The sequence below is a fragment of the Magallana gigas genome, chromosome 3 (assembly GCF_963853765.1).
Source record: "Magallana gigas chromosome 3, xbMagGiga1.1, whole genome shotgun sequence".
Taxonomy (NCBI): domain Eukaryota; kingdom Metazoa; phylum Mollusca; class Bivalvia; order Ostreida; family Ostreidae; genus Magallana; species Magallana gigas.
Window position 1 is genome coordinate 56,752,747 of NC_088855.1, and position 144,179 is coordinate 56,896,925.

The 144,179-nt window shown below is 32.0% G+C and overlaps 6 protein-coding genes and 3 long non-coding RNA genes across 14 annotated transcripts; 8 read left to right on the forward strand and 1 right to left on the reverse strand.

Moving 5' to 3' along the window:
• The first annotated feature begins 16,065 nt into the window (after positions 1-16,065).
• Positions 16,066-19,042, forward strand: LOC105326556 (protein draper). The gene is made up of 6 exons (XM_034481099.2): positions 16,066-16,244; positions 17,020-17,181; positions 17,290-17,349; positions 17,749-17,839; positions 17,936-17,970; positions 18,150-19,042. The coding sequence occupies exons 1-6, from the start codon at positions 16,169-16,171 to the stop codon at positions 18,920-18,922; spliced, it is 1,197 nt and encodes a 398-aa protein (XP_034336990.2). The 5' UTR covers positions 16,066-16,168; the 3' UTR covers positions 18,923-19,042.
• Positions 19,043-21,615: 2,573 nt separating this feature from the next.
• On the forward strand, positions 21,616-26,326 carry LOC105331998 (protein draper). Its single transcript, XM_034481711.2, has 7 exons — positions 21,616-21,783; positions 22,117-22,169; positions 23,973-24,134; positions 24,280-24,336; positions 24,743-24,839; positions 24,928-24,962; positions 25,117-26,326. Exons 1-7 carry the CDS (start codon positions 21,683-21,685, stop codon positions 25,887-25,889), a joined length of 1,278 nt encoding a protein of 425 aa, XP_034337602.2. The 5' UTR covers positions 21,616-21,682; the 3' UTR covers positions 25,890-26,326.
• Positions 26,327-31,440: 5,114 nt separating this feature from the next.
• On the forward strand, positions 31,441-48,625 carry LOC105331999 (uncharacterized). Of its 5 annotated transcripts, none has more exons than XM_011434411.4 (6): positions 31,441-31,659; positions 41,456-41,508; positions 44,869-45,030; positions 45,187-45,240; positions 45,616-45,706; positions 45,798-48,625. In XM_011434411.4, the coding sequence occupies exons 1-6, from the start codon at positions 31,559-31,561 to the stop codon at positions 46,594-46,596; spliced, it is 1,260 nt and encodes a 419-aa protein (XP_011432713.3). In that variant the 5' UTR covers positions 31,441-31,558; the 3' UTR covers positions 46,597-48,625. The 5 variants fall into 5 exon arrangements, with proteins under 5 accessions (XP_011432713.3, XP_011432711.3, XP_011432714.3 ...); XM_011434409.4 differs by having other exon boundaries at positions 31,509-31,659; positions 45,613-45,706; positions 45,798-48,624; XM_011434412.4 differs by lacking the exon at positions 31,441-31,659 and adding an exon at positions 39,452-39,605.
• A 4,068-nt stretch (positions 48,626-52,693) lies between these two features.
• Positions 52,694-55,140, forward strand: LOC136274147 (uncharacterized). Its single transcript, XR_010712445.1, has 3 exons — positions 52,694-52,908; positions 54,415-54,467; positions 55,012-55,140. It is a non-coding gene; the product is annotated as an uncharacterized lncRNA (long non-coding RNA).
• A 3,936-nt stretch (positions 55,141-59,076) lies between these two features.
• On the forward strand, positions 59,077-64,367 carry LOC136274145 (uncharacterized). The gene is made up of 6 exons (XM_066080566.1): positions 59,077-59,167; positions 59,938-59,990; positions 60,779-60,940; positions 62,127-62,217; positions 62,309-62,343; positions 63,068-64,367. The coding sequence occupies exons 1-6, from the start codon at positions 59,085-59,087 to the stop codon at positions 63,646-63,648; spliced, it is 1,005 nt and encodes a 334-aa protein (XP_065936638.1). The 5' UTR covers positions 59,077-59,084; the 3' UTR covers positions 63,649-64,367.
• Positions 64,368-66,367: 2,000 nt separating this feature from the next.
• On the forward strand, positions 66,368-72,247 carry LOC105318816 (uncharacterized). The gene is made up of 7 exons (XM_066080565.1): positions 66,368-66,505; positions 68,269-68,321; positions 70,506-70,667; positions 70,815-70,883; positions 71,111-71,177; positions 71,268-71,296; positions 71,430-72,247. The coding sequence occupies exons 1-7, from the start codon at positions 66,399-66,401 to the stop codon at positions 72,185-72,187; spliced, it is 1,245 nt and encodes a 414-aa protein (XP_065936637.1). The 5' UTR covers positions 66,368-66,398; the 3' UTR covers positions 72,188-72,247.
• Positions 72,248-93,986: 21,739 nt separating this feature from the next.
• Positions 93,987-96,790, forward strand: LOC136274146 (uncharacterized). Its single transcript, XR_010712444.1, has 3 exons — positions 93,987-95,752; positions 95,864-95,898; positions 96,037-96,790. It is a non-coding gene; the product is annotated as an uncharacterized lncRNA (long non-coding RNA).
• A 10,565-nt stretch (positions 96,791-107,355) lies between these two features.
• Positions 107,356-108,504, forward strand: LOC136274148 (uncharacterized). The gene is made up of 3 exons (XR_010712446.1): positions 107,356-107,512; positions 108,001-108,057; positions 108,423-108,504. It is a non-coding gene; the product is annotated as an uncharacterized lncRNA (long non-coding RNA).
• Positions 108,505-131,384: 22,880 nt separating this feature from the next.
• LOC105332608 (uncharacterized) lies at positions 131,385-135,808 on the reverse strand. 2 transcript variants are annotated; one of them, XM_066080562.1, is made up of 3 exons: positions 132,357-135,808; positions 131,895-132,096; positions 131,385-131,522 (listed from the first exon to the last, which is right to left on the reverse strand). In XM_066080562.1, exons 1-2 carry the CDS (start codon positions 134,629-134,631, stop codon positions 132,071-132,073), a joined length of 2,301 nt encoding a protein of 766 aa, XP_065936634.1. In that variant the 5' UTR covers positions 134,632-135,808; the 3' UTR covers positions 131,385-131,522; positions 131,895-132,070. The 2 variants fall into 2 exon arrangements, with proteins under 2 accessions (XP_065936634.1, XP_065936635.1); XM_066080563.1 differs by lacking the exon at positions 131,385-131,522 and having other exon boundaries at positions 132,037-133,868; positions 134,121-135,808.
• Positions 135,809-144,179: the final 8,371 nt, after the last annotated feature.

Consider the following 144,179-nt stretch of genomic DNA (forward strand, 5'->3'; position numbering starts at 1 on the left):
TTTTTTACAAAATGCCAATTTTCACCTGCATAATAGGCTTTTTTTCCCTACATATTGCCGACAATGCAAAATAAAACATTTTTAAAAATAATTTATACACATTTTAATTTCACGACAGTTAACCTAGTCTTTGGAATTTTTATTTATTTATTTTCAAAGGGGGTGTCGCTTCTTATGTCTCATAATAATCAAAATCTCAAAACCAATGACTTTTAATCCTTTGGGTTTTTTTATCGACAACTTTCCAAAAAATAATACTTTCTAAGAAAAGTTGTTATCAAGAGATTTTATGATTATAGACCTACCTTATATATTTTTTTTATATTTATTCCGTCCCTATTCCGGCGATTACGGCATGCTTTTACCTGCAGCTAGCCTTTTTCTATCCTTGACGTCACTGTTTCCATACATGGTCATGTCAAAATTTGACAAACTTGTAGACATCACAATTGTTGATTTGCAACATGTCAGCCATGATATTTCAGAAAACGGAAACACATATGCAGAGACTACAGATGGAAAATGTGTATTATAGTGGCATATTACATGTAAATAACCAACAGCATTTTAAAGACTGCATTGACATCTGTAGGAAAAATTAGATGGAAGGTCTGCGGGGTTAACTCTAAAGTGTCTATCCCTGAGTTTTATAGGTTACACGATCAGAATTACACATACTCATACTCAGACTCACACACCAACACGATTGCATATTCGGATTAACAAGTTTACATGTCTGGATTTTTTAACACGATTACCCTCCATACAGAAACGATATTACAAATCAATTTTCATTGAAAATTTGTCATTTATGCAGTTCATAAAAGGAAATACGGGAGATAACTCTATCTCAATGAATTTAATATGAAAAATCCCGAGAGGTCCGAATGTCAACATGATGCGAAGCGAGTAAAAATCGTTGGTGAAAAAGTGTTGAATTCTTCATTTATATGAATTAAATTTTAGATGAAATACAATAACAGCCCAAAAATTATTATATTATTGTTATAAATAATTTGTCTGTTATTTTCAATGCAGCTTCCATAATTTTCTCAAAAATCGTTTCGGAGCGATTCTGCAATTTTTTGCTACATTACGGGTATATGGGAGATATTTTAACTTGGTTAAGGCATGTCCTGAGACACAGATTATTCTAACTAAGCAGAGTGTAGTGAAATTAATAGCATTATTGTAGGCTCAAAGCTTGGTTATGTAAATGTCAACAATACGGTGTGTCGATGTATCTATTTCGTAAATGTCCAATATCATATGCAATGTCAACCCGTGCACGCACGGGTCAAAGTCTAGTAAAGGGAAGCTGTATTGTATTTTATAAAATTGGTAGCTATAATTCAATCATTTTTCAAATTTTTTCCATTTTTTGGCCAGAAATTAATGTTGTGCAAACAACATTTCAAATACAAAAAAGCGTAAACATGTTTAAGTTAAGTAAATAATGCTTCTTAAGATTGTAATCGTGTAAAAGATAAGTCTACCTTTCACATTCTCTTGCATCTTCTCATTTTGCTTCTTGCCTTTAAAAATATTGCAAGCTTCAGGATGAAATAAAGTACTTTAATCAAAAGTACTAGGTTTAAATTGCACTTAAAACGCGTGTTAGCTATAAAATGTATAGATAAGGATATTTCAGTAGACATTTGCTTAAAAAAGAATTAATTCATCAATTATAAGTAATGCTGCACGTAGAGAAAGTAATCTAACATATAGAATAACATTTTTTCTTAAATAATATAATTGTAGGTGCTGGTAGGGAACATACTTTCAGAATGTTTGTTTTCTTTAGATTGTGAAACAATTATGATCTAACACAATACGTAATTGTAGAGTGTGATCCAGGTTACACTGGTGAAAACTGCTCATGGGCCTGCCCATCTGGATTCTATGGGCATCTGTGTAACGAATGGTGTGCCTGTTCCCCGTATGAATACTGTGATCCTACAAGAGGGTGTCTGTGTAACCCAACCATTGCAAACTGTACCGATGCAGGTATTCAATGTACAAGTTTTATCTGTATACATCGAAGTGTGAAAGACAATACAAGTATTCAAAGTAATTGGAATCAAATGACAGCATGCATAAATTAACACAACTTTTAATATTTTTGATTTGACTGAACAAACGGTGGTAAAGACGACGATCAATAAAGGGACATTTGTAAAAACCCAGTCAAGTCAATGTGAGGTATTTTTTTTTAAAGATGGTGCTTTGAAATTTGGTAATGTGGACGTAATATAGCATAAAATCAGTTTTAACAGCTGGGGAGTTTGGAAATAACTATTTAAGCCTGTTTATGTAAAAGCACATCAAACTGTAAAATATTATAGATTCACATTCATTATTTGAAGACAATATACCGGACATGTACCAAAGGAGCATTAAGCTTTGTCTTACAAAGCTTTAACGTAACGTTCTTGCTATTTAGTAAAATTATGTGCAATGATTTTTTAGTATTCGAGGGGAATACTTTTCTGTTCCATCTTTATAGTTATAACGAAATCGATTGTTTAGTGGACATTATTAACCTGGTCATGTACAATAGGTAACTGACTTTTTCATACTTATTGTTAGGCCATTATTATTTACTGAATTGTCTACGGATGTTTCCGTGTTCCCGTTTACGACAAAAGGCACAACGCGGGTGTGATCGGTCAGCAGAGAATGCTCTGTCCTCAATAACATATGATCCTTTCTCTAATTTCTGTAGAGGTCCGTGTTTGCTCTGCTCTTGATTTTTTCCTTTATACTTTTGATTTAGAACACGGTACGTTATCGTCAAATTTAATTAATACAGAATCCGGTGCAACGGGGAAGTAACATTAATATTTATAAGTATTATAAATGATAAAACTTATTAAACTCTGAAAATCTTGATATTCTTTTTATCCTTCCGAACTCGGATTATCTTAGGCAGTATCGTTAGACTTAGAAGACAAAAGCGCGACTTTTTATTATTTGTATTATGCCAGTATTCTAATGTCTTGAGAATATACAATAAATATTTAAAAATCCTCTGAATATGACAGCATATAGGAAAATAAATCTGTTGCAAATATATCTTCAGAATCAGTTTTTAAGGTGACTTACAATTGTTCACGATTTGAGCCCATAAAATTAAAAAAAATATTTTTCCAATATTGATGCTTTAAAAGAAATAGCCAAATTATCTTTTATGGGAATTGGAGTCTGACATCATCGTGCAGCCCTTGATATTTCTTAGGTCGCTGTAGGTTTCAACCAATCCACAAACGGGGCGTGTAAATTTCAGTCCGCTCAGTTTCCTGTCAATTTCAGACGCTGTAGATTTCGATTAATCGATAAACAGGGCGTGTCGATGTGCATTTAAGGAAGAAGATCAAAGTTAAATATATATAATGCACAATTCTGCATAGATAGTAAAAATAAAATCCAGTGGTCAAAATGCCGTTAATTTTAAAAATGAAAAAGAAAGCCAACAAATGGAATCCAACCATGTCACAAAAAAAATCATGTGTGACAGTGTCAGCGTTTTAACCTTCTGAGCTATCAAGAACTGAATACCCTTTATGATGTAAATATAGACCCCTATGATAGAAATCAGTTTCCGATATTTTTGTCGTTTTTTTTTTTTTTTGGAAAAATAGACCCAAAGCCCTAAAAAATTAATATTTCTTTGAACAAAACCTATCAAAATATTTAAGATTTTTTTAAGGGAAAGGCCGGTCCTGAAAGATATCTAGGCCAAAAACCTTGCATAAATAAAACATTTTACTGAGAAAATGCTGTGTTGGCAAACTTTAAAGATAATAACACTGCAAAAGCAATATGATAGGTTCAAAATACAATATCGAAAAAATTAGAAATATGTTCGATAAAAAATAACAGCAAACTTTCAAAAGAGATTTTATTTTTCGGGAAATCTAACCCCCACCCCAATAGGTCAATGTTTTTGTTATTTGCAATAGTGTCACAATCAATATTGAATTTGTTTGTTTTATCCCGTTTTGAGCCTCGATGTTGTACAGGTAGAGTTGTTTGTGTTATCCTGCAATTAATTAAACCAGTGTTTCTAAATAAGTGGTGTAGAGTTTGTCTCGGGTAGCGTACGTTTTCAAGATGCCAGGTGTGGCTCAGTCTGACAGGCCCATTGAGGAGACGTTTATAAGTTCGTGGTAACTGAATCTCCAGTCAGGGTAAGTTTATCTTATTCAATTTTATCATACTGGAAATAATATTCAGCTAAAACTTTTACTTTGAATTACTGTCGTATTTCTATTTGTCAGCGAGGGTGTTCGAATTGTATACTTTAAGTTTTGTCACGTGTACTTGTCTTCAGTTTAAATATAGGAAATAATGTCATGTTACTTGTTAATATACATGGTTTCATTTTTGCCGTGTGCCGCTGTTATTTATTGAAGCGTACCTATGTGTACTGGTTGTCATTTGCTTAAGCGTTTGTACTTTGTACGACAGCCTTTTGGTGACACTTTTTATTATATTTTGTCAACAAATTTGTTGAAGGTTTTTTTCCCGGGGTCTTCTACCAGTGTAGCTTTATGTGACGATAGAGTTTTGTGGACGGTGTGGGAGGATTCCCGAGACCTAGCGTGTGGGCGAGTCGACGTGACGTCTGAAGCATGGTGCTTTGAGGACCGGATGTCCATAGACGTTGTGACATTGGGGCAGTGCAATGGTCGGGGCAACAGTGTACATTACGTATGTGGACGCACTTAGTGGGCACTGAGTATATCGGAAAATAACATGGTCTGAAGGCGGATTCCACCGAAGATACTGAAACCGGGACCTGGGCAGCGTGAACTCTTTCTCTCTCATTTCAATTTATATTGTATATATATACATGTTTTGTTTTATATAAAATTGTAAAATTAAAAAAACTCACCGATCAAGCCAAAGGGTATCGTGACAAATAGTTCCTTAGTAACAGCAAAAACAGCTGTTTTCTAAAACCGATTTAAACTGGTCATCACATAGACTGTTGAGATGAGTATGAAATTATAATCCATGAAAATTTGCTTTTAAACAATAAAATCAACACTTAATTTTTGAAAAATCGTAAAATATGGTGTTTTGACAACATGTATACAATTTTTTTTAACCAATAACATACAAATCAATGTTTTGGAACTACTTATGAAACCTTCATGTTACACATGTAATTCATACGCAATGAACTTCTTTGTGAAACCTAGGTGCCCACCAGATTCATCACTGTGTACCTGTTTATGAGTATCATCCATCTCTGTACTTTTAAAATCTGCAGGGGTGATTTAGTGTTTTCCTGGTGATGTAATACGAGATAATTATAATTGAGTGTTTTACTTTTTCATAGAAGACGTTTAATTTCTTATACACGGACATTTTCACGTTGTCTCTGTAATGGATAAATAACGAGACAGTGTTGAATAGTTTAGAGAAAACATTCCCTCCGAGGGCCGAAGGCCCGAGGAGGGGATGTTTTCTCTAAACTATTCAACACTATCGAGTTATTTATCTTACTTAAAAAAATTCCCTCATTGAACCTCAAAGAAGCATTGACCAATTCATATATCCAACTGTGCTGTAATACAAAAGGATCTAGCTCATTTATGATTCAAATAGTACCATACACCAGGCACGTAGCATCGTTTTAAAGCATCGGGATGGCATAGTACTAACTTTAATTTCAATCCTTATTTCCTTCTTTCCATATCAATTTTCTACATTCTCCAACAAAGTGGGGGGGGGGGGGCAACTCCATGATAATTCAATTTTTTATATGTAAATTTAAAAAATTTAGTTGCTGTGAGAAAAAGTGGGGGGGGGGGGGGAGCAGGTCCCCCCCCCCCCCCGGCCCCCCCTGGCCCCCCTGATGCTACGTGCCTGTACACAATAGCCTAACCAAACACACCCTTTATTCATGGACGAGTGAACAGGTGCGCATGTTAAAGTAAACCATTCCGCTGTACTGAGCAGACTTAAATTTTTAACGCAAAGTACATTCAATGTATATAGGGGTCTAAACTACCGGGAAAGACGCGGATACCATTTGAATGATATTTTAGACTTGCAAGGAGAAAGGACAAATCAGAAATTTGACGAAAATTAACAGACGATTATTCGTTAACAATTTTGATAGGAGTCTTATGAAGTCGTAGTGCGACCATATTCCTTAAATTGTTAAAACTAAGGAAAAGGAGTGATATGGTTCAAGGTTCAAAGAGGAAGTATACAAGTGTTTATGGAAGTGATTTATATGTGATCCCAAAACTATCAAAATTAAAAAAAGGAGATATTTCTGCTGAAATTTCATTCGTGGCTTATCGGATATACATTTATGGATGACAGGATTCTGTGTTTATGTTGGATTTATTTTGGAAATACATGTTTCAACATTTTGTCATTTTTATTTGTTTTACGCACTGTTGGATATTTTGAATATCCAACCGATGGGCGGTTGGATATTAAAAATATCCAACTGCCCATCAGTTGGATATTTATATATCCAACGACTGTTGGTTGAATAGTAAAAATAAACGTTGACTAAATACAATGGGTGACGTCATAGAAGTTTTTTAAATGGTGTCCGTTTCTCAATAGTTTAAAAACAAAGAAAGGGATCTGGCACACTTCAAAATTATGAAGCTACTTTTATCTTAATCACCCACCGTTGCCGAAAAATTACAAATATATTATTATTTTACGTAGTTTCTAGATGGTCGGCTATCGGGGATCTCCTCACAAACAATTTAAGATAATGAGTTTTTAAAAAGTGGGCGCTCAAGATAGTAAGTTTGCAGGAATCATCGACACAAATCAATTAGGATTTTAATGTCTATAACCTCGAAATTCTACACAGTCTACAGACTCGAACAAAAATCAATTACTTAAATACTGGAATGTATTACTCTCTTGGAAGTTGAAGTATATTTAAAACTATTTTAAACCTTACAATACATGCGTTTTTATTTGTTTACAAACACACTAAACATCCACACGTTCCCGGTGAAACCACTGATTACATGTAAACATGACAGAAAGAAAAAAGTAAACGCCTTTAGATTAGGAATTAATCATTAAGAAATGTTGTCAGACTTTTAAAAAGGTATACCATAGTTGAAAATGCCAATATGATATTTCCAAACACAATATAGTAGGTTCGTATAAAAGAAAGAAAAAAAGGAGCTAAAGAAAACACCAACAGGATTCAAACCCAAAATACTTTTGACCATTGTTCAAAAATCATACTCAAATCCATGTGCGATATCAAAAAGCGTTTAAAGCAACATTCTCATAACTCTGCACTTTGTTTATTTTATTTCCAAAATTATATTTCTAAGAGTAAATATTTTGTCATTTCTGGGTCTTCTCAATCTTTTGTTTTAAAGCAGCATATTTTATGATAAAATACTTTACTCGTTTAAAATTCGTGAAAAGAAGACTCAGAAACAATAATATAATTCAAAACAGCTGTAAATAAGTAGGATTTTGCATATATTGCATCATGTTGCCATATTCAGACTCATATTTTGATAAAATAAATGTAATTCAAACATCTTTTACCACTTTCCTGATCGTAAAAAAAAACCAAATAACCAATATTATTTGCAAAATGTGCACAGGTAATCGGTGAAATTTAAACTATTCTATGCGCCCAGATCCCCGCTGAATTAACATCAAACGCGCCTACTTTTTTTAGGGTTGAAGACGAAAGATTTTATATGTAACACGGGTATATCTTATTCTGTGACCAAATGCGCCGCAGCTCTCCCTAGCTCGAAAATTGAGATTTAAAAGGTCTTGATTTTGTTGTTATTGTTTAAAGGACCTAAGCGTACAAGGCGTTATATATCAGCCACCTGAAGCAATAAAAAGAATCATTTTAAAATAATTATTGTTGGCATAAATACATTGATTCAAGTAAATTATGTGTTTTAATTTTTTCTGAATTTTTTATAATATTGGGCGTTGGTGTCGACAAGGTGATATCATATATGTAGAAATAATGGATATTATGATAATAACAATTAGAAATATTAGATGTATACATATACAAAAAGAATATGGTTGGCTTCGATATGTGGATGATGCAATAATGTTTTTAAATGAAACACAGAATAATTTAAAAGCAGCGTTTGATCTGGTTTTCCACTTTTCAAAATATACAGGAATAAGACCTAACTTTGGAAAAACAAATGCAATTTGGATAGGATCAAAATCTTGAAAAAGTAAAAGTTTATGTCCATACTTTAAAATACAATGGATCCGGACAAACGAAGACTCCAATGCATTAGGAATAAATTTAACTGAAATCTCACTAATATTACAGAAATAAACTTCGAAACAAAACTTGCATCAACTATCAAAGAAATAAAAAGCTGGAATCAAAGACAGTTGACTCCAAAATAGGAACAATACCGGTCATTAAATCATTTTTAGGCGGAAGCGCCTATTGCAATTGCTTTCATGACCTTCTACGTCAAAGGTCAAATTCCTGCCCTTTTTCGTGGTAAATCTATCGGATGTTATTTAAACTAAGGACACACAACTCTCTCTCTCTCTCCCTCCCCCCCCCCCCCCCCCGTTCATCTCCCGTTTAAACATCGTTTTTGATAATAGAACTGTTGTATGTCTCTAAATTTTTACTTCATCGCTTTTAATTATACATTGAAAATGCCTATAGCAAAGATAGCAAGTGGTAGATCTATGAGTTTACGTTTTTGATAGTACAGGAACGAACGATAACTCTTGCGATGGTATGCAACATAAACAAAGGATAAGCACGGAGTTTGATGTCTGTAGATGAAATTGCGAGGGAAAAATAGTTCAATTTGAAATTGCGTGTTTATGTCAAGAAACTGATTAACATTACCAGACAAGAGGAGACAATGAGAGCCCAACATCATTTTTCATCTCTGGTGAAGGGGGGGGGGTTGCTAAATTTGGGCGCACAGCAAAATTCAAGCAAAACAAGGAAAAAGACAGAGGCTGTAAATGCGGTGTTGGCTTCACAGTTCAGCACTTTTAAAGAGGGACAAACATTGCATGTTTGCAACTTCTAAATGGAAGCAGGGCATCGAAAATATGCTAGAATCCTCATCTGCATGGGCTTAAAACCATTTTCAAGGTTAGTAAATACAACTAAATTTGATTACGATATTCCCCGTGGTTTTCGTGTTTAAGTATGAACTAATTATACCCATGCTCGGAAGGAGAGGGGTATATTGTTTTATTGTTTATTGTTTTTATTGTTGTGTGTCTGTTTGTCTATAACACAATATTTGTCAAAGATATCTCGGCAACAATCGCAGATGCTTGAAATTTTAACTCAGTCTTTGTTAAGGCATGCCATACAGTAGGATTCATTTTTCAAAATATTTGATGTCAGCTTTCCACAACATGTAAGTTTTTTGTATACACACCAGAGTAGGGGTATCACTAGTGAGCATTGACTCACAGATATCTTGCTGTCATATCTTTAATAATATAGTAAACATTCTTGTTCTAAATGCAATTATAAACTGAAGAATTTTGGAGAGAAAAAAAATTAAACTTTCATTTACAGTTCAATCACTATATTTTCCATTACTTGTATGTAATATTACAAATATTGATAATTCATATCGTGTGATCTTCTTATATATCTCATCCTTTTTTTGCAAAATAATATTTCATATCGTGTGATCTTCTTATATATCTCATCCTTTATTTGCAAAATAAATGTATACTTTTTAAAATAAATTATTTAAGGTAAAACACACATAAATTCAAAATAATTTATAGGTTAATTTTATTTTTAAATCCATGTTTTCTTTATTGGAGGTCAAGAATATTGTAATGAAATATTGCTTGATAAAATATCTATTATTCATTTCATCAACACATTTTAGAATATCCTGCTGAAAAAGACAGCTGTCATTGCTATAATGGAGGCAAGACAACACTAGTGAATTGAAATTGTTGTTACCACAAATGGCACGCTCCAGGAAGTCTATGTTCTGTAATGGGGGAATTTCTCTTGAAGAATCCATTAGTATCAAAATAAAAAGTTAAAAGTTAAAAGTTCAAATGTACCAGAACTAGAGACCTGTAATTTGACAGTACAACATGGAGCAATTGTAAAGGACACATAATTTGTACATTATTGAATATCAATCTAAAGTTATCCCTAAATTACTTGGCTTTTACATTGTATTGTAATTCTTAACATTTGCATATATGTTTGATCTTTGTAAACTATGTTTGGTATACAATACAGTAAGTGAATACATTTTTTCTAAGTTTTAAACATTTGTCAACAAAATGTATGAACTGCAATTTGAGGATCATTTAGAGGTATGCAATTCTCCACAGTCATATAAAATGACTTTGAAATCATCCTGTTACTGTTTAACTTTAGAATATATTAAGATAACTTCAAAATATATTTATTGATTACCTTTTTTACTACACATTGTCCAGATATTATGTGTATTATTCTATAAAGCTGATTTCTCAATAGCTATTGCTTCTCAGGTAAGCAAAGTGACACACAGATTACATGATTGTGTAAAATGCTGTAATCAAGTGATGTACAAATGTAACTTCTGTATTTTGGTAAAACATTATTGTAAAGAATAAAATACTGCCGTTTCAGAAGTTCAATTTACTAAATTCTAATACCATAATATTCTTTCATCATTTTGATATCAAAATGACTATTTTTAATAAATCGGCATAATAAATGAAAATGTATTCCTGTAATTTCAGCTTGCATTTAATTATCAATTGTTATACGAATGTACTTCACAAAATAAATGTTTTGATGTTTAAATTGCTTTTTCATCTTATCTTTATTTAAGGCATGATCCAGACTAATCTGGTGCAGTAACTGAGTATTTCCACATTTACAATATGTCTATACCTTAATTGACATATTTGAATAGTGTTTTCTGTTATCAAACTAATTCTTAAAAAGAAAATAGTTATAACAATATGACATTGACAATTTGCAATCATGCTTCCGCCTTTCAGTTCTTTCAGTTTTTTTATTATAACCCAAATTGGCCCATCTGTTTATAATTTTGCATACACCCTCTAAACAATGGATAACAAAACTTGATAAACAATATTTTCTATTTATTTGGAATGGAAAAAATAATAAAGTGTCAAGAACATTATTAAATTCAGAAATATACTGATGATCTACTGAATACTCTTTGGTGTAATTACAAAGTACCGTCTCAAAATGTTTGCAGAGAGGATCTGATTACCCAAGAACTATTTCAAAAAATAATATTTGAGAAATATTCTGAAAAGCAATATTCAAGAATAAATGCTCAAAAAATGTCCTTAACAATATGCAATCATTAATTGTAATTTTTAACACATTTTGTTCAACAAGTGTTTATACATTCTATAGTGTTCTCGTGATATCTGGAAAAGAAAGTTTAAAGGACCTACCGTTTTACAAATTAAAAGAACAGTAATTTCCTTTGAATGAAGACTCCGCTCCCATTTCCAGACCAAGTTTTATTGTTGAGTATCAAAATCAAGGTCTTATCTTGACCTCCTACAAATCAGACAAAGGACCTCAGCGTTGCTTGCAGCGAGATTGTAATTTAGATTTTCTGATTAAGCAAGGTTAAGTTATTACATTGATTTTTTCGTGTAATTAATTGTTATAAAGATTGAACGCAAAAACTTTCAGTCTAACATGCTGTTTTAGAGTAAAATGAATTTTAAAAACATTAAATAAAAAGTTGAACTGTTATTAAATATAAGCATAAGACTCGTTTTTTGAAGATTGTTCCCATTGTAATTAAACTGGTAAATATTTGAATAAAGGAAAATAGACATATGCGTGTATGGGCGATGTCCTGTAAAACGATTTTCTGTGCTCTTTCTCTCTTTTCAGTAAAATCAACTATAATAAAATCCAGATAATATGCATTTTAAACAATTAAATATTCAAAAATAATTTTGTATTTTCAGGAAAATGTCCCATGTACATTGCAAATAGAACATTAGAGGCCAGAAATTGCATCACGTATTTGTCCAAACCAGCTTTATACATCAGGCCTCAACTTTAACTGTAAGCCTTCTGATAACTGGAATGTAGGATAATAGTTGACGTATATGAGGTTCTGGTTCTGAATTTCGTGTTTTAGCTTTTGTTTTAGCTTGTGCCCTGTTTACAACAAACTTACAGAAGCTAACTTTAAAGCAAAATATATGTAAATTTTGAATTTGTACAATTATTCTCATCTATATTATGTCACATTATAGCAATACCGTAATTCATTAAGAATTCGTTTTTAATGACAATTATGTTTTAGATACAGGATGTTTATCAAGTATACGGTAGGCAATTCACATTTACATTTTTAATTATTCTTTGGTGCAAATGTTTTGATGCCATACAAAAAAACCCACACATATAAGCATGTATTACAGCAAGGCCGTGTTCTTGAAATAAATTATTTATAAATATTCATACTCATGGCGAATATCAAAGGACCCAGAACAGTACATTGACTCTCTCCAGCAGCGATGGGGTATACGCAAGCATTGTTGTGGCCATCGTTGTCCCGCTGTTGGTTTTGATCATCGTGACTTTCGGCATCGTTTGGTGGGGAAAAAAAGAAATTCGGAAACGGATCAGATATTTTGTTTTTTTATTTTCATCTTTTCCATCCCTTTGAGATGTTGATTTGAATAATTTATTGAATTGACCATATCGTAATTAAACAAATTAAAATATGGTTTATGTTATATATTGTTGTACGAAATGGCATAAAATGTGGTTTTACAATAAAACAGACATTGTATACATATTTACCATAGGAATAATAGCGATAATTCGAAACGCACGTCAGCAGCTTACCGAAACCATAAACCATGTCTGCTTTCCATAAATGTCTTATTATGCTGAAAGAGCGTTTTGGGTCATTCAGAGACGCTTTTCAACACTCTTGTTATATAGCTACTTGTAAAATTCTGAATTCATATTGTTTTGACATTGCACAACTTATGAGTTCTTTTTGGGCAACTGATTTTACCTAATCAAAAATAGATAATGAATAAAATATATTTTTTTTCATTTTAATTAAAAAAGAGAAACTGGGCTCTCGAAAACCCAATACTTTTTGTTGGTGACAAACATTTCTAGTTTCGCTTCAGAGAGGATTACAAATGTGACAAAATGAAGCATTATAATGTTACATATTTCAATGATAAATAACATTCATGAATGATTATAGTTGTTTTTTAAATTCGTAATTTTGTATTTGAAATATCAAGAGATTTTTTAATACAGATTTTTAAAAAGTGTCCCATTGCATCCGTTTTGCCTAGTATTGCCTCTAAAGCTCATGTCAATTTCATTTTTATAAACAAAAAAATACCAGAAAAACAAACACCCCGTTTCTATGTTACATTGTTCTTAAAACTCCAATGTTGAGCAAAAAAGGTGATGCAAAGATTTTTCAATTGTAGGAAACAATACACCCAAAACTCACCACTAATTATTTTTAAAGACAATGGCAGATTTGGTATTAGATAAGGACGTCTTGGTTTTGATAAGCTCAATAGCAAGTGAAAGAATTGACGAACCAGGAAAAAACTCAAACTGTTTTTCTTTTTTTAGACGAAAACTTTTTTTTCTTTCAAGCCGAGACGTATCAGATTAAATGGCTGTTAAATGAACCTTATTCAGATAAGATAGAACATGATCCTCACAGATAGACATACAATTCGAACAAAAACAAAAGTCAAAATTAATTGGTATATATTCTTTAAATGTGACAAACAAGAACAACTTAAGATTGTTGATCCAATTGCAGAACATATTTTAAGGAGGTTATAAAACAAGGGTTGAATGATGACGTAAGAGATCGTTGATGCACTTAAGTTTTGTCAACCATTTAAAGCTGCTTGGTCCGATTTTTTTGGTTATTACTAAATCAAATGTTTTTCCATACAAACCATTTATCTTAGAAAGTTATGGACTTTCTCATATTTACACCAGCTGAATCAGTCTCCTTTCAAAGTTAAAATATTCAATTTAAAAAAAATCATTTCTTTTTGGGCAAACGAAAAAACAAACCAAAATGCATTACGGGAAATGTTTAGAAAAAGGAACCGTTTTATTTCGTCCCCCGAATGATTGTGGTTATTCAACCCGCATGCTGTGCATTGATTGTAAAGAAAGCAACTTCAGAAATATTAGCGAACAAAACGTACACATTTTTATTTGTAATTTGTCTGATCATTTTGACCTTTATTCACAGCGATGAAAAAGTCGTAATACATCCATACCCGTCTCGTCGTCAGGGGTGAAATTTAAAATGAGGCGAAAAAACGCGGTACCCTTTTATGTCGTTTGTTTTGTTAGCAAATTTTGTGTGTATCTATACTACTATATTAAAATAATAGACTCGATTTTTTTAGGCTTTAATACCGAGAAATCTGAAGAGTACTGCCATTTGTTTTATATATTTTAAACATTATTGGCACTTGAAGATAACCAGTTTGTTTTTATTTTTTCTCAATCAAGCTTCGCTAATTAATAATCAACGAAAATTCCTTTAAAAAATCCGGAAATCATATGGATTTTTCAATCTTGCGCATGCGCATTACATTCACGCTAAATCGTGGTGGGGGGGGGTCTTTAGTTTTTGTTTCCACAATATCAGATTTGCATGGATAAACTCAAAAACGATATTACAAATACGTGTAAATTTTCATTGAAAATTTGTCATTTATATATATATTCTGTTCATCAGAGGAAATTCGGGTGATAGCTCATTTAATATGAAAAATCACGATAGTTTCGAACGTCAACTCGAATCGAGTGAAAAATGTTACTGGAGAAAGTGTTGAATTCTTCATTAATATGAATAAAATTTTTAGATGAAAGGTATAAACAGCCTCAAAATTATTTATTATGGATAATTTGACTGTTCTTTTCAATGCAGCTTCGTTAATTTTCTTCAAAATCGTTTCGGAGCGATTCTGCAATTTTTTGCTACATTATACGGGTATATGGGAGGCATTTTATTTGTGGTGTAGGCCTGTCCCGAGACACATAATCTAACTAAGCAGAGTGTAGTGAAATTAATAGCATTATTGTAGGCTTAAAGCTTTTTTATGTAAATGGCAACAATACAGTGTGTCGATGTATCTATTTCGTAAATGTCCAATATCATATACAATCTCAACCCGTGCACGCACGGGTCAAAGTCTAGTTTTTCTTTATTGAAATTTGGCTTAATTGACTTGGAAAACTACTGCAATGTCTATTATCATACATATACTAAGCATAACCATCGTTTAAAAGCGTGCATAAAATTTGATATAAAATCGGACCAAGCAGCTTTAAATGATTTTTAAAATACAGTCTTTTAACATGATGCTAATCGGATACTTACATTTTTGAAAATCTTGATTTTCAGATCAAATGAATAAAGTCACAACAGTGAAAGGTCTAAAATATCCGAATAATTCATACAGTAATGCATGAAAAAGCATTGTTAGGCATCTCAGTGATGTAACAAAAGTTTAAAACATAAGTAAAATCCACTTAATTATAATATTAAGTTAAACATTGGATGAAAATGTTTTGATTGAATAGAAATGAAGAAAGAACATCCTCTTTTTGACTCGACAATTGCATTCATCATCATTTAACTCCCGGAGGTATCATTGGTATCTAGAAAATAACAATAAATTGAGTGGGTAAAAACTCAAATAATTTATTGTTCAGATTTGACATGATTGATAACAAAAGGAAGTCAACGTCCATCTGTTTCCGGCCTCTTGTGATCTGATTCTGATCCGTTATTTAGATTAAATACTGCAATTCAGTCTTTAAGAAAGTGTGATATATAATAAAATGTTTTGTTTAGTACGCAATCATGACTATTCCATTCAAAAAATGTAAATATTTAATCGCATATTCGCACAATTTTCACTTATTGCAATCAATCTTTTGAGGAAGATAATTCTATATTTGTGGACAGAGCCAAACAAACATTTGTTGTGTGAATTCCACTCTTAGCACTAACGGAAATGCGTCAATTTCAAACAACAAATTGTAGCGCGAGTCCAAAGTGTAACCATATTAGCACTTTTTATCAATGCAATCGGCTTTCCTAATCCAGAATAACGATGGCTTATCTGTCGTGTAGTTGGTATGTGTTCTTTTTTAGTTTTCCCCTTGCTGTCTGCCAAAGTATCAGTGGTGATGGTATTTGTATGTCCCCGAATAGGTAAGGTGTTACGTTCATATTCATTTATAGATTGTTCCATGTAAAATTCGCATTGTTTAGAATTGGTACTTTTTAAAATGCTACAAGAAGACAACTAATAATATCGTGTGCCCTGATTCCTAAATATGAACAATATATTTTGATTTATTTCAGCTCTTTTATAAGATGCTGTATAGGATATTATCTTAAAGAAAACCAATGTTTAGGCAAGTATCTTTATTTTCAAATATTTATTAGTCCAATCATAATGAGAAGCTGTATTGTATTTTATAAAAATGGTAGCTACAATTGAATCATTTTCCGAATTTTTCAAATTTGTGGCCAGACATGTTGCGCAAACAACATTAAAATACAAAAAAGCGAAAACATGTTTAAGTTAAGTAAATAATGCTTATAAAGATTGTAATCGTGTAAAGGATAAGTCTACCTTTCACATTTTCTTGCATCCTCTTAGTTTACTTCTTGCCTTTAAAAGTATTGCGAGTCCCAGGATGAAATAAAGTATTTTAATCAAGTGTACTAGGTTTAAATTGCAATTAAAGCGCTTGTAGCTATATTAAAAAATAGATAAATGATGTTTCATTGGACATTTGCTAAAGAAAGAATTAATTCATCAATTATGAGCAATGCTGCACGTAGAGAAAGTTATTTAAAGTATAGAATAACATTATTTAAAATGATATAATTGTAGGTGCTGGAAGGGAATATACTTTTAGAATGTTTGTTTTGTTTAGATTGTGAAACAATTATGATCTAACATAATACGTAATTGTAGAGTGTGAGCCAGGTTACACAGGTGAGAACTGCTCATGGACCTGTCCATCTGGATTCTATGGACGTCAGTGTAACGAACATTGTACCTGTTCTCTTGATAAATACTGTGATCCTACAAGAGGGTGTCTGTGTAACTCAACCAGTGCAAATTGTACCGATGCAGGTATTTAAAATACAAGTGTAATCTGAGGTGTGACATTAAAAGTATTCAAAATAATTGGAATCAAATCAGATGACATTAACTTTAAGTTTAATACTGTTGTTTTTACAGAGCAAACAGAGCAGACGACGGTCAATAGAGGGACAGTTGTAAAAACCCAGTCAAGTCACTGTGAGGTTTTTTTCTCGAACCATCCTTTGAGATATAAAAAGCAGATGTTTTCAAATTCGGCAACTAAAAATTATTGTACAATGATATTTTATCAAAACACCGATAGTCTTTATCATTTCAATAGGCTTTAGCAGCTGACACACAATAATCTATAAAATTACAAATATATATTTTAGCTTCCTTTTTTCATTGTTATTTCAAACGAACCTGATAATTGTTTATCCGAACGAGCATTTTTTTTTAAACTGAAAAATTGTATAAGCTAAATAATTATTTCGAATAAAATGAACTGAAATGAACTAAAATAACCGATGAAAAGATAAATTTCTTATTGTCCTGTTGGTTTAAAAAGTATTGGACTTTTTACACATCTTACTGATTTCATAATTTTTCTTGTAGCTGATCAAAATAGAGAATTCATAATGAATACTGTCCTTCCTTTGTTGACATCAATGATCGCCTGTTTGTTCATTGGCTCAGTTTGTATCAGGTAAAATTACTATGCTTATAAATCTATAATCAAAGTACATGAATTGTTTCATCTGTAAAATTATTTGTCTATAACACAGTGATGTTTCCTTTTAAGGATACGGTATGTAATTATAAAGAAGAAAAGAAAAGGTAACAATACAGATACAATACAGATAAAAATGCTTTAAACATAGTTTAAATGATATACAGAAAAAGAACACCCATAATGAAGATTACACTAAAGAAATAATTAATTTTACACTGAGTAATTTACCTTCCATTAGGTTTCTGTGAATTTTTTTTTTTTTAATTTCAACTATGTACTGTAGATTTACATCCCACGAACAATGCCACGGATCTCCACACAAGAAACCGGTGTCCGCAAAATGAAGAAAATGGGCTGAGTGTTGTGGCATCACCCGAAGTCTACAATCACTTAAACCTTCGAGTAAATTATCATAACATATCTCACTACTACATGGATAGCATGGCTACTGGTGAAGACCCACCTGCCTGTCACGGGTTGTCCTCTACTGACCACTCACAACCGAAGGAAATACGTATCAACTGGAATCTACTGCGTAACGACGATAATAGAAACCCTGATATGCTTGATAAATGTGCAAAAAAGACAGGTTTCGGGGATAGAGTTCATGATCACACCAAAAATGAACAATTAGATATATATTCAACTCCAAACAAAGGTGTAAAAATGAAGCAACCAAATGCCTTTTCGAAGCAAAGACAACAGACAAACTGCTGCAAAACTGTGAAATTCAAAACCACAGACACTTGTCAAGCTGCAGTCGTTCGTAAGACCGATTCACAACCAAACCAAACGGAAGAATCTTCAATATCGACACATGATGAAGATCTGTATGCGAACAATGATAGCCTCGCATATGATAACAACTGTTTTAGACCAGAGAGCCCAATGGACCAAGAGGATTCTGATGATTACTTTGACGTCAGTTACGACGGATATTTGGCAATGTCTTCAAGCCAAAATAACACTCCTGGTCATACAAAGTCAGCTTCTTCTGAAACTGATCCTGAGTTGTCGGATTATGTAAACACTGATGGTTTAGACTGTTATCGCTGATGTATTATTACGCACAGCAAAGACCAAATCGAACTAATCAACCTCAAATAGAACCCTGTCTTTAAAAATGTTAACTTTCTTCTTTTGAGCTCAAATACTATCTGATATTCAGGTGGCAATGTGCACGTCACAAAATTTGCAAAAAAGGGAAAAATGTGTAGCATTTTAAATTAAAGTCGGTAATTTTTTGCGAATCAATAAGATAATAGAAAATAATACAGAATATAATTTATTTAAAAATTGGTGATTTAAATGAAATCGCAATAAAAGGGAAAATTAGATCATGCAAAAATTACCAGATATTCGGTATCAGTTAGAGTATATTTAGAAATACAGATGTCGGATGCTTGTGATTATTTGGTATTTTAGGACAAAACAATAATGGCTCTCAATATCATTTCATTTGTGTTAAGAATAAAAGAGTAACAGCTCTTACACAGGTATCACTTGGTCTGGCCTTCACGACAGAAAACAGAAAATCTGATAAAGAACCCGAAATCTCCTTTATAGGAAATGTGATTCCTCTTCTTTTTTTTGAATGAAACAAATTACCCCGACAGTTAACAAGAACATTCAAAATATGTCATAATCTTTGTAATGTGTCATCTTCTGTATAGTTTTGTAAATAAAACCTTAGTTGTGATCAAAGTATGACCTGTTATTTCTGTATCTAGATCTTGACGTAAAGTATATCTCTGAAAAGAATTGTAGCACAAACTGAAAGCTATGTCACTAATTTTATGCAAGATATGTCATGTTAATTAAAGACTGTTTTTGTTCAATGTCAAAACAGTATCTCATGTAATGCATTTGATTAACGATTCCATTCATGAGAAACAAATTATATCAATCAAAATTAAAATCTTTAAACTGTAAAGAGATTCATTCTGGCTGAAATGTTTGTTTTAATGAATTCGACAAATAATATAAAATCTGGTGCAAGGGTGAAGTAACATAAATATTTGTAACTTTAATCTTGAACGTAGTAATACTTAAGGACTATTGAATACCGGTAAAGCTATATTAGGAGACCTTGAAGTTAATCACACATTTGCAAACAATTCATACGAACTTGCTTGTATATGTTGTTCAAATACCAATCAAATATTTGCGTTTGATGGTTCTAACATTTATGATTTTTGCTACGGCGATAGATATGTATGAACTACAAACCAAAACAATTTTAGATAACAGATACAAATTTGTCAAAAAAATAGCGGTTTTTATTCCATTATCATTATATTGAATTACAATGATTTATGATAAATATAGGCCTTTTGTCTTATTCAATAGTTTGAGTTTAAACATTTAAGATCTTCTTTTTTTTCAGATCGATCGATAAAGCCAAAATAATAACTGTCGTTCTGTTTCCCTGAGAGTTATATATTTCTTGATTGTTGGATACAATAAACCAAAACTTGATATATTTATATCAACAACGCATTAAAAATATTGTATCCGTATTGCAGTATATTCGATGTAAAGGAAGTTAATAATCAGGAAATTCAAAAACAATTATCGTAATATATATTACAGAGTGAGAGGAATGGCCAATACGATGATGCAATTAAGGTTTTAAACAAAAACTCAAAAGTTATTGAAAGTAAAATGTAGATAATTTTTCACTTATCAAATTTAATCTGTGTCGAAAGATTCAAAGTGATAAAGTAATATTGAAAATATTATCATTCGAATCTTATTTATTCAAGTGTAATTGACTTTAGAACGTATTTTGTTTGACAAACAGTGACATGCATTGCTTTGTCAAATTCATATGTTTGTATAATTTTGTTTTGGTCAAAATTCTATCTCCGATTTTAATGCCTATAATGCCTCAGTAAAGTATTTCTATTGTTAACCAACCTGTGATTGCTGGTCGTTGAAGTATAAGCGGGATAGAGACCTCACAGGTTTTTGTTATGTAAAAAAAGCTTAGGCCATGTTTTGGTGTACATTTGGAATGATGATAGGAAAATTCCACGTTTAAACCTAAAACTAATGTGCAAATTCCTTAAAAACTGTTTTGTAATGTTCAAAACAAATAAGCAGCTAGAAATTCAAATGGAGTAAAATGCCTATATTACAAAAATTCAATATTGCGCTAGTCACAAAGATTTATAAGATTTAGGTATATTGTTTAGATGTTCATCTTTAGTTAAATCAAATGCTGATATACTTTTTTGTGTATAATCTTTTAATTTTTTTAACAACCAAACTTATTAAATGTCTAGTAGCTGTTAGGATATAGTACATCTGATATAATGATACATTCTTTACTTGAAAGCATTTTGAAGCTGTTCGGAATTTGTTTTATATCCCTAGAGATAAAACAAAATAAAAATGTTTGCTTGTAATGACGCTGCCAAACTCAAGCTTAATAAAGATCTTAAGCAGCAGGTATGGACACGCCTTCATGATATACATAGTGATCTGATTACTTTGTGTATTTTTATGGTGGGTCAACTGCAATTAAATTGCAATGGTGTTGTCATAAATATTTCAAATATATTAGAATTATTAAAGATTTCTCTATCAAAGACAACACTTCGATTCATCGCAGACGATAGATACTTAAATTATTTTAAGGAAGTGTCTATATCCTTGTTATGCATGTCGTATTCCAATTATAAATATATTAATATACTTTATGCAACACAACGGAAATATTTTTTTATCTACATCACGTCATTTGGTGTCAGGCACTGTAGCAATAAATAGTCTGACCATCCCAAACAATTGATTCATCAAACGAGGTTGACAATGAAGCACCTGTTCTTAATTGGTTTTGTGTATTTTTTCAATTATCCGTTTGTATACTGCCAAAACAGACGTGGAACGGGCTATTGTATGCCACCTGACAGGTAAGTTAAAATTGCAATTGAAATAGTTTTGTCATCTTAAAAACGAAATTAAGAACAACAATCAAATGTATGTGATGTACTACTCTAAAAAAAATAGTTTTATCAATATAATACAAATTAGCCTTTTACTTTTATAATCCCGTTTTCTTAATAGCATCATTTCCTTATGACTTATTTTTATTACAAAACTACATGCAACTACATTTACTATGTATCATTATTTGTAATTGACGCTTTGCAAATCATATCAATTTAGTGATTATTTGAAATGAAACTAAGTATGTTAAATTGTTAAAGATTTATAATCAATTTTACTCTTATTTTGTATTTCAGTACAGTAATTAAGTGTTGCACTGGGTTTTATAAAAGTGGGGATAATTGTTTAGGTATGTATAACATATAAAGCATCATGAGTTAAGATTTCGAACCTTAAACATAGTTTTCTTATAACCCAAGTCATTTAGGAGTGTTCAAGTGATTCAAGATGTCCAACTTATGAGGAAAATAATTGATTTCCGCTTGTATGTACGGGATCTTACTAAGAGTACTGAATAATAGAGTGTGTTAAGTAGTTTAAAGCATATAGCCTTGATATGGTTGAAATAAACTAAATAGTTTCATTCTATATTAAAATCTTATGAGTCAATTATCAACTATTTTCAAGTTTTCAAATTGCCTACTTGTGTGGAAATAAAATTTTTTTAAATCTCGTCGGACACGGTCAAAAATTAACAATAAAGGACATAATGTCTTCACCATCGATTTTCGTACATTGTGCGTTTATATAATAATAACGTAAAATGTTTCAATGGCTTTTTTGTAACATATTTCTGTATTATTGAAATATCTATTTCTTGGTAGAACAATTTAAAAAAAAGACTTAAGTCTATCCATCCTGACACAGAAACTAAAAAAATTCTTGAAGGTGACGTACTATGCAAATAAAACAGCTCGTAAAAGTTAACCCCAGAAACACATATATAATCAAAGTACTGAAGTACTGAAAGCCGGGCTCTTTTGGTGTGTCTTTATGCATATTGTGCAGTAAAGACTGAAAATCTCTCTCTCTCTCTCTCTCTCTCTCTCTCTCTCTCTCATGCTTTTAATGTCGACAAAGCATCAGAGAGCGACCAAATTTTGTAAGCGGCTATAAAAAAATATGTCTGTCTAGTAGAAGTTAAAAAGTTTAACAGTTGCTGCCTTGAATTTTGCAACAAGTATTATATATTCAATCCCCGTTTCTTCCTCGCGCAGCAAAGTAGTTCATTGAAATTCATGCGCATTGTATGTGTCCAAAATGCATAGTAATGTTTTAAAAACACGTTATTAATAAGAAAACTAAAAAAGATAGACAATTCATTCGAAATTTAAAAAAAGGAAACAAAATACCAACACTTTTGACAAAACGTGGCTCTTTGTGTAACTATTTGGTATAGCGGAAGCTTTACCTTGACGCTGTTTGGTTTTTTGTTTATTTGTGCTATTTATAGTAACATTGTCGATTTGCCTGCCTATAGCCAGGACTCTGCTTTCAGCAGAGCCCGGCTAAAAATGGCAGCATGTACAACAAATAAATTTTTAAAATATTATAATTTAATAGAAACGTTTCAGTAGATTTAGTGGCTTGAATTGCAGCTTTTCATTTTAAAAATCTACAGTCGTCAAGGGGAGAACGGACACTGATCATGTGACTTTTGTTGATCACATGACTAATATTAAAGAATGTAAAATGATAAAAATAGATAGGGCAGATATCAATTTGTTTAACTGTGTATATGTTTCATAGATATATATATATATATATTTTAAAAAAAAAATCTATTTGTTGATTTGTGTCTCACACTTAGAACAAGTGAATTAATTTTCATAGGCTGCTATAATCAAAACTACTTTTTAAGGAATCCATTGTTTTTAAGAACATAAGTGAGGGAACTTAAACGTTTTGAAATTTTGTCATGTGTACATGTATATATTCAATACAATTCATGATTTAAAGTATTGAAGATATATTTTCATAATTTTTCTGTTAACGTTAAATTATACAATTCAAAAACTTTTATTATTTATTTATTAATTTTAGATTTTTATTTATTTATTCATTTATTTTTTATTTATTCATTTGATGTTTAAACTATGACAATAAGTCATGTTTCAAAGACATTGATATGAGAAACATAAAATCTATGCAGAATGTGATTTGGGTTTTACTGGTTCAAATTGCTCCTCACCCTGTCCACCCGGATACTTTGGTCAGCAATGCAGAAGATTGTGTGATTGCTCACCTGGCGAATACTGTGACGCAGCGAGAGGTTGTTTGTGTAACTCAACAGGTGTAAACTGTGCAGATTTAGGTACGATTTGTAAAACATTAAAAGTGGTTCCCCCTTTTTTGCAAATGGTATAACTTTGAAGTATAACAAACTCATGAAACGTTGTGTTTCATCTAATAAGTAATCTAAAAACCTTATTCATGGTTCAAATGTTTTGAATTGACAGAGCGAGAGATGACTGAAGCAACAACAAAATATTATACAGATGATGTGTCAGTCATGTGTAAGTAATTACATTAAAACAATATTTAACAAATATATCTTTATTGTAAACAGCAATCATACTTGCCAAAAAATATTTTTGGTAAAAAAATAAAAACCATATACATGTACATTGTGATTTGATGATACACCACTCTTTCATGTTTACATCCTTTCGTTTCCTTTTTTCAGTTATTATCGATGAAACATAGCCAACTATGTAAAACATTTAATGTAAAATTTTACAAATTTCGTTTTGTTGCGAGTTTCAAAGCAAAACTAGCCTTATGACAGAATAAATAATACAGCACTAAGTCATCAATTTAAAACATTGCCTACTAATAAAAAGCAAATCTTTTTGGTGCTATGTTAGATGTAATTGTATTAAAAGTTAAATATATACGCTGTATTTACATATTTACTGTTAGCCGAAACAAGAACGGAGTATATGTACCTGGAAGAGACCATTGTCGCTGTATGCATATTTGTCTTCGCAGTAATAATTATTGGAACGGTTTGTATCAGGTAAAGATGGTCACTGTTTTAAATGATTATAGAATTATAAAGAGTATTTTTTTTAAATACGTAATTGTTTTAACTCAATGTTTTATAGGATATGGTACACAAAAACGCTGAAGAAAAGAGAAGGTAAAATTATGATTAGAAGTAATAGTGTGGCTTTGGTTAATTTTGAATGAGATATGTTAAAAATAAGAATGTTTTTCTTTAAATCAAGACTAGTGTCAATTGAAACATAATTCCGTTACTTGTAAAAGAATTATGGAGGGGTTTTTCAACTTAGATGGAATACTGACCCTGCATAATGTTGCTGATGCCGACTTTAGAACTCAACGCTCGACATCGGTAGAACTTGAGGATTGTAACACGGAATCATCCGATATTTACAACCGCCTAACCTTAAGAGTAAAGCATCAAAATCTGTCTGTCGGTCACAAGGAAAACTTCACAACAAGTGGAGGTCCGTCTTATTGTGCAAGCCCAACATTGGATGAGCCATCACACCATTGTAAGAAGAACTCCAATATCAACAAGATTTCACCTTTCACAGTTTGTAAGAAAAACAAAGAAGAGTTACAGACTCATGTTGTTGATATTGGAAAACCTCACGATCAAAACACTGAACAAAAATCATATATATATTCAACCTCTAGCAAACATGCTAGAAAAAAAACGCGTTCGAACACTTCAGAGCTAAAACAACAGAGAACTGGCAGAAAAACTTTCAAACCCACACTCACAGAACCGGTTCACGACATAGTCTTGGACCAGCAAAACTCGCGTGTAAAACCTCCGGCATGCTCAGATGGAATCCATGACGAAGAATTGTATGCGAACAATTGCGATATGGAGTTTTCCAACCGTTGTTTGAGACGAGACAATTCAATAGATGAAGACTCTAACGAATACTTTGACGTCAGATACGACGGGAAAATGACAATGTTTTTTGACCAAACGAACAATTCTGATCGATCCGAGCCTAGTTCATCTGAAACTTTTCCCGATTTGACAGATTATATCAACTGTGGTTTAACCAAAGGTTACAATGTTCAGTAGCATGGTGCTCTGAACGAAATATATCAATGCACCAAATGTAATTAGATCCCGCTTGCTTTATTTATTTAATTTTTTTAATGTAACGCTAATATCATAATTCACACAGTTTGAAATTAAATCATTCATATTGATTTCATGATGTTAGTTGTCCGAATAAACAATATATTTTGCGAACGTTTTTTTTTTTTTAGAAAAACTTATTTCAATGGAAAAAGAACCATTATTTTGGTATTACATTGTAGTAACAAAAACCATGTAAATCTGTGAATTCTAATTCCGAGTGATTTTACAATGAGAAATTTCCGGAAACTGTAGGATCTTATTTTTTTAAATAACATCTAGACCTAAAATAAAGAATATAGGATTGTTATATTATGCTTAATCGAAAACAAACCTCTGCTACTTAAATACCAGAACACGATTTTAATTTGTTCATTTATTCCAATGCAACAATAAAATTTTCAATTTCTTAATATTACGTATTATTAAATCATATCATATTATTGTTATATTACATAATTACTTTTTCAATGGTTTTTTTCTGTCGTAACACGAAAGTCCCAAAATTACCAAATAGAGATTTGATAAACTTTTCCGCTAACAATATAAGTGTTTCCTTCAATACTAGTACTTAAAAAGATTAGGGGTTGAATCAAATTGAACGTTCTAAGTGAGTTTTCCTTCATATATTCTATAAACATAATACACGTGATAACATTATTTCATCATTAAGAAATCATTTAGATTCCATAGATAGTTTAAACGTCTGGACTTTGTTTTTATTTGTATAATTGTATTACTTTCTTTAAGGACATGTCTGCTTTATTTATCTACTCTACACGGTTCTAGGTTTGTTATTGTCATTTTTTCATTCTAGAGGATATTCTTAAAACATCATGAGATAATATATATATATTTTTAACTCTGTGCTATGTAAGTGCGTTTTACTATATATTTAAAAATATTTTTAATGCACAATATATAAGATTAAGCTAGTTTAATTTTAAAAAATAATACATAAGTAAGGGTTGTCAACTTAAAAAAAAAGGAATAGTATTTGAAATTCGAAATTATGATGTGAAATATGGTAGTGATGAGATATGAAAGTCTTTCGAACAAAGAAGTAGAGCGACATAAATGCCTCCAGTTCTTCTAGAGGTTGTTATATTGTCATGTGCAAGTAATCTGCAATATAATCTATTTTTTCTGTTAAGGCGTAGTAAATCAAGAAAAAAGTTACAAAATATACTTTATAAGTTCTGTTGCGAGAGCTACATACCTGCAGCAAATTGAAGAAGTAAACAAATTTCTCTTAAATTCTTTTCGTGATTTTTATAACTCTTTAGAATCACATCCAACAAACAATGCCACGGACCTCTCTTCAAAAATCAGCGTCCGCCAAATGAAGAAAATGATTTGAGTGCTGTTGCAGTTTACAGCTACTTCAACCTTTTTAAAAGTAAATTTTATCATTACATTTCTCACTTTAACATAGATAGCATGGCTACTGGTGGAATTTCATGTGCTCTTCACGGTTTATCCTCTGCTGACTTCTCACAGCAAAAAAGAAATGTATCAAATGTAATCTACTCGAATCTATATCAAAGACAATGGAGACCTAGATGAGCTTAATAAACACTCTAAAAAAGGTAGGTTTCGGGAAAATAGTTCATGATCACATCGAAAATAAATAATTTGAGATATATATTTAATTCCAAACAAAACATAGTAAGACCACATCGAACCAATCAATCTCAAAAAAGTATCATGTCTTCACAACATTAGACTTACTTCTTTAAACATGAGCTCAATTACCATTTTTGACGGGAAACCGTATAGTATTCCCCAAAATCTCATTTCTCGAAAATGTTTTTCTTTTATATCAGTGAAACAATTCATCATGATAACAAGAACTTTCAAAATATTATCAAAACCTTTGACATTTGTCCTCTTTTTAAAATTTGGTAAATAAAATCTCAGTTGTGTTCTTAGAATTACTTTTCATTTATCTATATTGAACCTGTTGTTTAAACAGAAGATTTCTACAAATAATTGATGCAAAACTTCTACAGTGTAAGCTATAACATTAAATTCATGCACTTTTTTGTTAATTAGATATAAACTCTTTCATAGTTCTATGTCAATACATTGTCTCATCTGTAACGCATTTAATAAACACTTTCTCATTCATGAGTAAGTAAATTATATTGATCAAAATTAAAGTCCCAAACTCATTGGAGCTTCATTCAGGTTGCAAAGTTTATTTCGATTAATACGACAAATAATACAGAACCGATGAAATTGGGAAGTAACAATAATAATTAAACCCGGTGTCCACTTTCAGTTAAATCAAATGCGGAAATGCTTTTTTATGTGTATAATCTTTTAAATAAAAAAAAACTGAGAATAAAATTTACAGTCGACAGTTATCCAAATTATCGGTTTTGACATGACATCTAATTTATCAAATGTCGACTAGCAGTTATGATATGACAAGCATTTAAATTATTAAATGTCCAGTAGCGGTTAGGATAGGACACATCAAGTATAATGACTCATTCTTTAATTGATTTTGAATCTATTTGGAATTTTAACTTTTTTTTTATTTGGTTTCACTGTCGTATCCAGAATGTGGTGGTGTAACAAATAATGGAATGACGATATACACTGACACCTAATAGCCTTGGATATAACTAAAATGAGTGTATGTACCGTCGCTGCCAAACTCAAGCTTAATAAAGATATAGAGGCTATAGGTATGGGCACCGTGCGGCCATGATTGTGTTTTTATTGATGTAATTATTGTATGTTTTAAGTAATGTGTCAACTGCATTTAATTTGTCATGGTATTGAGGTGTATTGTTTATTTGTTAAAATCCATAAAAATTATTAGTGGTTATAACATATGTACATAACTATAAATACATTATCCTACACTCTATTTAAGCAGAAGCACACATATACTATATACGTTTTACAATATTCTAAAAAAATATTATTCGTAAATGTACATTTATAGGAGGAAGGACACTATAAATCAATAAATCAAATGGTTATGATAATAAAAATACATTAATTGGATGTACAATTAGTCTGACATTCCCGTTTTTCACATGCCTCACGCAGTCACAATCGTCTGCGATTTTGAATCGCAAGGAGTAGAACTAACTTAAAATTGAAGGACGAGTCCGGTAATATTTTCTAAAACAATACATGTAGACAAATATAAAAAAGGACAGATAAGTAAAAAATAGAATTCATTATCGACTTCACCTTAATTTCAATATTTGCAGATACGCATCGATCTGACAATTCCATAAAAACGGCCTTGCTCTACCAAAAGCATATGCGATGAGAGTCTATATTTTGTATAAAGGGCAACAAGGTTTTCCGGAATATTTTTACTCAAATAAAATTGTTAGGGAAAAGTGTCAGGCAGATACTTGTACAACAGACATTTGAAGGATTCTTAAAAAAATGCGCCTCTTTCCTGTAGAAAAAAAATCGGACAACCTCTGCTTTACATATTTTTAAGATACCATTCTATGAAAGCCAGATTTCGTTCATAACCAGAGATACTAAAAATTATCTGTCATTAAAACACCATTTTGGTACCAGCTGTGAGACCTTTCCTCATATATATTGATAATATACAATTTTTTGTTTTAATCAGTTTCAACCAGTACTTAATGATGAGCAATTTACGTCTAATACTCAGGTAGACGATCACGTTTGACGTACATTTTTTAACTTTTAAAACAAATGTTTGTGTGAACAAGTTCTATTTCGTCACTAGAATGAAAACCTCATAGTTCGAAGCCATAGTTAAGAACACTAGATACATACTAGTATGTGTGTTTAAAAAATGCTTACTTTAGTCTCAATATTTAAATAACTTTCATTTCATACTTTCAGAATGCCAAACATACATTTCCAACCCTGCATTGAAATTGTTTTCTGTGTAACATTAAAATTCAGATTGATTCCTAAATAATTGAAACAATTAACAATCTCTACATGTTTTTGGTCGGAGGTCCAGGCAACATTTTACACATTCTGCCCGCATGTCGTAAAACAACTGTTTTTTGTTTAATCAGTGTACACACCAATATTTCAATCATTACTAAATTAATACAATTGATTAAACACACCCTGTAGACTCTCTCGTGAATCACCTAAAAAAAAAAGTGTCATTATCATATATTAAAAGAAAAACAAAAGGTCTCTAAAGTCAACAGCTTCACAACAACTTCGTATAAAATCCATTTCAAAATCAGTAATATATAGTTAAAAAAGAAAAGGCGACAAATCTCACAATAAATATGCTTTTATAAACAACTTTCCCGTGGCTCCATTTTTAGAAGTTTGTACAATAACTTGGTTCTATTCACAATTTCGATCGCTTTTCTATAATCAACAAAAAAACAAATATTTTTTTTTTCATATACAAAAATACTAAACTAGTAACTGCGAAAATGGCATCTGTGGTACTATAACCTGGCTTTAACCCAAACTGTGCGTCGCTTATGATATGATACAATTGTTTGCAAACCAGCGAAGGAATCTTCTTGTTCAACACTGTGGTAAATATTTTTGCCAGATGACTAAGAAGAGTTATCTCCTAGGCCTGTAATTGTAAACATCATTGGTGTTACCATTTTTGGGAGTTGATTTTAATCAACTCTCCTATGCAGTTACTCTGGCAAACCGAAAGTGAAAGAAAGTGAAACAGTGTTTGGACCTAAGCACAAATCATCACAGCTGACAATACTTACATCTTGAAAATAATAGATAAATTCGATGTACTGTATGCTGTACCATTGGTTTTCAAGGAAAAGTATTTATAAATACCTTAAAAATTTTATATAGTACGAAAGATTTAATTATATTTTGTAGTTGTATGTATTCCTACGCCAGATTTTAATACATGTATAGTCATATAGTCTCGTTTAACCAGACGCCCGGCTGTATCTGTAAATCTCCGACAAGCAGAGAGTCTCTCTTTGTAGTCGGATATTACCGGAGACGGCCGAGCGTCTGGTTGAACGAGACTAGAGTTCAATATTGCTGCGTCGATCCAGATGTGTACAATTTTTAGAAACATTTCGATTACTGATACACGGTTTGATGGAATTCAAGTGTTCTCAAAGTATTTGTCGGAAAAGTTCGAGAATTCATACTATAAAAATGTGCGTAATTCAAATACAGATTAGAAACTACTTGCCATGCAAAAAAACATATCGTTGATTTTAAAATTGATAATAATCGATAAAATCAAGTCCCGACAGTTCTTCAGTACTTTGATTAAGAAATGGAATTATTACACCTACAGACCAGCTACTTTGCAAAGTACCTGCATCAAAAAAACTGTTAAAAATGGTGTTATTACATGGGGTATCTTATAACGTTCGCACATATCAAAATTAATATTAATAATGTCATTTTCATGGATGACACATTGATTCACTGCAAACCATAGATAGTAAAATGATGTTAAGGAAGTGTCTTGTTATGCCTTGTTATGCATGTCTTACTCATTAATATAATAATGTACTTTAGGCAACACAACGGAAACAATTTCAATCTGCATTACGTCGTTTTGTGTCAGGCACTCTGGCAATAAATAGTCTGATCAGATCAATCAGTTGTTTTACCACAAAAGGTTGACAATGGAACACCTATTGTTAATTTGTATTGTGTATTTTTTTAACTTTCCGTTGGCATGCTGCCAAAACAGACATGGCTCAGGGTACTGTATGCCATCTGACAGGTAAATTATACTATTAAAATAACTTTATCATCTTAAAAAGGTTGAACATAAACCAACAAATATTCATTGCAAACCGATTTTTAAAAAAAAATATTATAACTAATAAAAATAATTTCCATTTTACTTTTTAGCACTCTCTTCCCTATAAACGACATCATTTTCATATTTTCTTTCTCAAAACAAGATACATCAACACTACATTATCATTAGTTATTGACGCGTTGCAAATTATATCCATACAAAGACTGTGTGAGATTAAACTAAACTTGCTTTTTGAATAACATATATTGGCAACAATGTTAAACATTATATTTGATGCATTTTTGTGATCTCATATGTACTTCGTTGTCACGTGACGAGCGTATCCTAGCATTGCAACTTATCTATTAAATCGCATAGGCGCAGGTGATTTGTGACATTAAATTATAAATATCTTTTTAAAAAATCCCTTGTTATGTGATATTCTTTGAGGTTCTTGCTTGGTCTTGAAATAGAAACTTCGTTTATTAAAGATATTGTTAAACTATTTCATCAAATCATCAACAGAAGGCACATTTTTAATAATTAAAAGCGATTTAGATCAAATTGGGGTATACCCCTCGGTTTCCAAAGCATGATTCATATTGGTACTCATAATTTTTACCAATACTGCGTAAAATATTTTAGAATTGTATTGATCTTTTACCTTCGCCAAGTTGTTTTTACATTCATTGAAATTTCTTCATTCAGTTGTTTACAATTAGCAGGGAGAGTCTCCAAACCACCAACTTGTAAATAGTCTCCTTAATTGAAGCGAAGCTTTAAATCAGCCAATTATAACTGTTTCAATATAATTCACTTTTATCGTTACGTTCCCTGAGAACTATCGAATGGAATGCAGATCGTGACGTCAAAGTTGTGTACGAAGTACAGACAAGTGACTTTCTACACAATGCTGTGGGAAGCCTTAACATACCCACGTTTAATAAATTACAAATAAGATATGTCTTTGTTCTTGACCTAAGCTGGACCATTTTCTTCAGAGCTACAGTCTTAAGAACTAAAACAATACGATACTAAAATGCAAAAATATGATATAGAATGTGAGCCGGGATATATTGGTGATAACTGCTCCTTGGTGTGCCCAATAGGATACTTTGGTCGTCAATGCCAAGAACGTTGTGTCTGCTCACCTGACAAATATTGTGACGTAGCAAGAGGGTGTTTATAACTCAACAAATGTAAACTCTGACGTATCAAGTAGGTTTTTTTCAAAGCAGTAAAGGGGTGGGAGTATAATATCAAAGACTCAAGAAACGATGCTTTTTTTAAGATAGTCTAGAAATTCCTAATCCTTGCATAAAACTTTTAAAATTTACAGAAACAAAAATGACTGAAACAATCACGATAGATTATACAGTTATCACTACGTCTTTAATAAGAACATTATTGAATATGAATATCTTTATTGTCACAAGCTAATGTTACACTAGCACTTATTCATATAGATATCGTAATCAAACTTAGAGTCTGCGTCATCTGTTTCATATTTGGATATTTCACTGGAAATATACATTGATGTAAACGGAAAAACAAAACTTTATGATAAACGCGATGACTTCTATTTTTCTGTAGTCAACTTTCCTTACTTATGTAGCAATATACCTTTATCACCTGCATATTTGTTTTTGTCTCTCAGTTAATTCTATACGCAAGGGCATGCTCTTCGTATGAACATTTTCTAAGACGAGGCAAGCTACTGACAAAGAAAAGTTGATAAAACAAGACAACGACAGTCACGTTTGCAGTCATCTTTTCGTAAGTTCTATGGTCGATACAACGACCTTGTCAACACAAAAAATCTTCCACTTGGTCGCATAATTAGTTTTTTATACTAATTGTTAGACCATAATTAATCACCTAAATGTCCACGGATTTTTCCGTTTTTTCCGGATTACCGGATTAAGACAAAGAGCATACAGCGGTGGTGACCGGCCAGCAGAGGATGTCCACTCCTCCTTGGCACCTAATTCTGCCTCTGAGGATTTCCAAAGTTCCGTGTTTGCTCTGCTATGGACTATTGATTAAATACTGAATTGTCCACGGATTTTTTCCGGTGATTTCCCGATCATGATATTTTCACCAAATTGTGACATTTTTTCCCGATAATGACATTTTACCGATATGACATTGGGCACATGGCGGATGTGACCGGTGTCGTATAGTTTAAGGTCCGCCCTGTAAAATGGTCCGGCCGGACCTTTAATGTTAACATTTAGGGTCCGGCTTTCCCCTATAAGAAAAGGTCCTACCCGTAGTCACTTATTAAAAGTTCTCTTAAAGTAATTATTCTTTTTGCTCCTGTACATGTATCTTAAAGATGTCTTTGTTTATGTAATCCAATCGGACATTTGCGTATCGTACATGTATGACCGTATTACTAATTAAATTACTTTTGGAATATTAAATATTGATAGCGGGTTAGATTTAGACCAATTGTATTAGAATCTGAAAAAAGAAGACCAGGAGTATTTTCACAATAATTTGCACACACTATTTAGTCCCTTTGTTTTTAAATCTCTTCCGGTGTAAATGTATTAACAGAGGGTTTCACGACAGGTGAACACGGGTAAAAGAAGCCATGCAGGCATTCACACCTGTGCTAATCAGAATACACCCCTGAACTGTGAAAGAAAAAATGTCTCCGCTGTAGTGTTCTACACAACTTAGATTGTCTTTTTAGCTCGTTCTTTGTTTAATTTTCAGTAGGTCAGGAACGTATGATTATATACTAATAATTTATACGTCTCTAGGTAGATTTAACATTTATTTAGGAGTAGGATCTAATATTAAGGCTCAAGAAAAGGTTCACACGTTGAGAAAAACTTGTTAACAACTGTAGTTAAACAATGAATTAAGTACAAGTAGTTATTACATTTTGAACAAGTTTTGATGTTCATCTAAATTACATTTTTATTTAGGGGGTAGGATACAATAATTATCATTGTACAGAAAAGGTCCACCCCATTGAAATGCTGTATGTAAATATAATTCACAGTATTTTTACCCGATGACCTTTTATTTTAGAGGTAGGACCCAATATTATAGTTAAAGAAAAGGTCCGCCTCGTTGAAAGAACTGGTCATACATGGATGTAGTTTAATATTCATTTGATTCTTGTTGTGATATTTTTCACTTGATCTTCTTAATGTTGGAGTGGACATGAAATTGACTTCAAGGAAGTTTTTTTTTATTTATTCAGAGTAGTTACACATTAATTGTAAGTATTTAAATAATTGATTTTCATCGTAAGATATTTCAATTAAAGGAATGAGACTCGGTACATGTAAATATATATGCATTGTGTCCCTAAAAAGATCGTAAAATTAATGTAATAGTAAGAGAAGTTACCGTAGTAAACCATATTCTAATTAAGTTTTATCCGACGACTTTTTAAAAAATGTGACAAAGGCCTGAAATCCATTGCAAACGATTGTCCGTCTCATTTAAATAATCTTAAAATATTGAGCTATGTTTGGCCTATTTGTCTGACGGTATTGATTTTCATATAATGGCCTTTTTAGTCTTTAAATTGGGGGAGGGGCCAAGAAATGCATTTCATAATGTTTATATGATACTTGTGAAAAAAAAAATAATGCTATATGTGGGTGTAGCAGGCAGGAATCTGAAATAAATGAAGATAGGGGAATAAGAATTCTAGAGATGACACTATTTGGAGGTTTTGACACGCATACACCAGTTTAAATCAACCTATTCCAAATATTTAACATATTTAACATTTATAAATCGATGTTATGGTAAATATACATTGTTTTCAATAATCTAGAAAGAAATAATGAGATGTGTTCATATTTTAATTTTATAGTATCTTATCTATCCTCAAATAGGCAATTTACACGCCTTATTCACCCATCTTCTTTTACCTGGGTGTCAACATTTGCCTTTTTCACACAAATATTTTCTTTTTAAAAATTTTTTAAAGTGAATCACCTTAAATTCTTTTAAGATACAAAATGCTAAGACAGCCGAAGAAACGTGGCTCTTTGCTAATATTACATGTGTTTAATTTCTTATGAACAAATCAATTCCTTTGAATACTCCCCTTCTTTGATATTAACAAAGGCAAAAGTCTGATCCAAAAATATAATTATAGAAAAAAGGATCAAAGAATTGAACAGTTTATTACAATTAGCATAACTTACACATGTGCCCTAATGCAAATAAAAAATACCAATAATACATACCGCTTGCAGGTATCGGTATTTAACTTAATTGTAAAAAATATTTGATTTTGTAACGTGTCACGTTCATAAGCGTGTATCATATTGGAAAGATGTGCAAAAAGAGGACGTATAAAATGTCCATTGTTTACATGATTATTTCAAACAGTCAAACACCGGAAGTTGTGAACCCTTCAGGGTGGTGTGTGTGTATATAACACCTGACTAAAGCCATTGTTTAATTAGTGACACCAATCAGTTTCATTTCCTGTTTATATAAGATCGACTGGCAAAATTAATGTTGAAATAAAAAAAAACCCAGGTTTAAACTGTTTTTTAAATGTGAATTTTAACTACATGTAAAATTATGTATTTTCATTTACACTTCGTGATGGATGTTTACAAACTCACCTTGGGTAAGTACTCCTTTTAAAGAATTACAAACCAATACTACTTATTTTATTACAAAATACTCGAAATTGAAAAAAAAATACAAATGAAAAAATATATACCCCGGACCTTTTATGTTAGGCGGACCTTTTCTTATACGGGCCGGACCCTTTTAGAGCAAAGGCGGACCTTAAATGTTAACATTAATAGTCCCCCCCTGACCATTTTACAGCGCGGACCTTAAATTATACGACACCAGCAGAGGATTCCTACTCCTCTTAGGCACCTGATCCTACCTTATCTTTTTTGGAGGCCTGTGTTGCTCTGCTTTGACTTTGTATCTCGTTTGATGGATTTTTGAGATGGTTGACGGTTTGCTAAGTTTTCATAATTAATATTTGGTAAAAAATGAAATAAGCCATATCAATTCAAGATGATTAACCACTTTTACACTTTCAAATCCTCTCATTTCCTTTCGTCCGTTTTCATCGATGCCGGATATACATGTACATATAAATAACACATTCAATATACAACTAAAAAACTGCAATAATACAATACAGTTATCATTTCGAGGCAAAGTTCAGATCAAAACAAACATTATGATAGAATACATAGCATATGATTCAGTCATTTAGTACAAATACGATATTTGGTCATTAATAAAAGACAAATATTTTTATTGCCGGGTTGGAATGTTGTTTGTAACCTTAAAACTCCACGCCGTTTTAACACACTTACTACTAGCCGAAACAAGAACGAAATACCTGGAATAGACCATTGTTCCTGTCTTTATATTTGTCCTAGCAGTTCTGATCATTGGAATTAAAACTGTAATATACCAAATATCCTGCTTTTTTATTTGATTATATATTTTTGATGTTTTTTTTTAAGTACGCTGATTTCATAATTCACACAAGTTGAAATTTAATCATCCATATTAATGGCATGATTTTGTAAATTGTTCGAATTCAAAATAGACTGTGCACATTTTTATGGGATAACTTTTTCAGTATAAAATAAAAGACATTATTTTAATTCTTAGTTGTCATCATGTAATATGTGAATATAATTTTGGATGATTTCATCCAAAAAGTTTTAGGAAACTGAACAGTCATCTGGCATTTTATTTTTTTAATACATCGATAAATACATCAAAAAAGAAAAATAGGTCTGTCAGATTATGCTAAATCGCAAAAAACCTCTATGTCTTTAATACAAGAACATGTTTTTTTTGTTCAGATTTTCAAAAGTAAGATTTAAATTTCTGATTTTTTCATATTTCATAACGGATTTTAACGGTTTTTCAGTTATGATATGTTTGTCCTCAAATTACCTCATAAATGTTCAAGTATAAGTGTTCTGCTTTAACTATAAGTGTTTCCTTGAATGTTTCAAAATGATAAGTGGATGAATTAAATTAACGTTCAAAGTGAGCAATCTTCATAAACTTTATTACAGGATTGCAAATGATTATTTCATCATGAAAAAGCTTATCGATGTAAAAGATTTACTCCGTGCAATATATTTTAAACTATTGTGAATGTACAGGATATATATAAGATGATGCTATCCAGACTTACTAATAAAGTATTCTGTCTGCAAAAACAACATACTTACAATTAACAAAACCAATCTTTAAAGCACAAGTACTTTGAATATATTTATTGATAATCTGTTTAACTAAGGCGTGCTAACAAATCAAGCTGCAAGATCTAATAATTGTTTATTCTGATTGAATCATTTCATGAACTCAAAGAAGCCAGCGTAATTTCAAGAAAGATTATAGAAGTACAGGTTATCAGCATTTAAGGAAAATGAATAGCATCATTTTTAAAATTACAATGTGAATTATACCAAATAGGGATGTCACAGGAGCAAACATCAAATTCCTAATCCGGGAGGACGGGGGGGGGGGGGGGGGGGAGGGTAGTCATTTATTCTATCATGTATGTTCATTTTAACAAAATGATGTGGAGGGGGACCCCGAACTCTCACCACTTCCCCCTTGCTACATGCCTGTCTTGAAGCTGAAGAATTAAGAATTTTTTTTCGCAAATACTATCTCTGTTTGACGAATGAAAATTATTCACTTTTTTTATCTACACTGTACACTAAATGAGCTACATTCATTGTTTGATTATAATAATTTTTGATAACAATTATTTAAATGTTATTTGCTAAAAATTAAATTAACATTGGGTTATATCATTATATAAGCCATGCGTGATCAATCCTAATTTTTATCCCTTAATTTATTCTGAAAAAATAATCTTTAAAAAATTTGTAATGTTGAATGAACTGTTTTTATATATTTTCGAGATATATTACAACTTATTTCTTATTTAACATGCTCGTGTATTCTATATATTGCAGATTGAAGGGAAATTGTTTGTGTTTGTACGAGTACATGTGTTTCCTCATGTAACGTTTCAAATTCTATGAAAATCGCGTGTTTATGTATTACATATACTTGAATGACAAGATTCTCAAATGTTAATTATCAAATGACAATACACACGTGTTGTTTACATAATTTTCTGCTTGTAAGCAAATTCTGTCCTAAAACATATTTTCTTTTTTTTAAAAAGAACAGTTATTGGAATTTTTGGGAGCGTGTGATATTTTTATTGTGTGTTTCATTTAAAAAAAAAAAAAAACTAAATTGGTATTGGGCACTGATATATACATTGTATTTAGGTTAATGTAAAAATTTTAAAATGTATACATTAAAACTTCTGGTTTTAGGCCTATTGTGTTAACAACCGAGACGTACAATTTTCTCTGGCAAAATGTTTAATGATTCATCCCTACACAAGTCTCTCAAATTTGATCTGAATGAATAAATGTGAAAAATAAAAATGGTTGTAGAAGGTAAGGATATTCTAACTTAAAATGTTCCTAAGTAACTGTCGAGCTACATCTTAAGACGTGTCCTAAGTTGATCTTAGGATGTTCCTTACTTTTTTCCTAAGTCAAATCTTAGGAACACACTTAGGGCATATCTTAGGAAAGTTTCGTGAACATGCCTGCAGAGCCCTATCGTGACTGCTAAATCTAATACAGGAACCATAACGTTGTAAGGATAGATTATTTCGAACTACAGTAATTATAAGGAAATTGAATCTAGTTAAATTGTGCATAACAAATATAGTATTTACAGGAAACAAGTTTTTTCCATTTAGATTAACGTTGTATACTATCAGTTCAACTGTTGGTATTTCCGTCCGATTACACAATGGCGTTTCAGCAATGGATTTGCTTTCTGTATCTAAGATTCACTTTGGTAGTCTGCCAGAATATAAGTGGTTCCAATATTTGCATGGCACCTGATAGGTATGTGAGTTTTTAATGATTTTTCATCTGATCAAACGTTTCATACATTGAACAAATTTAACGATAATAGCTTTTTTCAGTATTTTGTTATAGGCATCCATATGTAAATGTATTTCTATACTACTATATCAAAATAATAGACTCGAATTTTTGGGTTTTAATACCGAGAAATCGAAACTGTACTGTCTTTTGTTTTGTATATTTTAAACATCATTGGTACTTAAAGTTTACCAATTTGTTTTTATTTTTTCTCAATCAAGCTTCGCCAATTAATAATCAACGATAATTCCTTTAAAAAATCCGGAAATTATCTGGAATTTTTCGATTTTAAAATCTTTCACATGCGCATAACGTTCACGCTAAATCACGGGAGGCTCTTTAGTTTATGTTTCCACGGTATTACATTTGCATGGATAAACTCAGAAATGTTATTACAAGTACGTGTCAATTTTCATTGAAAATTTGTCTTATATTGTGTTCATCAAAGGAAATAGGAGATAATAACTCTAACTCAGTGCATTTAATATGAAAATATCCCGAGAGTTCCGAATGTCACATGGTGTGTAAATTCGAGGCGAGTAAAAAACGTTGGTGGAAAAGTGTTGAATTCTTCATTAAAATGAAATAAATTATTAGATGAAAATTTGACTGTTATCTTTAATGCAGCCTCATTACCTTTTTTTCCAAAATCGTTTTGGAGCGATTCTGCATTTTTATTTTTGCTTCTTTGCGGGTATATGGGAGGCATCTTAACTGTGGTGAAGGTCTATTCCGAGGCACAGATAGATTATTCTAACTAAGCAGAATGCAATGAAATTAATAGCATTATTGTAGCTTTGTAATGTAAATGTCAACAATACGGTGTGTCGATGTATCTATTTCGTAAATGTCCGATATCATATGCAATGTCAACCCGGGCATGCACGGGTCAAAATCTAGTACTTTAATATTTTTATTGGGAAATGTTTTTCTTTACGACTATATGAACATTCCCTTTATCAAAATCGAATTATAAGCAAATAAGTTACCATTGTAATTCAAATGTTATTACACCAATAGGCAACCAATGTTTGTTAACCGTAACACAACCTAAACAATAGAGGACCAAACTTTAACCTTTTTCTTCACATTACTTAGGGCAACACTCGTTGATATAAACATTGTTGGATTTTACTTGAATTAAATTTTTGGTCTAATGCTGTTAATTGTTGCAGTAGCTGCAAATGAGGTGCATATCTTATAAATATGTTGTATGAATGGAGTGAAGTTGTTTTGTTGACAGCATTAAATTATCAAATGGTAGTTTCTTTCAGACATTTTACAGTTTCTTTTGGAATTGCACTATCAAATGGTGTGTTTTGATTTTTATACAGGTTGGATTTTTGATAGTTTAAGAATGACATTAATTCTGCTTATTTGTAGTAACCTAGCTTGTTCTGTATTCTGAACGAGGAATCTGAGTTTAGTGGCATTATTTGTCGCTTGATATGTTTATTACGACACAGCGAAAATGTCAAATCAAAAATTTTAAGACAATCAGAAAGTCAAACAGATTTGTGCTTAGAGATTGACGTGAGAAATGGTAAAACAACATCTACCGAAACACTTTTAAGCATATAAAACTGTTTTTTAAAATTCTATTTCAACTTGTTATTGCTCAAATGCATAACTGCGTTAGTGCAAAAAAAATGAATGTGGTTTCCTTTTCAGTATCTTCATTGCATTCATTGGACATGGATATTGATAAGACATGTTCTATTCAAGGGTTTACAATCTTTCAACATCCTGTTAATGTAGGCAAATGAAAGTATAAATGTAAAAATATTTACGTATGTGTTTCTTTGTTTCAGCCCATCCATTAGATGCTGTAAAGATTTTTACCTAAAAGAAAACGAATGCATTGGTATGTTAAACTATTGTTAACAAAATTGTCGTCAAAAGTAAAATAACGAATTTTGAAATACAAAAGCCAGGATCATCACAAATTTACGGGAATAAATTTTACTCCTATGTAATTCTTAGGAATTTTGAATATAAAAATTCATATGGCCTTCATTGTTCATAAAAAGGAGGGAAAAGTTGGGTTTTTTTTAAGGACTTACTTGATTTCATATATGTATGGCAAAAATAACTTGCTGTTCTTACAAAATGGTGCGTTTAATGCAAAGAATTCGGCAAATGAAACTAATCAAACTACCATAATACGATATACATGTACGAGCCGACATACAAACAGACAATTAGACGGCCAGGAGGAGTATGTATAAATGGATAAATGGATGGATGAATTGATATAAATGGTTGTTCGTGAAAACAATCATCTAATTAGAGAATTAATTGAGAGCATATACAATGAAAGTTGGGGTTCTGAAATACTTTGCATGAATCTCGAAATTTTATAAATACAAAATATCACTGACAGGTCTAGAAACTTGAAATAATAAAATAGGAAAAAATGGATAAATACATATAATTTCAAGTAGATTGAGAAATAAACATACTATAACACTGTTAAATAGTGCTAACCAGACGGAAATTCCTTAGAACTGAAAGGATGGCCCCCTAAAATGAACATCATCATTTTACTGTAATTCTTTTTCTTTATACAGATATTATGTTATGTTTTTACATTATATCATTTTGATTCAAGTGCCCACAATTTAGAAATATGATATCATAAGACAACCTTTTCCCGTCATTTTTTGCATTTTTAGCATAAAACGGCTTGTTTTCAAGTTTTTCTTTCAGAAAACATAGAGCGCATGCTTGAACAAACAAAACATTTCAATCAGAGATGAAATTGGCATAGACTAATAACTGACAAAAAAAATTTCCTTGTTCAAGCATGCACTCTATATTTCCCATTCGTTAAAAGATGAGAAAAATGTCTATTTTTTCATTGATTTTGATTGAATTATAGAAATAGCGTCACTTCTGACGTCATATATTGCAATTGAGTTCAAATAAATCAGATAAATAGGCGAAGAATATATCCTCTTCTAAAAATTAACATAACAGTTTATTGTTCCCAAAACACTTTAAAAAATGGTGAATTATGTGGGTCAAATTCAACTGTCTTCCTACATACTTCTTTAAAGGGGATTTCACTTAAATGAAAACTATGCTTAATGTATAACTTCATTCTTTTATCAGCATTTTGAATTTAGATAAAATCCTAGAATGAAAAATATCAGTCTTTCCTCTTTTAAAAAAATCTGAAAATACAATGGATCATTTTGAATGTAGTATACCGGGGCCCGTTTCACAAAGCATACTTAGGACTAAGTTATATCTTAGGAAAGAACTTTTTCCAAAGTTCATTACTTATCCGTTTCATTATTCCAAATTATCTTATGAAATTCCTAAGTTATGTCTTAACTTTAAGACAGGTAAATCGATGTCTTAGGAACAAACTTAACATGGCGACTATTTATTTTATAATGAAAAGAATTACATGCACATTAAAGTTGAACAAAATTATGGGTAGCGGGTATTGTTATACATTGTAGCTAGTGCGCTGATTATAATGAAATTAGTCATGCCCGGGAATCACTGATATCTTAAGTACTTTGATAAAAATGGGAATAAATACTAAATAAAACTCAAATACCGAATGACTGGATGATTTGTCCTATCCCTCCACCAAATAAGCTCTTCTTTTACGAAAGAAATTTTAGGTGTTTTCTTTGGATTTGGGGTTGGAGTGACCCGCAAGTGGTTTAGGTATGTCGATGCTAAATCATCCTTAGGATTGCTGTTTCATTAAGAAATTGTTGCCTTTTATCCTCGCGTCCTCTATCAGCCAAGATGCATTTATTTGCAATGTTACCTTTTGTTAAAAAACCCTTTTCTTATATCAACCATCACAAGAAAACACGCGTTACATTAAACTTAGTTTAAAAGTTCCACATCTTTCCATTCTAAATCCTACTTGTCACTGCATGTGAGTATTGTATTCCATTTTGAAATATACCGTAAGATATAGTAAAGTCATAATATTTGGATATCTCAACGGGTATTTATAATTTAGGATTTAGCATATCTGTATTTGTTAACGCGGACTATTTGCAATGGATAAACTGGACAAAAAAATGAACTCGGTCATTTATAAAGAATAACAGAAATTCTAGCTGTGACAAATGTTTTCAAATGATTCATGGTGTCAAGAATGATATGTACATGTAGCAGAAAACAAGAAATATACTGCGATCTCTCAAATTAAAAAAAACCGTTTTCAAAGAATATACGATATTATAACGTTATTTTTATCTACTCGTGTATGCACGTGAAGGTAAAATAATATACAAAATTTCAGGACATGCACATTGGCACTACACTATTTGCACTCTATTTACACGTTTTAACTTTTTTTTCTAATTGGTTTCTAGGTGAATAAGGGAATGTGGTTTTACGTTTTCTTAGAAAGTTTACACCCGTGCCATATTGAACAGAATTTACATGATCGATAAAAGTTAGGAATTAACGAGATGATTTAAAAGTGGCTTACAATGTATCTTAAGATAAGACTTAGTCAACTGCGTTACGCTAAGAAAGTTTTGTGAAACAGCTATGACAAATATTAGGAACTTCCTAAGTTATAACTTAGACATATCTTAAGTTCTGTCTTAGGAAACATCTTAGGAAATCTTTGTGAAACGGGCCCCTGATCTATAGTGAATATATACGGGTAAAAGATATTTGCATTATCATTAGCACTGTTCTTATTTATGAAATTGAATCAAAAGTGTTACATTTAACATTAGTATACTACGTTTTTAGTATAATTAAATAAGAAAATCATATACTACATCTTTACAAGAAAAGATAATCAAGACAACATATATTTTTTTCATAAAATGGTGATTGATGTTTCAACACATTTATCTGTTGAAAATAAAAAGACTTCTGTCGCTGTCACCTGATTCGCTTACTCAATACTTTAATGTCATTTAAAGATAATAAAAAAGAACGGTAAAAACCCTTCTACGATTATATAAGTATAATTAAAAGTACTATTACTTTTCAACCTTGATATTTAAACACTTTTCACGTGTTATGAACTTTATCTGTTTTGTTAACAATGCATATACCAAGCTAACATGAAGCAGACACGGTGACATTTTATTTTCATTGTATGGACACTAGACTCAGTGTTATTTCAAGCAATTGCTATGGTTTCATCGATATTAATTATCATATTAAATTGTACATTTGCTTCTAGAATGTGAACTAGGCTATGTTTGGTATGAACTGTTCCTTATAGAATGTGAACCAGGCTATTTTGGTACCAACTGTTCCAGTATTTGTCCCTCCGGGTACTTTGGACGTCAGTGTACTGAACGTTGTCAATGTTCCTCGGACATGTATTGTGAGCCTACAAGAGGGTGTGTGTGTAACACAACCAGTGCAAACTGTACAGAATCAGGTATTTAGATCTATGACCACTATGGACAATACATTCCTGTGGCCATTCGTTTTAAACCTAGTAATATAAATACATGATATTCGCTATATTGAACATTTTACACGTAGTGCTAAGTGGAAAACTACCTCCTTGAATTTTTTGTTTTATATTTAATAGAGCAGGAAGTGACCAAAGATTTAACATTTTCAACAGTTTATCAACCGATTCAGAGTGAGTATCAAAGAGCAATCAAATTTAGCAATACATTTTATTTCAACTTTCGGTGCGTATCTTTATGCATAATTATATTCTCAAAAAAGTTTCAAGATCACTCTGGCTGGTTAGTTGTTAAAAAACTGTTTACAACATTATTAAAAATCACGAATTGAAAAAGGACAAAAATTACACCTGTTAGATGATATTGTGTGCTATGATCATTCATTACAATAATAGAAGCAAAACCATTTGAATAACAGTTACAGTTTAATGTCTTGATCAATATATTAGCAAATACCCCGCAATTTATGATAACCATTCAAAATAAAGACTTTTACATGTAGACCTTAGAAATATATTCATTATTAAATGTATGTGTGAAACTAGTAGATGATAATAGGACAGAATTCCTGCTAATGGCCATCCTCCCTTTCTCCATACCTGTCATCGTCTGTTTTGTCATCGGATTGGTTTGTATCAGGTAAAATCTTTGCGTTCTTCAAACAATTTAAGACTTGAAAACTATACTTATTGTCATAATCATTGATACACTAGTAATACATTTTTTTAAGGCGTGCGAAAACTCAGACCAAAACCATTCACAATGTGACTGACTCCTCAGCTAGAGCTCATGAATCTGCGACAGAAGAGATGGCACCATCCGATGTTTATAATCATTTAAATCTTAGAATATCAAGTTCCAGCTCTTCCACTTACCCCAAGGACAAAGTAATTGCCGTTAGAGAACGGATGCCAAGTCCTGAACGGAATACTGATGTCCCATTTCAAGACAATAGAAATGATTTACATGTCAACCAACATTCATTGCCAGCAGTTTGCGAAAGAAGCAGCGACAGTTTAGATGGATATATCATAATGACAAACAAGAAAAAACGTCATGACAAATCGAACCATCAACAAGAAGAAAGAAAATTAACATCGAGAAAAGGAGATACAGAAGAATTGCCCTATATCAATTCAAACGAAGCTCAACAGAAAAACGGCGGTAAAACAGTGAAATTTGAATTTCCAGAACGAATTCAGGATGCAGCCGTTTTCGGAGATAAACTTCAAAAAGAAAATTTGGCATCCCCAGTGTGTACATACGATGATGAAGTGAATGCGAATAGTTGCGATGCGATATATTCTAACAATCTTTCCATAACAGACAATCAAACGGAAAGCGAGGATACCGAAGAATACTTTAACATCAAGTACAAAGGACAAATTACAAATACTGAATCTGTTCGTTCATCGTGTTCATCTACAGCTAGCAAAGATATGTTCGATTATATCAACTGTGGTGCCATGATAAAGGATTCTCAAGTTAAATTATTGAAGAAAACCCACTTCACTGGATACATGAATTGACTTCCTGTTTGATATTTTTTATAAAGTCACGTTCAAAATATATGATATAAGTGAACTCCTTTAACACTCCATGGACATATTGAGTAAATTATACAAGTTATTGTTTATTACTAACAAGGTTAAATTTATTTTACTTTTCGCATATGCATTGTAAAATCAGAATTGTATCTGGTGATTCCAAAGTATGTTTAATTAAATTATGATGTTAATGTCTGATGTCAATGTTTGATAATCAAAATATACAAACGCACGAATCAATTTGAAAATTATACAAAAATTCGACATAAGATATTGGATATCTATGAAGTTCAAAACACTAATTAACATTTAGGAATTCGTTACACTGGAGCAGAGATCCGTCCTATTCCACTAAAAATTGAAAATACAACTGATAAGATGACATTTCATTGGACGGTAATACTTCGTCTCGTTCAAATATTTCTTTTGCATCTGCAGTATTTGGAACAATTAGCACGTGGCATTGTTCAGTAGTCATAGTGCACTTAATAATTAGGGCGGCTTGTTACGAAGAATAAACTGTCATTGCAGTATGAATTGACCATGATTGTGTAAACAATATGCAGGTAATTAGATAATTTCTAATATCGTACTGTTTTTTTATGATAGTGGAGATAATTGTATAGACATTTTGGCTTATTTTGAAGATTTAGTCTAAAATGATGAAAAATGGCACATTTTCTCGTAGTTTTTTGAAGAGGAAAATGTGTCCGCAGCCGTCGCCAACAACTAAAATGATATATTTTATGTGTTATTACATGATAAAGTTATAATATTGCGGACATATTTTTCAATTCAAAAAACCATTAAAGAACTTGTGTCTTCTGCTCAGTTGTATGGAAATTAGGGGAAAATGTACTTTTTTTGACGTCCCAATTAAACTTGTGAAAGTGTTATCACATAACTATTTATAGATTCTTGATTTATGGGTATTTTTGTGTAAATAAACTTACATTTCAATTTTTTGTGATATTTTTACAATTCACGCTAAAACAGGGTAAAATATGTCTTAAATTGTACCTAATTCTTTAAATTCTCAAAGTTCAACAAGTCAAAATAGCCGTACGTATCATGATACAAATAGATGCCTTGTGGTAGAATTAAGTAAAACACATTTTTGCTGAGTTTTAATTCTTTCTTCTTTTTTTTTTAAATTTTTTTTGTAAAAGAATGAAATCCAGGCTACGTTTGTCAGAACTGCTCTGTAATTTGACCACCAAAATATTTTGGACTACAGTGTAGAGAACGATGTAACTGTTTCCCGGACAAGTACTGTGGCCCAAAAAGTGGCTGTTGGGCAAACAGTTACATCTGTAGAATAAGGTTTATTATTGTCACTCGATGGAAAGAGGTTTAGCACTGTTTTCGAATTTTTTATTCAATATTCTCGACTCGAGTAACATACCGAAACAAAAGCAATTATATTTTTTTACTAATGTAAATATTAAATCGTGGCTCGGTTGACAGGACTTGGAACGTCTAGTACGAAGACCTATGATTCAGCAGCTGTTCAGTCATACAACTGTGAGTAATCTGTTATATCTAATGTAATTTTTCCCAATGCATCACACTAAGCCTTTTAACTGCATTTATTTAACCATACATGTATTTGTATAGAGACGTGCATTATATCAATCTTTTTTATTATTGTTTTTACGATATTGGTGGTGTTTTATAAGTATGACCAAAAAGAAAATGTTCTGATTTTATTGGTAAAATAAGACATTTCAAAGATAAGTAAAACTGTTAAGTTAGATGTAGCGGTTTGTTTTTTTTGGCATGACATGTAATGCAAGTGCACAATAATGAATATATTAAACTATCTTAGAACTGTTAAATTATAATAAATAAACAATTTATAATTATATTGGTTGTTTTAATGTGCTAGTGTGTAGAATTGAGTTAGTATCTACATTAATGTTTTCTTTTAATATGTTTCATTACAAGCCGATACAAGAACTGGATTCCTAGTAACGTATGATCTTCCTTTCTCAATTCTCACCATTGCTGTTCTAATCGTATGGACAGTTTGTATCAGAGATATATTTATTAAATTTTAAATCATTAAAAATTGCTTATTTTATTGGGGTTTTTTTTAAATATAATTTTTACAGCTCCTTATTGCCATAAAGAAGATGGCATACAAAAAGTATGATGAAAACAATAGGTAAAATTATACTATAAATATAACTTTTGGAGCGCGAGGAATGTTGAATAAGATGAGGAAAAACCCTACCAATTGTTTTGTTTGACACATATAAACAATAATATCAAAACGCATTTTATTAACAGGAAATGATCTATTTTTCCTTATTTTAGATGAATTACCATCACCGAAAGATAATGATGTTTTCAACGCCAGAACTCAATGCCCGACAACAGAAGGACTTAATGTCAGTGACTTTTCATTTGAATTTTGTAAAATCTTGGAATATACTATAGTAACAATGTGTCTCTCAGTCATAATGAAAGAATTGCTATTGGTGGTGGTCAAACTCCTTGCATCGGAAAAACGTCGGATGTCTCATCACAGCAGAGTGAAGAAAATATCCACTTCAGCTGGCGTCAACTTGACACAGTTTATGAGAGAATAATTGGAATCTTACAAAATACTTATATCGATTATGATTCAATTCATAAGCAACACATAGAACAACAAACATAACAATATTCTATCTTGAGCAAACATGACAGAAAACAACCGCATCATAGCAATTCAGATCAACAACAACATATAGGTGTCAGTAGAGCGATTAATTTTAAACTCCAAAACTCGGTTACCGATACAAAAGAAATCTCACCTAAAAAAAATTCCAGCTTGCTTAAATGGGACCCAAGACGAAGAATTGCAGTCAAACAATGACGGTATTGAGAATTCTAACAGTTGTTATATACAGGACGAGGATTCTGATGAGTACTTTGGCGTCAGTTACGATGACAAAATGAAAATGCCTTGCACCAAGATAACGAATCTGGACCCTTAGATACGAGTTCATTTGAAGCTGAACCCTATGTGTCAGATTATATCACTGATAGTTGTTTAGTTTTGATACTCAGTAACACAAAGATACATCTTTCTATACTAAAGCGATTAATGTGTAAAATGCGCATAAATTTTTAGCGACATATTTAGGATGAATAAAACGTCTTGTATTATTTGTTGGGCAAATACCATAACCTATAGCCAAAAGGCATTGAAAACATTTGATTTAGTATGTTGTTATACTGTAACTCTTATAATTGATGTTTCACTAGTGATTGAGTTTATATATGTGGGAACTATACATTGCACTTGTATTCATTCGATAAATGCTGAGAGCGATTAAAAATTCATGAAAACAGTTATTTATTGAGGAAGTTGGCGTACAAAATAATTAGGGAAAATGTTAATGTCTTAATATAGATCTATTATTTCAATTTTATCATAGCACGTGATATGAGATCAAAATTTACCTACATGGGTTCTGAATATATTTCCGGATGTATATCTTTAACTTTTGAAAACTGGGAAATGTTCACTACATCACATGGACTCTTTGAAGATAGATCGAGTTGTGTCTCCTCCATCTATGTAACACACTTATCAAAATATCGAATTGATTTGCATTTTATCAACAGTATATAATAGATTGGATAATGATATCAATATAAACGAGCATTTTAATTTTATAATTAAGAAACGGATGTTTATCATATCATAGCAGACAAAAAGAACACTCCTGCTTTCGTATTTGACAGTCTATTCGTGAATGCAATACGTCTACTTTGTGTTCTATTTTGACCTGCGTCACACGAAGAAATGAATTTTCAAAATAAACTAAACGAATTGACATGTATTTTTAATAAAAAAAAACTTCTGACCTGAAGTACTAATTTCAGTCTAAACGTTTGTTTAAGGGGTTTCATCGAACAACGCAACAGATTACACATTTGCTCAAAGAGTGTGAACCAGGCTATTTTGTTATAAGCTGTTCTACTATCTGTTCTCCGGGTACTTCATTCATCGATGTAATGAAAAATGTTATTTTTCCTTCGACATATCTTGTGAACCCGCAAGAGGGTGCTTGTGTAACATGTTGTCAATCTTTTATGTCACCTGAGTCACTTACTCAATCAATTGAATCTACGCTAAAAAAAAATGCAGTAATTGCTATGACCGTTTTGTACACATATTCAATAAATATAGATCAATTCTTCAAAAAAAATGTGAATTATTTTTTTTCATGTTTCTAAGATTAGTCTAACAGTTCTTTCAAACAAAAACGAATAAGGCAATTGATGTTCATTCTTAATCTGTTTACATCCGGCATTTTACGGAATGGCCCGATGATTTACGAATGCATCCGGAATATTCTTTGACTCATAAGAAATAGTTCTTAAATGATTCAACGATTTTAGCTATGAAACTTATTCAATGAGTTGTTTTGGAAGTTTCATTAAATTTGATTCGAGTTAAATGTAATATTCTAAGTTATTTGATCACAAAATACTGAACAAAAGAGCAACGATCAAGAAGTTGCAAGTATGAATATACGAAAAGGAGAAAAAACTACTTCCAGATAGCGTAGGTAAAGAACATTTATAGTACAATTGATAAATTTGACCCCGTCTTTCAGTTCTTTCAGTACTTTGAATTAAGTTATGCATAAGGTATAGCGATAATAGTAGTTGTAGCAAGGAAGTGTTCGTTATAAACACACCTGTGCACTACTAAAAGAACACTACGAGGGTCAATCAAAAAATATGAAGACTTTTACCATAGCTTTTTTACTGAACGTCATATTACTACTAAATTTGGTGGGCAATTTAGCAATAGTTTCAATCAGTTTGAAATTAAAAAAACTAAAGACGTTCTGTTATTTCTAATAACTAATTTAAAATATATTCCTGCAAAATAGAGGCCACGGCGCACGGTTAAAACGTGTGTTACGTCAACAATAAACCATATAATGTCTGAAGTAATATTTCTACAAATTGGACTTAAAACCCAATAATTTCAAAACCTCAAATAAAATTTTGTCCTGTTATATTATTTACCAAATAATGACGAGATATATTGTTTCGTTGAATAGAAATCAGTTACTAAAGACATATTGTTCTCTTTAAAATTGACTAAAAACGTTAACTTCGCCGACGTCACAGAGAGAAACAAACAGTATGAATTTAACTCGGAAAAAAGCTTATACAAATTATGTAAATGGTGAAAAGCATATGTCAAAAACAATTGGCCAATCGATGGTAACACATTTTGAGGGCGTGGTGGTAACTGTATTTTGGACATCAACCAGCCCGAAAGACAATTGAATATCTGTAAATATTTGGTAAAAAGAATAATAGCATCATCTGATGTGTAGAGTTTTCATACTGTAAACTAAGAGACATACATTAAAAAATGAAACTTTCTGAGAACTAACCTATGATTCTTGAACAAATGTGAACAAATAGGATGTCAAGTAATATAGTGCAGTTTTTAGTTGCAAAGTAAAGATACTCAGCCAGTAAAAGAGGTGATATTGCATGAATTAATGTGTTACTTATGATTTTATTGAAAAAATAGAATAGGCAACCACAATGTGTTCGTATTTTTGATTGACCCTCGTAGTCATTGTTTTAAAATTCAACGTTCTTTCGATGTGACAATATCTGTTAATGAACACAAATCATTTTCACCATCTTCGTCGTTGTTGTCCTGCTGGTGTGTAGCTAGGTTTGCGACCAATTTCCTCTGCTGAATGCTTGTGTTCTCTTCCTTAGTAGAGTAATTCATTAGCCTTTTATTGTTTTGTTAAAGATCATTAACCGTAGCATGATTTTGGCTACGAACAATATCAGAATCTCCACAGAAAATTAAGTGGTACCTGTGTTCAAAATTCCAAATATGTTATTTTATAAAACATCATGCTTAGTATGTGTGTTTACTTGTTGAGATTAAAGAAAATGTATAATATATATGTAATTTTCATTCCTAACAAAGAGTCTTTTCTAACAATTAATATAAAAATTGTTGAGGAAATAACTTTTGACATATATCTGTAAATATTAATATGTAAAAAAAAAAAAAAAAAAAAAAAAAAAAAAACTCAGTTTAAATATGGATAAATCAAACATGAATGTGGAGTTCCGTGTCAGGCATGACATCAACTTTTTCTCTTACACTCATAATAATTAGTTGATAAAATATTTCTGCTAAACAATGAATTGCCGATTATGGATGTGTATTGTGCAATGTTTGAGCTTTCTTGTGACTGTCTGTCCAAGTGAACGTGATACTGGATTTTGCATGTCACCAGATAGGTAATGTTATTTTTTAATTTCATAACAAACATTCTTAAAATGATCCTCATGCTGTAAAACAATATATATATATATATATATATATATATATATATATATATATATATATATATATATATATATATATATATATATATATATATATATATATATATATTAATAGATCGGGGAAAAAAAACATGTAATGTGTTTGAACGAACTGCATCATGCGAAGCCTGCTTGTTATATTTTGATATTTAATTTGCATTGGCGTTTTCCAGAATTATTTGATTGAATAATTCAAAGTATAATAGATGAAAAAAATTGCATAAGCAATACACGTCCCCTACCGGTCTATGAAAGCTTGAAAACATACATCTATTTCAAAACTATTATAAACGAGATGTTATGCTTTAATGAGAGATAAAAGAACACAGAAAATTCAAACTACATAGTTGATATAGAAATTGAATAAAACATCGGTAAAATAATACTCTTTATTTTATCTCCTGCAATTTCGCCAAGTCCATATAGTATTTGCTGGTAGAAATTTGTGAAAACAATGGACTGTTATGCAGAATATCATTTCTTGCCGTATTTTGTACCCCAAATCAACAGACCAACCCTATTACGAACCCGATTGTATTAAACAAAAAACCATGTCGATTAAATTTACAACATAATGCTTGACACTATTTTACAGAATTTATTTGTTTGTTAGAAACAATAAAAGGAATTGTACAAGTAATTCACGATATTATTACTGACTACATACTTTCCTCTTTTATTCAATACACACAGAACCCGATAACGAATCCGAACAATAAAATATTGGAATATATAAAATTTATTTTTTCAAAAACATGTCGACCAGACGCTACAAAAGTGTAAACGTGATCTGTATTTTGATATTTTGAAGCTGTTTAGCAAATTTCATGTTATTCCTCAAACGCTAAAAGGGAAAAAGTGTGGAAAACTGAAGTGGGACAGACAGACAGACGGACGGACAGACAGACAGACGGACTGACGGGTGCAAAGGAATATATAATAATAATAATAATAAAACGGATCATAAATTGCGTGTAAACCAATCAGATTTCGGTATTTAACATGAAAGTATAAGAGTAGGTTTTCTAAAACCTTTTCGACGCCGACAAAACTGCATTTAAACTTATAAATGGTGACTTCAATTAGAATAAAATTGATTATTCTAAAATTATTTAATAAGATTAGATATTAAATATTATTTTTCTAGTGTCTTAAGTATTTTGGTATCGATATATCTTTCTTTCTTTCTTTCTATCTTTCTATCTATCTATCTATCTATCTATCTATCTATCTATCTATCTATCTATCTATCTATCTTTCTATCTATCTATCTATCTTTCTATCTATCTATCTATCTATCTATCATAACAATTTATTAAACATGTGTTTTTAAAATATGAACCACACATTCTATAACCTTAATTTGTTAGCATTACATATGTTTTAGATTGTGGTAATTTTGTGTCGTAATTATTTCAGCATTGTCATTAGATGCTGCATAGGGTTTTATAATAGTGGAGACAACTGTATAGGTAGGTGTGTTTTGATTTCATTAAATTTGATCACGTAAATAATAAATCAGTCTACAGATCCATTTATACATTGTTTATAATTTTTTTCAAAAGTTCGTATTCAATATGGCGGAAAACAATCCTTTATCACAGAACCAAGGAGGGTGCAATTTTCAAATTTTTTTAATTGTTTTAGTTGTGGTGATTATAAAATATATTAAGAATGCAGACACCACGTAATAAGTTATTACTTTTTAATCAAATGGAATTTATATATAAATTGCAGATCTTTACACCGTTAGATAAGAATGGCAATAACGCCATACTCAAGTAGTAAGCTTTTTTGTGTTCTTTGGAGAACTGAAATTCTCAACACTCAACAAATCAAAGTAGCTGTATTTATTATAATACATGTAAAGCGTTTTTCCTTAGTTTTTTTTATATTGTTTTTTATGGTTTTTAAATATTTATAAACAAAATAATTATAATGCATTTAACAAAATGTTACAAATATGGTTTTTGACAAATTCTACATTGCATTTAAACTTCCGACTAAAATTTGCAGAATGTGAACCAGGCACAACAGGTAATAACTGCTCCTTGACCTGTCCACCAGAATTCTTTGGAATTCAGTGTAGAGAACAATGTAACTGCTCTCTGGACAAGTACTGTGACCCAACAAGTGGCTGTCTGGCAAACAAATCAGTAATTACATTTACAGGTTCAGGTATATTGTCACTTATAAAAGTTTTAGCACTTTCGTTACCATATTTATTTAAATATTTTACTAATTTAAATTAAAAATGTTGACTTATTGACAGGACGGGAAACATCTGATACAATGACCAAAAATCCAAAAGTTTCTGACTCAAATCACTGTGAGTTGTCTAGAATATCAAATTTTCCACTGAATTAAAGTTTCAACGGCAATTATTCAAACATCAATAAATACCTGAACACTAAGAATTTCCTCCTTTTTAACATTTCAAATATCAACAAGTGATAAAATGGATTTTTAACAAATAGTTGACAAGACGGAAATCCTAATAGTGGGCATCCTTCCTTTCTCAGTACCTGTCATCGTCTGTTTTATCATTGGCATGGTTTGTATCAGGTAAAAAATTTACCTATTTCTTACATTAATATCATTGTAAATTATACTCATTGTAAAGATCATTGCTACTCTAATAAAGAATATCTTTAAGGCGTGTCAAAATACGGAAGAATTCCATGCACAATGTGACTGATCCCCCAATCAGAGTTCATGAATCTGCAATTGACGACACAGTATCATCCGATGTTCATGATCATTCAAATCTTCTAGGACCAAGTCCTAGCTTTTCCACCTATCCTAAAGACAATACAACTGCCGTCAGAGAACCAGAGCCTTGTTCAGGACTGACCATTGATACCACATTTCATGACAATAACAAAGATTACCATGTCAACCAACATCCATTGCCTAGAGCTTGCGAAAAAATCAGTGAAAAGTTAGATGGTAGTTATTTGAGTATGACACACAAGAAAAAACTTCATGAGAAAACGAAACACCAACAAGTAGATATAAATCTATCATCGATAAAAAAAGATACAGAAGAATTGCTCTTTATTTACTCAAACGAAGGTCAACAGAGAAATGGCAAGAAAACGGTAAAATTTGAATGTCCAGAACAAATTCAAGATACAGCTGATATCGAGAAGAAACCACGAAAAGAAATTTTGGCATCCCCAGTATGTACAATCGACGAAAAAGTGAATGCTTATAGCTGTGAAACGATGTATTCTAACAACCTTTTCATATCAGACATTCAAACAGATAATAGCGAGGATACCGACGAATACTTTAACATCAATTACAAAGGACAAATAACAAATATCGAGTCTGTTCGTTCATTGTGTTCATCTAAAGCTAGCATTGATATGTTCGATTATATCAATTGCGATGCCTTAAAATAGGATTCGTGTAAAATCATTGTAGAATATACACTTAACGTCAATGATTATCTTGATATGTGAATGATCTTCCTGTTTAATCGTTGTTCTTAAAGTTACGTCCGAAATATATGACATAAGCGAACTCGTTTAAAACCTCCATTATTTATTGTTAATTCCATACAATGATATGTTCATTCAAATTTCCTGAGATGCCTAGCAAAAACCGAACTGTATCTGGGGTTCAATAATATGTTTCATTAAATTATGATGTTATGATGATAAAGATGTTTGATAATAAAAAAAATACATATGGACAAATCAATTTGAGTATTACAAGAAAATTGGATGTAAATATTGGATATCTATTCATTGCAAAACATTGATTAACTTAAGGAATAAGATGGAGTGGAGCATAACTCCGTCTTATGCTGCAAAAAACTTTAAAATACAACTGATTAATTGACAGTTTATTGGACGGCAATATTTCGTCCAGTCCAAAAAAGCCATTGTGCACTTTTCATTAAGGTGGCAAATTTTGAGGATTTAACTCATCGCAGTCTGATTTGAACAAATGTGTAAACACATACATGTGAACGGGACACAATGCATTTCGAAAATATTACTGTCTAAACTAATGGGCGGAAATTTGACATACATGTTTCACTGTCTTTTATGTTTATTTGCTTTCGATGAATTTTTTTGATGATTACATTTAAAAGCGATGTACCGAGCAGTTATTGTATTTCATATTTTTCTTCCCTTTAGATGATAATGTGGAAGATATTTCGATGCTTTTGGAGTATGTGATGTTTTGAGATTTCGGGGATGAAGTTTCTTCGAAAAAAAAGTTTAAAAAATTTATCGGCGTTGACAAATTATCATATTGTACAGTTTTAAAACTATTTTGTTTCCTTTTGTAAACTGTATGTTTCTGTCACAGATTAAAACGTAAATGTTTAGCAAATCTTTTCCCTATTCTTGTACAAGTTTGATATAAAATATTTAAAAACTGAACCATGATATAAAACTTTTGAATGACCTACAGTAAACTCTTTTTATAAGAACACGGATATAGTGAACAATTTTCGGATATGGCAAAGTTGTTTTGAGTCCCATGGTAAAATTCTTAGCAAATCTTTGCAAAATCTTACGGTATTAACGAATTCGGATATAACGATTTTACGGATATAGCGAACTGATTTTGAATCCCGTAGAGGTGAATAATAACGAAATTCAACACTTTTATAACGAATTTCTTTACAGTTTAAAAAGTTTTCACTACCATATAAGATAAAAGTTTGAGTGAATTTAATTTAATGTAAATTTTTCAATTCACAATCCGATTGTTAAAAGTATCAAAGTAATGCATATTTTTTAAACCCTCAATTAGGAAAAATATAATTAGTCTTTTAAAAGAATACATGTATATAGTAAATTCATATAGTTATTATTTGGAATTTGTTATACGGATATAACGAAATACGGATATAACGAAGTAAATCCACTGGTCCCTAGGACTTCGCTATAACCGAGTTTTACTGTATATAGTAATAGAATACTTCCGGTACAGTTTCAACTATTGTTCAATGCGAAACATTAACTGAGACATTTGTATACAAATTCTATTCTTATTTATTCTTATCGAATTGTGCAAGTTTGGGAAGCATTCAATCGCCTAAGGAAAAAAAATGTAATATGTCTACCTTGCGATTGTAATAAGAACAAACATTAAGGTACATGGTATTACGCAAAGATTGAACCTGTGTCATTTTTTAATCAACTGAATATTAACTGTAAGGTCTAAAAATAAAAGTGACTCTAAAATGGCAGGTATATATCATCCAGTCACCTTTTAGTTTCTTTTCAATTGTGATTGGTACGAAGTATTAACATTGTGATAAGGACAAATATTGAAGTATTAGGTACCTTGTTTGTTTGGTATTTAGAATCGTTTATTTGTCTAATATATTGTTTCAACTTGATGCGTTTTTACTCAAACTTTGAAATAAAAATATGCAATCATCATTTAATTTTATTCTAAAGCATAGAAATGATAATGGATGCAACAAAGAGTTGCCTGTTATAAACACATCGGCGCACAGCTAAAAGAAACATTATTTATTGTTTTAAAATTCAGTGTCCTTTCAATGTGACAAATCAATAGTTTGTTAATGAATACAAATCAGCATCATTTTCACAGTCGTTCTCAGTGTTGTCCTGTTGGTGTGTAGCGAGGTCAGCAACAAATCCTCTCTAATGGATACTAGTGTTCTCTTCTTAGTTAAAGTAATTAATAAAATTTAAGCAGCTTATTCTTTCGTTTAGGAATTTTAACAGTAACATGACTTAGATCTCAAACAATATAAACATATTTTACATAGGATAAAGAACATGATAACTTAAATCAAAATTCCAAATCTGTCCAAATATTATGGTATGTATGTGTAAACATGTGTCACATAGAAGTAAATGTTATTCCAAAGAAAGAGTTTTTTCGAGCAATGTTGTTGAGGAAATATCCTTTTAAAAAATTTTGTTTGTATGTATATGAGAAAATGTTTCAAATTGGTCAAATCATGACTCTTTAAGCAAAAATACGGAAATAATTTGGATATAGATATATAAGTTCCGTGCCAGGCATTATATCATCCAATACTCTTAAAATCATAATTAGTTTATTAAACGATGAATCACCGATTATGGATGTTTGTTGTGCAGTGCTTGATCTTTTCCGTGGCTGTCTGTCAAAATAAACGAGGCGATGGTTTTTGCATGCCACCGCAAAGGTAATCTTTACTTCTTCTTACATCTTTATTTGTACCACGTGGTTTTTGATCGACAGTAATTGACACGTGCTGAAAACTACAAGATCTTCGCTTGACTATGGTCATCATAAAAGGGACCCTCTAAACGGAACGCATTACAACTTTCTCGATAATCTATAAATGGTTTACCAATTTCAGTTCAGTTTAAAATGAACAGACAGAAAATGTAAAAAAAAAACTAAAAAGTCCTCACTTAAAAAATAAATATAGGTTGTAGCAACTTCTCTGATGAAAATGCAAAATACATGTACATGCTTACAAAGTAATGATTCTGGTTATTTCAAAATCATTATATAATCATTTGCTGGGAGAAACAGAAAAGACATATCTCTATCCAAAAATATGTCCAGGAGAATATTCGCGAGCCCTGCATCTTTTTTGTTATTGTTGATATGCATGCGTAATACGTGTAGTAAAGAAAGTGGAACTCCATAACACATTGCAATGTATATATTTATGGGTTCTGCATCATTATTAATATCAATGTAATAATTTGATATATTTCATGGAAAAAGTTATAATTGTTTGAAAGTTTAAATATTTCTAAGTTGAACAAAAACACCAAACTCGATCGGAAAATTTGTTCAAGTCGGGTTTTTAGTTAGATGCGCTATACTGTCTCATTAACATTTTACCAAAATATCTTTCAATACAAATTGCACATTATTTATCCATAGTCTGTGACCAATAAAAATGTTTCAGTTTGTGTAAATTTTTTGTATTTATTTTAGCATTGCCATTGTATGTTGTATAGGATTTTATAATAGTGGAGACAATTGTATAGGTATGTATGATTAAATTCATTTAATGAAATAGCAACACCATAATTCAAAAGTGTAAGACTTTCTTCGGCAAAAAATGATAAAAATGCATGTTATCACAATTAAACGGTCTGCTGAATTTTTTTGTTTTTTATTCATTGTGAAGAGCTCCTTTTATTTGAACTTGTTCAATATGGTAAAATTGTTCATATTTTTAAAAAGGATCCCACAACCAGGGAGCGGCAATGGAACATGGTTTTTATTAGTTGCCGTGATTATAAATTGAATGCACAAGTTCACACAGAACTCTTTTAGTAACCGCTTCCGTTTGACGAATTAAAATCTTATATACGAAGAATGCAAATATCCTAGCAGCTCTAAATACGCTTAAACTTGGGCGTCTTACTCAATTAGACTTAGATCCAGGCACGTAGCAAGTAATTTTTTTAAATTAACATATAAAAATTTGAATTATCATGGAGTTGCCCCCCCCCCCACACTTTTTTGGGAGCATGTAAAAAATTGATATGGAAATAAGGAAATTAGGATTGACATTAAAGTATTACACTACGCCAGCCCCCCCTCCCCCCTCCCAATTCCTAATTTTTCCTAATTTTCTTTTTTTTTCTTTTTTTTTTTTGGCCTGTCAAGATTTTTGGGATGAGTCTGCCCCCCCCCCCCCCTTTCAAAAACCATGCTACGTGCCTGAGATCCGTCTATTCATCGGAGAATTTAAAATAATCATATACATATATGCTAACAAATATGGCATGTGACCCATTTTATTTAATCTTCCTTCGAAATAATGCAGAATGTGAACCAGGCACCATAGGTGATAACTGCTCCTTGACCTGCCCACCAGACTACTTTGGACTTCAGTGTACAGAACAATGTAACTGCTCCTCGGACGAGTACTGTGACCCAACAAGTGGCTGTCTGGCAAACATCACAGTAGTTACATCTACAAATTTAGGTATACTATTATCATTCAAAGAAAGAGGCTTTGCGTTTTCTTAAAAGTATTGATTCATGATTTAAGACTTAATTAATATACTGAATCAAAGCAGAATGATTTGCTATTGTTAATTGTAAATCTTGGCTTGAATGACAGGACTGATAACGTCTGATACAATGACCAATATTCCAAAAGGTTTTGACTGAAATCACTGTGAGTTTTCTAGAATATTGGGTTTTTCCACTTCAGTTCAATCTCCTACAGCATTATTGTAAATAATAGCATTTATGTAAATTGTTATATGTTATTTTTATGCCAGTACCAAAAATAATAGTGTAGTCATAATATAATTGTAATTCAAATTTTTAAGTATTTTTGAGTATTTAGCTGATCTTCTTTAATTGTCTACTTTAGCCAATTCGAGTGCGGCGTTTAGTCGCGCGATGTTTTAACTACGTCATTTTAACTGTCAGCTGTCAACAAGTTTGTAAATACCGCAATCAACCCACCCTCCTTCCCCTTCATCACCTTTGGAGTTGGTGATTTATTTTGTAATGTATTACACATGCATGTTGCTGTTGATGTGTGAAATGTTGTTGTATGTATATTTGGTACATGTTCATATTGTATACATCTTTGTTTAATATGGGGGAGGTCATTTGCTCACCTTTTATAACTTATATTCAATGTCTGGTAATTGATATTATGACTGTTTGAAGACTTCTCCTTATTGCTTTATTTTTCTTATTAGCAAAAATAAATGGCAGTATATACACTCAGGCATGTTTTATGTTTTTCTATCAATTCTTGGCAGATCAATGATATTACATAAATTCATATTTATTCAAACATACATTCATTTGTATAAAGACTTGTATTACAAAAATTTGTATATAATATTTTCAAGATTATAATGTTGATGATGTTTAAAACTATGTTTTTAAAAAAGAATATGTTCAGATTTGAGAAATACAAAAACTTCCAAGTTACAGTGTAAGTTTTAAATTGTCAAGTCAAGTTCGACTTGGCCATTGATTGTCGTTGCAAAAAAATAGAATTGTTCTAAATATTAAAAAAAGATAATCAGACGAACTTTGAAATATTTATTATAACAAATAGCAATTGATCATTGTGTTGCTTTAAGGTGTCGGAGTGTGAAAGTGAGTCAACATTTTAACAGCTTTGTTTCAATGTTTATTACTAGCTGATACAGGAACTGGGTTCCTACTCAAGTTTGTTCTTCCGTTCTCACTTCTAGCCATTGTTGTTCTGATTGTTGGAACAGTTTGCATCAGGTATATTGAGTTGATTTTTTTTAAATAACAATACAATTGATAAATTTATTGGATTTTGATGATTTTTATTAAGTTTTTATTGTCATTTAAGGAGATGGCACGTAAAAACCATGAAGAAAACAAAAGGTAAAACTATACTATGAATCTGATATTTAGGGCTCTTGAAAAAAAGATTAAATAAGACGAGCAACAACACCGAAAAATTGTTACTTTTTACTCGGATATTATCAATGTTATCAAAACTCGATTTAATTAATTCTAACAATATATACTTTATTTATTAATATATGATGCATTTGAATATGACAGTAGCTTGCGTTGCGGAGTATGTAATATTTACTGTGATGCCTGCTACCTTAATATCCCAATTAAGTACCAAAATATCGTTATATTGTTTGTATCAACAATTAACTTAATTACTTAAATAACTATGCATCGCAATAGCGGGTAATATAAATTCTACGATCCTAACTACATGTATCTTCATAGGTCAAATGAAGCATTGTATTGTTTATGTTATGTCTACTATTGAATTACTTATTCAAGTATCCGTTAAAAGTATTTAAACTAATATCATTGTCGATGAATACGTTATACAGAGAATCAGCATATTCATTATATAAGTGAACGTTTCTAAGGTTACTCGAAAAGTCTGAGATCGTTAGCTTTAGCTTTTGTCGATCGAGTAGATAAGGCACATAGGCAGAAAAGGTATAAAAAGACATCAATAAACATTGTAAAAACATTAATACTTAAAAAAAAATCTATTACGTTTTTTTAATAAAAAATAATGCGTTTATCTTCATACCGATCGTTAGTGCTTTGGGTGACCTGTTTTTCTTTGCTGTAGATGAATTGTCATTATCGAAAGATGTAGCTGATGTCGACACCGAAACTCAAAAATCAGCAAAGAAAGGACTTAGTTCCAGAGAAACGGTATCATCCCAACTTTACAAAAGAAATTCCCATGAAAAAATTAATCGCAATGCAAATCTTAGTCAAAAGGAAACCATGGCCACAGGGGGAGACCCACCTCCCTGTCCTGGTCCGTCACTGGATGTCTCATCACATCAGAGGGAAGGAAATGTCCATATCAACTGGTGTTCTCTCGGCACAGTTTCTGAGAGAAGCAATGAGGTCTTACAAATAAGTTGTATCGACAAGGGTACAATTCAAGAGCAAACCAAAGACCAACAATCATATATTTATTCAATTTCGAGCAAACACTCAAGAAAACAACTGCATCGTGATAATTCAGATTCAGAATGTTCAAAAGTAACCTACGATGAAGAATTGTATGCAAATAATCACAATATTGAGTATTCCACCAGTTGTTTTGGACAGGAAGGGGATTCTGATGAGTACTTTGACGTCAGCTACGATAAACAAAAGAAAATGTCTTGCATTGTACTACCTTATCTTGACGCTTAGGAACTAAATCATTTGAAACTGAACATTTTATGTCTGATTATATAACTGCAAAACAATTGTTTAGGTTTGATACTCAGTGACATTAACATACATTTTTTATACTAATGCAAATCAATGCGTTAAATGCGCTATATATTTTAGCAATTTATTTAAGATGAAAAAATCCGGGTTTTTTTATAAACACGTCAGTTTTTGTTCGTTTTTTTTTTGGGGGGGGGGGGGGATATCATAGCCTAAAGCCAAATGAAATTGAAAACAGGTGATACATGTAGGTATTAAACATGCGGGATTTCACAATCTGCACGACATCTGCTATACTCTTACTCTAATATGCCGTGGTTGTTTAATGATTCATCAGTAATTGAATCATTATATGTTGGAACTATTAATGTTTTTATTCGTTAATGCCTAGAACAATTAAAACCAGCTGTTTGGGTAGGAAGTTTGCTTCAAAATAATTGAGAGGAATATAGCTGTCTGTATATAGATCAGTTTTATAACTCTTGTCAGAACACAGGATGTGTGATTAAAATACATTTTCTGTTATCATAATTGTAGCATTTCTTTTTTGTAAAGTTGAAAAATGAATACCATTACAGTACCTTTCAATGACTTTTTCAAATTAAGTATCGCTTTGGCAGTCTAGCGTTTGCTTATAAAACTATTAATTACCTAGGTCTCTGTAATTATACCAAAGACGGAGTTAAGCATGATTTTATTTTGTCGATTGTTTTAAGATTACATTTTCAATAAAACATATGATCTATTAGCTGTTATTAGTTGTTATTAGAAGAATTTAATGTAAGTAAATTGATTGTGTTTTGTTGTTACAATCAACAATATGATTTGCTATGTATAGATAACAGTAACTTGAAGAAGAAACGTTTTTCCTGTAGTGTAGTTGTTTATGTTTTGTTAAAATACCACAATATGTGTAAATATACCGAGGTGTTAGGAAGAAATAATGTAAACACTTTCTACTGTAGTAATGATGCGTATACAAAAATATATTTCCAAACAAAAGTTCACAGTAATGATAAGCAATACAGCCTTTTATATTTTGCCTCAAAAATTAAAACCTTAGGTTGATAGATTTAAAACAAAACCAATTTTTATGTTAGCAAGCGAAGGAATGTAGTCAATCATGTACATTGCATCAATTGCCAAAAATTTTAATGATTTAAGAAATGAAGATAATAATTTTTCTATTGATCGGCGTATCAGGGAAAAAATTGACCGGAAAACTTCATCAATGCACGTAGTGCATTGATGAAAAAGTTTTCCGGTCAATTTTTTCTTTGATACGTCGATCAATAGAAAAATTATTATCTTCATTTCTTATCATTTAATAAAACATTTTCAAATAAAAAAAAATGTGAAGTGTCATTGATCAAAAGTGAAAATAATGTAAATGAAGCGGCGCGTATGAATACAAAACAACAACAGCAACAATATTAAAAATGGATGCGCCTTCAGCTGATGCAGAGCTATTGAGCTGAATTTAATGGATTAAACACAAATAGTGAGTTAAAATCTGAACCGGCTGAATTGAAAACGAAAGGAAAATACATCCGATAGCTTGTGATATTATTCACTGTGCAGAAAAACTCGTAATAAAACTAATTTTCATGTGAGATCGCTGGAATATGCAACTGGACAACCATCCAAGGAAAGGCGATCGTAGACGAAATACTGTGGAATCATTAGATTTCATGTAGGCTCAATTTTCGTGGAATTCGTGGGTACCTCTCATCCACGAATTAACATCCTCCACGAATTAATAAATAAGGGTAAAAATGTTATATTTCTTTTATGGGTCTAGGCGAATACACGAAATTACGTCCCCACGAACCTGTAAAATTTAGGCAATCCACGAAAATTCGCCCCCACCAAAATTAATGATTCCACAGTAGCTGATATGTCGACAAAGAATAGTATGTATAAGCGACTTTTGTAAACGGTGTGGTAACAAGATAGGCAGTGATGTACTTAAATGGTATATCTGCCGCTTGGAATGCGCCGAAGGAGTTGATGCATTACTTATAGCTTTTCTTTACGACGCTTATTCTGATGAACGATCATGTACGTGTGTAAATTTAAAAATTATTGTTACCAAATTTAAACAGCAGTGTTACCGTGAAATTTTAATAGCGGAAAGCGGAGTCCTGGCTGTAGGCAGGCAAATCGCCAATGTTACTATAAATAGCACAACTTCAAAAGTAAACAGAAAACCAAACAGCGTCAAAGTAAAAGCTTCCGCTATACCGATTAGTTACACAAAGAGCCACGTTTTGTCAAAAGTGTTGGTTTTTTTGTTTGTTTGTTTTTTTAATTTCAAGAGAACTGTCTATCTGTTTTAGTTTTCTTATTAATTACGTGTTTCAAAAACAATACTATGCACTTTGGACACATACAATATACGCATGAATTTTCCATAAAGACACACCAAAAGAGCCCGGCTTTCAGTACTTCAGTACTTTGATTGAAATTTCCACCAATAATTCTTCTCATTTAATCTTTATCATTATGTGGTAAACACAGGCTATCATTTTATTTTCTTCCATACTATCAAATGCTGTTTTCAAATCGAAGCTGAGGAATTGCGAAACTATCAATAAGGAAATCAATCCAAAAATGCAGATAACAGTTCCCAAGGATAAATTATAGATAGGAATCATACTCGCAACAAACACAGGAAATGTGCTCAAACATTGGGTTATACATTGTGTGTCATCACTTTGTACTTCGTTATGAGATACACAATGTTGTATAAGCTGGTGGTTTATTTTCTGTGTTGTTTATGTAACATTCTCGTTGTTTGTCAAAGTGGAACTGGGATTTGTATGAATCCAAACAGGTGGGTGAATTCTTCGATAACGTACATTTTCTTATTTTAATATGAATTTTTAAAGTCAACGGTTAATTTAACGGTTAATTTTATTTAAAGCAAATGTATTTTTATTTTAATAATATATTACAATTTAATTGTAACATGTTTTAATATACCTGTGCAACACGTTATAAATAACTTTTGCATTACGGTAACCATACATGTGTGTCATATTTAAGTTAAAATATAATTAACGTTGATCATTGCAAGCATTAAATTTTTAGCGATTTGAAATATTTCCTCTCTGAATGAATTATTTTCGACATATACTTCTATTTAATGTTTTAATTTTGTTTTTATTTTTACTCCTGGGTATGATTAAAAGTTTTAAAAAATGCCACAATAGAATACACACCAGTTTTGGGCTGCTTTTTATGATATCTTTCTTTATTCTTTTTTGATATCATTTCAAATGACATCACATAAAGCTTCTTTTACAATTAACTTTACAACAGTTTTCGATCGGAGTTATTTGGCTTCGCACGAGCTATTGCATACGTTGCACGAGCTCTTGCATTCGTTTCATGCATTTGTGTGGTCGCATCAACTCATGGACATGCACACTTTTTAGACGAGACCAAATGCGATCCAATTTATTGCAGTTCAATGCACGAACATTAGCACGAACGTTTTACAACGTTCTGTGTACTTACTGTACTCGCAAGAGCGATGCACATTTTTTTAACGATAGTAAGATAATACACAGCTGTTTATGCGTGCGTTGTGCGAACAGGAGACTGTTGCTCAACCTGTCTCATGTAAACTTGCAATGTTTGCAAGATTTACCGTTTTAGTTTCCATGCTTTGCCAATAATGTATACAGGATACGGGGTCATTTTCGCCCTGTGATATTTTGGCTTTTACGTAGGTTTTGCCTTGTCTTGAATTTGCCCCAGCAATATTGTGGTAAAAAAAAGAGATAATGTGAAAAACTGGGATTGGCCAAGTCTTAATCTGCTAACTGACAAAAAAACTGAACTGAGCAAAAATAAAACGGGGGTAAATGGTTTACTTATACAGTATAGACTGAATAACCATATTTGTTTCAGACCACAATCGACCTTGATTTTTGGTTGTCGCTTTTGTCATCTTCTTGGGTGGTATCTTCTCTTGCATTCAATTATGTCAACTAAAAAGCGTCGGAAAAGGCGGTATATATGCCCCCTTCCTTTGGGTTGTACGAGCATTCGCAGGATGATACGCATGGTTGGACGAGCGCTGCTCGTCCTTATGCATTGATGCATATTCAATTGTTTGATCATCTGGTCTTTTGTGCGATCCCATCGCGTCATTTTACAACACTCACTTCCATTGTACAACATCCGCATATAGACGCAATGATTTTATGCTTTTACATCGCACTACGGTTGCTCTGAATCGTACGAGTTTCTTACGAATGCTTGTTTTATTTACGATTATATTAGAAACAGTTTATTAAATCTATTTTTTGGTCACACGAATATTTTGTCGCTCTACTTGTTCGCCAATTGTTAAAGGGGCTTTAATCATATATCATATTACAGCATACTACGAAACGTGTCTTTAAAACTAAATTGTTTAACTAAATGCAGGAATGGCTGAACCTGATAAAGAACGATATTTTGAGGAATATTTACGATTCTTTAAAATAAAAAATTATTCCCCCTGTTGATTAAAATTAAAAACTTAGGAAAATTTAAACATTTTAGTTACGTTTCGTTAGGTACTCACCTTTTTTCTTTTTGTTTCAGCTCATCTATTAGATGTTGCTCAAATTTTTATTTAGAGGATGGTGAATGCTTAGGTATGTATTTGTGATTTAAAGTGCTCAATAAACTTTGAGAACGACTTGAACTACAAAATATTATAATTTGACATTTTTTTTTAATTTTTGAAATCGAAACACATTCTTTTGTAAGTGCACCCAATAATATTATTTGCTTTCACTTCATAATACAGTTTTGTAATTTGGATGTTAGAATACGAATTATGCAATTTTCTCATATACAATATTTTTGCATGAGAAAAATAATTGACCATAAAAACAAGATATAGATTTATCAGATTAAATAGAAAAAAGACAAGATCGTGAAAAAAAAGATTTAGATGAATTAATTAGATTTTGGCTTTAATGATATTATAGAAATATTACATAATGGTGAGGGAAATATGAACAGAAATCCCCCACCCCCAATAAAAAATATTTCTCGAAGGCTTTGTCCTTAATATTTTTCTAACATTTAAGCAATAACGTTTTTACTATACCGAACAACAAATAATTATACAATATAGGTCGATTTCAAATAGTTTTTCGACTTTCCGAAAGATAAAAGTCGTGATTGTTTAATTTCTTTAGGTCATTAGGTCTTTTTACCTATCAGGATTTAAATTTAAATTTCTTTTGTTTCAAATGGAATAGAGAACTTTTCCGGAGATATAGTAGGTCTTCTTATTACATTTCAAAATATAGCTTTGGCTCCTATTTTGTCTAAAACCTCTCAGATCTTACTGACATAAGGACATGATTTTAATTGCTACTTTTCTGAAACCACAAGAGATAGATACTTTGAACATTGACATATGTTTTCAAAACATTTTAAGAATTTTTCAATCTATTCATATCGGAAGGATCTGAGGCCCTTTTTTGCAGTTATTGCCCATGAAAGTATGAAATTTATATAAAATCACTTCTACCTTTTTACCATCTAATTGTAACATTAAAAAAACTTTGGACCACTTAGAATGGAAGCGTCTGCCTTGGCTGAAACAAAATGACATAAAGTTCAAAGGTCAAGGTGATTTGTTAATCTGTTGATAATTATGCATACCTTTTTATTTACATTGATGAACAAATACATCTTAAGAAATTTTGAAATATACCCCCCCCCCTTCTAGCTCTTACCGTGACACAGTTACAGAGTTATTGCCCTTTGAGAAGGACAAGCTTGTAATCGCTACTCCTCTGACCATTACAGATAGAAATTTGGAACTTTAAACAGTGTTTTATGTACACTTAGAGGGTTCTTCAATCTATTCATACCAAAAGGATCTGAGGCCCCTTTTTAGCAGTTAATGCCCCTGAAATTATTTTTAAAAATCCATAAAATCACTTCATCCTTTTTATAGAGAATTCAGACCAATTAGAATAGGAGCGTTTCTTTTGGCTAATCAAAATGACATAAAGGTAAATCGATAAGGTCATTTTAAAATCTGTTTATCACCTCACCGTAAACAAAAATAAGATAAAGAGAATACCTCTAACTGTTCAAGAACAGTTAGTCTGATTGTTGTATCTCTTTTCATTTATAAATTTGAATCATTGATACTTACATTGGGTTCTCTGATATTAAGATAATTAAACTAATTTTTATTTAATCATATTTGTTTACATCGAATCCTCATACTATTTGAAATGGAAAATCCCGAGAAATCCGAAGAGGAGCAATATGATATTCACACGATGTTCTGTTTACCCTGTTACGTGATTTTCTAGATTGATCAAATGACGCGTTTCATAGAATAACTAGATTGAGACATAATCAACTCACTTGTTTATTCCCCGCGTCAAGTCGCTTAAACTCTATTTTAATATTATAGAAACGACTTTTACTTTTAGCATTGATAAGTTTCTTGTATTATATCAGTGATGTTAAAGCTTGTCTAATTAATAAGCTAATTTCCTGACATTAATAAGTGGAGTGTTAATGCAATAATCAATCAAGTACATACAGGAAATTGTCAATGCAACTTTGTGTTGCATCTAAAGGGTTGATAATTTTGATACAGATTTGATATAAACATTAAAAAATATTTTTAGGATTAAAATATTTTCATTCATCATCATAGATATTTTGACAGGCGACATTAGTCATAAATGTTTTAAGTAATGCATGCTCCAAATTTTCTAAATGAAACAACGAGGAGATCCTGTTTTAAATCAAAGAACTAAGATTTTTCATTAAGATGATATTGAACCTTACATTTGTAGAATGTATGCCAGGCTACAGAGGTGTAAACTGTTCAGCAATTTGTCCACCTGGATATTTTGGACGTCTATGTAAATTGCAATGTCACTGCTCCTTGGACATGTATTGTGATCCGACAGCAGGGTGTTTGTGTAACACAACCAGTGTCAACTGTACAGATCCAGGTCAATCAAGCTATCTCCAATTAAAAAAAAATATCTCGTCATCTATTAACGCGGTTGATATTAAAAACACACCGTGTTAAACAGAAACTATCGTTAACATGTTGATCATCTTTATGATATTAATTAAAAACGGTCTATAAATTACAGAATACATTACAGAACAAGGTGTTACAGAGTCAATAACCAGTGATGCACAGGTTTCTCAAGCAAAGCACTGTGGGTACCATAAATCACATTGCATTACGACAAGATTTATAATAATTAATGAATGTAAATATATTAAAACAAAGACAATTTCCAAAAACGATGATTGTTGAGCTACTCTTCCTACATTTCAATATCGATTACAGATGATACCAATATAGAATATTCAGAAGTGTTTAAATAGATTTAATTCGATTTCAAAAGAAAAATTGTTTTACTTGTATCTGATTTTCTTACAGATGTCATTGAGACTTTATCCTCTTTGATTGTCATTGTGTGTTTCGTAGTCGGCTCGGTATCTTTCAGGTAGAAGTATTCCATTTATCAATTTTTACGACTTCGACATTTTCTATTGCTGTCACTGTCAACAGTACAACTAATCTTATATCATTGTAGGTATATAAAAGTTCAGAAGAGAAGAAAAGGTAATTTGTCATATAATTATTGAACAATCAATATGAATGATAAGTGAATCTGAAACATTCAAACAAAATATATTGAAAAAAAATTGCATGGGATTAACGTATGCAAAGCAAATCGTTTTTTTTAACTTCATAGAATCACATTCAAAGAGCAAAGTGACAGACTTCAACGCCAGAGCACAGTTACCAGCGGTAGAAGAGAAAAGTTTGACATCATCCGATGTTTACAATCATTTGAACCTTAGAGTACACTGCCCAAACATATCTCTTCACCATTCCGGCAAGGCGGACACTTTCATAGGCCCAGTGCCATGTTCTAGAGGGACACTGACTAACACCTGCCATCCGCATGAGGAAAGTATTCATGTCAGCTGGCGTCAAATTGACACTGCTCGTAAAAACAACAAAAATGGGTTTGGGAGAATCTCTGAAAATCACACTCACATGATAGAAGTCAGTGATCAAACGACAGATACAGAAAAACATACCTACTTCTCACCAAGAAAGTATGGTAATACAGAACATCAAGTAAGCAATCAAAACAAGAGACAACAGACATTTTGCGACGGATCAGCCATGTTCGAACTCAAGCGATCGGTTAACAGCACAGCTTTTCTCGAGAACAAATCACAGAAAGACAATGCAGCATCATCGGTATTGACCAACAATCAAGACTTATATGTAAACTTTGATGATATCGGGTATGCTAACTGTATCTACGGACCGGAAAGTCCTTCAGACAGCGAGGACTCTGAGGTCTACTTTGATGTCAGTTATGAAGGACAGCTGACTGTGCCTGCCCCCACAGATAATAGTTATTGTTTTCAATTACCTTTTTCATGTGAAATCGGTCAAGAAATGTCAGATTATATTAACTGTGGTTCAATAATCTAATTTTCAACACTTCACATCAAAGCACGCACCAAGTGCAAAATAAATGTTGTGCATTCAAAATATTTTTAGATTAATATATATACTAAAAGCAGGAAGTTATGATTTAACGTTTTCAGAAATTACATCAAACTTGTGTTACTTCTCTGCAGTACTATTTCCGAGAGCAACGGATACACTTTGAATTGGATATTGAATAGTATCTGACCATTCATAATGTCAATGAATCAAAGTCCTAAAAAATCTGTAGGATCAAGAACGTAAATTGATAAACCTTGCATCAACCTAGTAATCTTTTTTAACTTCGGTGGTCAGGAATATATATTAACGATGAAATAAAAAAAAAATAATTATCAGTTATTTCTTATTAAATCATTGGTTTGAATAGATTTTGCTTGAAAATGTTTACTTCACTAATCATAGATGTAGATTTTGTTTAACAATTATTTGTAATTATTACACCATTCCATCAAATTTTTGCTCGATATAAAATATCATCATTGATTTAGTCATGCATACCAATTAAAACACTTAACAAGATACAGATCGTTCCATTGATGGTTGTATTAAGAACAGCCTTATAAAACATTGAATTTATCGCATGTACTTATATCACTCTATATTAAGTAATTCATTAGCGTATAACTCCAAGAAAAGTACAATTGAATATTACCAATTTCTAATGAAAACATATGGAAAAACAGTTAACGCTCATCCTTATTCGATAGCCATTTTCATTTAGCAAATTACAGGAATGAAAATGAGATGATGCAACAGGTGGCAGTATAGGAAAATTATCAATTCTCTTTTCCTGCTCATGATCAAGCAAACAATTGTATTCCCAAATCAGTAAAAGTAGAACATCAAAACATTTTTTTCACGTGCACAAAGTGAATAGATGCTAAATATTCCCATTATCAACTACAAAGACTGTATTAACTGCCATTTGAAACAAATTGAGACGTTTCTATTACTTTTTGCATATGATTTCAACCAAGTGTGATTTAAGATTCTACGTTCACCATTTTTCTAAGTAACCAAACTTTGAATTAATGTCTGCCTTTTCCTTTATATCCAGATCAAAATCGTAAATGGCAATATTAACCTTTTGAATTCATGTTTAATTCGTCTACAGTATAATAAATTTTTTATTGTTTTCTGTTAGTTTGTTTTGTTTTCAATCGCTTTGTTTTCTGTGACAAAAACTGCAAAATTCCAAGTCCAATTGATTTTCTATAAAGTACGAGTGAATTTTCTTGACCTTGTCTTGTGAAAAAAATAGTGCTATATCTATTTATTTTATTATTTAAATACCTGCAATAATATATTGTTGATGTTTTACTTTACTATTTATATTTTTCTTTGTAATTAAGCCACTAAATATTTTTTTGTGAAAATATTTATAACTACAAGAAGAACATATATTACATTAAATTGAATTTGATATTTAAAACCTGTAAGAGAGTATTTATATTTATAAATATTGTATGTAAACTTTCGGTATCATGTATCTTTAGTACTACTGTGCAGCGCCTGATGACGATCTGAAAATTAATTTGCTTAATAATTATCTACCGCTAACAATTTTAAATTGAAACTTTATATTTATTTACTTTTGAACTCTTTGATTATCATTTGATTCTGATAAATGTCCTCATACTCCATAATACGTTCAAAAACTTCGTTGAAAATAAAATAAAGAGATAAATGAAATGTGGTTGTGTTCCGGTCGGACACCGAAAACAACTTTTACAATTCAGTGACCTATTTTATTTTAAACGGAGACAAAAGTCGCCATGATCAACGACGGATGTAAGAACATATTTATTCAATGACATGAATAAGTTCAAGAAATGAACACCACTTAAGAAACTCGAACCGAAGACAACTCAGAAAGTGCGTCACACTGCCAAAAACGGTTTGGGATAAAGTTTAAATCAGAAATATTTAGTAGGAGATCATGCAACATAGATGAAATGGACACTCGATGATGAATGATCGATAAGCTTTGTTATCTAACGTAACGTAATTTAACAATAATAACGACAAGCTCACTTCAATCCACTGAATGTATTTAAAAAAAAGTTTTGTTTGTATAGCGTATCTGATCTTTGGATATTTATCAAAGCAGGAAGTTTCAATGGTACATTTTTAACATTTGTTACCACGCTAATCAACAACGGAAGGCAGACTTTGATCTTTCATAGACTGACTATGTTTATCTATTGTTGTTACGCAAACGGTATACATGTACCTTTTAGTTCTAATCTTATCACATATTATGTATTAACTGAATAGACACAATTTATTCTTTCATATTTTTTTCTTTATTCGTTTCAAAGGTTTCATTTCTCGATGCTGGTATAGAACTTTAATTATCATAAAACAACAACTTCAGATAGAAGTTATACCTACTTTATTTATATTTAGAGGACATATTCAAAACATACATTATCTCCAAGAGTGTGCAGGTAGTCCTGAACTGTTTTATGTTAACTTTCAATGATTTTCTCATTCGTCAGAATCTCAAAATCTTTGTTTAAAAAACCCTTAAAGCAACTCTAAGATACATGTAGAAATTATGAACTGATCGACCTAATGAGGACAATCAGGTCAAAGACCCTCTTTAATATTCTTGGTCACAAACACTGACAGAAGGTACGAAACTAAAAGTTTTTTACTTTCCTAGTTCCGGAATCAATTTTTCTTAAAGAATCCATAAGATGGCAAGTACTACTAAAAAAGAGGTCTTGAAACTTAAATGTTTTCCTAAAACGGAAATTAATTTTACAGTACTAATTTTCTTTTTTATTATTTTTTTCATCATTGGGAGGAAGATTGATGTGTGAACAAAATGAGAGTTTACGCTTTAGGGTACCAAACAGGTGACTTTATTATACTCTGATCGATTTCATAATTATGACATGAAATACAACAATTTGTTATCTATTAATGACTCGTTTACACAACTAGGTTTGCTTTGTTTGTGATGTAGGCGTCTCTATTGATAGAATCAAAGAGAAACAACCAAACTTCCTTATACCCCATTTTTGCTGAGCTTAGCATTTGTTCCCTTAAAATAGGTACGAATTATTGTGCAGTGTCCCTGCAGAAAATTCCTAAAATTATTTGTTGTTGTTGTTTTGTGGGGGGTTTTTGGGGGTTTTTTTTATCATGTTACTTTAATTTAAATATAGTCTACTAATGCAACGTTCTGAAAAACAAAACTCGTTTATTTGCACTCATTGTATCTTTGACATTTGTTTCAAATTGAGACATGTATGGCGCATGATGAAAATATGATTGGCAGAACAATAAACACATATAAACTAGTATAACTATCGTGTTCTCTTTTATTCGCAATTAATTTAACGAAACGTATTTTCTTATTATCACGGGTTTACAATTCAGGTGCAATATTTTGAGTTTATCAATATTCTTAATGTCCTCCGGTTAGTTTATTATTTTCAAACTTGATAGCAAAACTGACGTTTAACAACTGCAAGGAGTTGTGAATCTTAATTAGCTTAAGAAACAAAATGTTCAGAATCATTAACATAACCGTGATTCTATATTAAAAATGGTGCAACAGCGCGTGCGGTGTTAGTTCATTAAAAAGTTCATACAGATTTAAATAGTTTTGCTATTCTATAGGCTCATATAAGTTTAATTATCAAAGACACCATCATAACTATAGATAGTTGTTATTATATTTATTGTTTATGTTTGGCGCTACTGGCCGCGGTGATGATATGGGGGTTACCACTGGGCTGTCCCCGCCAAAAACCAATTTATAATACAATACAAAGTCTGACGAACCGTGTATGATTGAATTGTGCATTGGGTTACAAATGCACAGATGTCACAATTACCAATATGCAATATATAAATCTATAACCTAATCAACGGGATTATTACAGATTAAATATTTTCGTCTATTTTGTATGTGTATATTGTTTTTCTTAATTACTAAGACGAACTATTGAATTGCCGGTCAATAAACTGTGATCTATTAGACCGCCGGTCAATAGACTGCGATCTATTGGACCGCCGGTCAATAGAATGCGATCCGATGTATTCTGGAAAAACCGATCAAGGTTTCAAATTTATATTAGTAACAGTTAGGTAAGCAGACATCAGTTGCAAACAATTGAGGCAGCGATATTATTTAGTTAAATGTAGAAGACTTGAGTTAGCTAATGGATAACAAAGATTCCAAAAATACAAAAAACGCTATTTAAATGACTGTGACTGTGCTGATTTCCTATTGCGGGAATAAAAACTTTTTTTTCGGATTTTGAGAAGTTACCATTGGACTCGTTGTGTGAAAATTTTAAAACAGTTTATGCATCTGCAAGAAACCAAAAGTCTATGATAAATTTACGATACGAAATGCAACGCCATTTTTTTTAAAATTAGAGACACCGACATTGTTGATTACGATGCATTTAAGCCAGCAAATCTTTAGTTTCAAGCAATGATGGTAAAACTGAAACAAGTAGAAATTGGGTCTAGTGAACACAAACCCCTCTATTGAAGCTGACGACCTGGCTGTACTTTACACAGCATTCGATCTAAAAAGAAAAAACCCTAATGATCTTCAAAACAAGGTGTTTTTCGATTTTATGATATATTTCTGCAACCGAGGCAGATAGAACTTGAGAAAACTTTAAAAACAGGACTTTAAATTCCATGGTTCTGGTACAAATAAGTATGTGACTTTGAGGGACCACTCTACAAAAACTCACCAAGGAGATTCTACAGATACTGATAAAAGTCAGAGCGGGCGGTTGTACACTTACCAAACAACACTTTGTTCCCAGTGAAGTATTTAGCTGTGCTCAACCCAAATTTTGATTCATTTTGGCAACGTCCTAAATCAAAAGAAAAGAAACAGAGGTCTGGTATGAAGATATTTGTGTTCGTAAAAACACTTTGGGAAATAAAATAAAAGAGAAGTACAAGTTAAGCAAATCTTACACAAACCATTCTTTGCGTGCCACTACAATTACCCTATTACATGAGGAAGGGTTTGATGCAAGGCATACTATGTTAATTATGGACAAAAATCTGAGACAAGTAAAAAAATCCTTACAGCAGAACAGGAGAATCCTAAATGCGGATGATAGCAGAAACAATTTGTTACAACATTCTAGGTAAGACCATTTTCATGCACCATTACTTAAGACTAAGATGCTCTTGCTTATAGATTTTTAAAAACCCTGATTGTACTGTTTGAAAAACAGCAAGTATAACCAAATTCAATTGGTAATCTTTATTGAATGCAGATCTGATGTAGATCTGATGGTAAATTGCTGAAACAAATTATAAACAATTAATGAATACATGGTATAATATGCAAACTGACATTTTAACAATTCACACAATAATACATTTATATCATATATGTATATATATCAGTGTTGTCATAAGAAAAAAAATGACAATTATCAAAACAGACGAATTCCAAAATGTGCACCCAGTATTGAAACAGTAGCCCGAGGGAAATTATGGAATGTAAATAAAAATTGGAAAAATTTAATTGAAAAAATATAAACATAGAATTTACACTTTATAGGTGTGCTGTGTACTTATTAATGACCAGTAAATCATATAAATGATGAAGGTATCCTTATATGTTTAACCTCAAGATATGTAAACACGAAAAAATATGGCGCCTACAACCTACTACAGTAACAGTAATTACGAGGGTGCTTTATGTTTGCTTTTATAAACATGTCATGGCAAAAACAACAAATAAAATGAATATTTCATATATCTAAATGCATACGATTCTTACAATTTGAGGGGACAAGGATGAAACATGGAATATGTTGGTAAAGAAAATGTGTAGCACTGCGGCGGGACCGCACGTACACAGCGTGAAAAACTGAACATAGAAGAGTTCCACATAAAGAGGAATAACTCTCAGACTGGACAGTACAACATCAAGAGAGATAACTCTTGGTTCCACTACACTTATGATAATGATAATATTGATATGTAATGTAATACGTCTTTTCTTTATGTTTATTACCAACGTGATTCTTGATTTGATTTATAATTTTGATTCAAATTTTATTCCTTTATAAATTTAGGGACCACAACAGCAAAAAAAAGCAAGGAAAAGCCAACAGGAAAAACAGGTAATCAATTTATATGAACATATGTTCATTCGTGCTCATTGCTGGCGATCTTTTGATTATTCAAAAATGTAAGATTTAAATATTGGAAAACTTTATTTGAGAGAGCTACTTTATTTATATTACAGATGCACCACAGAAGAGTGAAATATTTTCCCCACCAGATGATGGATGCGAGAATTTTTGTATTGTTTTATTTTCCAAATGGTAAAAGAATCTATAAAGATATTTTATAAGAGAAATGATATGACTAATATGTATGATTTTGCTTTCCAATGCAGGTCAGGATGAAGAGAATTTTCAGTCATTTCCAGATGACATGGATTTGTTAAAGTGCAGTCTTTCCCAGTCTTTCCCAGTCTTTCTCCAAACTATCCTTCCAGCATCTGATTCATTCACCAAACCCGACACTTGTTGACACTAGTATCAGCAGCTCCACCTATGTTCAGAGAGTACTAAGAGAGCGTGCTGCAAATACCAACTATGGTGTTTTATCATGTTAAAGAGGTTCATATGCATTATCACTATAACACGCCTCATGATCACTCAAACTGAAGTAATGTATAATAATAAACATACGAAGTTACCAACCTAAAAACTTATTTTTTTATTTTTCAGTTAAAAATGTTCATAATTAATTGCTGCAAGATTAAAAGATCACTGTGTTAAGTTTGTTTTACTATCATTCCTAATATTTAACATTTAGGTCATCTAGGTATTGATTTACAATGAAATGGACGCATAATGTTTAAAAATCTTTTATAACATACGATTATGAACACTACATACTTAAAATATCATTATTTTAATTATAATAATATAACATTTATTTAATGCCCGGGCAGTCAATACCCTAAAACATTTTTCTCTTGGTGCAGGGAACAGCTTAGCATGTTCTATTGCCCTCGGCCGTTGGCTTCTATTAGTAAAACACATTGAGCTATTCCATGCGCCTCGGGAAAAACATTCTGGTCTATTGACTGCCCAGGCATTAAATCATTGTATACAAATATACATTATACAATACCAATGACCAATACAAATATGCAATGTTCCAAAGTTCACGGAAATGTTTATTGGCTAATGTATAAGGCCATGTAGCCATGATATATACAATGATAGCAAATAAAATTGATCAATATGCATTCATCCATTGGTGTTGGGGTGCGACGATAACGTCGCTATTGCGAGAACTGCATAACATCATAACCTCACCATGCATGTGACTATTGCTCTGATGGGCATTCAGGATCCACACCCGTAGCTGCAACATAAATTTAAAACCAAGACACACAAATAATGTTTTTATGACAATAAAATATCAATAGTATACACCATTTAACTTGGTAATGTGATAAATGCGCATATTAAAGACAAGCTAAAATATGCGATATTATTCTATAGTCAACTCTTAATGACGCGACGCTTAAAATTGTCACTATCATGGATGAATTTATAATTAGGACATGATTAGGTACTGCACTTCTACATGAAATATTTTTGATTTTTTGCCCAAACTAAGTGCACGAAATTAATAAGGAGGAAATAAACACGTATGTGTTAGTAATATGATGAAGTGAGCAGTCAACAAACCTATGTCTCTGAGTTTATAGGCAACAAAGAGGAAATGCGTCTGTGAAAATTTGACCCTTCTCTCAAAAAAGATTAGTTATGGCATGCCGTTTATTGATATGTTTGTTGCATTTTGTAAGTTTTACCTTGTCCGCAAGCACAGAAATAAGTGGACCTGGAGTTTGTATGCTACCAAATAGGTAAGTTATTGCTTTGATTAATCTGAATACTTTTTGAAATGAATGTCCTTTAAAATTACAAGTGAACAAGTGAAAACATTGCATTTTTGGACGACAAAGTAATTCAATTTGTTAGAAAACATGTAATTGCAGTCCGTTTTCTTATTTTGATGAGATTAGATTAGAAGCTGTTTTCATTTACTTTATATATTTTATTTATGTCGGTAATCTGAAGATACTCTTTTTTCAGCACAATCATTAAGTGTTGTGCAGGATATATGCTCGTAGGAAACATGTGTTTAGGTGAGTAAAATTTGATTTAAGCAAATACCATTTATTAAACATTTATGGTAATCATATAAAGTAAAGTTGACATTATACGTATCAGTATTTATAATTATTATTTTCAAAAATTTAAATAAGATCTTCTGTCTTTTACAGCAGTTAATATTTTTGTCGTAAGATGTTTTTGAGTTTCAACAGCAGTATTGGATAGACTTTGAAACTGATCCATAAAACTTAAATTGAACTATAGATGTTTCATAGGGCATTTAATCATGTATGTATGTAAACGGAAAAGACTGTGGAAAGGAATAGAGAATAATATATTTCTAATACGAAATTGTCTTAAATGTTTGTTAAACGGTCCGTTAAGGAAGGAGTCGATCTCTAGAAAAATACCACACAACTACAAAATTTCTATTCTGTAATATATTTTGTTAAACAGGCAAGATATTGCATTTGTCATTAAAAAAAACGTTAACCCTTCGAACATAACACCACCGTGTCAAAACATTTATCATTCAAATCTCCTTATAACATGTTTTAAATTGCAGGGAAAAAAACACGTTCCATTTTTACACAGCTTCCTATAGCGTGCTATAATAAATCATGTATAAAGTCATTTCAGAAGAAGTTTCAAGGATCAAAAGACCAAAGCTTTGATATATTATAACTCAAAAATATTTTTAAAAAGCAATAAAAGGTGAGATTGTAAAAAGAATGGTTTAGACAATTTATTTCTATAAAAGTTTCTGCTAAACGAATCCGGAGTTGTAGCAAGACGTTTTTCCTGCCCGAAAAAAAGTTAATGTTCCTCCCTGTATGAAAAGAGTAGTCATACTATTTTATATAAAATTTATGATTCTATGCATTTTGGTCTGAAGTTTTATACATGCACATCAATTAATACCTTTAAAATACTTTGTGCGCATTATTTGTCGGCAGCATTTGTTATTTACTGACATTATAAATAATTCATGAACCAAGTCAATTTTATGTTTTTATTTATAAGATATTATCTTGAAACTTTGGTTTCATGTATTGTCCAAGAGAATATATTAACTAAACTATTCCTAAACTATGATATTACTTATAAAACGTTAAATCATTATAGTTTTGGTAAACTATATGCAAAATGTCGCATAAGCGTTAAATATGTACAGCATTTGTAAAACATACAAAGGTGATCAGAAATGTCCATATCCAATTGATTTCCTATAGGCATTTTTCTTGTTATCATCAAGAATTTATATCCCATTCTCTTTAAAAGATTTAAAAACGTCCTTTATTCTTACCACAATCTTTTAACGTGTTACACACATCCACTTATTCTTCATGGCCTTTTTAAAAAAATGTCACTAATTAAATATAAAAAATCATAATTCAATTAAAACGCCTATATAAACTCTTGTAGAATGTAACCCTGGCTACACCGGTGGGAACTGTTCATCGACCTGTCCATCCGGGTACTTTGGACGTCAATGTAATGAACGATGCCGCTGCTCCCAGGATGAGTATTGTGATCCAGCAAGAGGATGTCTGTGTAACTCAACCAGTGATTACTGTAGAGAACAAGGTAGATCATAAACATACTTTTCCATTGAATGAGAAATTGTTCTTTTTTATTGAGGAGTTGCTTTGACACATTAACACTATAAATATTGTATAAAACGTACATACTGTCTCTTATTCTTGTTTCTTTATGGTAGAAAAATATATTTATTTATTTATACTAAGGTAATGGGCAAAAATTCTGAACTTGTTAATAAAATATGTACCTTGTCTTCTATTGGTATTCTCAGAATTGACGACAGGATTTGCCAACAATTCAACAGCAAATCAGTCGCATATAAGTGAGTGTATACAAAATATCACATTTTATTGCTCTGATCACGAGAAACGTTTTGAAATATATTTACTCTAAAGAATTTTAATGTTTACTACCTTTTAATAACTTGATTATTGATATAAGAATGTGATTCTTGAAAGTATAGGTGGGTTAGTTTTATTATTTAATAGTGGCCAAATGTATCAATATGATGGCAATTTGAAAAAAATAAAGCACATACAACCATCAATTTAGAGATTTACCGTTATCAATGATTTTAAAATTTAAACCTAAGTATTATATAGAAAGAAAATTCTTTGTAGATAACATTCTCTCGTCGTTGGTACTTGCCATAACCGTTCTGGTCATCGGTATTATTTGCATCAGGTATGGAAATTAATAGTTTAGGTAGCTATACAACTGATAATCATTTTTATTTTCAAATATGAGCAATGTACATTCTGTATTTTCTGCTTTTCAGAATGCTGTACTCAAAGATAATGAAAAGAAAAGGTAAAATGTTGTGATTACTGTAAAAAGTCTAGTTTTTAAAATTCTCTCTAATTTTTTTTCATTCATTGATACTTGTATGATGTCAAAAACTGTAGTAACGATGACGATTTCTATAACTCTTTAGATTTACACTCCGTGCAGAATGTGACAACCACAGACAAGTCGGCACTATGTGTAGACCTACACCAGAATGCCTCCCCTCAACAAATCGTGGAGAGTATCGATAAAAACTGCAATCCACTGAGCACCGTCAGTCAAAGAGTCGATGAAGAGATGAGCAATTCAAAACAAAGGCAACAAAACAATGGTTGTAAAACTTTGATGTTTAGATTTCCTAAGTCGGTGACTGATGCAGCTTCTCGGCGACAAAAAATGCAATCAAAACATTTGGTATCCCAAGTACCAGCTAACGATAAAGAATTATATGCGAATTACGTTGATTTGACTTTTACAAACAAATCTTTCAGACCTGACAGTCCGATGGACAAAATGGACTCATGTGTGTAAAATTATCCACAATAAGTGTAATATAGATTGGACGTCATAAGAGGCAGTTTTCATGAAATACCAAATAAATTTCAATTTTAATAAAACATTAACTGTACATATATATTTTGATTAATTCAATAATAGATGCATCATTTTATTTACGTTAAAATTATTTAATAGTTAAAATTCTACGTCTTGTCTTGCTTATTTAAAATAGTAACAGAGTCAGATTGCTCAACATTTGCTCCAGTAACCAAGCATTGATGTTACACAGAAAAACGACTGAATCATTTGATTGCAGCGAGATAATGAAACTTTTACTACTTTTATTTTAAAAAAACTGACAGTGTTGTCAAAATAGTTTTTTTTATATGTCGAATCATTAATAGGAGTATGTCCGGTTGTACACGTACTGAGGGAAATACGCTTTTCAAAAATTTTAACAGCTGGCATTTGTAACTGGAACTTGTTTATTTCAGGCAAAAAAGGTATGAGTGGCCTCATAAGTCAACCATGGCAATAAACACAATAAAATCAACCACTTGTGAATATCAAATCCAGTAATACGTTTTTAACAGTGTGACATGCTAATTATAAAGTTAAATCTTGCTTCGATCACATGTGACATTTATTCTCGTTAACATGTTATACTATCCCATTTATCGACGCTTTTTGTATTAAAACATTTATATTATCTTCAATTTTTGGGTTACCTGCAAGTGACTTATATTCTCTCTCTTTCTCTCTCTCTCTCTCTCATATTCTTTCTCTCTCTCTCTCTCAATATATATGTACCTTTTTAACAGTTAATTGCATGTATTTCATAACAGTTTTCAATTTATAAAAATATTCAACTATTTATTTCAGTTATATTAGATACTTATAATTCTAAAAAAAATTATTTAAATCAGATGGTACATATATACAATGTAGTTCGACCACATTATATGAAGGAAAGGTTGTGAAAAGACCGAAGTTCTCAACTGTGAAGCCATGCTAAACTACACTCTAAAAGCAATTACACAATTCATGTACACAAACTTCCTTTTGTATATTACATATGTTTGTTCATACCATGACCATAACCGCTGGGGCCAGGAAGCAATGCACATAAAATAAACTTAATTTTCTGGGTAAAAAAAATTATGCTAGAAACGGTTACTTTTTTGTGGAAGCTAATGTTTAATATTGTTTTCAGTTATTAGCCTTAGTTGAACCGATGGCCTGGCCTGTTGCAACCACTATTGTAAAAAAACCACTATTGAAATAAATTATTTTAATGATGGTTGGAAATGTATTTCAATAGAAGAATCACTTTGCAAACACTATTGAAATGTTACATGATAAACATGTGCGTGATCAAGTCCAAGACTAGAATATTTATATATTGTCACAAAAACATCAACGCTCATTTTGATATACCAGCCAACCTTAATGTATTCCAATATTTAATTCTGATAAAAGGGGTTGTGACAAACCAAAATTCCATGCACATTTTTTTAAGCATTTCAGATACTTGTGTGCCTCCTATTTCAAGATGTTAGAATACATTTCCAAAAGTACCATTCTAAGGAAAATGTATGCTGAAGACATTATAAAACACTTTACTTGTATACCCGATATTTTGAAATGATGGCCAAAGTAGGTACACGAAAATGGTAATGACGAAATAATCAAATATATGGTAGTAACACTATTAGATGAGCAATCAAAATCTGAAAACTATGAGTCTTTCGCTATGAGCAACACAAATGAAAACGTCAGTCAGAGTTTTGTTGGTATCTTTGTTTTAAGCTTAGTAGAAAGTTCTGTTCCATTTGTTTGTTTGATAAAACAACCAAAATTTACAATGATGCATCAATTATTGTGTGTTTTTTACTTAAGCTTTTGAATGCTTGACTTGTTAGTGGAAAAACAATACTATAAAGATACATGAATTAAAGTACTCACATTCAATGTACATGTATAATGTTTTTTAAGCGCCGCCATGGCATTATTTAATTCGAATGTATAGGATTTACTGATGTGTTTTATGTTAAAGTTGAACACTATTCGTCATAATCCACTTTTCTTAAGAGCAATCGCCTTATAAATCATTCTATTTTCTAAATACCGATTGAGAAGATGTGAAAGTAATACAATGTGTTGCAGTATCTTAAACAATAAAAAATGACAATAACAAACTGTCAATTATCTCAAAAATTCATAAAACGAAATACAAATCCAAAGCAGAGCAACACGGACCTCTATAGAGGTAGAATCGGGTGCCATTGAGGAATGACTCTGCTGACCGGTCACACCAACTGTGTGCTTTTTGTCGTCATCGGGAAAAAAACCCGGAAAAGTCCGTAGCCAATAAGGTGATTAATTATGGTCTAACAATTAGTATGAAAAGCGTCACTCAGACGACCAGTAGAAAATTGTTTTTGCTGACAAGGTCGTTGTATCGACCATAGAAGTTACGAAAAGATTATGTATAGAATAATTTAATGAATACGTAATATACTAATTAAGTGGAGATCATGTGCATTTTAGCTAAAGCTTATTTCTTTAAAATTATTGTTGAAGAAAGACAACTTTTAATTTAGCCACTTTTAAGAGTTCACTTCTTAGGCTGAAATAAGTTATCAATTTGAATTTTAATTTAGATAGTTTCATATGTCCATTTGAAATTAAAATGTGTGACCTAAGGAGGAATTATATCTTTGGATTAAGGTGGGGATCTCAATGGTTTTTATGATATTTGTTAATTTCAGGAAGAGCACTTGGGATCATGATCTACATATATACCATCTGAAATGTCTTGAACAAAGAAACAATAATATATAATATGTACATGATATATGATTCAATTTAAGAACCCAGATGAAGATCAATCATCTATGTTTTGTAATACTTCCTATGTACATATACATGTATTAGTTTGTGTTTTGTTCTATGCTATTCATGTTCATGACTGTAGTATGGCTTAGTCTTATTTTAAAATACATTAAAAAATTGTCAAATATATGACTTGGAACCCCCACCCCCAAACAAACTCAAATATAAACTATTCTCCCCCCTCCTTTATTGTCGAATGATCTATTAAAATCAAAATATAATTTGGGTGTCTAAAAACTTTTATAAACTGGTAAAAAATGTTATTCTTAAAAAAATTACATTACATCTTGTATATTTGACAAATGATCTATTGAAATATGATCAGAGGTCATATTTCTACCTTGGGATCAATAACTAGTATTGGCATTGACAAATTAGAATTAATAACAATAAATGATTCAAATTATAAATGTTTATACTCCACACTCATCCCCCCGCCCCCAATCTATCCTGGTTCTAAAGATTCAGTCTTCATACAGGACCTATACATTCTTACATGTTTACAGTAGCAAATTTTAAATCATTTCTTGATTGCTTTTTCTCTCCTGATGCACATTAACATTTTGGAAATTGCTTCATTCAGTTTTTTAGATTTATAAACAAAATGTTATATGCATGTGTATTCGCCTATTTGGGGTAATTGTAAAGTTTCCTAAATAAATCCGTGTCATCATTAGGCTAGGAATTACCCACATGGATCAAACACTAGTATATATGAATAAGATTAAATTCTTTATTATTTCTAGTTCTTAAATGTCAGAGTGTCTCCAAGGGGGCATAATCGATATACAATTTTACGCGCAATGACACAAAGAGCAAGAATAAATTATATGGTTTAGGGAATAATATACAGTGAATCATCATTTCCTATTTCATAAAGGCGGGGGGGGGGGGGGGGGGGGTGTTAAAGACAACACCTGGGGGTCATTAATATACTTTACACCATATGATGCATCATAATGACATTAGAAGATATTTTGTATTTTCCTGTTTCGTGGGGTCAGAACAGTCCAATAAGGTCATGACCTACATTGTATTTGATGCATTATAATACATTAAGAAAGAAATACTCCTTCCATCCTATCACAACTTATATAAAAATGATAAGTGTCTACACTTACTTACTGTGATGTAATACACAAATTTAATACGAAATTGTTTATACAGGGTCAATATGGGGTCAACTAAATAGTGCAAGTCTGACAAATTAAAAAAATAACTTTTGCAATTAAAATGACAGAAACTTTACAAATGCGATAAGATAGGTAACGATGATAAGCTTATTCAAATATTAAAAGATGATGATACAGTATGCTGTCAAAGGGAGATCACATTTAGAAAGTGAACGTAGAACTTACGTATGCTGGCATCCCATTATAGTGTGCTACTGCTACTACATGTATTATGCTTACCTATTTTGATCAACATCATAATGATAATCTAGTTAAAACACAATAATGAATTCCTTAATCTGATCTTAACTAATCCTCTTCTGCATTTGGAAAACACATACATGTATGTATACACGTGAACCCATCTAATCGAAGAGCTGGGTAAAACTAGTACCCGCTAATGAGACCTGCAGACCTGTGTTGTGTACGCAACTTCAGACAAAGATCAGTTATTTATAACATGCATGTATTTTCATGACCTATTCTTCAAATCCACTTGCACTATTTTGTTAGGTAAATAACAGCTTTAAGGTGGTGCAGGACACCTGCATATTTGTGATGTATACTTCCTATTGAGATAAACAATAAAGTATATTAAATATCAATTAAATATTTACCCACCAAATAATGTTACCTAACATTGAAGCGCAATGGGTTAGAGCGTTTACATGTCTGTAAGAGCATTGGGGTCCAATGTGTATTTTTGGTAATTTTACTATTGATATAAATGAATTTTCATGAGGGGAGGGGGGGGGGGGGGTCTGGACCCCTCACTCCCACCCCTTCTCTAAATCTGTGCATCCGATGATGTACATGTAGGCACACAGAAGCTAATCTAAAACCGGCAACCGCCACGGGGACGGGGCATAATTTAATTTTTAATTTTGTTTGTAATAATTATATAGACCATTATTCTTTCTATGACATGAAATGTTAAGATCATTGATTAATTGAAAATTCACTGCAAACAGTTCAACCCCAAATTGCACATAAAGTGCTCATGTGTATTATCACGTACTATCATGGGAAGGGATCTCATCCTTCAGTTATAAAAATTATAATTTTTAAATGTATTACCGGAGCTTGCATGTGGCCTTCATTTTTAATTAAACTGGTACAAAACAGTGTCATTTGGGGGCAAACACTTGGTGCGGGTATTACTGTCAAATGACAGCATCTAGTTTTTAATGTAAACCTCTGGGGTATCAATAAACAGAAAATAGAATCTTTTTCTCTCAAAACAGATTTTTTCAAAATGACCTTTTTTGAATTGGTGTACAGCGATAAATTATTGGGGTGTTTTCGTTCATAGTTACCACAAACATTTCGGTCATAAAGACGTGATATTTTTGAAATTAGGGAGCTTTCCAGTTTTACAAAGATATACATCGGGAAGAGCATTTTAAAAAAATTAACTTTTTTATGGTCAGAGAGAGGGAAGAATAACCAACCAATAACCAACCACTATTTAAATAGAGGCAATTATGAATTCCTAGGAAATATGTTAATTTGTTGATTATAATTACAATGTAACCAAACTATCTTTGAGTTTTGACCCCTTTGGATCACATGAAATACAAACTTTCAAAACGGTCAAAAGTTTTGTAATATTTTTATATTTTTATTATTAACTTAAAGTTTGAAATATATGTGCTAATTGTTTGAATAGAAGTACTGATATATACTCAACACTAAAAGTATATTAGGAATATTTAAATCAACTTGCTATTGCGGAAATGGTTAAATTATTTTTTATTTCATTATATATATCCCCATATATTTATGATTATGGGAACAAACCAGGAAAGCATTTAAACTAATATATCGAATGCAAAATTCAGCTGTTAATTATTACGTGTATATTTCATAATATTGAGTTCCTTTAAATGAAGTTTAACAATGATTCATAAGCCATGGATTATCGTTCTATGCTGTTTAAACATTTTTCCCGGTGCTTGCAAAACCGCTTCTAATACAGGTCTTTGTAATCTTCCAAATAGGTAAGGAATAGAATAATCTTAAAGACAGAGGAGAACTGGAACCTGGAATAGGTTTTAGCATATAATGTTTAAATGTTGACACTATACATTTATTGCATGATGGTGAGCGAAATTAGAAGATTTATTCCCCAAAGAAAAATCATATTATGAATATGATGAATGATTAAAAATATGATTTTTCTTGGGGAATGAATCTTCATATTTCCCGAACTTTCACGCAATAAAAGATTTATTATACGGAACAGCATATGATTTTACAAAATTTGTCGAAAGCAATAATGTCGTGATTGTCTTGGGTTTTTTTTTTGCCTGTTTTCTTTCATGAATTCATTCGAATCAAATGTAGTAAAATTGCTTTTTAGGCATAAAGAGAATTTAAATGAATGAATAATTTAAGTTTAATCAAATTTGTCAACATCGTATACTCATACTGGCATTTTTATACTTTTGGAATGAAAAAACCTGAGATTACCGATAAGGTGAGAACGATATTTTTTCCCGGGAGACACGACGTTTTGTTCGCCCTGTCACATGACTCTCTAGACCAATCAGATGACGCTTTATATAGAAAAATCAAATTAAGATATAATTAATCTTTTTGAAAACCACTTCATTTTCTCTGTCTTTCCTTTAGAACACAAAACCAATTCATATAATGTTATATTTTTGAAATACGATTTAAGAGTATTTAGATCTTTTATCATTGATCAATTTACATCTCACCTTATAAAATAAAAATTCTTATTAGACTAATTTTTTTATAAACTTAATTTTTCAGTTCTTCAATTAGATGCTGAGCAGGGTTTTACCTAAGTGAAAACAAATGTAAAGGTGTGTATTACCTTATATATTTATGTTTATACTTGTATTTGACGGGTCCTGATTTTATTTGTGGGGGGGTTGTTTTTTTTTTTATTTATTTTTTTAGTTTTTGTGGGGGTTTTTTGTAAATGAGATATTGATAGTATATATCAACGTTCACTTTATAATAATATTAAGTCTTGTGTTTTATTAGATGGTAAGTTATCAGATTTTTTTTGTGAATAATCTTGGTGTTTTACAAGGGGAAATAATTTCCCCTCTCCTTTTTTCCCTTTATGTCCATGATTGCGAAATGGAATTTTTAAGCAATGGAAATACTCCAATTGAATTACAAGAGCTATCCTTATTTTTACTGATGTACGCAGACGACATGGTTATTTTTGCTCAGTCTGCTGCTGACTTACAGTCAATGTTGAATACTTTAGAAAATTATACAGAGAAATGGTCGTTAACGGTTAATGTAAACAAAACAAAAATAATGGTTTTTAGAAATGGGGGAATTTTGCGAACAGAAGATGTGTGGTTTTATAAGTGTGAACAAATTGAAGTAGTGAACAGTTTTTGTTATCTAGGACTTTTGTTGAATTACAATGGCAAATTTCATGTTACGCAGAAACAATTGTCATTACAATGTATTAAGGCGCTTTTTGCACTGAAAAGGAAATGTTGTAATATGAGTCTTAATTTTACTACGCCTTTGTCCCTTTTTGACACTTATGTAGGAAGCATTGCTTACTACGGTTGTGAAGTCTTGGGCTTTCATTCTGCCCCAGATATAGAAAAAATTCATCTTAATTATTGTAAAAACATACTTAATGTTAAAAGGGGCACATCTAATGCAGTTATTTATTGTGAATTGGGCAGAATGCCTCTGCAATGTATCAGAAAAATACGTATTTTAAGATACTGGATGAAACTTTTATCATCAAGAAATTGCATTTTAAATTCATGTTATGTTAATATGTATAATGAAACTTTAGGTAAAAACAAATGTAAAAACTGGGCTGCAGAGATCAAGAATATGTTAACAAGTATTGGGCTAATGAACTTATGGGAAAACCAATTTTTTGAAAAGCCAGAAATTATTTTAACGATCGCCAAGCAGCGTATTTTTGATAATTTTAAACAGTCTTAACTAACTGACATAAATGCCTCTTCCAAATGTACAATCTATAGATATCTAGTTGATCATTGTACCTTGCAGTCATATCTAACAAAAAGAATTCCTTTACAATATAAGAAACTTATATGTAAATTAAGATTATCATCCCATTGTCTTACCATCGAAACTGGCAGATATAACAATGTTCCATTACAAAGACGTTTATGTCCTCTATGTACTTTAGATATAGAAGATGAATATCATTTTATATTGAAATGTCCCTATTACTGTAACTTAAGAGAAAAATTCCTTAAGAAGTTTTATTATATTAAACCCTCTGTCTTTAAATTAATTCTATTATTGTCAACACAACATGTAAAGGATTTGTGCAATTTAGGTAAATATATTAAGAATGCTTTTGTAATCAGAAAACTTCATGTATAAACTTGCCTTTTTCAAGTGACCAGTATATGTATTATAACATGTGTATATTAATTGTATATGTCTATGAGCTGTACAGCTGTTGACTAATAAACAATACAATATATTGTAAATGAGACTTCACCAAAAGTTTATTTGGTACTAAAAAGCAGTCGTCTTAAAAGGGAAAGTTTAATAATGAACTGGTTCAACTGTTAGATTTACCACAAATACTTGATAGCAAAACCATTCTATTGTGACCTTCTCAAATTTCATTTAGAATCTGCGCAACATGCAATAAAATAATATATATGAGAGAGAGAGAGAGAGAGAGAGAGAGAGAGAGCATACTATAGTTGAGTTCTATAGATTTGACACATTTGTGTATACATTTTATAAAAAAAAAATTCGAAAAGTCAAAACTCCCCCCAAAAAATTCATTCTGAGTTTAGGCCCTTTTGCTCTTAATACATTTTAATAAAATCTGCATGTGTATGTATAAATAGATAATAAGATGACATTTTTGAGAGGAATTTTTAAACGTCAAATATGTTTGGTAAGCTAGTTTTTTCTTACTGTATTTTCAGCTGAAATAGTTTTTTTTACGTTATCGTTCCTCATCATGTTTGGAAAAAATTTTAACTTCGCATACAAGACCAAGTACTGTGTTCTTTTAAAAAAAAATTTAAAGAAGAAGGTGTTCAGGGGGAACATACCCAAAAATGTTGAACAACAATTTTAAAAAAATACTTACCTGATTTTGCTTATCTTTTTGGGAATTTTTCTAACCCATGTACACATTTATATGCCTTTTTTAATGTATAACAATTTACATACGTCACATCAAAAGAGGGGCCAGGTTCCTTTCACAAATACTTTTATATGTTGATATGAAATTTAAGAATGCATTTGACTTGAAAATAATGTTCAATTTTGGGGAAAAATCAACATTTCAAAATGTATTGCTTTTCATAAAAACAAAAGTTCCTGATATGTTCGTACTTGGGACCTGGTGGCTAGTAGACCAAAGTTATACCCTCTGCACTACAAAAAAAGACACCAAATTTCGTTGACTTAACGGTTTCACAATCAGATCAAATCGCCATGTTGTGACATACTGTCTTAAAAACTTAAAGTCACAGGGTGTCGAGGACCCTTAACTTTTAATGTGAAAATATTTTGTGAGATGGCATAATAGTGTGCAGGGCTACTCGTTTACATTTTTACTTTCCTTCTCCTTGTCCAGACTTAGAGTTTATAGCTATAGACACGTAACAGTTTCTGCCCCGTTGGTCATTAAATTCTAAATTGTGAAAAAATGCACTACTTGCATCATTCATGAGAGTTCCATTAAATCAATGAATATGAATGAATTATTTTTATGTTGATACTGCTATATATGTCATAACTTTGGTGTCTCACATGATTCAATACTAATAAGTGTCCTCAATTGATCACATAATACATCAGTCAAAGAGTTTTACAGTAACAATGTGTGAAAACACTTTATCTATTTGAAATATAACTATACATTTTCCTTTCTGAGCCTTATAACAGTTTATAGTAAGATAAAAGAAATATGCTTGTAGAGTGTGACCTAGGCTTCTTTGGTGAGAACTGCTTCTCAACCTTTCCACCTGGAAACTTTGGACTTAAATGCAGAGAACCTTGTAACTGCTCCCCAGATAAGTACTGTGACCCAATAAGAGGATGCGTGTGTAACACAACCAGTGTTAACTGCACATATCCAGGTATACTTCATTCTTACAATACGAATGAAAAAGAAACACAAAGTATATTATTGACACAAAAATGCGTTCATTTTTCTTGATTTTAATTTTAATTATTGTTTACAGAGCATGAATCGACGCAGGAAATGACAATAAATCCGACCACTATGCAGCCTGTTGAACGTAAGCATTATTTACACGATAATATCCATCGAACGTTGTTGTTGAAGGTATGAACGTATTGAGCATTAAAGAAAAAATACATAACTTCCATTAGACAGTATGAAACACTAAAGAAAACATTTTTCTGTTAATATTAATATAACTTAATTTATTACTTTAACAAGTGAGCGAAAATTTGTAAATGGTCGTTCTTGTAAATCTAGATATAACGCACAACTTAGTGATATTACAGCTACTTGTAAGTCTGAGGTCATCCAATAAAGGTTCAAGGAGTTCTAGGAGTTCGTGCTCTAATTGAAGTTTCTATTGATCACACGGTTGTCAACGTCAAACGTTTAAAACAAGTTTATGTACCTAATAGGCAGTCTGATAATAATGACCTCTATATAAGTGTAACATTATTCAACAATATCAGACCATTTTTATAAGGATATCTCTTGAAATCACACTTTTTAAGGTAGATCAACAGAAAACAAGGAAACATAAAGGTGTTCCTCAAAGTACGATTCATAAGTTTGTCTTGTACATTTATGTAAGAAAATACTACGCAGTTAACTGGTAAATACCAAATTCTATTCGTATAGTTATGCATTTAGAAAGTATCTAAAACGTATGACTTTCATTAGCAAAGATTTGATGACAGAAAAGCAGCACTAATAATCTTTATTCATATCAAAAGATATTCAGTATCATATTTATTTTCAAATTCCTTGAGTCTCCTTTATGATTATGATAAAATGAATACTATTCATTAAAAACAAACCACTTCCTCCAAAGTATATTGTTTTGTCCTTAGTGTCATTTTTAAATATCAAAATAGATTCGTTAAATGTATATTTGACACTGCAAAATGTTTATGTAGTTTATGCCAGTCATAAGTTCGATAAACTTCATTGTGCGGGCGCTGAAGAGATATAATAATGTAAACCCCAAGCGTGGGTATTGTGTGTAATAAGTTATATCAGATATTTTGATACAATTTTCAAAATTTATGATAGTTGATTAGAATATATTATGCAATAAAGAATAATTGCATGACTTTAACCGTATATGTTCTGTTCAAAGTTATTACAGGTCTCCTTTGATAAAGATTAACTTAATAAGAACGGAAGTATGCGTGATTTGTTGCATCTATCAGATATATCATAGTTTGTCTTTGCTTAGCTGGATGAAAGAGACCAATCCGGCAAAGGCTTTGCCGCTTGTATCGCATCTCTGTGCATGGTCCCTGACCTTTCAAATTTATGGTGCTCTTTCATGTGTACCCGCCTGTCTTCTCCTGGGTGCACTGGCATTCCTTTACCTGCCCTCCGAAGCACGATTTTAAGCAAAATATGTTAAATATTCTTTTTGAAGCAAATGGAGGTTTTAAAAAGGATAAATTGGATAACAAGTATAATGTACTAAAGATCCTACGAAAAATGTTCCAATTAAAACAACGTATGATCCCTCGAGTCATAGGTACTCATTTAAATAAGATTGTATTACGGTATGGAAATGCTTGGTCAGATTTGACATTGTTGTTTAGGTAACCAATACATGCCAGTGGTTCCCCTTTTTATTAATCGTGTTAATAAAATAATAAAAGCGTAGTCTTGATAATTTTAATATATGTTGTTGGTGTTTCAAAACAAAACTGCTGTTAAAATGTTCTCAAAACACAGATATAATTATAAAGGCTGGAGGGTCAACCAATTCAACATCATATTTACAATGACATTTTAAAAGTTATATTTTGGGTCATAAACTATTATTTAGTGAAGAAAAAAGTACAAAGAAATCAGTTTTAGAATTGGACAACTCTATCTTTATATAGAGCTATTCATCTAAAGGAGATTAATAAAGTCTAAATATGGCCAAGAAAGGTAAGTCCTCATAACAAAAACAACGAAATAGTATTTCTTAATTGCAGATCGAATTATGCTAAAATTGTATTTTAAATACGAGATTATCATGTTGTATTTTGACTTTATCCAAAAGCAGAGACTTTTTTTAACATGATTGTTTAACTTTTATTTTTCAAATAGATTTATTTTAATTGCCATCATGGATAATGCAAAAGATGGTGTTAAATTATATATTGTAAACTCATTAAAAACTTTACTAAGGCATAGTTTGGGTGGCCTTTTTCCTTGATTACTGTTTTCTTAATATTCAAACACTAGCTGCTGATGGTATTTCAGGAATTCTACTAGCGGTCCCTTTTTTGATAGCCGTCATCGCCTGTCTGATCTTCGGCACAATCTGTATCAGGTAAACTTACTCAATATAAAAGACCATTTTCAAAACATCACATGTATATTTGAATTGTAATCATCGGGAAATGAATTTATTTTATAACCGGTACATGTTGTGTCTTTTAAGAATACGATATTCACAAATGATGAAGAGAAAAAAAGGTAACTATAAACACAATGATATCAGTGGCATATAAAGTATGAATGGTAAATTTGATAACATAATTTTTTAATATACAAAGTCTCAAATGATTGCAAAGTATGTCATTTCTTATCAAACTGTCTTCTTTTAATATGTAGATCTATTTTCCATGCAAAATAAGGCCGACTTTACGGTCAGAAACCATCCTTCAGAAACAGAAGAGCAAAATCCGAACGACGAAATTTACGACCATGTAAACCTTAGAGTGCATCATTCCAACCACTCTATCTATAACACAGGCGATACAGCAGTTGTCAGGGACTCGGCATTAAGTTTTGTGTTGACTACTGCTGTCCCTTTACAGCAGTCCCAAAGTGTGGAAAGTATTCAAAACAAATGGCGTCTACACGACGACCGGTTTGGTGAAAGTACTTTGGACGAAGCTTACCTAAAAACTGTTGACAACAAGACAACGGATCGACAAGCAGATATATATTCAACACCATGCAAAAGCATGACAAAGAAACAAATCTCTTGCTTTTCAGAACAAGGACAACAAAGAAATGGCAATGAAACTGTGACATTTGAGTATCCAAACTCGATTATTGATACAATTGTTCACGACACAGAATCACAAACAAAACCAATTTCCTCTCTAAAGTGGACACAAGAGGAAGAAATATATGCAAACGATGAAGTTGTACCTTATGCTAAAAATTCTATAGAACTAAATAGTCCATTGGAAAGCTACGACTCTGGTGAATACTTTGATGTCAGTTATGAAGGAGGCGTAATTACACAAAAGTGAAAAGTGTGACCTTGTTTGTCCAAACCTGGTCCCGAAAATTTAGATTGGATCAACTTACTGCAATATAGTTTTTATTGTATATAACTACTTTTGAAACTGCAAAGAACTGCTTTTGATTAGATATGTTTTAATTCATATTTTAGATTATTTCTACTAATTAAAGTGCATTGATGAATTTCAGATTTGTTTTATAGAAGATAAATCACATCAGCGAGATGTTATTTTATTTCTGTAAGATATGATTCCTATTTGCAAAGCAAAGAACTCTATAAATGATAAAATAATCAATGATAAAGTCGAGTAACATTTTTAATTTGTAAATTTTACACATTAGTGGCACTGGTATCGATAACCTCTCCCGAACGTTAATTGCTTCTCAGAATAAGAGCCATACAGTTAAACTGAAAAGCTATGAAACATTTGGGTAAAATAATAAAACGCACCTTATGATAATCAATATAATTTAGCATTATATCATAAATGAGAACGTTGTGTATAAAATAATATAAACAAGTGGTATAAAGGAAACGTTTGGTATAGGGTTCTATAAACAGGTGATATAATGAGGTGATATAATGAGAAACGTTGTTTCTGATTATCCCAGTCTAGCAAACACCTGTCCCTTAAGTCGCCTGTTGCTGTTTAAACACTGTTAGCAATGTTAACTTGTAAATAGTATATTCTAGTGTTTTAATTTTTCATTCACATTGATTAATCTATCTACAGGAATTCATAACGTAAATAAAGGTGTATTCCATTGAACGTGATTTCATTCAAATTGAATGCAATAAGGTTCCCCGTCCAGATCCCTCATAATGTCTAATGTTTGTACACAGATCTTAAAAACTAAAGATTAAACAAGTATTTACATCAGCATGGCATGCAGTTATTCAGTGAATGGAATTATTGGGCTACAACATGAGGTCACCGTTTTTACTGGTAGTTGTAGTTTGATAGTACATTTCAACAAATATTTGTCAGCAGTGTCTTTCGGCTGTCAGACGAAGTTAGCAACCTTGTTTTAATGCATATATAGAGGGTCTGATTATTTAAAAATGTTTATTTTGAATGAATACATGTATAAATTAGATTAGAAACATGTCATGAATGGATGATTACCGTAAATAAAAAAAAATAAAGTCTCAGGGGTCTATACTTGGGTGATGGAAAGGGGGGGGGCTGTTCTCAAAGGTCCTGTACTCCAGCACCTGTGCTTTTCAGTAGATTGATACTTATTACTTGCATTTTAGCTCACCTGAGCTGAAAGCTCAAATGCGCTATTCTGATCACATTTTGTCTGTCGTCCGTCTGTCTGTCTGTCCGTCTGTAAATTTTTCACATTTTCAACATCTTCTCAAGAACAACTGGGCCAATTTCAACCAAACTTGGCACAAAGCATCCTTAGCCTAAGGGAATTCAAAGTTGTGAATATTAAGGATCACGCCCTTTTGCAAAGGGAGATAATTATGAATTTATGAAAATTTTCGAGAAATTTTCAAAAATCTTCTTCTCACGAACCATAAGACCAGGAAAGCATCCTCAGGTAGTTTAGATTCAAAATTGTGAAAATCGTGACCCCGGGGGTGGGTGGGGCCACAATGGGGGGGGTCAAAGTTTAACATATGAATATATAGAGTAAATCTTTAAAAATCTTTTCCTCAGAAACTATTCAGCCACGCGGGTATGATAAGGCAACTCTCAGCGATCAAATTTCTCTGATCGATATGACGTCACAATAAGCAGCATGATGTCATATCTTACTCAGAAACTTGTCGATTTTAACTTTATCTCTGGTTTAAATTATAAAAAGTAAAGGCATAAAATATCACTAGAAACTCTTCTAACTGAATATATCTTCGATTTCTCTCTATTGCGTATAATTATCATTGATGACGTCACAAGCATGTTTAATAGAGAAGATCATGTCGGGAGACAAATCATCGGAATGCAGTGTAAACAATGCCGAAATAAAACTTATTTTATACAGATACCTTAGGTTTAGAAGAGTTAGTTAGGATATAATCAGGATAATACAGGCATGGATATTTTGTTTAATTAGCGAGTTTTATAAGGTAAGCAGATCGACATTTATATGGCTTGACCAGCCTTTCCTCTGTCAGTGTGTACAAAAAAAGACAAAAGTGTAACACTACCCCGGATGTCATGAAAGATGACTTTGGTAAAAATCAACGGTATATGACCTAAACTACTTGAAAAGTGCTGCTAGAATCCTGTGCTTCGATGTTTTAAATGCAAAATACGTAGTATTTTCAATGAAATTATAGAAGTTGAGAGGGTTTCCAATAAATATTTACAATATTTATTTTATGCGATTAACAATAGGATTCTAGCAGTAATACTAATAAACATGAAGTAATTGCCGATCAAATTATTGTACCAAACATACAAATGAACTTCGTGGTAGTGTTACACTTTTTGATTTTTTGTTAAGGTAAAAAAGTGATCTATTTTTAACTGTCACGTGATACCATGGTACGGCAGCTTCAAAGATCGAGTCGAATCCGAAGTTGAAAAATAATATCTTGGTGAACACATTCACTTGGTATTCATATTCCGCACAGTTTTCATAAAAATAAGCAGTTTTTAAATTGATCATAATTTTGACTGTCATTAAACTCGGAGTTGCCTTAACCTACCCGCGCAGGAAAGCTGAAACTTGGGTGAAAGCATCCTCAGGTAGTGTAGATTAAAAAAAAATTATGACCCCCGTGGGTAGGGTGGGGCCACAATGGGTGATCGAAGTTTTACATATGAATATACAGTGTAAATCTTTAAAAATCTTTTCCTCAGAAACTAATCAGCCAGGAAAGCTGCTGACACTTGTGTGGAAGCATCCTCAGGTAGTGTAGATTTAAAGTTGTGAAAATCTTGATCCCCAGAGGTAGGGTGGGGCCACAATGGGGGATCAAAATTTAACATAGGAATATATTGAGTAAATCTTTAAAAATTATCTTCTCAGAAACTAATCAGCCAGAATATTCTTTATAATTGTTAAGACTTTGGCCCCAGGACAATTCTTTGGCCTTACAAGAAGGTTAAGAGTTTGATGAAGCTTTATATCCCGTATATAAACTATTGTTAAGGATCTTTTTGAGAACTGCAATACTCAACATGTGATATGACTATAAAATCATCCTGTTAGAAAAGGGACTAATGATTATAAACATAAGAATATCCAGGGGGGGGGGGGAAGGATTTTATTTATACAGGATCTACATGTATTATTGTACATTGTCCAGATAGTTTATATTGTGACTCCATTAAGCTGATTTTATCATACCTATTGTTCCTCAGGTGAGCGATGTGGCCCATGGGCCTCTTGTTCTTAAAGTATGAGTAAATTCTCTTAACCTTATTTTGTGAAAATAGTGTAATATCTATTTGTTTTGTTAATTAGATACTTGCAACATTAATTCATTTCACTACCACTCAAACGGTATACAAATGCCCTACTATTTCTATTTTTCTTTTAACTTGAAACCGAATGATATTTTTGGTGATTATTTTAATAACTGCATAAAAAACATATATTCTACATTGAATTCATTCGATATTTAAAACTTGTAAGTCTTATTTAAAAGAGTACTCATATTTATGAATATTGTATGTAAGCTTTAGTTTTCAGGTATCTTTGATATGCTTTTTTACTCTTTGATTTATTATTCGATTCTTATGAATGTATATACACTACATGTACATATCACGTTCACAAGTTTTGTTGAAAGTAAAATAAAAAAAAATAAAAATGTTGTTGGTTGTGGACAGACACCGAAAACAACTTTTCCCATTAAGTGACCCATTTCATATTAAAACAAGAAAAGTAGAAACAAAATTCGCCATGATCGACAGCGGATGTAAGAAAATATTTATTCAATGACAAGATTAAGTTCCTGCAATGAACACTACTTTAACAACTCATACCACAGACAACTCAGAAATTGTGACACAATATAAAAAACCGTCAACAATAAAGCAAAACTGAGATATTTTTAGTAGAAGATGATGGAGCGTAAAAGACATTGACACTCAATGACGAGTGATTGGTAAGCTTTGATTTATACCTAACCTAACGTGATTTAACATGGATAACGACAAGTTCACAATAATCCACCGAATGTTTCTATAAATTACTTTTGTTTGTATACCGTATCTGTACTTTGGATACCTATCAAAAGCAAAAAGTGTTTCAATGGTACATTTTTAACATTTGTTACCACGCTGATCAACAACGGAAATCAGACTTTGATCTTTCATAGACTGACTATGTTTTGCTAATGTTGTTACGCAAACGGTATACCTTTTATTTCTAATCTTATCACATATTATGTATTATTTCAATGCATACAACTCATTCTTTTATTTTATTTTTTAAAGTTATTTCAAGGGTTTTATTTCTCGATGCAGGTGTAGAAATTAATATTATAAATCAACAAATTCTGACAGAATTAATGCTTAGTTTTTCATGTTTAGATGACATCTATGGCACAGGAGTGTGCAGGTAGTCCAGAAAGACTGTAATATAGATTGCAGTTAATTTCTCATCGGTCAGAAATGTAAAGCATTTTTTTAAAAGCCCTTCGAACATCTCTTAGTGAATGTAGAGATCAGGTACTGATCAACCGTAGGAGCACAATCAGGTCAAAAGCTCTCTTGAATATTCTTGGTCAAAACAATGACAGAAGTAAGAAATTAACAATTTTTTAATTTCCTAAGTTATGTATCAATATTTTTAAAGTAATTCATAAGCTGACAAGCATGACTAGAATAAAGGTCTTGTTATTTATTATTTATCTTTGAACGGAAATGCATGTAATAGTACTAATTTTCCTACAGAATCGGATTTAACCAGCTGTTTTTATTTTTCAGGAAGGAAGGTTGAAGTAATTACAAAAACAGAGTTTACGCAACAAAAACAATACTATATATAAATAGACAGGTGACTTTATTATACAAACTCCGATTTCATAATCATGAAATGGAATACAACAATTTGTTATCTATTAAATGACGCATTTTCATAACTAGCTATGCTTTGTTTGTGATGTAGGCGTTTCTATGATAGATTCAAAGAGAATTAACCCAATTTTCTTATACCCCATGGTGGCTTTTATCTCAACATAGCAAATGTTCCCTTATAATAAGTTTGGAGTATTGTTCAATATTCCTGTAAAAAATCACAAATAGTATTTATATTTTAGTAATTATGATACGTTCAAAATATCGTCCATGATTGCTATGTTTAATTAAACAAAAATAATTTATTTGCATTTATTATATCCCTAACTTTTGCTATGCATGATGGAAATGTGATTTGCCAAATTATTAGTCCCAATATATAACTATATTTAATTATGTTGTTCTCTATTATTTGCATTAAAATTCACCAAAGTTATGTTGTTGTTATAATGGGTTTAAAATTAGGTTATAATATTTTGAGTTTAACAGCAATATGCTTTAAACTCTACGTTAATTTTTTTCTTCAAAATTGATTGCAAAAATAACGTCAAACAAATGCAATGAGAAGTGCACTTTATTCAATTAATTAAGATATAAACACGTTAACGTAGGTCGCGGGTTTGCTGACGTCACAATAGGAATCGGCGTAAAGAGTTGACCGTCATAGTAAACTCATAATTTTATTTTAAAATGACAAATGAGATATTTAGAAGTATAAAAGAAAATATTTTAAAAAGCTTATATGCGGTTTATGACTGTTTTTACAAAGATTTATAATATCAAGTGCTGAAAATTTAAAGATGTCACATACATTGTCACATTTTGTTCTATGAAGATAAAGAATGAGTGTGCGTTAGAACTCTTCCATTTAAAGTCATGTTTTATAATAGAATGTATGCATTAACTTCGCTTTTTTTTTTTACAATTATAACTTCCGTTATCTGTACTACCGATTAAATTCTTAAATTTCTGTTGGCTTGAGATAACTGTTTTATTCGATTACTAACTTATAATGTCAGTAGTTGCCTGGCATTTTATTTTTGCATAGATTGACTCAGAGTTTCATAAAAACAAAAATAGCAATGTTATGTATCTTTACAGCCTTACATTAATTGCATTTAATAACATTCACAATAATGTCTAATAAGCATTAACATGTTCTAAAATGTGTTAAACAGCTAGTCTTGTCAATACATGCATTTCAATTTTGGTGTTCTAAGAAGTAAGGAAATGATGACGTCAGGGTAACGTCGTAATGAAAATATAAGGTTTTGAGAGATCTTTTAAAACTTTAAAGTTTTTTTGCCAAAAATTGGCCGAGAACACATACTGATATTTTTTTATGAATTGATTCATAATTATCTCCTCTGTTTTTGTGTTGAGTATGATTAATTTCGTCTGAATCGTTTAAAAGTTTGGAGCATAGTTTTGTCATGCGTTTCTCGGTTAAAATGTGCATTTTACTATACATTTCATTAAAATGGCGTTGCTTGATTTTATTAATGACACTGTATTTGAAACACGATAACATTTTTATCGCGCAGACGAATGTTAAATAAATTTTAGAAATAAAACTATGAAACCTATGGATCACGTGGACAAATTTTCAAGGTAGGTTTTCTCACAAGCAGGTAAACCCGCGAGCTACCTTAAATCGTTCAAACGATATGAACTTGGTTGGTCACGTAATTAAATTCTGATAAGCCCAAAAGGTATAAAGCATAGGTTGTACATAATTGATCAATGCTATGATGTCGAAGAGTTATTCCCCTTGTCACACTATCTGATTAACCATCAAATCTTTACATGATACATGAAATCTACACTTTTGAAACTGTTAAAAATTACTTTTGAATAGATTTTGACTTGTTTGTGTTCTAATAATAAAAAAAAATAATACAACGAAGACAGATATGCTTATTTCTTTGATATTATATTGGTTAGTAGAGATTTGAACTGTTTGCTTGAACATATACAATTCTTTCTCTGAATGATACGACGCTTAAAATAAGGACGTATGAATTTATAATTAGGACATCATAAGGTACTGCACTTCTACATGAAATATATTTGATTTTTTTTTGCCCAAAGTAAGTACACAAAATTAATGATGAGGAAATAAACACGCGTGTGTTTGTAATATATTGAAGTGAGCAGTCAAAGTACGCGTATTATTTACTGTGAGTTTATAAGCAACAACTAGGAAATACCTCCGACAACGTTTGACCGTTCTTTGTGAAGCACTGTACAAGCGTATATCCCCTTTTTCTTGGTATGTTTCATTTGAACAGCAACAAAAATTAGTAATGGAACACCGTTCATTGTTTTGTTTGATGTATTGCGTAAGCTTTTCTTTGACTGTCTGCAAAAATATCACTGGACCAGGAGTATGTATGCCACCGAACAGGTTGGTTTATGCTTTATTGAATTGAATTCTTATCAACGAACGTTTCTCTTAAAATCAAATATTGAACATTTGCAAACATGAACATGAACGACAGAGCAACAATTTGTGAAATAAATCTGCGTATAATTTAATCCACAAGACTGAAAATGGGCTTGTGCTCATTAACTTTAAAATCATTTGCGATGGGTTTTTATACCATTTAATGAAAAGGTTTAGGGTTAATAACAGGCTTATTTTTAATGCTTGACTATTTTTTTTTGTGCTAACCGTTAATGCTAATGCTAAATTAAAGATATATTATATGTTACAGCTCAATCATCACATGTTGTTTGGGATATATTCTAAAACAAAAAATGTGTTTCGGTGAGTAAAATTGTCAATCATTTTTAAAAATGTAGCTTTCATAAAGATATGTTCTTGGATGTGTCCAATTCATTATAAAACGTTTATTTAGTATCACTCTAATCTTCATTTTTTTTAAATAAATGTTTTGCTTGCTCACTCTTTGTTGACGTTCTACAAAAAACAAACCAACTAAAATTGCCTTAAAGAACTAACAACGAGAATTATATTTCCGGTCAATTGGTGTAATTGATTCACGAATTTTATTATCAATCGTCTGTTTATTTGACAATGGATGTAATCCATCTTTAAAAAGATATGATATGCTCAATATTTTGTCTGTTGATTTTAAGGCGCTTAGACAACTTTATTTCATCAATCCAATTATTTAGAGATCTATATCAAATTTAAAAATCCGATAATAAAAATTTAATAAACATAGTGTAAGAGATAGTTAAGATTATTGTCAATTATGCAAATACCATTTCAACCGTGGTTTGATCCTACTACGTTGATATATTTGTAAAAGAATACATTTTCTTGAAACATTAAAATTCATGAATTTAATACACTGTCAAACAGATCATATAACCTTATAATTCTATCAGTTCAATCGAATTTTCGCAAAAGGGTCAGGTCGAGGTCACTACTAAGGTCACTTCTCTCAACGAAAATGGTGATAAAATTAAATATAGTTATCTGCAGTTATCTAGACACATGTATAAGATATGAAGTTGCTATTCTTCAGTGGAATAAAAGAAGAAAAAAGTTTGTCTTTTAGCATTAAAACTACTATATCACGATAATAGACTCGAACTTTTGGCCTTTGATACCGATAAATAGGAAAAGTACTGTAATTTGTTTTATATATTTTAAAAAGTATTTTTCTTAGAAGATAACCAATTTGTTTTTAATTTTTAAATCAATTTTCGCTAATTGATAATCAACGAAAATTGCTCAAAAAATTTCCAAAATCATCTGGATTTTCTGGATTTTACAATCTTGCGCATGCACATTGCATTCTCGCTAAATCACGGGAGTCTTTTTAATATATGTTTCCACAATATCACATTTTGCATGGATAAACTCAGAAACGATAATACAAATACGTGTAAATTATTTTCATTGGAAATTTGCTCTATATTCTGTTATTAAAAGAAGTTACGGGAGATTACTCTAGCACATTTCATTTAATTTAATAAATCACGAAGTGTGTACACGGTGTATATTTTTAAAGCGAGTTATAAACGTTAGTGGAAAAAGTGTTGAATTCTTTAATAGTTTGAATTGAATTTTAAGATGAAATGTATCTACAGCCTCAAAATGGTTTGTTAAAATAAAAAAAAATTGACTATTATTTTCAATGCAATTTCATTACTTTTCTCCAAAATCGTTTAGGAAAAATTCTGCAAGTTTTTGCTACATTAGGGTATACGGAGGCATTTTAACTGTGGTGAAATCCTGTTCCGAGACACAGCTTGTTTATTCTAACTAAGAAGAGTATAGTGAAATTAGTTGTAGGCTTAAAGCTTGGTTCTGTAAATGTCAACAATACGGTGTGTCGATGTATCTATTTCATGATATACATGTAAATGTCCGATAACATATGCAATGTCAATCCGTGCACGCATTGGTCAAAGTCTAGTATAGTACTAAATCGGAATAAATATTTAAACTTAAATTAATATTGTTTAGCCCGCATTTTCGCTAATTTTTTTAAATTTTGAAAATATTTTGATTATCTTTTTTATGCTTTAATTATGACAAATGTTTTTGATTTTTACATTAAATGAGAGAGAAAATCCGATATTAGTTTTTCACATAGATCTATTTATAGAGTGAGTGCTTAAAAGCTAATAAAAATGTTGTTTGATAGTTTAATCAAATTTTAAGAACATATTTGAAACCCAAGTATCTTATCATTAGTTCACATTATTTGCAAAAAAGTGATACCTACGCCAACGTTCCGCCAAAAATATGGTCCTTGTTAGATTTTAAACCTTGATTACTATTGCTATCAAAAGTAGTGTGCTACTAAAATAGTAAAAATATATTTTAATTTCCTTTTATCTTCATTTAATGAACAATTAATCAAATTAACTTTTGATAAGTCGAAAACCGGAAAAGACTCCCTCCTTAACTGCCTGTCTCTGATCAGTGTCTTAACAATATGTAACGACATTTATTCACAAAATTTTAAGAAGTTCATTTCCTTTGCCGCTTTCTACACTTTAGAGCAGCTTACCTTTTTTACAATGTATTTTCTAGTTATCGTAAAGATTACGATTTGCAATTGCCACTTTTATATATGAACTGAAAACGCAGACTTCTTTTTTGGGAAAATTCAGGGATTTTTTTCAAAGATGTACAACGCTTGATACATCTTGACATATACAATTTCCTGCTTATACTAATTAGCATTTTAGATCATTTTAGATCAACTGTTTCGTACTGCAACTTCAATAACACTTATTTCATCTTTTCAGATTTCGCTCGAAAAAAGTTCGTTTATTCAGTTTTATCTAATGTCATTTATTGACATTTCATCGTTAATATCTCAGCAAAATGATTTTTTTGTTTTAAGAAAGTTTGTTTTATTTGTTAATAGATAAACAAGCAGTTCTTTTTTTTTTATTTGATTTGATTTGTCGTATCTACTGTTTGGCGTTCGTCTATATACATGATAATACATTGATAATTACAAATGTTTAAAGTTTTCAACAATATTGAAGACAAGCAAACGATTACAAATTGTTCTGCTGTAAATTCAGTATCATATATCAAATTATATTGCTTTATACAATAGTTCTGTTTTTATATATTTATTACTATAGCACATTGCCATGTGTGTAAAATAATTTTAAATAATGAAGTTACACTAGTGAAGACTCACCGTTTGGGTTTATAAATCATTCGTAATGACATTGATTTGTTGTAGAGTGTGAACCAGGCACCACAGGTAAAAACTGTTCCATGACCTGTCAGCCTGGATACTATGGACCTTTTTGCAGTAAACCATGCCTTTGTGTCTCTGAAATGTATTGTGATCCTGAAAGGGGTTGCCTTTGTAACCCAAACAGTGTTAACTGTACAGATCAAGGTATATCTTTTTAATTTAAAAATGCAACATTTAATAAATCCTAATAAGTTTTTTACGTGATTTTTTGACACAACATGCCAAAACAAAAAAATTATATGCATACACTTTAAAGATATCTGGTCTGCATTTTACAAAAGAACTTACGACAAAGTCGTAAATATTTACAGCCTAGTAAAATGATGTTTTAAGAACAAAAATGAAATTAAAAACATTGATAACAAATATTTCAATTTCTATAATTATATTTCCCAGCAATAAGAATAAATCACTGATAAGTCTGTGATTAATCAGCATTTATTAATTCGGTCGTAAGTCCTAAGTTCTTATGTAAAACGCAGCCCTGATACACAAATATGATAACGTAATCATTTGTGAAGCTCTCTGATATAGCTATTGCAACTTGGAAGTAAACCTGTAAAATAAGGTTTATTCAAAGAAAAGTGAATAACGGTTTAACTCTTTACGGATAGATCAATGCGTATTTACAGATCAGAAATTGACAACAGAATATGCCGAGAATTCAACAGTTTATAAGTCAAATCATAGTAAGTACATACAAAACACCATAAGATTTTATTACACAAGAGCAATTTCGAAAGAACTATTTAGATTATTACAATCCTTTTTATTCTTCTAAATATTGACAAATTCGGATATTTTATCCGTGGCGTTGTTAATGAATCTGGATCAATGTACTGTTATGATTGATTGAATGATTGAATGATTGAATGATTGATTGATTGATTGATTGATAGATAGAGATATAGATAGATAGATAGATAGATAGATAGATAGATAGATAGATAGATAGATAGATAGATAGATAGATAGATTGTAGATAGATAGATGGATTTACGTGGTATTTCATACAGTATAGTTTCTTTAATTGGGTTGTCTTTTTTAAAAACAGAATCACAATTCATTGACGAAAACATCCTCCCCTCGTTGGTATTTGCTATCACTGTATTGCTCATCAGTATTATATGTATCAGGTATGAACATTAGTTAGTTGAGTTTTACTAAAACTGATAAATATATTCATTCCAAGTAAGGGCTATATTAATACTCTGTTTTTGTTTTGTAGATTGCTGTATTCAAAGATAATGAAAAGAAAAGGTTAACATGTGGGATATACTAAGCTAGCTTTAAAATCTTTTAAAAAAAATTAAATCTAAGTGGTACTAGTAAATTTAAGCTCCGTAGTAACGATGACACTTTCTATTCAGATAAACAATCCGCGCAGAACATGCAGATAGACAACCCGGCACCTTGTCTAGGGCTAAACCCGGATGCCCTTCCTCAGCAAACCATAAAAAGTGTAAATATAAACTGCCATCTACAGAATACCACCAAGCAAAGAGTTGATGAAGAGATAGAAATCATTAGTTGTAAAGCAATTCATAACCAATCGTCAGATCGACAAACAGAAAAAGTCACACATGCGTGTAAAACAACCATTAACCATTCTGTAAACGCAAAACAAGGGAAACGGAAAAATGGCGGTAAAACTGTGATGATAAAGTTTCCTGACTCAGCATCTGATTCAGTTTCTAGCAAAAGAAAAGTACAAGTGAAATATTCAATAACCCAAGAACCATCTTCCGATAAAGAACTATATGCGAATCAAGCTGATTTGACTCATGCAAACAAATCTTTTACACCAGACAGTCCAATGGACAAATAGGACTCTGAGGTTAAGTAGTCTAAATATAAGGCAGAGGAATTAACATGATGTTAACAACAATGCATAATCAAAGTACTTGGCTCTTTGTAAAGACTGAAAAGACTCTCTCTCTCTCTCTCTCTCTCTCGCTCTCTCTCTCTCTCTCTCTCTCTCATGCGATTTGTATGTGTTTAAAATGCATAGTCCTGTTTTTAAAACACGTTATTAATAAGAGAACTAAAAAAGATAGAAAATTCTCTCGAAATTAAAAAAAGAAACAAAATGCCTACACTTTTTACAAAACGTGGCTCTTTGTGTAACTATTTGGTATAGCGGAAGTTTTTACTTTGACGCTGTTTTTGTTTACTTTTGAAGTTGTGCAATTTACAGCAACATTGGCGATTTGCCTGCCTTCAGCCAGGACTCTGTTTCGGCAAAGCCCTGCTAAAAATGCGAGGAAAGAAGTAAAATGAAAAACTACAAACGTAAATTACCATGTGGAGACATTTGGGTATAGTCCACTAATGCATTTTCCATAGGCGGTAATGTTAACGTTATGGTTCATAGCTCTGGCCCTAATTTTCGTTCAGCAACGAGGGACCTCTTGAATGAAAGCTCATCAAATTGTCTCTTTCCTGTTAAAATTTCGTGGTTTGAAGTCAGATTCGTTTTCCGGCAAAATGCGTCTGTATTGAAAAACTCTGAAAATGAAAGTAAAAGTAGGGAATTTCTCAGTTTTGGAAAGGGTGTACATCAAACAATTTCAATTCTTTTCTTCAAATGATAATTCAATTTTGACACTTGTTTTAAAAATTGCAAATCCTTTTTTCTGACATGTGTCAAGCATTCTGATTTAAAATGTCCCAATAAATGTATATACACTCTGCAAGTATAGGGACTATTTTGCTTAAAGATAATTCGTTGTTGTCCTACCGATTCTTACAATTGAACAAAATATTTCTATCCCAAAGATAAATTGTGCCCTTTGCAGCACTTTATTAATATTGACATATATTCTTTCTGTAAAATCTAAGAAAATATTACAGATATGAAAAATAGAAGATAGGTTTGCTTTATATTTAGCATAAATAGCATTAAATTTGAGCTATTACATAAACTCTATCTTACAAGGTTCAGTCCCCTATTAATAATTTTTATAAGACCTGGGAAGAGATAATCCCTAAACATCTGTATAACGTCCATAACACAGATCCAGAGGTGACATACCAGAAAAGATATTATTTACAATGTTTAAATAATTTTCATAAATAACATCTTAAAGAATAACATCTGGATTGATGTTTTCAAAATTCTTTAATCTGGAAGATATTGACACATATTGATATTGCATGCAATGATCAAAGTCTAAAATTGTAAGTGCTTTGGTTTAATTTTCACTAATTCTAATTTGTATAAGGGCAATGTAACACAGGAAGTACCTTATATTTCGTTTGAACAGTTGTTAACTTAATGCATAACGCTTTGAAAGCATCGTGTTTGATTTTTGTTAGATTACGAGATTCACATTTTAAATATAAATATTTTATTACGCAGGAACAATTCAAGGAACATGACATTAACAAAATGTAGATCTTTGAAAAGAACAATGTAGCAATTAATCGTTTTTTTTTCCTTTCGTCTTATTAGATGATAGACGACATTCACCATTATTAAACTATTATGGATTTATGCAATACTTAGTTTGGACATTCCTAAGGTTGTCTTTCAAACTATTGGCGGGTCGAATGTCTACATGGTATTTAACATGTAAGCTCGGTTACCGAACGAAATCATTTTAATGCGACACTAACTTTGGACTTAATTTTGTGTTGTCATATTGTTAATTTGAAAACACATGGAAATGTCAATTATCTTGCCAGTCATAAACGCGTTTGAAAGTTATCTTGTTGTGTTTTGTTTTGGCACCTCTGTTAAATGTTGCACTGGGTACTATCATAGTAAGGATAGATGTATAGGTAAGTATGATCAGCCATTAATACAATTAGGCACGTGGTCAAATTTTTATAGGCTCAAACAATAGAGAACAAAAACGTCTGATTAACCATCTCGCCATTTCTTCATAGATGATACTTTAGATGTAAGAAGTATCTTCTTATATTTTGTATTAAGTAAGAATAAATAACATAAAAAACCAGCATTGGCCTAGTTATTTGAAATAAATTACAATAATAAATTCATATGACTGCATAATCCATTAGAGTCTTTTATAAAATCTGTCTCATGTGAGTAAACGTAATTCTTGACAAAAGTCAGAAACCCGATGAACGCGTATATATCGATGTAAAGTCTCAATGTGGTGACACAAATAAAGTAATGATTTGATAATAGGCTTTCAATCATCCATATTATTGTTCTAAAAGCTCTAATTAAAGCTGCCTACTAGTGCAGTTTTACTTTATCTTCATGTAAAACAAAGCTATTCATGCACTTCTTTAGGCGCCTTTACATGTTTTTTTATGATTAATAATACTCTATATTTGAATCTAATGGAGTGTTATAACTATGATTATACAAAACATGAATGTAGAGCGTGAACCAGGCACCACACGTAAGAACTGTTCCATGCCCTGTGCACCTGGATATTTTGGACGTCAATGTAATAGACGATGTCACTGCCCACCAGGCAAGTACTGTGACCAAACGAACGGGTGTCTGTGTAAGTCAACAAATGTTTACTGTACAGATCAAGGTATGGTAATCCAAAACAAACAACGAGCAATTTAAATTAAATTTTGGTTTTGCATTGTTTGTTTGGTGTTTTTTTTGGGGGGGGGGAATTTTGGTTTTATTTATTATTTGTATGAATCATTGGTAGAAACGTCTATAAACGTACGCAGTGAATGTTTTTTATAAGGTATTCAACTTAAAGTAATTTTTTCATTGACAGAACCGACAGTGACTGAAACAGTGACCAAGGCAACAGTTCATTAGTCCAATTACTCTAAGCAATACCAGTATAGAGACTTATTTTATATTTTCATAACTTTGAATACACATATAGAAAGAAAAACATACTGTTTTAATTAAAACCTTTTTAATTATTGAAAACATTCGATTTTCTTGATTTTTATTTTAAGATTGACATTTGACAGTTTGTTATTGTCATTTTTCATCTGAGAGTAAGTGTAAATATTAGACTCCATGCAATGTATCGGTAGAAATTACTACAAACACTCGATATCAGTCACCACCCGTCTGTTCATGCTTTTTGTCAGGTATTGTTACTTTAAGGTTTAAGCCATTATGAAATGTTGAATTTAAAAATTGATATCTATAACTCTTAATTTCATTGCACTTTGATGTATGCTTTAAGGTTACGATGTTTAACAGTTTTGAGATGTAAAGGTAAACATATAATTGTTAATCAGGTTTGAATTTTAGTTCTAAAGAAGTATAAATCACTCTATTTTCTCATTCCCAAATAAGTTCAATAAAGTTTTCTCGTGTTAAAAATATATTCCACAGGCATTGAGACTGAATCTAAAGTCAGAGCCCAGCGTCCGTCTTCAGAACATGACCTGAGCGTAGTGACATCATCTGATGTTTACAACTACTTAAACCTCAGAGTTAATTATCAAAACTTATCTCATTATTACACAGATAGCATAGATACTGGCGTAGAGCCGTCTCCTTGTCCCTGACTCTCATCAAATGACTCTTCACAAAACGATCAAGAACGTATCCATTTCAACTTGCACTCCTTAAGGATCAATCGTCAGAGAAACGTCAAAGAGTTTGATAGAAATCCTGTTAACGGGGCGAACCTCGGACCAGTTTAGAAACAAACAATATATCTCTATTCATCATCAAGAACATATGATACAAAGAAACTTTCACATGGCAAGTCAAAACAGAGAAAAAGCGACAAGACCATTAAACTAAAACAACCACAACCAGCATTTGAAACAGTCGTTTTCAAACCCAAATCACCATCATCATTATCATCACCATCCCAAAACTGGACACAGAATGAAGAGCTATATGTGAACGATAATGAGTCGCCATCTAATCGGAGCAATCTAAGACCAGACAGTCATTTGGACGGAGACGAATCTGACAAATACTTTGACGTCTGTTACGACGATCAGTTGACAGGAGCCTTCTCTGTCCGTTCTTTGTCTGGTTCCTCCAAAACTGGTCCTGATATGTCAGATTACTTTGATTTGCAAGTTTTGTTGAAACAATGAGGCTAATATTTGATGTGGATGTTATCAAATTTAACAGCATCAAAATGTGTAAACTTTATAAATTGTTCTTGGTTTGTAATGAAGACTTTTCGTAGACATTCTTTTCGATATAAAATTGGATGCTCAGGAAAACATCAATAATATGTCTGCATCTAGTTTGATATATAATTTCGAAGATATTTTTAAATATTGTTTAAGATGAATATTTCATATAGTTCTATTTTTGTTTACTATTTTGGATTTGTATGAAAGCAAACGTGTAGACGAATATGATTGTATTTGATGATGTCATTGTTCGTTACATAATGACGATTATGTCAAATTCGTACAATAACTATGAAGCATAAGTTCAAATTTTGGAGATCGCATATTTAATGTGAATTGTAAAACATGATATTGATGTGGTTTACAATTATTGCCATTTCTGGTTTAAATGAGGAGTATAATATGACAGTTGTAATTTAGATTTTTTTATCTCGACGTCTAATAAACTATGGCAATAGATAAGGAAATATTGATTGTTACGCATTTACATGTAAACATGTCCTCATTAATTTCTATTCATGATGCACGAGAAGCAAGTGAAAAACTTCATTAGTTTTGTTGAATGAAATTTGATGTAATGATATTATGTATCTAAACATACAGGTAAACAATTTAGATTTTATCGGTGTGAAATTTGTTTTGTTGCGAAATGAGCTCTGAGTCAAATCATGGATACAGAAAGTTTCTGGGATTGACAAAAAAGTAAATCTCAAATCAAAACAATGACAGAATGTATGAAATTAACAATTGTTTAATTGTTTAATTTCCTAGATCAGGTATCAATATTTTTATTGATTCATAAGGTAACAAGCATGACTAGAATAGAGGTACTATAATTTATTATTTATTCGTAAACGGAAATGCATGTACATGTAACAGTACTAATTTTCCCATAGAATTGGATTTACCCAGCTGTTTTTATTTTTCAGCATAGGAATGAAGGTTGATGTGATAACAAAAGAGAGTTTACGCTACAGTTTCAGTACTATAAATAAAAAAAACAGGTGATTTTATTATACAAACTCCGATTTCATGACATAAAATACAACAATTTGTAATCTGCTAAAGACTCATTTGCATAACTAGTTATACTTTTTTTTATGACGTAGGCGTTTCTATGATAGATTCCAAGAAAATTAACCAAACTTTCTTATACCCCATTGTGGCCTTTTTTTGTCAACATAGCAAATGTTCCCTTATAATGAGTTTAAAGTATTGTGCAATATTCCTGTAGAAAATCACTAATAGTATTTATTTTTTAGTAATCATGAGACGTTCAAAATATCGTCCATTATTGTTATGTTTTATTAAAAATAATTTATTTGCATTTATTATATTCCTAACATTTGCTACGCATCATGTAAATATAATTTGCAAAATCATTAGTCCCAATATTTAACAATATTTAACTATTTTGTTCTCTATTATTTGCAATCAAATACAACAAAGTTATTTGTTGTTATCACGGGTTTAAAATTAGGTTGTAATATTTTGAGTTTAACAGCAATATGCTTTAAATTCTCCAATTCTTTTTTTTTTCAAATTGATTGCAAAAATAACGTCAAACAACTGCAATGAGTAGTGCACCTTGTTCAGATAAATAAGATATAAACAGCACGTTAATAAGTTCAAACGATATGAACTTGGTTGGTCACGTAATCAAATTCTGATAAACCCGAAAGGAATAAACGTTTGTAAAGGTTAAACGTTCAAAACCTTGTTTTAATGTTTACAATAATGCATAAAAAGGAAAAGCACGCACGGTAATCATTGTGAGGTCATAACATTTTTAACGTTTTCTCTCTTCTTTAAGATCTTATAACTGAAATAATCTGTAAACGTAAGGTCACTTTGTCACAGGGGTCCTTGTGATTAATGGTGACACCTGCGTGTTCGTTGATATATGATTTATTCACTATAGTTGTAATTCAAAATTCATCCTGGAAATATACATCGATATCATTTAGTGACATAATTCATACAAGATAATAATTTATTGTACAGGCATAAGAGTTACATAATTGATCAATGCTATGATGTCGAAGAGTTATTATCCTTGTCACAGCATCTGATTAAACATCAAATCTTTACATGATACAATGAAATCTAAACTTTTGAAACTGTTAAAAATTACGATTGAATAGATTTAGACTTGTTTGTATTCTGATAAAAAAAAAATAAATGATACGACAAAGCCAGATATGCTTACTTCTATGATAGTATATTGATTAGTGCAGAAACGTGTAAAAAATTAGAACTGTCTACTTGAACATTTACCATTCATTCTCCTAATGATACAACGCTTAAAATAAACATTATCAAGGACGAATTTATAATTAGGACATCATAAGGTACTGAACTTCTACATGAAATATTTTTGATTTGTTGCCCAAAGTAAGTACACAAAATTAATAATAAGGAAATAAACACGTATGTGTTTGTAATATAATGGAGGTTTTTAAAGGTAAAACCCCTGTTTACGAGATATCTATACTTACCTGCATCAACTTTTTGCATTTTCCCCGAGCTGCCTACGATCATGCCTGAACTTTTGAGACCACCCCTGTGGTATCATCTAGTGTTTACCCATAATGCACAAGCATACTTCCGTTTCAGTTTTGTGAGGGCCTACACAACTAGGACCCAATGAACAGGGGTGGGTGATGCAGGTAAGTATAGATATCTCGTAAACAGGGGTTTTACCTTTAAAAACCTCCAGTTTACATCAATATCTATACTTACCTGCATCAACTTTTTGCAGAATTTGTAGCAGAAATATTGGGCGGGATTACAATCACTATCATATAATAGTAAAATAAAGAATACACTCACCCAAAAAGATATTCTATTTTTGTTCTTTTTCTTTTGCCCATCTCGATGTATCAAGAACTGATGACTTGGCAAAGCGAGCTTCTCCTTGAGGAACATCTCTCATATAGAATGAAGTAAAGGTGTTTTCTGTTGCCCAATGAGCTGTCTGTAGAATTTCTTCTAGAGTTGCACCATTGAAAAGGGCCCATGAAGTTGCCAATCGTCTTGTATCATGTGCACGCACATGAGATAAGGTCTCACTGTTATGTTCATACACAAACTTTACTAGTGACACAATCCATCTTGAAATTGAATTCTTGGATGCTGGTTTTTGCGAGTCCGATTTGTAAGTCAAGAATAAACACTTTTCATCACCACGAGAAGACTCTGTCCTTTTTAGGTACATTTTAAGTGCTCTACAAGGACACAAAAGCAAATCTCTACTGTCTGTTGCAAAGCTATTAAACTCTGGTATGAATATTGGTTTCCATGGCTTTCCTAATCTCTGAGTTTTGGCTAAAAACTGTATATTTGGTAATAAACGTATTCCATTCTGCTCAAGACGTAAATGTGACTCTCCAATTGAAAGAGCTTGAATTTCGCTTACTCTTGATGCTGTTGCCAGAGCCACAAGGAACACTGTCTTCCATGTAAGGTACTTCATATCGCATGAATTCATCGGTTCAAATGGGGAGTCACACAACTTCCAAAGAACAGTCGGCAAATCCCAATTTGGAAGTAATGGTCGTACATTAGGTTCAGAATTGTATATTCCTTTTATTAACTTTGACAGATCAGTGTTGTTACTGACAGAACTATTGCTCCAACCCTTATGCATAGATGCTATCGCTGACCTATAACCCATTAAAGTATTTGGCTTACAATTACGTTCTTCATGCAAATAGATGAAGAAGTCTGCTAAATCAGCTACAGTGGCCTCAACTGAATTCTTTTGGTTTTTGGCACACCATTCCTTGTAGATTCGTATTCTAGCATCATACATTTTTCTTGTTGACTGTCTTCGTGAGTTGAAGATAAATGACTTAGCTTTCTCAGAAAATCTATTCTCTGTTCTTTGTTGTTTGAAATTTTCCAAACCGCCAGATGCAGACTTTCTGGACTTGGATGAATGAACTGCCCTCTTCTTTGAGTCAACATGTCTCTTATTATTGGAAGTTCCCTTGGAATGTCGACCAATAGATGTAGTAGGTCTGGAAACCATGACTGTCTTGGTGAAAACGGAGCGATGAGGAGAAGAACACACGACTCCTGTTCCACTTTCCTGAGTACTTTCGGAATTAATATGGGAGGCGGAAATGCATATGCAAACATTCCTGTCCAATCTACAGCTAGCGCATCGCATTCCCATGCCAAGGGGTCTGGAAACGGAGAACAAAACACTGCTAGTTTCCGGTTTTCCCTTGTTGCGAATAAATCTATGTTTGGAGTGGGAAAAACTCGAAAAATCTGCTGAACTATTTCTTGGTTGAGACTCCATTCTGTCATCTTGGGAATTTGTCGCCCTCTGGACAACTGATCTGCTATTACATTCTTTTTCCCTGGAATGTGAGCTGCTTTGAGCTGTATCCCGAGAAGGTGACACCAATGCAGAATCCTCCATGTCATCACGCATAGGGCTGCAGACTTTGTCCCCCCTTGGCGATTGATGTAAGACACTACTGTTGAATTGTCTGTCCTCAGCAAGACTTGCCTGTGTTTGACATTGTCCCTGAAGTGATGAAGTGCATTCTCCACTGCACTGAGTTCCAACAGATTTATATGTAATGACTGTTCTATCACCGTCCATTTCCCCGACACATTGCGATCCTCTAGGTGGGCTCCCCACCCGTAAGTTGATGCATCCGTCCACAAGGTTAGGTCTGCTCTGAAGCTCAGAATAGACGTTCCTGCCAGAACATTCCCTCTCTCTATCCACCAGAGAAGATGTGGGATGAGGAAACTGTCCATTTGAATCAGATGATCCAGTTCGTCCACATGTGGACGCCACTGGGACAGAAGGCAGAACTGAATGGGACGCATCTTGAGTCTGGCAAGAGGTACCAAATCTATACAGGCTGCCATTAAACCAAGGATTCTGAGGAATGTACGTGCTGGGATAAAAGATTCCATAACCATGGTAGAAATTGCCCCAAACAGACTGAGAAAACGGTCCAAACTGGGGTAGACCATACCCTGTTGGAGGTTGAATAGTGCTCCAAGATAAGTTATCTGTTGCGTTGGCTGCAGAATTGACTTGGATTGATTTATTACCAGGCCCAAGTCCATCAGCAGAAACAAAGTTCTCCTTAGTTGATGAACTAATGTCATTCGATCTGCATTTTTGAGAAGCCAATCGTCCAGGTACATGTAAATGGAAATCTGTTGACTTCTTAGATGTGCACCTATTGCCCCCATTAATTTCGTAAACACTCTTGGGGCTGTTGCTAGACCGAAGGGCATTGACCTGAATTGATAATGGATATTGTCTATGCAAAACCTGAGGTATTTCCTGTCTTCTGGATAAATTGGAACATGTAGATATGCATCCTTTAGATCTATTGATGCCACCCAGTCTCCTACATTCAGAGCCTGTATTACTGACCTTAAAGACTCCATCTTGAAATGTTGATTTTGGAGAAATATATTTAACGGTTTCAAATTGAGAATCGGACGGTAACCTCCGTCTCGTTTTGGAACAACAAAAAAGGTGCTGTAAAACCCCTGACCTTCCTGGGTCTTGGGAACAATCTCTATGGCATGCTTTTCTAATAAACTTTCTATTTCTTCTAAAATACATTGTCTTTGGACGACATCTTGTACATTTGTTATTCTTACTCCTGTATTTGGAGGGTGTTTTATGAACACAAGTTTGAGTCCTTCCTGGACTATTTTTAAAATCCAATCGTCGGATGTAATTTTCATCCACTCCCTGTGGTACGAAATGATCCGACAGCCTACTTTGGCTGATTTCTGCAACTCGAGTCGAGTCTCTAATTGATCCGTCAAAATTACTTTGGGGGACGAAACCCCAAACGATCTTGTGCAGAGCCACGAGTTTGACCTCTGAAGGAACCTCTTGAATTGAAATTTCGTCCTCTTCCTATAGTAGTCTTTTGATTCTTTTCTGCAGCAAACTTTCCCTTCTTTGCAAAGGATGACTGCTGTTCTTTCGGTTCCGAGGTGCCCACTGAATCATCTCTCTTTCTTTTCCTTGCAGAACTGAGGGCTGAACCATCTCTCTGCTTTGAACCCCTCAGGTGCTGTGTTTCTTTAGCATCGCGCATACTTTCTGCACTTGCGTGAAGAATATCAAAATACTTCCCACAAAAGAGCTTAGGATTCAGAGTTGTCTGTACAAGGAGTTTGTTTTCAGTTGCTTTGTTTTTAAAAGCCAAATCCTCAATGTGAATGGCTCTGCGGGCTGCAACTGCACCCACTAACATGCGGGAAGTAACATCAGCCATTGACTTGAACACCTGCATGAGTGCTTGTAGGGCCTCTGTCTTGTCCTCATCAGATACAACGTTATCAACGTAGGACGTAATTAGAGAGGCATATGTCAACTCTCTTAGAAGAAGTCGAGATCCTTGATCTATCTTCCATAACTCATTGTTGCGTGAATGCAACATAGGGTTGCGGAAACGGTAAGAATTTTTGTTTCCTTTTCTCCCTGTTGTAAAACTGCTGTCCTCAATGTTGTCATCAAGGCGCGGCGTTGTGCAGTACTTGTCAAAGTCGGAAGAAGCGACTCGGTATTTTTCATCATCTGATGCTTTATAAGTCCGAATCGCACCTTTTCGCTGGAATTCTTCATCAACATCTGTTAATGTGTTTAAAATGTACCCATCCATAGGCAAAGACTGTTGTGGGGTAGATGACTTTGTCCCAATCAAACGATTTGACATGTATGATTTGAAGTCTCGGCTCTGAGTTTCAGAGGCATCAACTGAGTTGATGTTCAGTTCTGTAGACACTTTTTTAACAAAATTTTTCCAGTCTACCATGCATGAACCATTAGAGTCTGTGTCATGCGTATGTACTGAACCCAAGACAGAGTTATCAAACTCTGAACGATTATCCTCGTGAACATCAATAACATCATCAAGTGAATTGCTTAAGACTTGATCAGTTTCACCTCTCTGACTTACCAGATCATCGTCATCCGATTCTCTGGAGCGTTGATCATCTGACGGTCGAAATCTATCGAACCTGTTACACGCCCTGTCTGAACGAACATCAGACGTAATAGCAATAGTCGGTTGTTTATTCGAATCCTGGACCAACTCTTTAATTCTAGCGTCAATCAACCTTTTCATGCAATTCTCTTGATATTGCTGCCATTGGGCTTCGAAATTCCCCAACACGAAAGGCGGAAAATTACCTACTTGCGGTGGGACTGAACCCTGCGTCAAGTCGCCGCCATTTTGACTCATTTCTGTCGGAGAAAGAATTTCTGACGCAGCTACGTTTCCCGCAGAGGAAACTTGACTATCAGAACGATTGCCACTATTCCCCACAGAGGGAACTTCTGGATTTGGCAATGTAGCTGACTTTCTCCCCGCTTCAGATTTCTTTCGCTCGATCATCTTTCTGATCAACGTCCGTTTTTCCTCTGACCACTTACTGCAAACTTCGCATGGAAATGCTTCGTTGCAAACTCTGTGTCTATAGCACTCTGCGTGGTCATCCAAAACGGTCATTTCTCTATTACATTTTACGCAAATTTTAAATGAATCAGACATTTTAAGACCGCAGGCTTAAGAAATTTTAATCGAAGAAAAACACGCGGCTTTTCTTCTCGAATGCCCGAACAAAACTGAAACGGAAGTATGCTTGTGCATTATGGGTAAACACTAGATGATACCACAGGGGTGGTCTCAAAAGTTCAGGCATGATCGTAGGCAGCTCGGGGAAAATGCAAAAAGTTGATGCAGGTAAGTATAGATATTGATGTAAACTGATGTGAGCAGTCAATGTACGCGTATCGTTTACTATGAGCTTATAAGCAACAACTAGGAAATGCCTCCGACAACGTTTGACCGTTCTTTGTGTAGCATTGTACAAGCGTATATCCCCTTTTTTTCTTGGTATGTTTCATTTGAACAGCAACCAAAATTAGTAATGGAACACCGATCATTGTTTTGTTTGATGTATTGTGTAAGCTTTTCTTTGACTGTCTGCAAAAATATCACTGGACCAGGAGTATGTATGCCACCGAACAGGTTGGTTTATGCTTTAATTGAATTGAATTATTATCCACAAACGTTTCTCTTAAAATCAAACATTGAACATTTGCAAACATGAACGACAGAGCAACAGTGTGTGAAATGAAATCTGCGTATTGTAGATTGCTAACCTAAATTACATGTCATTACAATAATGACAAGCAATTACCATTACAATAACCATTGGTACTTTTTGACATTGTTTGATTCACTATTAGTATAACAAAAAAGTTATAGAGTCGTTAAGTCCATTAAAAACGTGAGTTAGTTTGTAGTCTTTTAAAAAGGCTTTAAACATTTGTCGAATGCCAAGTTATATAAACAAAAGAAAAACTGATTAAACAATACATAAACCCACAAGACTAAATTGCTCTTGAGTTCATTAACCTTAAAATCATTTGCGATGGGTTTTTATACCATTTATTGAAAAGGTTTAGGTTTAATGACAGGCTTATTTTTTGGTGCTTGACTATTTTTTTTTGTTCTAACCGTTAATGCTAATGCTAAATTTAAGATAAATTATATGTTTCAGCGCAATCACCCAATGTTGTTTTGGATATATTTTGAAAGAAAACACGTGTTTAGGTGAGTAAAATTTTCTATCGATTGAAAAAATGTAGCTTTAATAAACATATGTTCTTAGATGTGTTCAATTTATTATTAAACGTTTAATTAGTATCACTCTTATCTTCATTTGATACTATTTTTTTTTTTAAATAAATGTGTTTTTTTAAATAAATGTTTTGTCTGCTCATTTCTTGTCCACGTTCTACAAAAAAAACAAAGCAACTGAAATTGCTTTAAAGAACTAACAACGTGAATTATATTTCAGGTCTTTTGGTGTTAATGATTCACGAATTTTGCTATCAAACGTTTGTTTATTTGACAATGGATGTAATCCTTCTTTAAAAAGATACGATTTGCACAATATTTTGTCTGTTGATTTAAGGCGCTTAGACAACTTTATTTCATCAATCCATAAAGTTGTATTTAAAGATCTATATCAAATTTAAAAATCCGATAATAAAAATTTAATAAACACAGTGTAAGAGATAATAAAGATTATTGTCGATTATGCATAAATCGGAAAAGTACTGACTTTTGCTTAATATATTTTTAAAAATTATTGGTCCTTGAAGATTGCCATTTTGTCTTTTTTAATCAATCTTCGCTAATTACAAATCCCGAGAGTTCCGAATGTCAACACGGTATGTAAATTTGAAGCGAGTAATAAACGTTGGTGAAAAAGTGTTGAATTTTTCAATAGTTTGAATTGAGGTTTAAGATAAAATGTATCTACAGCCTCAAAATAGTTTGTAAAAATAAAATAATTTGACTGTTATTTTCAATGCAAATTCATTAATTTTCTCCAAAATCGTTTCGGAAAAATTCTGCAATTTTCTGCTACATTACGAGTATATGGTAGACATTTTAACTGTGGTGAAGACCTGTTCTGAGACACAGTTAGATTATTCTAACTAAGCAGAGTATAGTGAAACAAAAAGCATTATTGTAGGATTAAAGCCTGGTTCTGTAAATGTCAACAATACGGTGTGTCGATGTATCTATTTCATGATATACATTTAAATGTCCGATATCATATGCAATGTCAACCCGTGCACGCATGGGTCAAAGTCTAGTATAATACTGTCAAAGTTTAGTATAAAACTAAATCGGGAATAAACATTTTAACTTAAATTGATATTGTTTAGCCCGTATTTCCGCTAATTTTAGAAAATTTTGAAATGTTTTGATTTTTTTGTTACTCTTTAATTATAAAGATATTCCTGATTTTTACATATTATACGGACTTAAACGACTTTGAAGATGTAAATTAACAAAAAAGATTATATTGAACATTTTATAAGAGAGAAAATTCGATTTTAATTTTTCACATAGATCTATATATAGAATGAGTGCTTTAAAGCTAATAAAGCTAATAAAAATGTTATTGGATAGTTTAATCAAATTTTAAAAACATATTTTGAAACCCAAGTATCTTATCATCAGTTCACATTAGTTGAAAAAATCCAACATTCACGTTTTTGTTTTTAAACTTCTAAATAGACATGAATCTACAACAATTCTGAATTGCCAAAAAGTGATAAATATTTGGTCCTCCTTAGATTATAAACCTTGATTATTATTTCTATGAAAAGTGGTGTGAAAATAAACAAAATAAAAAATATGATATTTTAATTTCCTTTCATGTTTATTTAATGAACAATTAATCAAATTTACTTTTGATAAGTCGGAAACCGGAAAAGACTCCATCCTTAACCTGAAGAGTAAAGCATCAAAATCCGTCTGTTTCTGACCAGTGCCTGTACTATATGTAACGACATTTATTCACAAAATTTAAAGAAGTTCATTTCCTTTGCCGCTCTCAGCACTTTAGTTCTGCAAACCATTTTTGCAATGTATTTTCTAATTATCGTAAAGAATACGATTTGCAATTGCAACTTTTATCTATGAACTAAAAACGAAGACTTCTTATTGGGAAAAGTTTTTTATTAAGCTGAACAACGCTTGATACTTCTTGACATAGAGTACAATTTCCTGTTTATACCTATCAGTATGTAAGATCATTTAAGATCAAATGTTTCGTACTGCAACTTCAGTAACACTTATTTCATCATTTCAGCTTTAGCTCGAAAACAATGTCGTTTGTTCAATTTTATTTAAAGTCACTAATTGATATTTTTCGTTAATATCTCAGCAAAATGATTTGTTTGTTTTAAGAAAGATTTTTTTTTTGTTAAAAGATGACCAAGCAATTCTTCTTTTTAATTTGTTGTATGTACTGTTAAGCATTCGTCTATATACATGATAATTCATTAATAATTACAACTTTTTTAAAGTTTTCAACAATATCGAAGACAAGCAAATGATTACAAACTTTTCCGCTGCAAATTGAGTATAATATATCAAAGTATATTGCTTTATTCAATAGTTCTGTTTTACTCATTAATAACTATAGCACATTGCACATGTGTGTAAAATACGTTAAAATAATGAAGTTACACTAGTGAAGACTCAGCGTTTGGGTTTATAAATCATTCGTAATGACATTGAATTGTTTCAGTGTGTGAACCAGGCACCACAGGAGAAAACTGTTCCATGACCTTCCGCATGGATATTATGGACTATTTTGCAGTAAAACATGCCTTTGTTCCTCTGAAATGATCTGTGATCCTATAAGGGGTTGCCATTGTAACCCAAACAGTGTTAACTGTACAGATCAAGGTATATCTTTTTAATTTAAAAAAAAACAAAATGCAATACTTAATAAATTCTAATAAGTTTTTTTACGTGATATTTTGATACAACATGCCAAAATAAAAAAAAGTATATGCATACGCTTTAAAGATATCTGATGCACAAAATAAATAACGTAAAAGTTTGTGAAAATCTCTGATATTACATTTGCAACATTGAAGAAAACCAATAAAATAAGGTATGTATTAAAGAAAAGTGATATAACAGTTAAACTCATTACGAATAGATCAATGTGTATTTACAGATCAGAAATTGACAACAGAATATGCCGAGAATTCAACAGTTTATAAGTCAAATCATAGTAAGTGCATTCAAAACACCATAAGATTTTGCTACAGAAGAGCAAATGAGAAAGAACTATTTAGATTATTACAATTTTTTTCATTCTTCTAAATATTGACAAATTCGGATATCCTCCGTGGCGTTGTTAATGAATCTGGTTAAAATCTGGTTCAAGATACTGTGATTTTGTGGTCCTGGTCCCTGTACTAATAACAAACCAACAACCGTTTATTTTACAAAATGATTTTTTTCTGATTTCTTCACTGTGGTTTTCCAAAGCCATTTCATCACTCGTTGAAAATGACAACGTAGTACACAATCAAGAACGTTTAACACTTATGAGGAGAGTTCGTTTTAAATATCTTTGTTGAATGTACTGTAATGATTGATTGATTGATTGATTGATAGATAGATAGATAGATAGATAGATAGATAGATAGATAGATAGATAGATAGATAGATAGATAGATAGATGGATGGATGGATGGATGGATGGATGGATGGATGGATGGATGGATGGATGGATGGATAGATAGATAGATAGATAGATAGATAGATAGATAGATAGATAGATAGATAGATAGATAGATAGATAGATAGATAGATAGATAGATAGATAGATAGATAGATAGATAGATAGATAGATAGATAGATAGATAGATAGATAGATAGATAGATTTACGTGGTATTTCATACAGTATAGTTTCCTTACTTAGGTTGTCACTTTTTTTAAAAACAGAATCATCATTCATTGACGAAAACATCCTCCCCTCGTTGATATTTGCTATCACTGTATTGCTCATCAGTATTATATGTATCAGGTATGAACATTAGTAATTTGAGTTTTACTAAAACTGATAAATACATTCATCCCAAGTAAGGACTATATGAATACTCTGTTTTTGTTTTGTAGATTGCTGTATTCAAAGATAATGAAAAGAAAAGGTTAACATGTGGGATATACTAAGCTAGCTTTAAAATCTTTAATTTGTGTACAAAAAAATTAAATTTAAGTGGTACTGGTAAATTTTAAGCTCTGTAGTAACGATGACACTTTCTATTCAGATATACAATCCGCGCAGAACATGCAGACAGACAACCCGGCACCTTGTCTAGGGCTAAACCCGGATGCCCTTCCTCAGCAAACCATAAAAAGTGTAAATACAAACTGCCATCTACAGAATACCACCAAGCAAAGAGTTGATGAAGAGATGAATATCATTAGTTGTAAAGCAATTCATAACCAATCGTCAGATCGACAAACAGACAAAAACACACATGCGTGTAAAACAACCATTAACCATTCTGTAAACGCAAAACAAGGGAAACGGAAAAATGGCGGTAAAACTGTGATGATAAAGTTTCCTGACTCAGCTTCTGATTCAGCTTCTCGCAAAAGAAAAATGCAAGTAAAATATTCAATAACCCAAGAACCGTCTTCCGATAAAGAACTATATGCGAATCAAGCTGATTTGACTCATACAAACACATCTTATACACCAGACAGTCCGATGGACAAATAGGACTCTGAGGTTAAGTAGTCTATATATAAAGCAGAGGGATTAACATGATGTTAAAACAATTCATAATCAAAGTACTGAAAGCTGGACTCTTTTGGTATGTCTTCATGCATATTGTGTAGTAAAGACGGAAAATCTCTCTCTCTCTCTCTCTCTCTCTCTCTCTCTCTCTTTCTCTCTCTCATGCTTTTAATGTTGGCAAAGCATTAGAGAGCGACCAAATTTTGTAAGCGGCTATAAACAAAAATATGTCTGTCTAGTAAAAAAAAGTTCAACAGTTGCTGTCTTGAATTTTGCAACAAGCGTAATATATTAAACCCCCATTTCTTCAACGCGCAGCAAAGTAGTTCATGGATATTCATGCGCTTTCTATGTGTTTAAAATGCATAGTCTTGTTTTTAAAACACATTATTAATAAAAGAACTAAAAAAAGATAGAGAATTCTCTCGAAATTAAAAAAAACAAACAAAATGCCAACACTTTTGACAAAACGTAGCTCTTTGTGTAACTATTTGGTATAGCGGAAGCTTTTACTTTGACGCTGTTTTTGTTTACTTTTGAAGTTGTGCAATTTATAGTTACATTGGCGATTTGCCTGCCTACAGCCAGGACTCTGTTTCAGCAGAGCCCTGCTAAAAATGCGAAGAAAGAAGTAAAATGAAAACTACAAACGTAAATTACTATGTGGAGATATTTATATTTAAACTTAAGCTTTTGTGTATTCTAAATAACGCTAAATAATGCTAAATTATGTCAAGTAATTTTTACATTTGAAGGCATATTTTGAAGAAAAAATAATAAGAATTAATTCAGCTGAAACAAAAGCATAAACAATGTTATGTTTTGCTTTGTTTGATTTAAATTGTAACATTGTCAGATTGCTCAAAATTTGCTCCAGTAACAAAGCATTGATATTCCACAGATCAACGACTAAATCATTTGACTGCAGCGAGAGAATGAAACTCTCATTGCTTTTATTTTAAATAAAATGACCGTGTTGTCAAAATTGTCCTGCATTGATTTTTCTTCAATTTATCCAACCTGACATAAAAGTATTTCCGGTTGTACATGTCCCAAGGGAAAGAAATAAGTCTATGACAAATGTTTTCTATGTATAACAGCTGTCATTTTTAACTGAAACTTGTAACAAATAAGGAAGAACCAGGTATGAGTGTTTTCAAAAGTGGCAATCAGTCAATATATACAGCAAAATCAACCATATTTGTGAACATCAAATCCAAATAATACGTTATAAAAAATGCGACATGCTATTTACTAAGTTAATCCTTAAACCTTGCTTGAGTCACATTTGGTATTTATTCTCATTTAACATTTAATATCATCTCATTTATAGAGAACGTGTAGATACAAATTTTTATCAAAACCTTATAAAGTTCATGTGGATCAAATTACCTTCAAATTTGGTTTTATACAATCAAAAGATATTGACAAATATATTTATTATTTTTCAATTGGATAAGATGGACCTTTTAATCAGTTTATTAAAGCATTGCATTAAAATATACAGATTTCATAAAATTGTATTTTAAACTATTTATTTCTAGTTATGATAGATACTTTTAATTCTAAAAACAAAAATTAATTGAAGTAACATACGGTATAATGCATTTAATGTATTTCAAACACATTTTATTTTTATCACTTTATAAATGTTAGGTTGTGACAAGATCGTAGTTCTTAACTGTAAAGTCATGCTAGACTTACACTCTAAAAGCAATTACACTGTACATGTACACAAACTTCCCTTTGTATTTTACACATGTTCATACCATTACCATAACCCCTTAAGCCAGGAAGCGGTCACAAAATTAAGCTTTTAACCTTATATATTTATATTCAGTGTATATTCCCCCTTATATTTGCATTGGGAATCTGCAACGTTCAATTTTCTATGGTTTCATCTACCAAGTATTATTTCCTCTATTTCTTACGGAAACTTATAGTTAATTCATAGCTCTATAGAAACAGCCAGACTGAAATCTACACGCCCTGTTCATCGATTGGTCAAAATCTACAGCGACCTAAGAAAGATCACGGACTGCACAAAATAATCATGATGTCAGACTCAAAGTTACACAAGAGACGATTTGGCTGTTTCTTACTTCTGATTATGTACATTAACAGTGATTTCGTGAATTTTACTAACTCTTCATAATCAATTTATTAATTAGCTAAAAAAAGAATTTAATATAAACAATTAAATGCTTAATTTAATGATTCATGCGGGTATGCAGAATTGCAGATAGCAATCAGTGCAAAAAAAAAAATTCTGCAATGTCGCTACCTTCATATCCCGAATGAATCACCAAAGACAGCATTTTATTGTTTAAATGAATACACTTTGCTAATTTATGAGCCATGAGCACAGATAAAAACGTTTTCATGTGTTTTGAGCATATTTAATTTTGTAGGATTAAATTAAACTTTCAATCTTACATAACCAATTCAATATGTACTTTCAAAAAACAATCATTAATATATATCTACTTGTCACAACTGACGTGTTGTGATGGGTTCTTTTAACATTTACCCCTTATGAAATCATATGGATGACTCTTATTTTCCAATAAACAACAACAGTATGAAAAAATAAACAATAAATTTATCTACATATGTACAAAGAAATTATTAATCATAGTTCTCAACGGGCCTCCATAATCTCGTGCTTCTTTCTACCACGCTCCACCACGTTCCACCACACTCCACTACTTCCACCACGCTCCACTACTTCCACCACGATCCACCACGCTCCACCACGCTCCACCACGCTCCACCAAAATCCACCCGTCTCCTCAGGTTAACAATAACTTAAGAATTATAAAATTGGTCACCTACAATTAACACACAATTTTCAAATAAATCATTACAAACATAAGTTTTATGCAAACCCACTAATGGCTACTATAGCTTTAAAAACAAGTAAATTAACGACATTATAGTACACATAGTAATACGTTCTTGTTCTTGTAGGTGAATATGATCAAACACGTTCCAGACAATTTATGTAATAAATAACAATACAATTCATCCGCCGACAAAAAATATCGTAAAGTTACACTTACTGAGTTGTGGCAATAAAAATACAAAAAATGTAGGCAATCAGGTCTCGCAACGCCAGCGCCAACAAAATCCACACAGGCTACATGTTCCCTAGATCACACAGCAGGGGAGACACAAGAGACACACCCAAGTTCACACAGCAAGGGCTTAACATACACGAAAATACTGCTCGGCGTCCAGACCTCTTCTCCCAAAAGTCAGCCCACACCCCATATATATAGTCATCAAAACTAACCAAACAAGTTTTCCTACTCTAGATACTAAATATAGCGACATCCGGCAACACCCCTCATTAGCTTCTACGTAAACCTGCCAAACAGGTTCGAAGAGAATCCCAATCTAAACATAGGAACATCGAGAACGGAACAACCCAGTGACCAATAAAGCGTAAATAAATGAACGATAACTTAGATCTATAAACGACAACTCTTACCTTAAATATAGTAGACAAATATAGAACCAATTAAAAAAATATCATTGGCATAATGTCTATTGTGACAATACCTCCGATCCTAAGACACAAAATACAATTTTGTGAAAAACCTACTAAAAACTATGTACACACACTGCAAATTACTCTGGAAAAACACGACTGAGAAAATCAGCCCCAATATTATCCACACCTTTGATAACTTCTGTTCTAAAATTGAACGCCTGTAGAAAAAGAGACCATCTCATCAATCTACCGTTGGATGCCTTAATCTTCTGTAAATGTAACAATGGTCTATGGTCAGTCTCTAGAACAAATAATCTACCATATAAATATGGATGGAATTTCTTTAAAGCCCATACAATGGCGAGACACTCTTTCTCAACTACCGAATAACGCTGTTCTCTGTCTAGCAGTTTCCGGCTTGCATATGCAACAGGATATTTGCGTACGTCATGCTCCTGCATTAACACTGCGCCATGGTTAGATGCATCTGTTCTCAAGATAAATGGTTTCGTCAAATCTGGTAATCTGAGAATTGGACTAAAAAGTAACATGGATTTTAAACGTTTGAATGAATTTTCCTGTTCAGTTTTCCATTCAAATTTGTTTGGAACACCTTTCTTTGTTAGATCAGTTAAGGGAGCAGCAATTGTAGAAAAATTGGGAACAAATTTCCGATAATATCCTATCAGACCAAGGAAAGATCTAACCTGCTTCTTCGTTTCTGGTCTAGGTGCTTCTTCGATTGCTTCCAGTTTCTCATTGGATGGTTGTATCGTCCCTCCTCCAACAATATGGCCTAAATACTGTAGTCTTGTCTGCGCTATCTCACATTTCGATGGCTTAGCAGTCAACTTCGCCTTCCGTAGTCTATCCAACACCTTTTTAAGTTCTGCAATATGTTCTTCAAAAGTTTCTGTATGAATAAGAATGTCATCAACAAAACTGTCAGTGTGATCTAAACCTTTTAAAACTTTCCGCATGAGCCTGTTAAAGGTTGCTGGACTATTAGACATCCCGAACGGCATTACCTTGAATCTGTATAGCCCATCTGGTGTTAAGAAAGATGTTAAATCTTTATCTTGTTCTTTCATAGGAATTTGCCAATACCCTTTACACAAATCGAGTTTAGAAAAGAAACGACTGTTACTGATTTTTGTCATAATTTCATCAGGATCTGGCATTGGTTCAGGGTCAAAAATGGTTACCTTATTCAAGTTACGAAAATCCACGCAGATTCTCTTGCTACCATCGGACTTCTTCGCAACAACAATCGAACTAGCGTAAGGTGACTCTGATGGTTCAATAATGTCCATATCGATCATATTCTGAATTTCCGCTCGAACTGCACTCCTAACTGCATACGGAATCTGATATGGTCTGTTCCTGATTGGTTCCTTCGTAGTTAGATGAACCTCATGCTGAATAAGGTCAGTCCTACCAGGTAAATCTGTCAAAACATCCTGAAATTCATTCAAAACAGTGTTTATGGATTTAAGTTGATCTGATGCCAGTGAGCAATTTACCTTAACATCTGAAAATGATTCTGTCGCTTTCATGGGGAGAAGATGTAACAAATGTTCATTACTAGAATCCTCCGTCTCCTCTGATTCCAAAACAACACATGATGCAAACGGTATTCTTGAGTCTGGAATTCGTTCCTCTCGAACATTATATTTCTTCAATAGATTCACATGAAATAAGCGAAGTCGTCCATTCATATCGATCTTGTAATCAGTTTGTCCTACCCTCTCCACAACTTTGAAAGGTCCTTTCCACTGCATTAAAAGTTTGTTATTATCAGTTGGAAGTAAAAGGAGAACGAAATCACCAACCTTGAAATATCGAGACTTTGCCTTTTTATCATAGTTTTTCTTGTAGCGTTCCTTGGATTTCTGTAGTTCTTCATGAGCCAGTTCACACGTTCTTGCCAATCTTTCCTTAAGGTCCAATACATACTGGTAAGTAGTTTTCACTTCAGGGTCGTTCTCTTCCTTCGTCCATAATTCCTTCAAAACTGCCATCGGTCCTCTAACACTTCGTGCATAAACAAGATCAAATGGAGAAAATTTAGTACTTTCTTGAGGAACTTCTCGATAAGCGAATAATAATGCGGGTAAGTATCTATCCCAATTTTTTTGGTCTCTCAGAACTCATTTTTCTTAACATTGATTTCAAGGTACCATTAAACTTTTCCACTAGACCATTACAAGCTGGGTGATATGGAGTTGTTACCAATTGCTTAAAAGACAACAGTCGACCCACCTCTTTCATTACATTGGAAGTAAATTGCGTACCCATGTCTGACAGAACTTCCCTTGGAATGCCAACTCTGCTAAAAATTTCCACCAATGCTTCTGCTACTGTCTCTGTATCGATGTTCTTCAATGCAGCTGCTTCTGGATATCTAGAACTGTAATCTACAACAGTCAATATATATCTATTTCCTTTGTCAGTTATTGGATATAATGGACCTACCAAGTCTACAGCAACACGTTCAAATGGCGTGTCGATAATCGGCATCTCATTCAAAGGTACTTTAATCACTTTGCCTCTAGGGAATGTTCTTTGGCATACATCACATGACTGGCAATATCTCGTCACATCTCCCTGTATCCCCGGCCAATAGAAATTCGAAAGGATCCGATCTAGAGTCTTCTTAGTCCCCAAATGCCCTCCTAAGATACTATCATGCGCAATCTTCATGACTTTCGTTCGTAAAGGTTCTGGAACAACAAGTTGCTTATAATGTTTTGTATCACTAACCTTTGTTGAATGATAGTGTCTGTACAACAGTCCTCTATCGACGCTAAACCAAGTCTCAATGTAATCACCGATCGTTTTCTTCCTTCCTGACGCTGCATGTTCGTGGTATACGTTCAGGGATGCATCTTCCATCTGAAGTTGTTTCATCTGGTCCAATGTCAAATCAGCATCTACTAAACCTGTCACATTTAGTTTCTTCATACCTTGGTTTTCTTTCTTCTTTTGAGCTCTAGTCTGCACTGCTTGGAGAACTTGACTGCACTCGCTCCTTTCTTCTTTTCTGCACCACTGAAGATCTGGATCATTCTGATTTCTGACTCCATCAATGTTACCTAGGATAAGATCATAAACAGGTTCTTTCATGCATAATGCTTTGACATTACCAGTGAAATAGGGAGTATCCACATAAATGGATGCCTCTTCTACGTTCCGTACTGTACCATCAATCAAAACACATCTCTGCACTTCTCCAGTCAGCTGATCATCTGTGACTAAATCTCTCTTCACAACTACTCCACTACAGCCAGTGTCTCTTAAAACTTTAATCAGATTTCCACCAACATAACCCATTTGAACAGGCATATATTCACATACCTTGCATACTCCTCCAAGTACAGGCAAAATGTGTCCACAAGCAAGTTTTACCTGTCCATCTGTGACACAACACTCCAACAATTTATTTGTAAGGATACATGCTGATCCCATATGCGGCTGATTATGACATGGCATGACCTCGTTGGTTGTGACTTCTGTGGAATTTGGTAAACTGAAACTAGAACTGTCATTAGATTCATCACAGTTTAACTCACATTCATGTGGATTCTGTAAAGCTGCTGCTTTCTGGATGCTGCGCGAAAGAGTAAATGTGCGCGGAATTGTCTGTTTATTATTACAGTCTTTTGCCAAATGTCCATTTCTATGACAAATGTAACACCTTCTGTCGTAGTTCTGCTGTGATGAAGTTGAAGATGATTGCTGCTTCGGGCCAGTTCCACTGCCAGCGCTTCTAAAACCACTGTTGCCCGGATTTTGCTTCTGAAAAACTTGAAAGTCTTTAACAAATGATGGATAGCCATGAGCTTCAATGAATTGGTCTGCCAGATTCGACATTTCCTCTACAGTTTTTGGATGGCGCTCCTTAAGATACATTCCTAATTGTTTACTACAACTGTTTAGAAATTGTTCTCGCAAAAATAAGTCTTTAATGTTTTCATATGATTTAGTACTTCCTGCCAAACAAAACCATTTTTCCACATAATTATCAAGTGTAGCAAAGAACTGTGAAGGATTCTCACCATTTTCAGGTCTGCTGGATCGAAACTTCAAACGAAATCCCTCTTCCGTAAGTTGGAATCTCTTTAATAATGCCCCTTTCAATGATTCATACTTTAATGCCTCTGCAACCGGAAGTCTAGAATAAACCTCGAGAGCTTTACCTGTCAGAAGAGCACTCAAATTCATCGCCCAAGATGATTTGTCCCACTTTGCACAAGAAGCAAACTTTTCAAATCTCTGCAAATACGAATCAATACAATCTTTAGATTCATCAAAAGGAGGTAACTTTGGTAATTTAGCAAGCGATTGCGAAGCAAGACCTGAACTAGAAGCTAATTCTCCAGATTTAACTCTATGCAATTCAGTTTCTCTTTTGATTTTTTCTAACTCTATTTCACTTTCAATCTTTCTAGCTTCTCTTTCTGCTACTCTTTCCATTCTTTCATACTGTTCTCTCTCTTTCTTTTCAACAAAATCTTGTAAATCATTCCCTTTCAATCCAAACCTCTCACCCATTGTAACAAACTCCATTGTTTCAACAAAAAAAACCCACAAAAACAGAAAAATTAAAACTGACAAATCACATATACTTAAAAAAAATATAAAATTCAAAGAAATTCCAACTGATGAATGAAAAAATATCAAATCACAATTTGTACTAAAGCAAAAAAGGAAAATCTAATACAAGTATACTTGGCTAACAAAGAGTCATCCCACCGCTGCCACCAAAATGTCACAACTGACGTGTTGTGATGGGTTCTTTTAACATTTACCCCTTATGAAATCATATGGATGACTCTTATTTTCCAATAAACAACAACAGTATGAAAAAATAAACAATAAATTTATCTACATATGTACAAAGAAATTATTAATCATAGTTCTCAACGGGCCTCCATAATCTCGTGCTTCTTTCTACCACACTCCACTACTTCCACCACGCTCCACTACTTCCACCACGTTCCACCACGATCCACCACGCTCCACCACGCTCCACCAAAATCGACCCGTCCCCTCAGGTTAACAATAACTTAAGAATTATAAAATTGGTCACCTACAATTAACACACAATTTTCTAATAAATCATTACAAACATAAGTTTTATGCAAAACCACTAATGACTACTATAGCTTTAAAAACAAGTAAATTAACGACATTATAGTACACATAGTAATACGTTCTTGTTCTTGTAGGTGAATATGATCAAACACGTTCCAGACAATTTATGTAATAAATAACAATACAATTCATCCGCCGACAAAAAATATCGTAAAGTTACACTTACTGAGTTGTGGCAATAAAAATACAAAAAATGTAGGCAAACAGGTCTCGCAACGCCAGCGCCAACAAAATCCACACAGGCTACATGTTCCCTAGATCACACAGCAGGGGAGACACAAGAGACACACCCAAGTTCACACAGCAAGGGCTTAACACACGAAAATACTGCTCGGCGTCCAGACCTCTTCTCCCAAAAGTCAGCCCACACCCCATATATATAGTCATCAAAACTAACCAAACAAGTTTTCCTACTCTAGATACTAAATATAGCGACATCCGGCAACACCCCTCATAAGCTTCTACGTAAACCTGCCAAACAGGTTCGAAGAGAATCCCACTCTAAACATAGGAACATCGAGAACGGAACAACCCAGTGACCAATAAAGCGTAAATAAATGAACGATAACTTAGATCTATAAACGACAACTCTTACCTTAAATATAGTAGACAAATATAGAACCAATTAAAAAAAATCATTGGCATAATGTCTATTGTGACACTACTCCTATATAAAAAGGTTTTTTTTCTCAAAAAACTTTTTGGCACTATATTTTTGTCGCGAAAGCTAACTAAATAACTTGTTGATATGGCTGTTCCATGTATGTTTCATATCCCTTAATGAGAGCGCATATTTCATAAAAAGAGACATTAGTATGAAAACATAAATAATAGCTTAAATTATTTGCTTATTTTTTGATGTCGTCGGTCCTGTGACAAAGCAAGCAGTGCAGACAAATTATCATACCGGGCTAACATGGGGTTTTCAATTTGTCTGCACCGCTTGTTGTGTCATAGGACCGAAATTAATACTAGAAACGGTCACTTCTTTGTAAAAGCAAGCTGATGTATAATATTGTATTCAAATATTAGCCTCAGTTGAACCGATGACCTGGCCCCGACGTCACCGACTCTCCTCAAGTCATTACTCAGCTTCAATTTTGAGATTTTACTTCAAATTTATGCAGTTTTCATATGAAGATTTGAGTTAGAACTGAGTGCGTGATTTGAAAATTTTAGTCGCAGTAGAGCCAGGTTGATTAAAGCTATGTATGTTCAAGTCTAGGCTTATAATAATCATAAGGGTCAAAAAGAGGTGATATTACCGGCTTTGGATACTTTTCAATTTTACATGGTAATTAATCGGGATAAAATGATAAACAATACAGTCAGTTCGTCCTTGTGAGTGCTAAAAAATCACAAATTAGAGTATCGGATTCTGCATACAGCTTTCACCTGAAATGACAAGCGACTGCTCATGGATATCATTTTAGTAACTAAGAATCTTTACCTTTTCCGGGTTTTTTTAATGTAAAAATGTTGAACTTCAACGTTATTGTATCGATGTATGAGTTGTTATGCCTTGTATCTTGAGTCAAACTAAATCTTCCAAGTGTAAATAGAGAGATAGCATGGATTGTCATGCTTTGCTAGCGATGATGATCCCGTTGATGTGTCCCAATAATGTACCCTTACGTTTAGGTATCATCATATGGATATTTAATCATCACATACTTTGTATATCAAATGAAACCTTTAATTTAGAATCCCATTTAAAAAATTTGAAAACGTTATTAGAATGAAACTGTATATTCAAACATTGAAATAATCATTTTTATTTACATTAGCGACACCGCTTTCTTGCTGCATATCAAATGTATTCAACTAATTTAGATATGCATACCCAACTTTTCCTTTCCTGTCATATTGTTAAAATCACAGACAAATCGTTAAAGTAACAATGTAAAAACCTGTTCTTTGTTACAGTACTTGACTCATATTTAATGAAGAAAAATGAATGGGTGTTTAATTCCAATCCTAAATAATAAAATCCTTTTGATATTCTATTCCAAGATCAGCATCCTGAATCTAACATTGGTACATTAATTTCGTAGATTTATTAAATAACCGGAAATATTAAAACTCCTTGGGACACTGTTAAAAAAATAAAACAAAACAATACACATTTTGTCAAGTAGTACTTGAGAAATGTCACAGATACCAATCACTTGACTGACACCACACAATTGCTTCAGATAACGCTCTTCGGAATTTCTGTCAGAATATATAAAAATCTAAAAAGGCAACCTCTATCTAAAATACTGTTTTGATGTTTATGTGTGTGTAATATGAAAATATACTTTCCTGTAGCAATTAGATTTAGCTTAAGCTATATCATATATATCTAGGGGTTGTTTTTTGCGTCATTGGTCGTAATAGAAAAGTGGTTTGTTTAATCTTGAGTGTAGTTTATTATTAAGATTGAGATGATTATCTATTACGACCACAGAGTTACAGCTTTGTAAAACATTGAGTAAATATGCTTTTCTAGACATTCTTCACAGTTCGTACATGTTTGCGCCATTGGTCGTAATAGAAAAGTGGTTTGTTTAATCTTGAGTGTAGTTTATTATTAAGATTGAGATGATTATCTATTACGACCACAGAGTTACAGCTTTGTAAAACATTGAGTAAATATGCTTTTCTAGACATTATTCACAGTTCGTACATGTTATCCGCATTGCAGCGGTGTCAGGACAACATTGCACACGATCTAATTGATTGTATATGTGACTTATCCACTCTCAACATCATTTCTTTTTGTTATTAATTATCTATAATTTAGGGAGAAAAACAGCATTAGATAAGTTGGAAAATTCGCCATCTAAAAATAATATGTGATTTTTGGAACAAAAGGGAAACGATAAGTTTAAATTTCAAGTCTGGCAGTGCCGTATTGGATACGTTAATTCAATTCATTCATTTATTATTCTATTCTAATTTAACAATGGTTCATCATCCGTGGATCTTTATTTTACACCTTTCAAGCATTTCTTTGGGTGCTTGCCAAACTAACCCTAATATAGGTTATTGTACAGAACCGAACAGGTAAGCAGTTCCTGGAATATATTTTAAATAGTCCTAATATAAGAGTATATAACATTGTTCATCAACGATGAAGGTTTTTAATACTGTCTGTCAAGTATTTTTTACTCTCATTTTCTTGATAGCGCGCTAAGTAACTTTTCATAGGCGATCAAATAGTGTTCTCCATTTATATCGTACAAAGATTTCTCTTCTATTATTATTTTCATTATGATCAGTGTTATCATATACACTTCTTATTGTATTTATAAACACTGTTTATTTTACCCTGTGTGATGATCTGCCTGTTTGAATCACCACATTCGGGGTTTAATCTTTATCAACCCTCTATGAAATTGATGACGTTATACAGAAAAAGCGTTTGTGTTTGTTTGTCTGCTTTGGGTTTTTTAGGGGGGGGGGGTTGTTTATTTTTTTTTTTTTGGGGGGGGGGGTGGTTTTTCTGTGTTTTGATTGTGATTGTTAAACATTACCTGTTTCATTTAAAGGAAACATTGTACAATTGATTTTTAAAAAGGTTGTGTTAGTAGTTTAACCTTTTGATAGATTATATAAATAAAGGTTATCTTACAAATAACAATTGAATTGACCTATAGGGGAGAAGGATCTTCCGGAAGAAATCACTATTGAAAATCAAAGTTTTTTGTTATTTTCTTTCGTACATATTTCTAAATTTTTCGACCGGCCTGCCCCTAAAAGATATTTCGATAGCTTTTGTTCGAAAAAATAAATTAAGATAGTATCTTTAGGAGAACCCGGCTTGGACCTACGCTTGAATTTTGCAACAAAAAATTTCGAAAACCAAAGTCTTTCAAAGTGGTTTATATTAAACCGCTCGCTACGAAACACGTGATGTTTTTGGGCCCTGGTTCGATTCCATTGGGCATACTTTGTTTCAAATTTAACGACATTCATAAACACCTTTTCTTTTTTATGCAGTATTGTTCATTTTGTACATTTAATTTCGATCTTCTTCTTCAATGCAATCTGCTCCCTGAATTAAAGATAAAAATGGGGAAAAGTACATGTTTCTACTTAACTACATGTGAAAGCAATCACCTGGAACTATACCTAAGTGTAAGCACGCTTTGTTTGAGGACAAGAATCAATTACTCTGTGTCACTCAAAACAGGTGGCAAGTAAAAAAAAATAATGCCAAGCAAAAACTATTGCACGTTTGCTTTTCCAGAGCATCTATAGGAAATGGTGCAATGCATATGCAATGTCAACCCGTGCACGCATGGGTGAAAGTCTAGTAAATACTAAATCGGAATAAATATTTGAGCTTAAATTGATATTGTTTAGCCAGCATTTCCGCTAATTTTAGAAAATTTTAAAGATATTTTGATTATTTTTTTATGCTTTATTTACTTTGATTACATAAATATTTCTGATTTTCACATATTATAAAGACTTAATTTGAAGATGTAAATTAACAAAAAAAGAATATAATATATTTAACATTTTCTAAGAGAGAAAATCTTATTTTAGTTTTTCACATAAATATATTGTGCTTAAAAGCTAATAAAAATGTTGTTTGATAGTTTATTCAAATTTTAAAAACATATTTTGAAACCCAAGTACCTTATAATTAACTCACATTGGTTGAACATTTATATTGTTTTTAAAATTCTTAAAAGACTTATGAATCTACAGCAATTCTGAATTGCAGAAAAGTGATACCTACGCCAACGTTCCGCCAAATACATGGTCCTTGTTGGATTCTAAACCTTGATTATTAAATCTATAAAAAGAACTGTGATAATAAAAAAAATTATATTTTAATTTTCTTTCATCTTTATTTAATGAACAGTTAATCAAATTTACTTTTGATAAGTCGAAAACCGGAAAGATTCCTCAACTGCCTCTTTCTGACCAGTGTCTTTCCAATATGTAATGACATTTATTCACAAAATTTTAAGAAGTTCATTTCTTTTGCCGCTCTCAGCACGTTAGTTCAGCAAACCAATATTTGCAATGTATTTGCTAATTATCGTAAAGAATACAATTTGCAATTGCAACTTTTATCTATGAACTTAAAACGAAGAAATCTTATTGGGGAAAGTTCAGGGTTTTTATTTTCAGAGTACAATTTCCTGCTTATACTAATTAGTATTTTAGATCATTTTATATCAACTGTTTCGTACTGCAACTTCAGTAACACTAATTTCATCTTTTCTACTTTAGCCCGGAAAAAAATGTCGTTTGTTCAATCTTATCTAATGTCATTAATTGATATTTTTTCGTTAATATCTCAGCTAAATGATTTGTTTGGTTGAAAAAAGTTTTTTTCTTTTGTAAATAGATAACCAAGCAATTCTTTTTTTTAATTTGTTGTATGTACTGTTTAGCGTTCGTCTATATACATGGTAGTAAATAACTTTTTAAGGTTTTGAACAATATTGAAGACAAGCAAATGATTAAAACTTTTCTGCTGCAAATTGAGTATCAAGTATCAAAGTATACTGCTTTATTCAATAGTTCTGTTTTACTCATTAATGACTATAGTGCAATGTCATGTGTGTAAAATACTTTATAATAATGAAGTTACACCGGTGAAAACTCACCGTTTGGGTTTATCAATCAATCGTAATGACATTGATTTGTTGTAGAATGTGAACCAGGCACCACAGGTGAAAACTGCTCCATGACCTGTCAGCCTGGATACTATGGACTTTTTTGCAGGAAACCATGCCTTTGTTCCTTTGAAATGTTTTGTGATCCTGTAAGGGGTTGCCTTTGTAACCCAGACAGTGTTAACTGTACAGATCAAGGTATATCGGTTTGATTTCACTCACACAAACAAATACACCTGACAGTCTGATGGACAAATAAGACTCTCAGATAAGAAGTCTATATGACATATGACAAAAAACTGAAATATAACCCTAGCATTGTAAAAGTCTAGTGTGTCTGACAAAACTAAGCAGAGAGATTAACATAATGTTAAAAAAATTCTTAAAGATGCTAGGAAAAACGTAAAAAGAAAAACTACTAATGTAAACTTAAGCTTGTGTGTATTCTAAATAACGCTAAATTTTATCAAATGACTCTTAAATTTTCAGGCATATTTTGAAGAAAGAAATAATTAAATCTCATTCAATTGAAAAAAAATATAATTGCATTGTTATGTTTTGTTTTGTTTAATTTAAATAGTAACAGAGTAAGATTACACAACATTTGCTCCAGTAACCAAGCATTGTTATTATACGTTCATGTTAAATACTGAAATCTGATTTGTTTACACGCAGTTTATAATCCGTTCTATTACCCTCACGGTTAGCAACACACTTGGCAACGGATAACACGACGAATTGTTACATGCTTAAACTTATGCGCGTACAGGTCACCTTAGAATGAACGTCAAAACATTTAGAAGCAGTAAATTTTTCTTTAAAATTAAGACATTCAGTATAATAAAATAAATAGTGCCTGTTTGGGAGGGCAACAGTTGAAATTGACACCCCGAGAGAACCATTGTCAACCGACACGAAGCGTCAAAACTCTCCCAAACAGGCACTTTTTATATATTACACAAATCAATGACTGAATCATTCGACTGCAGCGATGGATTATACACTCTTACCGCTTTTATTTCAAATAAAATGACAGAGTTGTCAAAATTGTACTGTATTAATTTTTTCTAAAATTTGTCCAACCTGACATAAAAGTATTTCCGGTTGTACCTATACCGAGGGAAATAAGCCTTTGCCAATGCACAACAAGGAAGTTTTCTACGTATAACAACTGTCATTTTAAACTGTAACTTGGAAAAACCTGGTATGAGTCTTTTCAAAAGTGGCAATCACTCCAATATATAAAGCAAAGTCAATCATATATTTGTGACTATCAAATACGAGTAATAGGTTTTTAAAAATGTGACAGGCTATTTACAACATTATTCCGTAAACCTTGCTTCAATCACATTTGGTTTTTATTCTCATTAACATTTAATGCACTCTCAGTTATAGACGACGTGTAGAGACGAAATTTGATCAAAACATTGTAAAGTTCATGTGGATTAAATTACCTTCATATTTGGTGTTATAGAATCAAAATATATTGACTAATATATTTTTACTGTTCAATTTGAACATTTGTACCTATGAAACAGTTTAATCAAGCATTACATTAAAATATATAGATTTCATAAAATATTATCAAGCTATTTATTTTTAGTTATAATAGATACTTTTGATTAACAAACAACAAAAAGTTACTAAAAACAAAAGTTAATTAAAGTAACATACGGTATATTTAATGCATTTCCTCCATATTTTATTTTTATCACTTTATAAAGGTAGGGTTGTGACAAGGTCGTAGTTCTTAACTGTAAAGTATTGACTCTAAAAGCAATTACACTGTACATGTACACAAACCTTTCTATGTCAAAAAGAGGTGATATTACCGGCTTTAGATACTTTCCAATTTTATACGGTAATTAATCGGGAAAAAATGATCATATAGTCAGTTAGTCCGTTTGAGTGCTAGAAAAAAAATCATCTATAGGATTATCGGATTCTGCATACAACTTTCACCTGAAATGAAAAGCGACTAATTATGCGTGTCATTTTAGTAACTTAGAAGCTTTACCTCTTCCAAGTTCACCATCATTATTCTCTCATAGCTACATTAATTTTGTAAATTTATCAAATAACTGGAAATATCAAAACTTCTTGGGACACTGTTAGTTATTAAAAACAAAACAATACACATTTTGTCAAGTAGTACTTGAGAAATGCCACAGATACCAAACACTTGACGGAAACCGCACAATCGCTTCAGATAACGCTCTCTCGGAATTTCGTTCAGAATATATAAAAATCTAATAAAAGCATCCTCAATTTTAAACACTGTTTTGATGTTTATGTATGTGTAATATGAAATTAGACTTTCCTGTAGCGATTAAAAATAGCTTTAGATATGTCACATATATTAATGGGGTGAATGCGTCATTGGTCGAAATAATAAGGTGGTTTGGTTAATCATATGTGTTCTTTGTTATTAAAATTGAGATCAATATCTATTACGACCACAGAGTTATAGTTTTGTAAAACATTGAGTAAATCAGCTTTTCTACACAAGTTTCACATTAAATACATGTCATCTGCATTGCAGCGGTGTCAGGACAACATTGTACACGATCTAATTGATTCCATTTGTGACTTAACTACTCCTAACATCATTTCTGGTTGTTATTAATTATCTATAATTTAGGGGCAAAAACAACATTATATAAGTCAAGGGCTACGTTCTAAAAGAGTTAATAAAGGAGTTTTAATTTAATTACTAGTATTATTTATATACAACTATGACATTTGATTTATAAGGGTAAAGTTACACAAGGGAAAGAGTGTAACACATTGAAAAAGTCGTGACAAGAAAAAAGACGTCTTTAAAACTTTTAAAGAGCATGGGGTATAACGACAATTTCACTTTAATCCACCGCATGTTTCTAAAGATTACTTTTTGTTTGTCTACCGTATCTGATCGTTGGATACCTATCAAATGCAGAAAGTTTCAATGGTACAGTTTTAACATTTGCTACCACGCTGATCAACAACGGAAATCAGACTTTGATCGTTCATAGACTGACTATGTTTCGCTATTGTTGTTACGCAAACGGTATACCTAGTTCTAATTTTATCACATATTGTGTTTGAGTTTAATGCATACAATTCATTCTTTTATTTTTTTTATTTAGTTATTTCAAGGGTTTTATTTCTCGATGCAGGTGTAGAAATTGATATCATAAAACAACAAATTCAGATAGAAGTAATGCTTAGTTTTTTATGTTTAGATGACATATATGTCATCACCAAGAGTGTGCAGAGTAGTTCAGAAGGACTGAGAAATAGATTGCAGTTAATTTCTGACTGGTCAGAAATGTAAAGCATTTTTTTAAAGCCCTTCCA

Excerpts from the sequence above, each read along its gene's own strand:
- LOC105326556 (XM_034481099.2), top strand. The coding sequence starts at position 16,169 with ATGTGTTCTTTTTTAGTTTTCCCCTTGCTGTCTGCCAAAGTATCAGTG. Across the intron at positions 17,182-17,289 it reads TGCAAATTGTACCGATGCAG|AGCAAACAGAGCAGACGACG; the intron begins GTATTTAAAATA and ends TTGTTTTTACAG. Across the intron at positions 17,350-17,748 it reads AAAAACCCAGTCAAGTCACT|CTGATCAAAATAGAGAATTC; the intron begins GTGAGGTTTTTT and ends TTTTTCTTGTAG.
- LOC105331998 (XM_034481711.2), top strand. The coding sequence starts at position 21,683 with ATGAAGCACCTGTTCTTAATTGGTTTTGTGTATTTTTTCAATTATCCG. Across the intron at positions 21,784-22,116 it reads TATTGTATGCCACCTGACAG|TACAGTAATTAAGTGTTGCA; the intron begins GTAAGTTAAAAT and ends TTTGTATTTCAG. Across the intron at positions 24,337-24,742 it reads AGATGATGTGTCAGTCATGT|CCGAAACAAGAACGGAGTAT; the intron begins GTAAGTAATTAC and ends ATTTACTGTTAG.
- LOC105331999 (XM_011434409.4), top strand. The coding sequence starts at position 31,559 with ATGGAACACCTATTGTTAATTTGTATTGTGTATTTTTTTAACTTTCCG. Across the intron at positions 41,509-44,868 it reads AAAAGAAAACGAATGCATTG|AATGTGAACCAGGCTATTTT; the intron begins GTATGTTAAACT and ends TGTTCCTTATAG. Across the intron at positions 45,707-45,797 it reads ATCGGATTGGTTTGTATCAG|GCGTGCGAAAACTCAGACCA; the intron begins GTAAAATCTTTG and ends CATTTTTTTAAG.
- LOC136274145 (XM_066080566.1), top strand. The coding sequence starts at position 59,085 with ATGTTTGTTGTGCAGTGCTTGATCTTTTCCGTGGCTGTCTGTCAAAAT. Across the intron at positions 60,941-62,126 it reads AGTTACATCTACAAATTTAG|CTGATACAGGAACTGGGTTC; the intron begins GTATACTATTAT and ends GTTTATTACTAG. Across the intron at positions 62,218-62,308 it reads GTTGGAACAGTTTGCATCAG|GAGATGGCACGTAAAAACCA; the intron begins GTATATTGAGTT and ends TTGTCATTTAAG.
- LOC105318816 (XM_066080565.1), top strand. The coding sequence starts at position 66,399 with ATGAGATACACAATGTTGTATAAGCTGGTGGTTTATTTTCTGTGTTGT. Across the intron at positions 68,322-70,505 it reads AGAGGATGGTGAATGCTTAG|AATGTATGCCAGGCTACAGA; the intron begins GTATGTATTTGT and ends TTACATTTGTAG. Across the intron at positions 71,297-71,429 it reads AGTTCAGAAGAGAAGAAAAG|AATCACATTCAAAGAGCAAA; the intron begins GTAATTTGTCAT and ends TTAACTTCATAG.
- LOC105332608 (XM_066080562.1), bottom strand. The coding sequence starts at position 134,631 with ATGGAGTTTGTTACAATGGGTGAGAGGTTTGGATTGAAAGGGAATGAT. Across the intron at positions 132,097-132,356 it reads GGAAGTTCTGTCAGACATGG|TGTTAGAGGACCGATGGCAG; the intron begins GTACGCAATTTA and ends TTATGCACGAAG.